Genomic DNA, 142,769 nt, shown 5'->3' with positions numbered 1-142,769 from the left:
TTTAATTTTAAGAAATGAGTTACTTTTTTTAATTGAGTTAATCAACGATTTGGTCCCTCAGTTATTGTCAAACTGTGAATGTTGTCCTTTAATTCCTTAATCATCGATTTAGTCCCCGAAAAAAACTGTTTTTAGTCATTTTAGTCCCTCCGTCCGTTTTCCGGCTACACTCCAGTTAGGCCTCCGATTTACCAGGGTCATTTTTGTCATTTCATTTGTTCATTTGCTTCGTTCAAAAGGGGCTTATTACACTATTCAGAAGGCATCCATTTTCGAAACGAATACGCCTCTTTTGCCACCCCCATTGCCTGACTTCTCACCGACAAAACCACCATCCTATCAGCCTGTAACCTCTCCCTACAGACAAGTTTTCGACCAAGAAACCCCGAAGATGGCAGGCGGCATACATCAAATGTCCTCCTTCTGTTTCGAACATCCTTGCATTTAAACCCTCCATAAACTGGAAGGTGCCTCAAAAGAGAAGTAGCAGCAATTGATTCCACCATCTTCACAGAATGCTCACAAATCCCAAATCTTTGAGCTTTATAGACCTAATTTATGCTAGAAAACACTCCTTTGTTTGAATCCCTTGCTTCAACTAAAATACAACCAGCAAAAACCAACCAACTTGGCTGATTTCTCTATTGCTCAACAGATTATTCAGAATTTAGGCCAATTCTAGGATTAAACCCTCACAGGCACAAACAAGGTATTCCTCAAAGCTCTCCCCACAACAAAGATTCAAACTTTATGCAAAACCCATCAGAAGGCATCCATTATCACACAATCCAAACCCAATTCACAACGCCCAATATTCAACCACAAGCAGAAATTTGAGAAATCAGCAAATAAAGAAAAGAGATTACTGGCGTATAAGCGTGTTACTCCGTATTATTTACAGATAGTTCAACAGGGAGATAAAAACTAAACAGTAAAGAAAATAAACCCAACAAATTTTAGAAAATTTCCAACCAATTGAAGGAATTAGAATCTGATATTTGTGGGCTTATAAATAAGAATCGTATTCTTTGTGCGATGAATCAGTATGCTGAAAAGCTATTGTGATGATGTGTTATTGCATGATGAAGAAGGTGATTCTGATGATGGAGGTGATGAAGAAGGTGATTCTGATGAAGGAGGTGATTCTGATGAAAGAATAAGCCCCTTTTGAACGAAGCAAATGAACAAATGAAATGACAAAAATGACCCTGGTAAATCGGAGGCCTAACCGGAGTGTAGCCGGAAAATGGACGGAGGGACTAAAATGACTAAAAACAGTTTTTTTCGGGGACTAAATCGATGATTAAGGAATTAAAGGACAACATTCACAGTTTGACAATAACTGAGGGACCAAATCATTGATTAACTCTTTTTTAATTATTAGACTCTTGAAACATGCATATTCCAAATACACCTTTAAAATATATGTGTATATTATTAATAATTATGGGAGTTGTTTTAGAACTTTCTTGGGAGTTTAAATGCAAAAATGATATGTCTTAGAGATTTTAATATATACATGTAATTTAAACTTTAAAACACTCATTCTCCCTAGCAAAATTGCATTTCCTTATGGGAAATAAGTTTCTAAATGTTTATAATTATGGAAACAAATTCATAACTTCTTTGAATGTTTCTTGTGAATTTTCGAGAAGCAAATGTGTTTGAAATGTAAAGATGCATTTTCTTATGAGTTTTGTGCTTCAATGCATAAATACCAAAAATAACAATGTGTGGTTTGAACCAACGAGAAAAAATGAAAATTCTTTCGATATAAGATTAAATTAAAGTTAGTGCAAAAAGGAGTTAGAAGAACTTTCTCACAAAAGTTGTTGATCGTAAACACAACTATTCAACACTTTAAATTTTTTATAAAAATACCAAAAAATATAAAACCAATTAAAACGATACTACATATCTAGGAATAAATTAATGTGTGCATGATCTGCAGGCTCTATGTTTCTTATACTACAGACCGATGTCTGATCTGCAGACTGCAACATGTAATAGTAAACGCAATGTTGAATATGCTAAAAAGTTAGGTTTGATTTCTATAAATTAAACTTCCCAACACACAATTGACTTTTTTTTTTTTTTTTTTTTTTTTAATGAGAGGAGGGAAATCCACCATTGTTTGATGAGGGTGTGCACTGTGAATTAAGTAAATTTGTTTTTATGTTATAATTTACAAATTATATATAAAAGATAAATTGCATTACAAAGAGATAAATTCTTCTCTCAAAAGTTGAATTCTCAATTTTAAGGACATCTTATACTTTGACCAGATCATTTGAAAGGATGTAAATTATGGTGACTCAATGGCTCAACAGACAGGTCATATATATGCTGATGCACATAAGGAATCTGTCCACTTTAGACATAATCACCACACTGCTATTATCGATGTTCAAATATTGATCTCTTCTTTCAAATATTGTCTACTCAAAGATGAATTCGATTGAGCAAAAGGATGCGGGCAAAAACTGACTTTTATTACTTCTGCTGACGATTGCATTAGTAGTTGGTTTAATTAAAAGCAGCAGTTAGGCAACATAAATTGATTAATTAATTAATTACAAATCTAAGATTCAACTCCGTGATTAGTGCGCGGTCTTATTAGCAAGTTAAGGTCTGGGTTTGGGTTGGAGAATAAGATTCTGACAATTATTATACAATGGATCATTATCTATATTGCAAGGTAGGAGTATTAATATGGAGATTTATTTTTTGTATACTGAAAATTTAGTTTTAGACTTTTTTTTTTTTTTTTTTGAATGCTAGACTTTTAGTATACTACACATTAATTTTTTTAAAGTTTATTTTTAGTATATTACATAAAATAAACTTATAGTACATTAAAACATGAAAATTCAGTATACTAAAAATGAGAGTTTATCAATGATTTATCTTTTAATGTGAATCATGATTTACAATGTAATTTGCTAGATTTCCGACGGGGTGTTTGAGACCAATCATTATACTATGGACCAGGGTTCACATTGCATTGTGGACCCTAGTTCATGTGTTTATGTTTTATGTTATTTTTTATGTCTTATGTTATAAAATTTTGTACCTTATAAGTATGAATTTTGCACTTGAAATAAATTAGTAATTGTGTCTTATGGTATAAATTTTTATGTCTTGTATTGTGAAATTTTGTGTGCCTATGAACACAAATTATGAACCTAAATCAGATTTGAAAAATAAGTAAATATATAACATGCGTATATGTCTTGTGTTACGAAATTCTGTACCTTACGAGTATGAATTATGTACCTCGTCTTTGCAATCCATCTGAGTCCATAATGCTATGCTATGTGTCTTGTGTTGTGATTTTTTGTGTTTTGTATTATAAAATTTTGTATCTTATGAGTATGAATTATATACCTCGTTGTTTCAATCTATGATTCATAATACTATGTGGATCCTGATCCATAATATAAATTGCCATTTGAGACTTTGAGTTGGCAATAGGGCTTTGGGTCGTGTTTAATTTGGGCCTTATGGATGATATGGTAAAGGATATGGACTTTGAACAATAGTTATTGGACTTTGTTGCTCTAATAAAGCCTAGTTGTGAGCATGAACTTCGTGGATTATCCAAGGATTACAACGTGGAAGTGCAACATCATGTTACTGGATCCACCATTGCTGCTAGATTCCTAGAATTTAAGATTTTGGGCCAAAATCGAGCTATAATGTACACAGATCAAATCAATTATCTTAGTACGGGTCAAAAGGCTAAATTCTCAATTATAAGGACCCTCTATATTTCGGTCCAACAGAACATGTGAGAGAATGTAAATTACGGTAATTCAATAATCCAGCAAACAAAGTCTAATGACGGTAGATTTTAAACGTATGTTGTTGTAAACTCTCTTTTTTTTTTTCTTTTTCTTTTTTTTTTTCTTAAAGGAAAACTCATTTCTTTCAATTTAATCTTTTTAAATGTGAGACTTTCCCAATATCTCTAGACCTTTATATGTCTAAGATTAATCCTTTGGTGAAATTAACATTCTTAACTTAGGTGATGTAATAAGACATTACCCTATCAACAACACTCATTTTTAAACATACAATATATACTGCACATAACCCACCCCCCACCTACCCCATCCCAATTATTTTGATGAAGCGTCAGACACCTCTTTACATTCATTGGCTTGCCATGTAGGCTTTGTTTCACCCCCCCACCCCACCCCCCCCCACCCCCAAAAAAAAAAAAAAAAAAGGTGATGAGCTTGTACAAATTAAAGAAAAAGTGCAGGTGGGGTCCGATTTCTGTTACTAAGGATTTGAATTTGAGTTTTTTTGTGTTACTAAGGATTTGAATTTGAGTTTTTTTCTTTATGCGTAGATATATATAATTTGATATTGAGTTTTAAAATTAGATTCACTCAATTTACCATTTCAGGCTCATGAATACGGGGGAGTCACGGAATAATCTGACACAACTGAAAATTTAAATTAAAAAAAAAAAAGAAAAAGTGCAGTGGGTGTAGAGAGTTGTTGGATTACACATTGGATTCCACTTTAATTTGTTACTGTCGTAGGCAGTGACACTGTTAATTTCACAAACAAAAGTTTCATTTTAACGTTTGCAGTTAGTTTATCATATATTTCCCGACAGAAGACAATATCATAAGGTAGGAGGATAAAAAAGAATTAAAAAGTTAAAGTTAGGATGATAAAATATTTTTTTCTGAAAGTAGGGAGATAATGCAAGTAGCAATTGACTCCTTTTGTCCTGTGAAGTGTGAACCATATGTTTGAATTTAATACTCCTTTTCTCTCTTAATTACCTCTTATATTTCTAATTCCATTAACTAAAATTATATATAACTTAGTTTTTGCATAATATTATATTTTTTTTGAAAGCTACTAGTTCTATTACAGTGGAGTATCTATTCATATACAATAACGTATCCATTGAGGCTCAAACTTATAATCTTCCAAATGAAAGTCCAACTCGGGTACTATTAAACCACAAAGTCCTGATTCATAAAATTATTTTTAGTATTAATATATATAAATTTAAAAATTACATTAAAACTATTATTAAACATATAAAAATTAAGTTTAAAATAATAATAAAATATTAAATAAAATAAACAAACAAGAAAGAATTATTTAACTAATAGATAATACAATAAATAAGACAGATAAAATGTGACAAAGAAAATTATTATTATTATAATTTGTTAGAATAGTTTTTTTCTAGAGATGTATGTGATGTTTGAATTGATATAATTGAATCACACATTTATTATGTTTATATAGTAAGTATAATCAGTAATGGCTGGGTTATTGAGATGTCAAAACGGACTCATCCCGTCAAGTTGGATCTGTTTAAGATATTTTAGGCGTGCTGAGTTGAAGAATTTTCAACTCGTCCCGTATAACTCGTGTGGAGATACGGGTTGACCCGTGTAAAATTAATACATACATTAAAAATATAAAGTAAAATGATAGTGTGGTGCAGTGAAATTTGAGTGAAGAAAATTAAATCTGAAAAGGGCAGGGGACATTATTTTATGGTGGGGGGTGGGGCAGCATTACACAAAAGCCATCAAAGCAAAAGGGAATGAAAGGAATTGTTTAAGGGACAACGCCATTGATGAGGAGAACGTGGTGCATGCTTTTTTCTTCCTCTTTCTTTTTCTCCATTTCACTCATCATCCATTTCTAGACTCTATCATTGTGCTTCTGCACCAAGCCACGCCCCATACTTCACTCAATAATAGAGACAGATCGAGAGACAATTCCAATCGAGTTGATTGATCAGTTAATTTAATAATCACAAGATTTCAAGTTCAATTTTTTATAGTAGTTGTCATTTATTGGTCTTTTCGATTTGAACTGGTCAGCTAGAAACTTAGATTGATTTATCTCTCTCCTTGTGACCTTTTGTTGGTTAAGATCACAAAACAAAAAAAACATATCGGACTTCACCCAAAACATCGCATATTCAGATAACGAATGATGTTTAATTTTCTTCTAAATCAAAGAGAGAGTGGTTATTTACTTTTTGTGCATACATGTTATACCCCTTGAATATATATATATATATATATATATATATATATATAACTAAATATTTGATCATATAATAATATATTGTTAGCATGATCACATGTGATTTTTTTTTTTGGGATTTATAGATGCTTCATTAAACATCAAGCATTCCAATTTTGCATTTGGTTTCTTGTGTTGTACGATACATGTTTAAAAAAATGGATCTAATTTCGATAATTGGCCCATAACATATGATATTATGATGTGTATTTAAATTAGATAGTAAAACAATATAAAACTTAGATCACAGTTTTTGGTGAAATATAACAAAAATAGAATTAGATCCTATAAATTTGACTGAAATCTAATTATGATATGATCTTAGATATATGCTTTCAAGTTCAAACATTAAGAAGGTGTTTTGTTATAGTTAATTATAGGAAAAATGGCATTTTTTCGCCCTGAGTTATATACTTATAGCACTTTTTCCCCCTCAATTATTTAGGTAAGCACATTAGCCCCTTCAATTATTCCAAAAGTGGTGGTTTTTCCCCCTAATATATTAAATTGACATTTATACAATAAACATTTTATTTATTTTACGTCTCCAACAAATTATTGCGTATACGTAGGGATGACCACGATTCGGTTCGAACTGAATCGGACACTATAGCATCGAATTAAAAGTTTCCAGTTATGATTCAGATCTAGAACCCAATATTTGGATTTCAATTTAATAAAATTATGAATAAAAAAAATTGGATCTGAACCGTGAACCGGCGGTTCCAGACCCGATTCGCGATTTTGAACCGTTTTTATTTTAAAATTTTATTTTTATTTTAAAAATAGTCTAAATTCAACAATAAATGTATTTTATTTTTTCAGTTCGGAACACGAACCATCCGTTCCGGGATTTTAATAAACTCTAAATATCGAGTTTCGATTCTAAATTGTAATTGAAATATTTCGGTTTGGTTGCTATAGTGTTTATTTGGTTTGAACCAAATTATTATGGTCATAATTTGTTGGAGAAGAAAAATAAATAAAATATTTATTTTAAGGGTAAATATGTCCATTTAACATTTTAGAGGGGAAAACAGCCACTTGAATAATTGAGGAGGGGGGAGGGGGGGAAATGCTATATGTAAGGAGGGGGGGGGGGGGGGGGGAATGCTATATGTATATAACTCAGGGGAGGGGGGGGGGGGGGGAATGCTATATGTATATAACTCAGGGGAAAAAGTGTCATTTTCCCTTAATTATATAACATAACAGTCAATAATGTGAACATTCAAATGTATTAATTTAGTTTTGAGAATGTGAGACTTCATTAACTAACACAGAACACGATATGCTTAATGAATAATTTGTACTTCATCATTTATAGTCACATCTTCAAAAATCTCATTCCATTTGTTTGTTTGTTTTTTTTTTTTTTTTTTTTTTTTTTGTTTTTTCGTTTTTTTTTTCTCTTTTACATAGTGCATTGATATCCATATATATATATATATATATATATATATATATATACACACACACACACGAGAATGAGACTGATCAAATATAGTCTTAGTTGGGTTTCATACAGACCAATTGCATACACATGAATTTCTTTTCAAATTTTTTTTATATATAATGTAAAAATTTTAAAAACGTTACCTTATGTAACAACATTAAATGAACCAAATGAGGTAAACAATGACTACAGTGTGATGAATCCTAGCTATTAGATTCATAAACCTTAACTATATAACTTAGAAAATATAAAATTGTTCATACAAATTTAGCTCACTATGCAATATTTAAAATAAAAAATTAAGGTTCAAAACAGACGATAATACCATGGATGTAGTCTTTAAAAAGTCAAAGGTTGCTTTGTTCACACACTATCATTAAACTATAGTCATCATCACTAGTACTAATTTAGCCCACCCAACCCAAATTAAAGCAAACAATTATACACACAGGCCACAACCAACTAAATATATATATAGACATATAGAGTCAAGTCCGTATGAACTTAGCTCACTGGTTCAGTAGATAGTATTTAGGAGAAAAGACCAATGTTTGAACATTGACAGTAACAGTACGGTGTGGAGATCGATGCACACTCATATTTGACCTAATCTACTAAGTCATTGAATTATCATGATTTATATTTTTTCAAATGTTTTGTCGGGTCAGACTTGGGATAAGATATACAAAGTCATATATACCTACAAACTACACATGCCCAATCTACTTTAATTATTGGAATTGGTACAACAACACATGCAAGTATTTCCTGCAGGTTAAGGAAAACCTTGAGCAAGTTCCATTGGGCAATGTGTTGTTTGTCCCATCATTTTCCATTTGCTGCACCTTTGTCTCCACGGCAACCTTAATCCGAGGCTGCTTACACCCCACAAAATTAATTACTTTTTATTAATGATGGACTGATGGAGGGTGCGTGGGAGGTGGGAGACTGGGAGATATGATACATTATTATTATTATTATGTATTTAATATCTCATAATATAATTCTCTATTGTTATGATGAATCAAGCTAGTTAGAAAGTCACCGAAGCTCAAATTCATCATCTTCCACATAGAAGAGCAATTTGGTAGCATTGAAGGGATACCTTTGAGTAACAAAAAAGCTAACTAGAAAGCCTCACAATTGTTATTGAGTTAATTCCAGCAATGGTCCTCCGACTATATTGATTTTCCAAAATTAGTCCTTGACTTTTAATTTGGACACTTTAGGTCCCTTGACTTTCAATTTCTTTCCAATTGAGGTCCTTTCGTCAGAATACGGTTAATTGAATTTTAAATGAAGGGGTAAACTCATCATTTCACCTGCCTATGTATTATTCTTAGTGTTTCTCCATTGTATACGCGATACATATGAAGATAATCTTAGTCGAAACCCTAAAATGTTCCTCGTCGTTTTCCATTTGCTGACTACTTGTGTGTGCGTTCCTCTATTATTGAGATGTTTACAAGGTATAACAGCGAAATACGAAGAGAGAAATACGAAGAATAATACATAGGCAGGTGAAAGGACGAGTTTACCCCTTTATTTAAAGTCTAATGAACCGTATTCTAACGAAAGGACCTCAATTGGAAAGAAATTAAAAGTCAAGGGACCTAAAGTGTCCAAATTAAAAGTCGAGTACTAATTTTGGAAAATCACTATAGTCGGAGGACCATTGCTGGAATTAACTCATTGTTATTAATTACTCTATAACGTATTGTCTTTTTATTAAATAATAATAATGTCATTGCTACTCTGTAACTTGGAGTAGAATTTAGCTAATTCATAAGTATTCATCAATGAAAATAAATAGTTTTTCTTTTTTAATGGTACCCGGGTTGGACTTCCATTTGAAAAATTATGAGTTCAAGTCTCAGTGGAAGTGTTATTGGTTCTTTGTGTTCTTTGTGTTTCAGTAGGTTGAGAAAGTATATAAACAGATACTACAATGTAATAGAGCCTGTAACTTTCAAAAAATCAATGAAAATAAATAGTTTTCCTTTTTTAATTAGGGAGAACATTTTTTTTAAAATAATTCATTGATAAATAATGAATAGTATTTCTACCAAAAAAATAATGAAAAGTATAAGTACATATAGAGTAATTCGTTTGGATTAATCAATAGATACAAATTCAGAGTAATTAATTATATAGGAATTTTTACATGCAAACAAAATTTAAGGCTGGCATTGATGATCAGCATTGGATATGTCCAACAATTAATGCAAAAAAAATTCTGGAGTCTATACCAAGTGCAATGGAGACATTGTAGATACAAATCTCAAAACTTTTATAAGTTGTACTTGATCGGAGAGGTTTTGATGCGAATCAATATTGTTGACTTTCAAATTGAAATAACTATGAATTTGTAATGTTGATGAAAATTATATTTACCATTGAACAATGTCTTTTTTTGTTTGTTTGTATAAATGACCTTATTAACAAATTATCAAATAATAAGGTTAGAGTAATCTTATCACTCATACTTTTCGGCAAACGTAACTAACCTAGGTTTTTAAGGTTGCATTTGAGAGGCGGTGAGATTGAATTTGAATCAGTGTGATCTCATTGAATTTTTATCTCTTCATTGAAAATTATGTATAACTGTTCTCACCAAACGCTTATCCCACAACTTAAACATTACGGAGTATATGATTAGAATGATAAACTACTTATATTGCTTTTTAAATAACAAGTAATACTACACATACTCTTATTTTAAATTCCATTGTTTACTCACAGTTTATGTGTCATATTCTGATTCATCTAAAAAAATTAATGAGTCATAATTTTTATTATTTTCTTTCTCTTTTATAAATCAAATCATGACACATGACGAGAGTTTTACTCCGTACATGTATCATTTTCCTTAAATAACACATTGAAGAGTGGCTTAACCACAAACTAAGTTAGTAGACAATCAATACTAATTACACATGTATAGAGCCTAATAATAATGGTTTTGTCCCTTGGTCAAAGTCAATTATTTACTCAGTAATTAGGTATGAAGTGGGGAGAACTTAGGTTTGATAAGGACTGTCTCTTTTTATCCTAATAGATTCGATCTAGAACTGTACCGTCTTAAAAGGGGAAATTAAAGAGAAAAATAAAAGCAACAAAAGAATAAAAAAAGCTATTAAAAAAAAGTGGAACCAACAAAACCAAGATTGAAACTTGGAGGGCAACAACCCCTCCCCAGTGCATGCTTGTCTCTTGTAATCTTCAACATGTTTAGGTAGTTTGTTCTGTCTGTATATGAGATAGAGAGGTTTCAGGAAGAACAGTGAAAGTCTCCCCAACAAAATCATAAGAATCTCACAAAAACATTATCGGAGGAAGAGGAGGAGGCCACACACACAGTGTAAAGTTGCAAGTACAGCCCATAAGCAATCACTCTCACTTTGGGTCATGTGTTTTCTTGATTTATAATATTCCCCCAGTTCCATTTTTTGATTTTTAAACCAAAAAAAATAAAAATTCCCACAGGGTATAAGAAAAACCCCATCATTCCAGTCTGTTAAATCTCTCTTTGGTGGTTCCCTTGATGCTTGACATCAAAGCTCTCTTCAATCATTCTTAGAGGCTCATAAATTTATGAGCTTTGAAGGGTTTTCAGAGAATTATCAGAGATAGCCATTGTTGGTTGTTGGTGAGTGTGTGTGTGTTTGCTAGTTTGCTGTTTCTGCACTTTCTGCAAATTCTTTTTCTTGGGTATTTAAAGTTTCCCCTTTTATGCATATTTAGGACCCCCTCAGGGCTAGATTTGTTAGCCCTAACTGAAACAAGGTCTCTGCAGGTTCAAGAATTGAAATTTGCCCTTTCTGCTTCTCTGTGCTTATTTGTTTTTTTCTTTATTTTCGTTTGTTTGAAGAATATAGTGCAGAAATTAAGGTTTTGTTTTGAATTCTTGGAATGTCTGTTCTCTCCTGAGGTACAATTAAGCCATAGAATGTTTGCATAGGTTGATAAAGCTCCTGAATTCTAGGGTTTGTGTTCATCATACTGAAAAAGATGAGACCTTTGTAGGTTGTGGATTTGAATGTTGTTAGCTTTTTGGGTCCACTTTCTTGTTTCTACAGAAAATGCCATTTCTTGAATTAATTATCCTTTGAAGTTTTCTGTTGTGTGTTGAATATGGCTGAAATTAGACTTACCAAGGTAGAGCAGGGTCAAACCAAGGTTAAGAATGTTCCAATTGCTGTTACCCCAGAGGGGTTCTGGTGTTGTCCCTCACCCGTAGTGTTTCAGAAGTCTGTTAAGTCACATAATCCCGTAAACAAGTCCAAATCGTCGCCCCCAACCACCCAAACCTCGTCGTCTCAGAAGAAACAAACATCTGTAGCTGAGAAAAGACCACCTAGTAATGCTCCACCTAGGTCAAATGTTGTTGCTGATGAGGTAAAAGGTCTCACTTCTGAGGCGCCCAGTGTCAGTACGTCGGTGGCAACAGAGCGAGGGCCTCACCCGAAGATTGAAAACGTGGCCCGGAAGGTGTCTATTGAGTTTGGTGAACCGGGGACTAGTGATCTGAGAGTAATTTTGCTCGGGAAGCAGGGATTTGCGGTGAAGTTGAATGTCCACCGGGGTGTTCTAGTAGAGAATAGCAGTTTCTTTGCCAACAAAATATCGCAACAGCAGCCCGTTTTTCCCTGTATCGAGGTCGATGATTGCGAGGATGTTGAGATATTTGTCGAAACCGTTGGTCTGATGTACTGCAAAGATTTGAGGCAGCGATTGATCAAGCAAAGTGTTCCACGTGTCCTACGGATTCTCAAGGTAATTTCTATCCTCGTTTTCTCTTTACCTTGCAAACAAAAGAATTCTGCAATTTGAACTAGCATTATGTTTTGAGAATATATATGATGTTTTCATTTCGTTTTGAGAATATATATGATGTTCCCATATCTTTAAATGTTGTGTCTTGCTGCTAAAAGTGATATTCTTTGAACTTTGAACTATAGAGTAGAGTATAGTGGGAACCCAGCATTTTTCGGTCTTTCTGGGAGTAGATTGCAGATTTCGAATAGGTAGGATAAAGTCGTTAATTTGATGAAAGGGAAAGGATAATGGGTTGTCTAAAGTTGTTTGTTCAGGTGATATTTGAGGTCGGTTCTTTGATTCAAATACTTTTTTTCAAGGTTGAAAAAATCGCTAGGCGCCCTCTAGGCGCCTGGGGACCGCCTAGGGCGCCTAAAGCAATTAATCGGCGCGCCTAGACCCGATTTTTGCAACACTGTTTTTTTTTTTTTAATCATATACTTAATAGAAGTTTAGTATTGATCATATTTCAAAGCGTAATATGTAAGATGTCTCTAGGTTGCAGAACATCTTGGCTTCAAACTATGCATGCAATCATGCTTAGAATACTTGGAAGCAGTCCCTTGGGTGGGGGAAGAAGAAGAAGAAAAGGTAGTTTCTTCGATTTTACGTCTGCAAGGCGAGGGAATTGGGGTGAACCCGGTGTTGAAACGAGTGTCGTCTGATATTTCGAGGCCTCCCAAAGACACTTTCTCGCAGATCTTGGAATTGGTGCTCAAGAGCAACGAGGAACGAGGCCGTCGGGAAATGAAATCCATAGTACTGAAGCTCCTAAGAGAAAACAACAGTCTCCCGGGCTCCGTGGGCTCGGTTGACATTTGTAATGAAATACTTTACACCTCGTGCAGAAGCTGCCTGGACTCGTTGTTGGATCTGTTCGAACGAGCTGCAGAACCCGAGCTTAGCAACAGCTCGAGTCCGAAGCAGATTGCCTTACAGGCCGATAACCTCACGTGGATGCTCGAGATGTTAAGCGACAGGCAAGCGGCCGACGGGTTTGCAACGTTGTGGGCTAGCCAGCAAGAGCTGGCTTCGCTGCACCCGAGGCTCCCCACTATCGCCCGCCACCACGTCAGCTGCATCACGGCGAGGCTGTTCGTCGGGATAGGCAGAGGCGAGATCCTTCCCTCGAAGGACACCCGCCATCTCCTGTTGCAAACGTGGTTGCAGCCGTTGATAAACGACTACAGCTGGCTACAACACAGCAGCAGATCGTTCGACAGGAAGGTCGTCGAGGAAGGGATCGGGAGGACAATCCTGACGCTCCCTCTCGAGGAGCAGCAGAGCATTCTGCTGTCTTGGCTCGACACGTTTCTCAAGGCGGGCGATAACTGCCCGAATCTCCAGAGAGCCTTTGAAGTGTGGTGGCGCCGCACTTTCATCAGACCCTATACCGAAGCAGAAAGCATCGGCCAAACGGGAAACTCTGCAGGGCCACAGGTGTTACACCCGGTATCTGAAAACCAAGAAAGAAGTGAAGAATTGTAAATCTGGCTACCACCCGACTATCAACTGAGCTACCCGTGCTGGACTATCAACTGAGCTACCCGTGCGGGTTTCATTACATGACGACCAACAATGTTGTTGTATGATTGAGGTTTAATTGCTTATTGAATGTATGTATTTAGATGTATCTTAAAAGGGATGTAATACATGTCTCATTGGTGTGTTTTCTGTCATCCTAAGGTTGTTTAATGTAGTCTGAGTTTTGACTCTAACTTCTGTGGTTATATATTCAAATATCAAATGAAATGGGAACTTATGAACCTCTATAAGTGCACACAATGTACTACACGAATGCACAAAATCTATTCATAGTTCGTAAGTTCACACCTAAAGAGTGGTTCTCATTTGAACACAAGCATATAATATCAGCTAAGTTCTCAAAATGGGATGCTGGAAGTAGCACTTTTAATATAGTTTCTAAATACCGGAGTATATGAATTTTACAAACCAATAGTTTAATATGGAGTACTAAATTACGAATGACCTTGTAATTTAGTGACACAAAGTGATTCTCTCAAGTGAGAGGTCATGGGTTTGATCCCCTATAATTCTCTGTTCAAAAATTATGAACACAAACATAGAGTTGTGAAAATAATTATGAATATAGAGATTCAATAATTGTGAATATGAAGTTCAAAAATTATGAATATATTATATATAGCTTTATAATTATAAACATATAGTTCAGTAATTATAAACATAGAGTTTTGTAATTGTGAATATAGAATTCAATAATTATGAATATGAAGTTCAAAAATTACGAATATATAAATTTATAATTATGAATATAAAACTGTGTCCACCTTGCAAGATGGACACGGTTCCACAGCATAACGATTGCTCCGCAGTAAATATCAACATAGGAGTGGTAAATTGGGCTTAAATAACAACAGCCCAAATAGAGCTATGGGCCATCTTTATTTTCTAATATCCATACTAGATGCCTAATTCAAATTTTCTTGGACATCCAAATCCATCAAATGTTGATTTAGAAAATTCCAATCATTATACTACGGTCCACATTACAATATTAACTACTAACATATTAGTTCATTTTAGTTTACTATATATTCATTTTTAATATATTAAATATTTATTTTTAATATATTATTTAAAAATAAACTTTCAATACACTAAATAAACTTTTATCAACGTTCCACTTTACAATTTAGACTATGATCAACAATATAATTTGTCAAAGAAAAATTCAGGTTATTTTGTTACAATAGGGTCATAGATTTAGGATTTGATTAAAAACAAAATTATTGAACTACTTTTATGTTGTTGCAATTGGGTCCTTCAATATACTGTTAAACTTTTAGATATATCTAACGTGGAAAGGGTTTAGGGTTTATATTTAAAAATTAAAAAATTCAATTATTATCAAATACTTTCTTGATTAAATTCATATTTTCTAGTGAATAAAGGATTACAATTTACAACTGCTTTTGTTTTTTTGTTGGGCAGTGGTAGACAAGATTGGGAATGCAATTTGAATTTTGAATAGGAATGAATAAGAAAAGTAAATACTAAAATAATAATAGAAGTTTTTTTTTTTTTTTTTTTTTTTTAAAGGACATGTACGCTTCTGCACTATAATTTCTTTGTCGAATTAATGGGACCAGGCAAGACAAAAACACCATCTTGAATATACGTACTGTGCAAACAATAATACATACACACACATATTATATAGATATAGAATAGGGGGCAAAGGCTATGAAACGAGGTTGCTGGCTTGCTGTCCATGGCAGAGAGTGACTAACCACCGTAAAATAACAACAATTTTCAGTTACAATCAAACTCAAAAAATTTAGCTACGAAAATCATATTCTATTTATATCGTTATGATTTCAGGATTAATTTGACTTGAATTCATTATAAAGTTAACGAGTATTTAAAGTTAATTTCAACAGAAATCTATTGTCTTTTGTGGTAATTTTAAATTTAGTCTTAGGCAATTGTTTTAGTTATTTAAGTATTTAATACCCTAGACTATCATAGTATCATATTTTGGACACGTTTTTAAAGTTAATTTCAACAGAAATCTATTGTCTTCTGTGGTAATTTTAAATTTAGTCTTAGACGATTGTTTTAGTTATTTAAGTATTTAATACCCTAGACTATCATAGTATCATATTTTGGACACGTTTAGTCCTTCCGGTGACATTATGGATAATTTTACATAGGTGTGTCATAACATCATGTGTTTTATAAAATTGTGTAGGCAAATAAATTGATTTTTCCATAAAAATTAAAAATAGTGGGATTTATAATTTTAGAAAAATAATCCCAAAGATGAAAGAATATAATAATAAAAATTTAAGTCGTGTGTTTGTAACAAACACTTTTCTTAAAACTAATTCGCTAACTCCTAAGGTACTAGAAGTGTTGTAGTGTCAATCACCCAGGATAAAATAAATTAATGTACGATAGTTCGAGCACACAAACTATAAAACTCTTGCCGAATTAGAACAATAGCTTAAACACAAGCTTTCGGGATGAATGGGACTAATTTTTTTTATAGAAGAATTGACCGTGCTTAGGAGTAGAAAAATGATTTTCGAATTACTTAAAAATATGCCCAAAAAACATAGCATTGAATATGGCACATAATCTAATTTAATAATAATATGATAACGTTCGAAACGATCATATTAAACATAACGGTTACGAAATTCGTACAGTACAAAGGGGAAATATGTACTGTTTTGAAAATTGAAGTGTAATATTTACACTACTAATAATTCAGGGGTGATATTGATAATTAACATATTATGGAGGGACATAAATTACAAATTTTCTTTGCAGAACTCAAGACTACAAAACCGAATTATTGCAAAAGGTCGAATGGTGGAAGGACTTACCTTTCGAAGTAAAAGAAGGAATGAATGGTAATGCCAACCATTCATAACCGAGAAGTAGCAAACTGTTAATGTTCGAAATGTTAAGTCGAATAGTGCAAGTTAATTGCTCGAAAAGACTGCTCTAGACATTCTTTGAACAAATAGTTCGAAACCTTAAAATATTAGTGCTTTGTAGTAAAATGTGACCATGGCAAAGAGAGTCATAGGTACACATCCCAAGAGATTTTCCTTAAAAAGACTAGACATTTGTGCAGAACAAAAAGATATATATGTTCAACGCAAATTAAGTAGTCTAACAGCTGGAAAGTCGGACACGAAAAAGCTACTTTATGGAAAACTCACTTATCTCTACCAGCTGGTCAATAGATGTTTGAAATGGGTTTTCCTCCAACAGCTCCTTTTCGAAACGCCTATAAATACCTTCATTCACAGCAAAAGAAGGTGTTGATCTATTGATGTAAAAATTGCAAGCTATTCAAGTGTTCTAAACAAGTTCAAAGCAAGACCAGTGAGAGAGATTTAAAAATCTATAAAGTTTTATCCAGATTTAGAAGATTGGGCTGCTTAAACGTGAAGATCAAGTTAATCATTCAATGTCAAGCTTTCTCGTTAGAGATAGAAGAATTATTTTCTTCAAACCCTTGTAACTCTACTCGGTAAAAGTAGAAAGAGACAGAGTAACCTCGGAGTTGAGTTGAAAAACCTAAGAAGTTCAAGGTTTGAACGTTCTGTTTTATATTAAATGGATTAGTGCAAACCTCTTTAGGAGTTTTAAGGAGAAGAGTGAAGTACGATGGGATTTAGTCGAACCACTATAAAAATCTCTCTCTCTCTCTATTTTTACTTTAATTTAGTGCATTTATTCATACTCATACACGATCAAGATCATTAAACTCTCAAAGAAAAAAATATTATGTGCACAACTAATTAAAAAGGGTCGGGTTAACAATATATTTCCGTTGTGCATACTCTACGAAACGTTGAAGTAACCCTTAGGTTTACCTGTATGAATCGTTAAGATTTTCAAAATCTTACAAGTCTATTCACCCCTCTAGCTAGACTTGTACCCTAACCATTTGGGACCAACATCTTGGACAAAACAAATAGCATATCATGTTCCATCACTTGTTCAGTCCATATGGACGCTTGACGTGATAATTATGACTGTTAACCATGTGCTCAACACGTGTATAACATGCCGAAGATCCGACATGCTCACCCATACTCGCCTATGAAATGAGCATTAATTGCTAGAGGGGAATTTCGACCCTTTTCATCACATACACGCTCCCAAACACATATCCCAACTTCAGAATAAGGAGGGAACATCTATTTTCTTACATGCTCATTTGCACGCAACTACGGAACTACCTTCCGATTGTAACCCCCAATATTTGTATTATCATAAGGGTACCTTTTTCAAGCAATAAAGGTTTACATATTCATTACTTGAATGGACAAAAATCACATTTTATTTTTTTTGTAAAGTTAGTATTTCGTATTATATTTTGTAAGGTTAAAAACAATACAAAAAATGCATTTGTTTTACTCATAAGAGTATGGATAAGATGTCATGAGACTCTTAACCAAAGATCTCACATTCAAATCTCAAAGATACAGTTATTCTAAAATAGATGAAAGAGTGTTTTGTCATCGGATCAATACCTAATATCAGTAGAGTTTTGCCCGCCGAGACAATGTATGGACATGTGTATTTATATAGTGTGTAATATAGTATACTTTAGTAGTGTAGTGTAGAGTGGGGGTTTAAGTAAAGAAGCAAGGTAGTATTATTGTGATTGCATTGGTGGGTAGGCCACATGGAACACATTGATTGCACAATCTTCCAGACTGACCTAACCTGCTCCAATTTACTCTCACATTAATGGGGTTTTCTTTTCCTCTTTTTCACAAAGTCTTGCACCTACCTTTTCTTAGGTATATAGCTTTGATCCCTTCTTTGTTTAGTTTGACCATACTCACCAAATTTACTATTCTTTGACTCACTTCCTTCTTCTCCATGCCTAAATTTGTTAAAAAGACAAAATTAGAAAATAATAACAATAGTGTTATTATTATAAATATGCCTCTTTTACTGCTAGTAATCAATCAACACGTTAATAAGTAGTACAAAATAGAAGAGAAATATGAATTATCAATCAAACTTTAATGTTATTGATAGAGCCAGAAGACTACTGTACTCCAAATTAATTATATGAAATATTTAAGTTATGAGGATTTATAAGATTTAGAGACGTTCCCAGAGGTTACAATTGTTTTTGCCTTTTTGGTGCAATACTAAATCCCAAAAAATATTAGTTCCGGTCCATACCAATTTTAATAAATGATTTAGTGATTTATATATTGATATGATTTCACTAGTCCTAATATGTATCTAGAAATAGCGTCTCTTCGATTAGAAATTGTAGAAAGACTTCATGCTTAAGAGTTTATTACTTTAAAGAATATATTAACCTCGTATCAATCACTTCATCCTTATAAGAGCTTATGACTTTAATTTATTATCATCAAAAGTATGCAAATTTCATCCCATCATATAAAAGCTTGTTGTGTTCAGAATCCTCACCATCATAATGCGGACACACACAATTAGGTGAGAACAATGATTTTGGTAAAAAGTAAAGATTGATGTAAGACGCGTTAAAAGTGAACATGCATTGTAAAATTGCAAAGTGCAACTAATTAAAGAATATACTAATCTCGTATCAAAGACTTTATGCTTAAGAGTTTTATGACTTTATTCTCATTGAAAGTATCTAAATTTCACCCCATCATATAAAAGATTGTTGTATTTCTCATCATCATAATCCTCTCTCTCACACACACAAATTAGGTGAGAACCATGATTTAGGTTTTTTTTTTTTTTAAAAAAAAAAAAAAAGAGAGTGAGGATTACTAAAAGTGCACCAGACAAAATTGTAAAAACATTTAAAGTACAATTTTTACATATCACAAAATGTACTTTTAGAGTTGAGTAAACTTTTTTCATTTTTATATCACTGTGATTTGTTATTCTACCGATAGGGTTAATTACACTTGTATGTGTGTATATATAGTTTATACACGATAGTTGTAAGGATAGTTGAATGATCAGTACATTCAAACCACAAGAAGTATGTAAATAAGTAGACAAGAAATCAAGAAAATTAAATGATGTGAAAAATGTACTAATAAGGCTATACAGTTGCAGGGAGTCTCACATTAGATGCTAGCATAACGCTACCATTGATGATATTTAATTTGACTATGTATATATTAATTAATTGCATGTCTAGATGAAATGAATAATTTAAAACAAAAGACATAAATATGGAAACCATATGATTCTCCGAATATGTGTGTGATTTTTCGTGTGATAATAACAACATAGTAATCCCCGGCATGGCCTAACCGAAAAAATGATTCTGGTCGGGCAAATTTCCGGCGTGGCGCAGCCCCAGAGTGAGCGACACATTGCCGCCGCCGCCGCCGCCGGCGTTCGTCGTCCCAAAGCGTATGAGGGCGGACCCAACATCGGCCTTCCCGGAATCCGCCGTCCCACGGCGGTGACACGTGGAGGCTTGGTTTCTCGAGAAGCATTGGGTATTGATAGCAAGGAGTGAAGGGTCGCTTTCGTTGGCAGCGTTGATTTCGGATCTTTTGCCTGCAGCTGCCACTGTATCGGCAGCAGTGGCAGTCACTGCCGCGGCTGCAGACGGTGGCGGTGGGGCGGTGGTGGTGGTGGTGGGCGAATTACTGACGGCGACAGTGTCGTCTCCACTGGATGGGCTGTCCATATTTTCACTGTCGCCTACTTTAACTTCTTGTTGGTACATCTCTTCCACCATGGGTTTCCACAGCCGGACCCTGGCATTAATGAACCAATTTGAAACCTGAAAAATAAAAATAAAAAAAGCACAAAAATTTTAAAAACAAAACTCAATATAATAATTACTTATATCCCAAGATGATAAGATGCAGTGCAGTGGTGCATATAAGTCATCAGAGCTCAGAGACAAACTGAGTTAGGGGAATTTAATGATGTTACTGTCTTACTCATCAATGTATAGTATGACACATGCACTGTACTATACACCTATAACCTACAAAGAAACAAATTAAATCAATTTATTGGTGTGCTACATTCCAAAAAGTTATTGAAACAATCCACCGTTTTACCTATCATAATTTTAAATAGTAATTTAATAGTTAATGTGAATGATAAATCTCCCTCTAATCAGTTCAATTTCAATACTTTTCTAGATACCACTTAATACGTTTGTTATACCATAACTTTCCCCTATTTCAAGGTACAAACTTCTGTTCGGCGTTAGCAGACTTGGTTAAGTTCAGCTCCTGTTCGATTCGAGATGTGGCGCTGTAGATTATAAGGGAGGGATATGGTTAGTGTCCATCTACTTATCACTAATTGGTTTAAAGTAGAAGACAACCATGCAAAGAAATTTGTGTATATACTATACATATATATACATACAAATTTTCATCATCAACAATTTGTCTGTTGATGTGGTCTTAAATTGTGTCCTTAGCTTGTTCATGGCTTTGGATCGGATTAAAGTTTATGTTGGACGAGGTGGGGACAAGAGGATATATATATATATATATATATATATATATATATATATATATATATATGATGCATGCATCTACCGCTACACAGTAGTTTTCGGGTTTAATTTCCTCTAGACAATGTATACATATACTGTTCCAGAATTTATGTCTCATACATGCAATATACTGTTGATAATGCATCTTTCAGGACAAGAATCCAATGTCTGAGGGAAGAAGAAGAAGAAATCCGATCCATTCAATTTTGCTGATCGAGATGAGTATTCTGGCAGATCAGATCGTATCCAAGAAAGCTGCTCTACCCTAGCTTTTGTTTAATCTCTAGAGACCTAATACCTTGCCCACATTAGGTGAAATATCCTCACCTCCAGGCCCCACTACGCTCCAATTAATCACAGTTACTCAGTGGTCGATTAATTGACGTGGAGAACTAGTGTCGGGTGCTCAAAAAGAGCCTACCACATCAGGTGTCACTCAATTCTGTATCCTTGTCCAGCCACAATTTACATACTACCCAAAAATCAACTAAGCTATCGTCCGTGGCAGTTGAAATCCATTCACTACTTTGGTGACGCTAGAAATAGTCTTTCTGATCAACCATTTAGGGCATCTAAAGATCCACTACCTTAGTTTCTTTTTGCCTAACGTTTCTTCGAGGTGGACTCGATCTCAACACACTGTTGGAAATTATGGAATTTTCGAACACCTGAAAGTGATCTTAAATCAAGTCGAAAGCCTTGTTCCGACCACTTTTGATATCCAGAACAATCTTTATTGTTATTTCCGACCACTTTTTGCTTTTAACTTAATTTAAGATCACTTTCAGGTGTTGCGACAGTGACAAAATGCATTTAGGGTAGGGTGAATTAGAATCTACTATTATATTGAATGTGTATGAAAAGTGAAAACTAATCCAAGCTAAGATTGAAGAATAGATGAAAATGGTGAGGTGTTTCAAAAAAAAAAAAAAAAAAAAAAAAGATGAAAATGGTGAGGGAGAAATGAAAAACCTGGCTCCTGGAGAGACCAGTCTGTCGAGCCAGCATGTGCTTATCTGCATCGCTTGGATACCTGAGAGAATAAACCCACAAAAATGGCATCATCATATCAGACCAATATACATTATTTCAAGCACCCCAGCTACCTATCTCTTTATACATCATATCCCTAGCGGGCATTGACATTTCCCTCTTTTGTTTTAGCTTTTCAGGTGCCGTCACAGTCCTATATATAAAACTAAAAGCTAAAGTGGTATCCTAGTCAAGCTAGTTATTCTGTTAGCTTAGTAAACACAAAGTTTCAAGTTCAACTTTTTTGTAGAGATCGAGCAGTTTATTAGTCTTCTTGTAATCTAGACTTGTTTACTTCCTTGTGATTTTTTATCCGTTAAGATCACAGATAAGGTTAATTTGTGCACATACACTCTTTAGTAGTGGCATCACCCAAGCCAAAATCTTGATTTTGTTCATGTTTTGGTTACGTTAAAGTTTAAATAATGTTGGTTCCAGTTGAGCATAATATATAAAGTAAATGCATGAGCAATTCAACTATTAGCTTAGCCTTTTAGTTTAGATGAGTTTGGTATCAAAATTCATCCCATGTCAAAGGTCATAAGTTTAAATCTACCAGATAAAAAGGGCCCGCACAAAGGAATATGTTGAGCATATAATATATAAAGTAAATGTGCAATTAAGTTTTAGTTGAGATGAAACACATGCTTCTTATTCTTTAATAATATACTAAGTATATGCTAATAATGGGTGGTTGGTCGGTTCAATTAGCTTTTCTTGTTTATGATTAAAGTCCACCGGAAAATGAAGAAAGATAGATATGGGGGGAACGGAACGTACGGGTGGAGAAAATGCTCGAAAAGCCAAGCGCGCAAAGCGTTGACTGATCGTTCCGGCAAGCCGCGCTGCGGTCTCCAGGCCTCCGGCTCCATCATCCCCATTTGGTGAAACGCCCGCTGCTGTCTCAGGCTTTGTTCCAGCATCTTCAGCCGCGGCGTCTCCCCTTTTGTCAGCCCCGACGACGCGCCGCCGTCCTTCTCCCCCAGCACCTCGCAGCTGTGCTTCAGCTGCGCCGCCACCGCGTCCTTCAGGCACCGGAAGTGCCGCGACATCGCCTTCTGCGCCTGCACCGTGTACGGCGCCGCCGCCCCGAACCCCATAACCAGATCGAACGAGTTCACCACCATCTGCATTTGCTCGCAGTATCGGTTGTATCTCCGGTCAACCTATATCATCGCCGGTAAATCCAAACTCGATTGAGTTAGTCCTCATAATATCATTAAACTAACATTTTTTTAGTACTACTGACTCTGTTACAATGTAGTATCTGTTCATAATTATTTGTTCAGAAGCAGAAAGAGTTAATGTCACCCCACGAGAGCTCAAATCTACAGTTAGAAATTATGGAATTTCCGACCACCTGAAAGTGATTTTTAAATCAAGTGAAAAACAACTTTTGATATCTGAAAAAATCTTTTTGTTACTATTTCCGACCACTTTTTGCTTTCGAATCACTTTCAAGTGGTCGAAAATTTTATAATTTCCAACAGTGTCTATGACTTCCTATTTGAAAGAGTCACTCCAATAAATAACATCATCTCATTCTAGTGAGAGCAAAACAATATTATATTACCTAAATTGTTGGAAAAACTAGTCCTATTCCTAGGTAGTAGCTGAAGAATTGAGGTTTCAACTGCCATAATATACTTGAATTATAAGGTTTCAAAAAAGTTTAAAAAGTGAAAAGAAAGACAGAAAAGATAAAGCCCAGAAATCTTTAATGATTCAATTATGAGTACTGACTAAGAAGAGATTAAACATAGCAGAAATCTGAGAAAAATGTCACTTTTTTACTGTGTACGTACATCTAACATGGTTAATTAGTAGTGTATAATTAGGACTTCCGACCAGTACAAACGTACTAGCTACTTCTTCCTAATCTGAAGAAAACAAGAACATCTTCCCAAGTGGCAATTAATTAGTGTTTGATTACTACGTTAATATAATCTAAGCCCCCCGCCAATCCTATCATGCAAATATTAATTATTACTCCATATTTTTTAGATGACAAACAAAATCTGTAACCAATCTCGAAAGTATGTTTCAGCTTAGATTGTTCAGAGTTAATAGTGGTTCGGGTTGAAAGTTAGATTGTAATTTTATGATTACTAAGAAAACATTAATTATAAGTTAATGACGTGTGGGTTTTGGTAAGATTGAGGAAAATTATATTTTCAAGAATTTAATAGGGGGAGAGGTTGCTTGCCTCATCAAGCATAGAGAGAAGTTTGACTTTCCTTCGCTGGTGTTCGACTCGGTCGGCGGTGGACAACGGCGGGGTGGGTTTGGAGGAAGACGATGAGTTGTTGTTTGGGGCGTCGCCGCCGTCAACGGCGTCGCTGCTTGTAGGGTTGGAATTAGGGTTTAGGCTTTTGTTCTTATTGTTGAATTGGTGGTGGGCACTAACGACGACGCTGCAGAATTCATCCAATAATTCTTGCGCGGGCTTGGCGTATTTGGAATGCCGTAATCCGTTGATTACTCCGATGGAGGATCCGAACCCGACATGGATGTGGTGGTGATCCATGACTCCTCCTCCGCCGCCGCCGCCGCCGTTTAAGTTCAGGTTGTTTTTGCATGGATATTCTGAGGAAGCGGACGCCATTCCCTGGCTGAAAAATAGCATTCCGGCGGCGTCACCGGAGATCCGAAATTCCTCCCCAGCCTTAGCAGACGACAGCGATAACGATAGCCCTTGCCCCTCACCGGCCGCCGCCGCCGCCGTTCCTCCGTCCCCCCACGCGAATTGACTAAAGTGGCCTCCGGTTGGGGCGTGTGAATGAAACCCTTGGAGAGTCGACGTGGGCGAGGGATTCGGAACCGACGACACGTGAAACGTCGAGGCGGCCGCCGCCGAATGATTAGAAGACGGAGACGGCGACGGCGACGGATTCATGCCGAAAAGCTGCATGGCCGCCGCCATCTGCGGCTGCGATTGCTGCCCATGATGATGATGATAAATCTGGCTCTCCAGCAACTCCCTCGCCGTTCCGTGCTGGAAATTAAACATCTCCGACAACATCCCCGACGTTTCATTACTTCCGGCAAGCCCCACCGGATGCTCATCTTCTTCTTCAACCTGCTGCGGCGGCGCCGGCGGCACCTTATCCCGCCGGATCTGCTGCAGAATTTCTGCCGGCGATCTCTCGAACCCGTTCGAGAAACTGAACAATCCAGGATGATGATGATAATCTTGGGACATAGATAGATATATACCTTAACCCAACAAATCCAAACAACCTAAGCCTTTCCTAGTAAGCAAGAGTTGTTGAACTCCACTGTACCACATCCATGGCTGCGCTGTAATTATCTCCAAAAACAACAATAAAATAATCAATATTTTCTTTCCGGCTAACATAGATACAAGAGAAAGCATCAAACAAAAGACTGTCAATTTCGAAAAAAAAAAAAAGAAACATAACACACCACACAAGATTACCTCTTAATTGAGAATTTCAGGCTGTAAAAGGGTCTCAGACATCGCTTTCTCCTCTCCTCAAGAATTTTTTTTTTTTTCTTTTTTTCTTTCTCTTTCTGAGCCTGTCCTCTCTCTGTCTGTCTCTCTCCTTTTCTCACTCTTTTGTTGCTACTTGCAGTGAGTGCTAGCTTTCTCTGCAATCGCCTTCTGGGAAAGTGAAATCATCCAAACTAACAACAAAGGAGTGGGTATATGTATACGGAGTGTAACATCTCAAGTGTACAGGTGAAAATCTGTGAACTTATAATCTTTCATCTCTCTTCAGTTCTTTGATGAGCAGCTAGAGAGAGAGAGAGAGAGAGTGGGGATGATAGGGAGAGGGAGAGAAGAGGTCGCTATTGCTCTTGCGCACCTCCTTTTTTATTTTTATTTGAGTGGGGATATTTCTATTTTAAGTATTTGGAAATGAGGAGATAAATTATGAGTTGTATCTAGACCATCTATAAGTTCCTATCAGTTCCATACTTTCTCTGTATAAAAAGATTTTGGTCAGTAAACAGTCGATATGTATTAGGCTATATGTCCCGGGAGGAGAGGAGGTAAATTATTGAGTTATATCTACCTATCTATAAGTTCTTTACCAATTCCACACCTCCTCAATAGAGAAGGAAATAAGGTATATCGATTGTGACTCATGAGATAAAGTGCAAGTGTTTATAGATTTTCAACCAATTTCATACATTTTGAATAGATGAGGGGATGAGGCAAATTGTTGAATCTCAACCGTCTATAGATTTTAGGATGTGTTTCAATTGTCTATAGGTCCTAAGCCAGTCAATTCCATGCATGCATCTTTGATATATGAGGGAATGTGGTAAATTGTTAGATGTATCTCAATTGTTCATAGGTTTTTGGCCAATTTCATACCCTTCCCATGCATTAGGAATTGAACTCTACACCCAATGAAAAAAACCCGCCAATTAACTTAGATTTGTCAAACCATTGAGTTATGTTCCGAGATAAAACATTTAATGATGTTAATTATTTGATATCATAATATTAGGTTTGAGTTTTTTATTGTGAATTTATAGATTAAATCCTAAGTGCAAAATTTTTTTCAAGAGTATAAAAAGTCGGGATACTCTTGATGGCCGGAAAGTACTAACGATCATTTTTGTAGATCAAAATTCTCTTTTTCGTGGAAGTTAAGTTGGTTTTTATACTTTGGGGATTGAGCACCCACGTGCCTGAAATCTAGCTAACAATGGGTTTGTGTCACTCACTAGTCAAGTCGATCGCACCACATGTTGGCGCTAAATGTGAAACTGAACAATTATAATGACTGAGTATACATTTCACGATCTGATTGTCTGTTCGAGTAGAGTCCACTCCCGACCTTCCAAATCGGTTGGCGCTAATGCGCTATACCAGTGTAGAATAAGGTCCGAAATTGCTATATACGCGCGTATATACATATACCCATCAACATTAAATGAGAATTTTCATTCTACTTTTATTTTTTATCCTATAAAATTATTATATGCTGGTTCTGATTTCTTCTCCCATATGACAAATTAAAGAAACTTCAATTCAATTCACAGCAGAATTTTAGTCCAAAGGACGAAGATAACATACCTGAATCATTCAATGATATTTCACAATAATGACGAAAATAACCCTTCCCACACCACATTCATCATTCATGAGTGATGACCATACTTACCAAACATTTTGTCCCATTGATCATTTGTACCTTCGATAAACTGCCCCCGCTCTGTGTCGTGGTGATGATAGATCATGGTCCGGCCGATCATAATTCATTAAAATTCGCATTGTACATGTCGGAGTATTTACATGTAAATCTAGTATCATATCGTCCCATATAACCCCACTATTTTTCATATTCATTAGTAACTCATAAAAAATTTATTAGATAATTAGTGTTAAATCGGAACACTACGACCCTAACATGTAATTGTAGCTTGAATTTGGATGAAATTGTGTGTGTAAATGCAATGGAATAGTGTAACAAGCAATATTGCAGAAGGCACTAGTCGGGCGCGTGCCGCTTAGGCGCCCTAGTAATTCAAGTATATCGTCTCCACTTTTCCTACTCAGGGCTATGAGTTGTTAGACTGTTATAATCTCCAAACTAATTTACTGCATATGTTAAATGATTAGTTGAGTACATGTCTGACTGGATAAATATAGAAGAGGAGTAGCTGAGTATGCAAAAAAAAAAAACACTTGGCCGAGTTGAGCGTCAACTCGGCCGAGTTAGACGCTCAACTCGACCGAATCGGCGCCTATGGTGCCTAGTTGACCGATTAGTCGGTTAGCCGACTAAAAACTGCTTAGGGCTGAAATCGCCTCGACTTAAGAACACCTAGAGCCTAGTCGGTGTAGGCAGCCGCCTAAACTGATTTTTACAACATTGATAACAAGATAACGAGCTTTGAGAGGCCCGTGACCTTTAAAGGTAATAATATTACTGAATTCACATTGTTTTCCTTTTGTTATGTTATAAAAATAGTATTCTTTGTCCCAACAATAATTTTACATATAAATTAATCAAATAAAATCACGCAAGTATTTGTAGATTTATGTGCACTTAGTATTATTTGAGGTATGGTTACGGTGCCTGTAGCGTGCCTCTTATACAAATTTAAAGTCAAAAAAAATGTGAGAATAATGCTGACTTTGTATCCAATGCAAATTCAAATCCTTCAGCATTCACTTTTAGTATTATTTATATGTTACTTAAATGTTAATATAATACTGTATTGGTGTGTATGTATTATGATATAGAATATCTGCGTACAACATATACCCTACATGTTTAAAGGTTTCTTGCAAGTGTTGTCATTCAATTCAAATTGCAAAAATATATTTAAAAAATTTATTTGCACCAAATTTGATATTAAACTAGCGATAGGTGTCATATCTCATATATACTTTTTAACTCTTCAGATCTTTTATAATTGACCAACATCTATTTTCTACAAAAACATATTAATATAAGTACTCCGGTAACATTATAGGTACAGGAGATTTACATTTAAATTTTCATTTTGTATAATATTTTGAAGAAGGATATAAACATATCTCTTCATATATTAATTTAGAATACACTTATGCTTGGGAGACTGATGAAAGAGGTAAATTGCGGGATGTGGTTAAACTGGTCGACAGACTCCAAATGTTTGTACACTAATACTTACAACAAAACTAAATTTATAACGACGTCATTCTTTGGTATTTGATAAGAATGTAGGATTCAAACCTTGTACTATGCAACGGCTAATAAAACAAAACTTATAGACTTATTTTAAATTGGTTGACTGATGACTGATTGAGGTAATGTTCTGACGCTAATTAAATTTAATTTTTTTCATAATTACAATTTGGATTTCAGCCCAAAAGAAGGAGGTTATCATTGGCCACAATTGCAATCTACTATATGAGTATCAATTGAGGGAGATTGATAATACATTATTAATATGAGTATCAATCTACTATAATTTCGTTCTTCACCAAAAAAAAAAAAAAAAAAAAAAAAAAAAAAAAAAAACTACTATAATTTCCCTCAAGATTAGGATAACCTCCCTCAATTGATTGTTTTGGAACAAAATCAATTGAGTGAGATTATCCTAATCTTGAGGGAAATTTAATATATATTACGTACGAGGTGATTTATGTAATTTCAATGTCTACAACTCTCCTAGGTGCTAGCTAGTAATAAGTTAGGTTTATTAAAATATTTAGTAAGAGATATCAACTTACATCATTTTATAAAGCGTTGATATATCCTTATCATACTTTAATAAGGCAAAAAGTTTACAATAATGTAAGGGTCAACTTGACTTTTATTAAGAGATAGCAGGAGATTTAAATTGTATTAAAAAAATCTTGTGCAAATAGCTCAATTAAGATAGACCAGAATCATTATGTTATCTCTAATCGATTATATTTTTTGGAGTTTGTTTATCATTTTTTTCCCATAGTAGTCAAAAAATATAAAACAATTGTGCTATGAAGGCCTCAAGGGACAAATTTAATATCATGTCATACAAATTTAGTCCTTTTATTTTTTTTTTTTTGGTGGGTTATTTTAGTCCTTTTATACCAGTATAAGAAAATAAAATTACATATTTTTTACTAACTATAACTTTTATAATACGTAGTACGTGATAAGAAACATGAATTGAATATATATATATATATATATATATATATATATATATATATATATATATATATATATATATATATATATATCACTACAAAAAATGTGAAAAATAGCGACGGAATAAGAAAAATTTGTCGCTAAAAGTCTTTAGCGACGGATATCATTCGTCACAAAATGCGCATCGCTGGAATCTAGCTATGTATTTAAAGACAGAATATTTCCGTCGCTAAAAGTATATTTAACAAAAAATTAAAATATGTCACTAAGTTGTCGTTATATTAGCAACAGAATGATAGAATGTGTCCGTCGCTAAATTCGTCGCTATTTTCATGTTTTTTGTAGTGATATATATATATATATATATATATATATATATATATATATATATATATATATATATATATATATATATATATATATATATATATATACATATCGTGTATTTTTTTGTTGACTTACCTATTTTAACGAAAGTTTATTATAATTTTACTTGGACATATTTGCTCGATATTATGCGAATTTGGATTGTTTATTAGGCACATGAATTTAGGATGTTGACTTTTAATTATAGTCATTAATCTCTTGATTTATACCGATTAGATATGTTCTCATGTGGGGAAGGGTTCTCATAGGAGCATCATGATATGTGTGTGTGTGTGTGTAAAAATGATCATATGAGAACTAGACGGGGAAGCGCTGAAGAAAGCGGAGTTCACCACTCACCATGATTTGCATCCTCCCATATGCTCTGTCGGGCCGGGGTGTGGGGGACCCTTAAGGTTGGGTTCATTCTTTTGGAGAGAATGATAGTCAGGCTTAAACTTGGGATTCAAAATTTTAAGGAATAAGGTTCAAATTAGCCACTGAACGTAACCTGAAAATGCAATTAGACCATTCAACGAAAAAAGGTGCAATTAGGCCACTGAACACTCCAAATGTATGCAATTTCACCGGATAGCAGGTTACCATCAATTTTAACAGGTTACCTGCTTACGTGGCAACTGAGTTGTCATTTTTAATAAATTAAATTTTAATAATAAATTTTTAAAAAATTGAAAAAAAATAAAATAAAAATAAAAATAAATAAAACGCCGGCCACCCGTCATTTTTTTTTTAAAAAAAGTTATTATTAAAATTTATTAAAAATTATTTAAAATTATTAAAAATGCCAACTCAGCTGCCGCGTAAGCAGGTAACCTGCTAAAATTGATGGTAACTTGCTATCAAGTGAAATTGCATACATTTGGAGTGTTCGATAGCTTAATTGCACTTTTTTTTCGTTCAATGGTCTAATTGCATTTTCAGGTTATGTTCGGTGGCTAATTTGAACCTTATTCCAATTTTTAAAAAAGAAAAACCCATGAAAGCAAGAATAATAGATGATGCATATGACTGTAAATGGAGAGAATTAAATGTTAGGCTTGGTTACGTATATCTCATTAGTATTGAAAGGGACACGGATCGAATTGCATTTTTGTCTTATAACATGCGAAATAACCTCCAAAAACCATTATTATTTTCATTAAATTGCCATACGAAAATGCCATTACAAACTTTGCCCCAACATGCAAGCTGTACTGTCGCAATGCATCTCTGACCGACTCCTCTTTCTTTTTCCCTTTTTTCCAAAAAAAAAATAATAATAAAAAATAAATTTGGGTATGTATAAATTTTTTTTTTAATACTATTGACTCTATTACCAACCACCACCAAGGTTCGATTCTGTGATTTTTTTTAAAGAGAGTCATAGATGTATTATCTGAGCACAAAGTGTTTCACATTAGTACAAACATACCTATGACATAGTACGTACATTTGACACAACATCAAGAATTATAAATTAAATATAGCTTTTACAAAAAAATAAAAATAAAAATAAAATTGAATGATTGAGGAAAATTTACAATCACTATCTAAGGGTGTATATTGAGTAAACCCGTCTTATGACCCTAGTCAGTAAAAGATCACAAAGAGGTAAATCAATCTAATTTAAGTTATTCACAGCGGACCAGCTCAAACGAAGAAGATCTTGTTGTTTAAATTTAATTTCATATATATTGGTTTGTTTTCTTCTGCATGTTCTTTATTCTTTTTTAATAGTCAAATATCATAGATTGGGCAGTTAAATAAATGTCTAATAATGAGAAAATAATAAAGTTATAATGAGGTAAAGATAATAGGAATAATCAATGTATCAAGAATGGAAGACTAATATGTATAATTCGAAAAAACAAAATTTGTAAAAATGCAAGAAAAGAAGAGATAGGTAGGTTCGAGTAGTTACATTGATTACTTTACAAGTAATATATATATATATATATATATATATATATATATATATATATATATATATATATATATATATATATATATATATAATTGTATATTCACAATTAGCTCTAGCTTTGAATGTTCATCAATAACACAAGTAGAAGAATAATTATGGTCGCTTTTTTGTTACAAACCATAATTTTTGACATAATTATAAGTATTTGGTTATATGAGAAAAAGCACAATGAACAAGTTATTAACAATCTAGAGAGAAATAAAAAATGAATGATAAAATTGAAAAAAAAATCAGTAAATATACAAAACGGAATATACATATTATACAAGCTATTAAATGTAACTGATTATACTAACACATCCTATTCTTACTAGAATCTTACCATTGGTTCTTATATATTTTTAATTTTTTTTTTCCATTTGAAACATTGATGCAATTTGTTTGTTCAAGGCATACCATCTTGCCCAAGGCTAGCCAAGATGCATGGGATGTCTTAGTGTTTGACTTAAGCTTCCTTACATTTTTTTGAATGCCTTAAGCTTCCTTACATAGTTACATGTAAAATGTCAATAGTGCAATCATAACTCAATGGTGTATATTAAGTAAATTTTACTCATGTGTAATAGTTTGCAAATCATATTGATCGAGAAGATATTGACAATCAAGAATCAAACTCATGACATTATAATACCAAAATCATACTCCTCTTACTCGATATTCACTCTTTTCAATACTTATTTATATATTTTTTGGTTAAGCCATGAGGTGTTCTGAGCAAGCCCTAATTGTAGGAGACACCTTTAAGTCGGTAACATACTCAGACTAATCCTCATTCGTACCAGGCCGGTCCAATTAAGGGGCAAAGTGCTGACCAGATTGATTTTTTCATATAATAAAGGATTCCAACTCTCGATCTCTCTTAAAAGATGAGAGTGCACCGAGACTTATTTTATATTAGTTAAATGGCATATTGAGAATATGAGGAAATTATGGGAGACAGGCAGACATTTGGAAGTGGTCAACATGGGACAACTTAGGAAATTAAAGCTCAAGCTTGAAAAGGAAAGAAGAGATAGATGGAATTGAAGAGCTATAAAAAGGCAAAGGAAAAATGATTACATTTTTACTTCTCTCAGCAAGTGTTGGGATACAAATAATTAGAAACCCATTCATTATTGACTAGTCATCATGATCCATCATATTTATACCTTTCAAAAAGTCTGTAATTAAACTCACCATAGTAAATTTCCTAATCACAACACTTTAAATACTCAGGAGTAGTTTTTTTTTTTTTTTTTTTTTTTTTTTTTTTTTAGATTTCTACTTTAAAAATTATTGTGTTGTTATCCTTTTACTCTTTTAGAGATGATATTGTAATCCGACTCATAGTATTCATCATAATTCACATCCAACTTTACATTTATTAGTAATCCGCTTACCAACTACTTCAAATTAGATTTTTTGGGGGATAGAGTTTAGCATTCTTCCAAAAAGTTGAACCCCTGTGCCCCCCTCACTTTGATAGGTTGCTCCACATTGCCGCTGGTAAGACTCGATCCCTGGTCATTCGACCAAAGTTTCACCTCTATGACCAGTTGAGCTACCCATGCGAGCGGATAAAGTTTAGCATGGATAAGTGCTCAGGTGGCTAATAGCTAACCAGCTCAAATCAAGAAGGCCAAAGACAGCTTTTATAGGGAGTCAAATTTAAAACATTCTGGTTACTAAGTTAATTGTGAAACCAATTTAATTAGAATTGCCCTTAACAGGAGAAGCCAAAATAATCTCTCTCCTCACCCACTCTTTTCCATTGCAGTCATACTTCTCCTCAAAAACTACACCAAAATTCACAAATGGAGATATCCTTATACACACAAGAGTACCATGCATCAAATAAAGTTACTATAAATATGTCAACTCTTGTAAATATAAAGTAGTTAGTGTTGAAATTAAAGTAAATAAAAGAGGGGCAAGCTAGGGATAAGTGGTGTATACAATAGATCAAATAGGGATAAGTATTAATCTGAGCAGCAGAGATTTGAAAGAGTGAGCTAATAAGGATGAAACTTTCCAACTGCAAATGAAACCAGAATGATGGTTGACAACCCAACCTTTCTAATATTATCTGTCAAAGTGTATTGAGGCCTTGAGGGTGATGTCACGTGATTCTCACTCTCACCCTCTAACACGCTTAGCTTCATCACAGGACCACTTCAATTCATCAATCTATCTCTCCTTATTTCTTATGTCGACCTGCACCTCACGTGCCTCTGTCGGCTCTCCATCGCTACTCCTTGTATTTTTCTTCTATTCCCTTTTTGCCCCGTCACTACGGGAAATTATGGAATTTCCGACTACCTAAAAGTACTCTTAAATTAAGTCGAAAGCTTTGTTCCGACCACTTTTAGTATTCCGAAAAACTTTTGTTGCTATTTCCGACCACTTTTTACTTTCAACTTGATTTAAGATCAGATGGTCGAAAATTCCATAATTTCCAGTAGTGCGCTACTTAGATACAAAGAAAATCAATCTTAAAATCTCTGATAAAGAATCTCATGCATATAATTAGAGTAGCGTGGTTCAGTTGTGCTCAAATGACACCTCGGTGGTTCCCCTTGAAGAAAGGTCACTGGATCGAACTCAGGTGGGGTATACTACTACCTTGTAATACATTCAATATATATATATATATATATATATATATATATATATATATATATATATATATATATATATATATATATATATATATATATATATATATATATATATATATATATATATATGTTCTTGTTTGTATCATCATCTTAATTAAGTTACCCAACTAGAATTTGCTTGTTTTTGTTGGGTAATTACCTTTAATCTATCTTAAGCCAAAACCAACTAATGACCATGTTGTGAATGGCAAAAATAACTGCCCTCCAGCTACATGTTTCATGCATGCATAGTAGCATATGTTGAAAACTCGGAATATAATCTTAGCTTGTAGCTAGTGTGGGCATTCACGTACGAATCATCGTATATGTAAAGAATTTTAAATAAACTTTATGGTCTGGTTTAACATATACAAATAAATAAATATATATATATATATATATATATATATATATATATATATATATATATATATATATATATATATATATATATATGTATGTATGTATCAGGAAGACTGAATTGTAAATTTCATGTCTGATCAGACATGGGATTTTGTAGACTACGTGACCTAACTCTTAAGAGATGGGCACATATAAAACACTGACGAATACGACGATTAATTGAATGTGATATACATATCCGGCCACGCCAATATCATATATATATATATATATATATATATATATATATATATATATATATATATTAGTTTTTTAGGCGCATTGCGCGATTGGGATAATGCCCAATGTTTTTTTTTTTTAAATAAGTACTTTAAAGTATATTAAGGCAAGATTATATTGAAATTGTTCATGCATAGATAATTGAAGGTTGAATTTGCGTATTTAAATAGGTAATTCTTCTCCCAAAGGTTGATCCCCTACCCCAAGGGCCCCCCACACTCTGACCCGACAGAGCATTGTAGGAAGTTGTAAATCACGGATTCACGGTGACTCAATGGTTCAGCAAACAGGACCAAATGTCGGTGCGAACAAGGAATCTGCCCACTTTGGACATAATTCCCGCACTGCCGCCGCCGAGGTTCAAACATTGGTCTCTTCTCCCAAATACTGCCCACTAAACCATTGAGCTAAGCCCGTGCGGGTTAAATAGGTAATTCTAAGTTTACAAATGCAAGATAATATAGTCAAGATTGATTATAATTGTCAATAAAATAATTGTATAGGTATGGTTGAAACCAAATACGGGACATAAGGGAGAACAAATAAAAATTAGGGCATAAAATATTAAATATATACTAATATTGTTTGAGGAGATTTCGACATTAGGATTTGTGGTTAAGTTCTATTAAGACTTTAATATTAGAATTAGATTAATGGTGTAATTATAATTCTATATTAGACGTTAATATTATAATTAGACTAACGGTGAATTAACGGTATTTAACGAAAAAGTTAAATGGATAATCATATAATTAAGGATAAATTAGAAAAATTTTTTAAAAAAATTAAAACCTGAACAATTTGAACCATTCATTTGATTTAATAATTTGGCGGTCATTTTTTCTACCCAATGTTAATAATTAAATAAATTCGTTGGTCAAATCCGCTAATATAATCCGCGCGCTAACTGCTGATTGTCAAACAAGGACATTGCAAGGTAGTTCTCACTTCAATTTGTTGTGTGATTTGAATACTCTTTTTGTCACAAAATCTCTCAAGTAGTTAATATGGTTGGCTTTATTAATTATATATATTTTTTTAATTTTTTCATGGTATTAATAAAATACTTGGTAAATAAATATATAGCATTATTTTGTATTATAACTTTGATATTTAATTAGAAAAATAGTGCAAAAAAAAGATAATAGACAATGTAGTGAATATAATCAATTGATGAATTTGAATGTAAAAATTTTTACATTTGAGAAAAATAAAGACAATATAACTAATGAAAATATTTCTCTTAATTAATTTATTGATAATGAATAAATTTTTTTCACTGAATTAAGACATTGTAAGGACAATGTAGCGAATATAATCAATTAATAAATTTGAATATAAAGAATTTTTTTATATTGTAGAAAAATAAAGACAATATAACTAATACAATTATTTCTCTTATTTAATTTATTGATAATGAATAATTTTTTTTTGAATAAAGGCATTGTGGACACATAATTCTAAATTAAAGAAATGCATATCTATAATTTTTTGTTGTAGCTACTAAATTATTATTTATTTCTACATCTACAATCTACATCTACATCTCTACATCTACATCTACATCTACAATCTACATCTACATCTACAATTCTAATAAGAGTCAATAATGTTAGGCCCTTAACTGGAACAAAAAAAAATGTCGGTCCTATTATTTCTTAAAATGAATGGTTCATATTATACTATTGTTTCTTAAAATGAATGGTTCATATTATTTTTATTTTAGTATTTTTTATTGATTTTCCTTATTTACCCTCTATTATATTATTTTCTTCCCTTAAATATCTACATCTACATCTACAATTCTAATAAGAGTCAATAATGTTAGGCCCTTAACTGGAACAAAAAAAATGTCGGTCCTATTATTTCTTAAAATGAATGGTTCATATTATACTATTGTTTCTTAAAATGAATGGTTCATATTATTTTTATTTTAGTATTTTTTATTGATTTTCTTTATTTACCCTCTATTATATTATTTTCTTCCCTTAAATAACCTAAATTCTGTTAGCATAAACTTTAGTAACGGAATATTTCGTTAAGTATTTATTATTTTAACTTACACATTAATTTCTATAAGAAAAGTCTTAGTTTCGAACCACGTCCCAATTAGAGTTGGCATAATTGTTAAACATATACTACGAATATGTTAAAATATATTTAAAATATATATAATATAAAATTTAACATAAACTTTGTTCAAATAATTAGTCTGACTAAATACATAACATTCAAAGTTAAGCATCAAAGCTTATAAATTAAGAACTTTAAAAATCATTTGATTAGAAAAAAACATAATATTCTTTTGATTATTTAGATCAGAAAAAAACTTAATATTTCAATTATACTTTTGCATTAATATTTTTTGTATGTATTTATTTTTTTTTAAAAATCAATGATTGCATTATTGTTGATGAAAAGTATATACGCCACTTTATTACTCTTATTAAACTAAATAAAGTAGTAGCTACAACAAAAAAATAATACATATGCATTTAATTAATTTAGAATTAGATGTCTATAATGCCTTTATTCAAAAAAAAAAATTATTCATTATAAAAAATTTGTAAAATAGATATAATTTCATTAGTTATATTATCTTTATTTTCTACAATTCAAAGATTCATTACCTTCAAATTTATCAATTTATTCTATTCACTGCATTGTCCATTGTCTTCTTTTTACATTATCTCGTAATTAAATATCAAAGTTATAATACAAAATACATTATATATATATATATATATATATATATATATATATATATATATATATATTTATTTATTTATTTACCAAGTATTTTATACAAATATAATAAATATTAATATTTTGTTCAATACTTTCACATGATAACCTACGACACACATCTCACAATGCATAAAACATGTAGGGAAAAACTATCACTACCAAATATAAATTAGAAAATTCAATAAATATTATCTTGCATTTATATATTTTGAATTACCGATTTAAATAAACAAATTCAATATTTATTTACATATGCATGAACATCGGTATGCATGTCCACCTTGCAAGGTGGACACGGTTCCATAGCATAATTTGCCCACTTTATTGCTCTTAAACTAAATAAAGTAGTAGCTACAACAAAAAATAATACATACGCATTTAATTAATTTAGAATTAGATGTCTATAATGCCTTTATTTAAAAAAAAAAAAAATATTTGTTATAAAAAATTTAAAAATAGATATAATTTCATTAGTTATATTATCTTTATTTTCTACAATTCAAAGATTCATTACCTTCAAATTTATCAATTTATTATATTCACTGCATTGTCCATTGTCTTCTTTTTACATTGTCTTGTAATTAAATATCAAAGTTATAATACAAATTACATTATATATATTTTTTTACCAAGTATTTTATACAAATATAATAAATATTAATATTTTGTTCAATACTTTCACATGATAACCCCCAACGCACATCTTACAATGCATGAAACATGTAGGGGAAAACTACCACTACCAAATATCGATTAGAAAATTCAATAAATATTATCTTGCATTTATATATTTTGAATTACCGATTTAAATAAACAAATTCAATATTTATTTACATATGCATGAACATCTCCGATATAATATTGCGTTGATATACTTTGAAATACTTATTTAAAAATAATTTAATACATTTTAAAATCTTCGTAGTATGTGTTTAACAATTATGCCAACTCTAATTGGGATGAGGTTCGAACCTAAGACCTTTCTTATATAAATTAATAAGTTAAAAATAATAAATAGTTAACGGAATATTCCGTTACTAAAGTTTATACTAACGGAATTTGGGTTATTTAAGGAAAGAAAATAATATAATAGAGGGTAAATAAGGAAAATCATTAAAAAAATACTAAAATCAAATTAATATGAACCATTTATTTTAAGAGCCTAACATTAATGGCTCTTATTAGAATTGTAGATTATTATTTATATAATTTAATAAGAGTAAAATAGATTACTAATTATGCCAACTTTAATTTGATTGGGATGAGGTTCGAACCTAAGACCTTTTTTTTTTTTTTTTTATTTATTGAAATCAATAAGTTAACGATGAACTAACGACAATTCTTAAAATTTTAACGGAATTAGTAACGGTGTGTGGGTATTTTAAGAAATTTTAGTGTAAAATTTAAATCTTATCAATCTTTTAATCAATCTGAGCCATTCATTTGATTAAAATCTGTGACCGCCATTTTTTCTACCCATTATAGGCCTAACTCTCTTGGGCTCTTATTAGTATAGTATATATATATATATATATATATATATATATATATATATATATATGAAAGATATCATATGATAACAAGCCCCAAAAAGAAAAATAAGAATAAATATAGTCTTATATCTGAAAAAGAAATTGTATGATTGTATTGGTATTAAAAATTGCATTTTTCACAATACATGCATTTAGGATTAATTAACTTTTTGGTTTTATTTGATATTTTAGTTCAGGGGTTCACTTTTTACTTGCTTAGGGTTTTTTTTTTTTTTTTTTTTTTTTTTTTTTTTGAATGCTTTCTCAAGCTATGAAACACAAAGAATCAATAACACCTCCATAAAAGCTCGAACTCACAACCTTCCAAAATGGAAGTCCAACCCAGATACCATCAAACCACATACTTTTGGTACTTGCTTGGGGTTTAGTATTACAATTTAAGTTTAAAATTTAATTTTTTTTGTTGATATTTTTAAAAGTTATCTATAAACGCACTATATTATATTGTTTTTTTTTCACTATATTATATTGTTTTTTTTTTTTTTTGAATGCTCTACTAACTCTATTTCAATGTAGTATCTGTTCATATATTTTCTCAACCTACTGAAACACAAAGAGCCAATAACGCCTCCACTGAGGTTCGAACTTACAACCTTCCAAATGAAAGTCCAACTCGGATACCATTAGACCACATAGTCCTGGTCACTATATTATATTGTTAAAAAGTGTATTGTGTAATGTTAAAAGTTGCACCGTAAAATTGATAATAATTATTATAATGTCACCGCATTCTTTGAAAAAATTATTATCTTATATGCATGCATTCGGCTTTTACATAACGTTAAGAAGACATGTCACCCAAAAGAATTAGAAAGTACTGCAAAATTTTCACCATTATTTATCCATGGTGAAGATAGAGTTTAATTTACTCTTTTTTTTTTTTTTTGAATACTACCGATTCTATTGCAATGTAGTATGCTTGAACTTACAACCTCTCATATAGAAGTCCAACCCGAGTGTCATCTGTGCACAAGGTGTTTGACAGTTTAATTTACTATTTAAAACAACAATAAGATGAATAAAAAGCGTGGGACATGCCCAAAAGGGGTAGTTGAGTAAATAGAACATTATTTTTATACTTGTAAGTCACGAGTTTTATTCTTGTCAATACTTTCTCTATCAAATCCATTATATTGTACATGATTTGTCTAATGCGATTTACCATAATAATATAACTTTTAAGTTATTACATAAGTGTATGATCTACCCAATACATAACCTTAGATAATAGTTTTACATGGTTGGTTCACTCGTCAGCAAAAGAAAGAAGGGGACATAATTAACCATATTTAATTGATTTTTTTTTTTTTTCAGAAAATGAGAGAAAGGGACATTCGATCTTGACATGAAATTAATATATATATATATATATATATATATATATATATATATATATATATATGGTCATTGTTTATAATATTATGTATGTATCTAAACTTGTCCACGACTACTTCATTTTAACAATGGACACTTAACTGATAATGTTTGGAGAGTTATTTTGTCAAAAATTTTTATTTCATACACAAAATTTATTAACTGATATAGTTATAACATCAAAATCGTTGGCAAGAATTTTAAGGTGAGAATTATTTGTCAAAAATTTTAATCTTGGCGTGAATTCAATGTCCAATATTTAAAAATATTCCAAAAAGGCATATATCAAAATAATAGAATATATTTGAGGGTAAAATTGACAAGCACACATAATGTAAACACTTTGAAGTATAAGCAATAGATGTAACATTTCATTTTACGAGTTTCTAATTATATCGGTAAATGACGAAATTCTTATAACGCTGATAGTAATATAATTTGCATTGTCGATGGAATATTCTTAAGATGGAGTAAAAGATAAGGTACAAATTTTGCCATGAAATAATAACAAAGAATATATTATGGAGTATAAATTATATACAATTCACTAAGAATGAACCCTTCACCTAATATTGATGTAAAGCCTTGACCAACCAATTTTACAACAATTAGTTGAGGTAATCATGTGGGGTCCCTATCTACGCAGTTTATGCATGATAATTATTTTAAGCAATCTCAATAAACAAAAACTTAATAATTTACTTGGGATTAAAGTCTACATATTGCATTCAAAAAAAAAAAAAAAAAAAAAAAAGTCTACATATTATTTCTCAAAAAAAAAAAAAAAAAAGTCTACATATTAATCATACATTATATTATTACTTAGTTTTATAAGATTATTAACTACAAGGTTAAGAGTTTCAACCATTCATTTGACAAAGCTAGTCTACATGCCAATGATATTTTATTAACAAGTTGATCCCAACATTTTTTTAATGTAACGTTAAATGTTGGACTATCTTTTCGTTTTATGAGAAAATTTTCACTTCCTATTTGAAAATGTGTTATGGGTGAAAAGCGTTTTGTGATCCTAACTAACATCCCGCCTATGTAGGCGCGCCGGTGAAGAGTTCCTTGTGACCAAACCCGTCTATATTATCCATGGCCAACTAGCTCAAATCGAGAAGGCGGATGAAGAGTGTCTCGTGATTAGCCTAAGTTGTCCATAGCTTATCAGCTCAAACCGAGAATGCTAATAGGCATATACCATAAGGAATTGAATTTGGAACCTTATAGTTACCCAGACGATCGCTAGGCTAACTTTTATTATATTACTAGCATTTTCTACGCGCGATGCACGGAAATTCATGGCCAATATTAAAATATTGATAAATACAAATAATTAAAAATTATAATTTGAATTATATATACACAAATACTATATGTATTTTGTACACACACACATATATATTTATCATTCGTAGAAATTTAATTAAAATATAATTAAGCATTAAATAAATATATAATGTTTTTAATAAAATGATAATTAAAAAAAATAGGAAAAAGATATGATAGATATAGGTGTATGGTAATAATGATGTGTTATCAATGTTAGAATTAAAAACTAACAGTGTTATAACGGTGTAAGGGTAGTTTTGTCTAATAACATTGAAATGTACAACATTTAAAGTAAAATATACACATTTATTTGCATACAAAAAGATGGACATAAATCAAGAATATAACCTTAATTGAGGCTTATTATGTTTTTAGATATTTTGGACACGTTTTTAGGTGTGTAACTGATATCAAGGATATTGGCATTATCATCTTGAACAAATACGTACTATGTATAAGTTAGATTGTAGTACTAAAAAAAAAATTAAAAATATTTTTGAATGCTATTGACTTTATCAAAAGTATTAAAACACAAAGAATCAATGCCCCACACTAGAGTTTGAACTTAAAACCTCTTATTTGAGGGGCTACAACTACACCACTCAACCACAAGGCCTTTGACAAATAATTACAAATATTAACTTATAATGAATGCATAAAGCAAAAATATTAATTAAAAGCTTCAAGACCATTATCTGATCTTAATATATGCATTAATTATAATCAAATCTCATATGATTTAATATCAACTTCGCAGGAAATTATGGAGTCATCTACTCGTCCGGTACTACGCTAGTGGAGGGGACAAACATGACTTTGTACATATATACCATTTTTATCTTTTATATGTAGTAAGCATCTTGGTCTTTACAATTGTATAATGATATATAATAATTACAATTGTACCATTTGGTATAAGAAATTATGGGCAATTTTTTGCAATAGATAGTTATCTTATTATGAGAAATTTTATAATATTGTGGCCACATAAAAAAATAGAACTAAAATATATTAAGATTTCAAAAAAAAAAAAAAACGTATTCATTTTTAAATTTAAATTAGTACACAAAATATTTTTATTATAAAATGATATAATATATTTTCTGATATAAATAAAAGTTTACTCAACGTGATATATTGTGATTTAAGAGTCTTTAATTAGACAATCAACTAATCATAATACGCACATATCAAACTAAATGTCAAAATAATACAATGTTAAATATATAGTAAGAATAACAACTACTATAAATAAAGAGTGACAATAGCATATTTAATTTACAAATATTGAAAGTAAAACTAATATTTTATTTACAAATATGTAATTGCTACTATCTATTTACGGTTGAGTACGTTACATATAAACACATTATTTCTATAATATAATCAATTTTTAACTGTCAATTGTCAAACAATGATAAACAAGGGCCATATAAACGTTGTTCAAGCTAGAATCTCTGGAAACATGCCATGCATATTGCCAAGCCAAAGTTTAAGGAGCAAGCAGTCTAAACAATCTCTTAGGCAGAATAAGTATAAGTGTAAAGGATTGTCAAATCTCTTCCACAGCATCACTAAAAGACCTAATAAGGACTTGTAGGTTTTATCTTTCAATATTGTCTTCAGCTCTCTACTTTGATTAATTCCTACTCCTTTGGACTAGTCGTTCATAGAACAACAAATTAGTTGGCTCACTCTTTATTACCTAAAGCAGTTAACCCGTAAGCGGGTCACTGCATCTGGGAGTTAGCCCCTCCGAAGTGTGTAGTTTTACTCATCTTATCTATTAATCTATTATCTATTTTTTGCTTTCAAAAAAATATCTAAAGTGGAGTTCCATTCATAATCCTCTAAAATCGCGACATATTCATATAGTATTATAAAATTTCCTACTTCCTTAGTTCCTTTGTTAATTTATGGTACATTTCTCATCACTCTGATCTCATAAAGAGAGCCTAAGACTTCAGTTAATTTGGAGCATCCCTACAATTTTACCTATTTCAATTTGGCATGGTAATCCATGCCATTTATTTTTTAAAAATAATTCTCAAATAGCGTAGTATGTACTATTTATGTAAAGTTTTTATTAACAATTTTAAACGGTTTGTACATTTTTTTATTTTAATAATGAAATAATTAATCATCATCACTATTATTATTATTATTATTATTATTATTATTATTATTATTATTATTATTATTATTATTATTATTATTAAAATATATTTTAAAAGTGAGTTAAAATTATAGAAATGTAAAAAAATATAAATATATTAATTTAATAATAAAATCCTTTTTTTTTTTATAAAAGTAAGGAAAACAAAAAAAAAACAAAAAAAAAACAAAAAAAAAAACAAAAAACAAAAAAAAAAAACAACGCTGTTGTTCTGAAACATATGGATTAAGTGTGGTGAGAGCCGGCATAGGATGACCCAGCCACATGGGATCGACTTGTGGTCCATCTTGGCATTCTATGCTAAACGTATTCACCTAAAAAGAAGGGTGACACGTTCTGTTCAATCATCCTTTTATTCTCTTCTTTTTTTTTTTTTTTTTTGGTTCCTAATGATAATTTTATATACAAAAAAAAAAAAAAAATTATTTCCCCTCATCATTGTTCCTAAAATAGTTAGTCCGTGCTTTGAAAAGAGAGACTAAGTAGTGAGTGGAGCATGACTCTTGAACTAGAAGATCATAAGTTTAATCATTATTAGTGTCCTCTTAATTGAGTCGGGTCGCATAAGAGCATCTCCAATAATCTTAGTTTTTCGTGGTTTTTGATGTGCCACTTAGGAGAAAAAAGATGGAGAAAAAAATAAGGGAGAAAAATCAAAAGGAAAAAAAAAATCTAACAAAATAGAATAAAATAAAGGACAAAGCAACAGTCATTTCTTCACTGGTGGCCACTCTGAAGCGCCCCAGCGGGCGTGCAGTGCGCTCCAATTGTGCCTTCTGCATTTTTTTCCTCCTACAAAAACCAAAAGCTTTGCAGGAGAAAAATCTAATGAAAATACAAGTTTAGCTTCCCATTTGTCCAAAAACCTCAACATCAGTTCTTATTGTTTCAAAAATTTGGCAAAATACACTATTAGAGATGCTCTAAGGTCTTTACATATGAGCAAAGTTCGTGTCACAAAAAAAATAATAATAATAAATTATCCAACCTTTTTATTCGCAAAATCAAAATATAGAAATAACATATATGAATAAACTTTTACATACAAGGGGTAAACAAATTGAAAAGGAAAAAAAGAGTATTTTATATTGTAAAGAATATTATTTTATATAATTTAATTGGTTTAAGAAATATATTAATATATCATGAATAAATAGTTATATGATTAAAATGTCATAATAATAGTGAGATAAAAAAGTGTCTAAAAACTATATGCAATAAGAATAGCAATAGCAATACTAAGAGCATCTCCAATGTGGACGGCAAAACTGTAAAATTTGACTGTAAAACACCAAATATGCAAATTGGGGTGCTCCAAGGGGAGAATTCATTGTGCCATAACGCCAAAATGTTTGGCGTTAATGAACAGTGCAGCGCCATATTTGGCGCTGCACTGTTCATCCGCAGCAAATCTAAAATGGAGGGAAAAATGATTCTTTTGTCCTTACTTCTTTTTATAATTCCAAATGTATCATTTATTTGTTTTATATGTAATGTTTTATTTTATTAAATACTTATATTTAAAGTTTGTATAATTAAATAAAAATTATACCATTTTAAAGATCTCATTGAGACGATCGAAACAAGACTAATATTGAATATATATTAATTAAAATTTCAAATACATCAAACATAACTAGAACATAATTAAATGTACTAGATGTTGTATGCTATATTATTATTGTGGAATAAATTAAATTTTAAAATATAGTTAAATTCGATATTTTAAAATAATTAATTTTATAAAAAAAATTAATGTTAATAAAAATTATTATTTACATCACAAGTTATATTTTATATTAAACTAAATAAGTTCGAACTAAATTATATTAAACTAATTAAATTCGAAATAATAATTGAAAATAAAATTATTTTAGTGTAAAAGTTTGGTGTTTTGGTGAAAATGGGTTGGAGATGAATAAAATTTGGTGTGAGAATATTCCTTCATGTGACAGTTGGTGAAAAAATTTGATGTTTTGAAGTAGAGTGGGTTGGAGATGCTCTAAGTATTCAAAATGACTTCAAAAGTACAGTTCACAAAGTATTTTTTTTTTTAATTTAACAATGCAAATTAAACGACATGTTGCAAAAGAAATGACATGACGTTTTTATCTTCTTAATGTGATTCAGCATTTTACATACATGCATATATACATACACATGTATGTGTCTGTGTAGAATGAATATAAATTATTATAAATTGTACTTGTCATAACTTAAATTGTTGGATCTGAAGCGCTGCACTATGCTTACTTCTCAGCTTCCATGTTATAAGTTAAACGCGCTTAATTATAAAATTTTTTGACTGTGTAATTATCATATCTTATTTAAAACGATAAGTAGGTAGATATTAACTATTTAACAACATCCCTCCAAAGTAAATCATTGTGCCATGTCTCGAATCAAGTAAGGGAACCTAGGGGCTGAACTCAGCCAATCAACGGACGCCGAACACAAATTAATTCAAATTAGAAGGTGCATGATATAGAAACATCAATAATTGATATTCCCAAATGCGATTTGGAATTTCTTGCAAGTTCTATTATTTAACATATTCATAGGGAGGCATCCTGCCTCGGGGTGCTTCAAGATGGATTAAATGCATGTTTAAGAGGACAACCCTCTTGAAAGTATGTTGCATGCGATAATTATTCTTCTCAAAATGTTGAATCTCCAACTCCAAAGATCTCTCATACCCTGATCCAATAGAGTATCTAGATGATGTAAATCATGATAACTCAGTTGAACTACATAGGCATTATTGTTTGAACATCTTGTTGTTACTTATTATTTTGTTGGGAATCGTCTTGAAGAGTCGAGCCTATTATCTTGTTATCGAAACATGACGCTGACTATTAAGTAAGTATAAGAAAATAAAGATTTGTATTCACTACTAATTATAACTTTGTAAGTAGTGATAAGCGAGTACTTGTCCTCACAATTGGTATCAAAGCGTGCAGTTGAGCTTGGCATGTGGTGCAGAAATATAAAGAAAATAAAATTTAGCTACAGCTTTTGGCATAGTGATAAGTGTTTGATCTTGACATACTCAAATAAAGAATTATGTAAGCAAATTAAAGTTTTGTAAAATATAGCATGCATTTCAATGTTTTAAAACAAATCCGACTAATTGTACAAATGAATTATATTTTCATGAATCAACATTTTGGTCCCTCAATTGTTTTTCAAGTGTCATCAATGTAGTCCCTAATTTTCAATTTCAATCAATAATTTAATCCTCGGATTGTTTAAAATTTTGTCAATCTCTTCCAGGGACTAAATTGATGACATTTTAAAAATGTGAAAATCACCATTTTGATCCCTGAAATGTTTTCTTTTTTTTTTTTAATGCTACTGACTCTATTACAATGTAGTATATGTTCATAGCTACTTTCTCAACTTACTGAAGCACAAAGAGTCAATAACGCCTCCACTGAGACTTAAACACACAACCTCCTATATAGGAGTCCAACCCGGATGCCATCTGAACACAAGGCGTTTGGCTCCCTGAAATGATTTAATTGACGTAATTTTAAACAATCTGATGACCAAATTGGTTGAAATTAAACTATGAAATATATGGACAATTAAAAAGCAATTAAGGAACCAAAATGTTAATTTCTCCGTTTCATCAATATGTACAAATGAATGAATAGAGAAAGGTGGTAGGAACGATATATAATGAGTAAAAAAATGGTAAGTCATCCTATTCCATGGGTGTTGAGTTTTGACAGATCGAGAAGGTGACTATGGAGGAAAAGCATTCATTTTATTTGACTCAAAAACCTATAAAGTATTTTTTTTTTCTCTCTTTTTTTATAATGAGTTGCTTGTAGGTCCAAATCACAACTACCTAGCTTAATGGTGGTTCCATGCAATTTTTCCTTCTTTTTTTTTTCTTTCATTTTAATTTGTTTTCAAATTTTCATTTTTCCACTAATAACTATAAATACATATAATTCAAATAGCGTCTTAAAAGGAGTAACTCTTATAAGCTTAAAATCTTGGTAATTAAGTAGATTGGTCCAAAGGCGACATGAATGAAATGGATAAAATAAGACCATCATGTAGATGGACACAATCTTAGGAGTTAGGACATTCAACTTGAGTTAATGCTTTTAAAGTTAGCATCTTTCCTTCTGATTCAGATTTGTCAACTAATTCGCACATTTATTTCATTCTTTAAGAGTAACGAATAAGATCGTCGGACTCAATTATGATTCGTAAACTCCCAACAAATACGTTAGGAGATGCGAGAGAGTACTCCTTCCTAGCTTCACTAACTTGGATTTAATTATGAAATAGTCATAAACATATAGGGGTGTTTGGTAAATAACTGTTAGCTGACTGTATTAGTGGATTTGACTAGTTGATAGCATTAGCTAATTGTAGAAAGATGTTTGGTAAATTAGTTGTTAGCTTATTACATATAAAATAACTTTTTCAAAAAGCTGATCGAATTTTTGATTTTAGCATTTTGGAGCGATAAACTGTTAGAAAAAGCTAATTAATCAAATATTCATATTGATTGTTTAACCAAGTCAAACACCTAATAGTGATTAAATAAGCTAAAATTGACTGATAGGCTAACTATTTTACCAAACAGGGCCATAATATAATTATATAATCTTAATGACAAGGCTAATAATACTCACCCCTCCAAAAAATTTCTCTCCTAACATTACATTATTTGATTGGATACTTCAGCTTCTTATTACAAGTTTAAGAAGGAAAACTTTTAAACGAGTGAACAGAATTTTCCTAATTATTGCTGGAGAGTTGAGAACACTTGACCTTGATAATAAAAGAAAATGAATCATATAAAAACGCCTATTGGCGTAAAGCCCAAATATCTAGGGCAAGCCTGTTAGCTTAAAAATGTAAGCCCAATGTAAGCCCATTTTTATATTGTGTGTGTACTTAATTAAAACCCAATTGTTATGCCTTGAAACCGCATGTTATAATTACTGAATTCTATGTTCATAATTATAAAATTTTATGTTCATAATTTTTGAATTTCATATTCATAATTATTGAACTCTATATTCACAATTACAAAATTCTATGTTCATAATTTTTGAACTTTTTATATTCACAATTATTAAACTATATATTCACAATTACAGAACTCTATGTTCATAATTATAAAATTCTATATTCATAATTTTTTAACTCTATATTCATAATTATAACAGTTTTAGAACTGTATTCACATTGTAAGATGGACACGGTTCCACAACATAATTTGCTATTAACACCATTTTGGTCTTGTTCCTTTCATTCTCATTTTTCACCACCAACTTCAATATTCGAAATTATATTACTAATTTTTTTTCAATGACTAAAGAAACTCACAATTATTATCCGAAAATATGTACAAGGCTATAATACAATGTTAGGAGGAAAAAATTTTGGAGGGATGAATAGTATTAGTCTTGTAATTATAATTATATAATTATATAATTATATAATTATATCATGGCTGGTAAAATAGTTAGCCTATCAGTCAATTTTGACTTGTTTAACCATTATTAGCTGTTTGACTTGGTTATGAGTGTTTGATTAATTAACTTTTTTGTAACAGCTTATCGCTCCAAAATACTAAAATTTAAAAAGTAGCTCAAAGCAGTTTTTTGAGAAAATTGTTTTGCATGTAATCAGCTATCAGCTAAACCAAATACTTTTCTGCAATCATCTAATGTTATCAACTAGTTAAACTCACTAACTCAATCAACTAACAACTATTTATCAACACTCCCATTATCAATTGAATCTTTTTTTGAAATACTCATCATTCTTTACAAGGTAGTATCTGTTCTATACTTTTTCAAATATTTTCAGCCCAAAGAATCTAAGCCCCCACTACTCAAGTTCGAACATATAAACATGGCCGGGATACCATCACAGTACATTGTAGTAGGCGGCAAATTATGCCTGGACCCGTGTCCACAATTTTGAATTGTGGACACGGGCCCAAAACGACGTCGTTTTTCAAAAAAAAAAAAAAAACGCGTCTTTTAATTTAAAAAAAATCGCGCGTGTTTTGCCGTTAACGGCGTTATTTTTTTTTTTTTGGATTATTAATGTACAGTTATGTAATTATGAAATTATGAACACAGAGCTCTAACATTATGAACTTACAATTATGAGCATATAGTGATAAAATTATGACCATGGAACTTTAAAATTGTGAATATAGAGCTTCGAAGATTATGAATGTACAGTTATGGAGTTATGAATGTACAGTTATGGAGTTATGAATCTATAGTTATGGAATTATGAATGTACAATTATTGATCGAATTATGAACAAAGAGCTCTGACATTATGAACTTACAATTATGAACATATAGTGATAAAATTATGAACATAGAGCTTCGAAAATTATGAATGTACAGTTATTGAGTTATGAATGTACAGTTATGGAGTTATGAATGTACAGTTATAGAGTTATGAACGTACAATTATAGAGTTATGAATTTACAGTTATTAACATATAGTAATAAAATTATGAACATATACTCCTATAACGAAGCAGTCTGAAATTAAAAAAAAAAAAAAAAAAAAAAAAAAAAAAAAAAAAAGAAAAGTGCCTAACGGCACTGTTACTCGTGTCCAGCATGAATGCTGGACACGAGTGCATAGCATAACGATTGGTAGTAGGCCATTATCAATTGAATCTATTACAAATGATTGTAAAATAATCTACTTCTCTTTTTTAAAATATTACTTACTGAATCATTAAATTAAGCTCGTGCACGTTTAATATAATTTACTAGCATACAATATAGTCCCTACCATTTCTCTCATCATCTAAACAAAAAAAATAGCAAATTTCAATATGGAAAACTTTTTTTTTTTTTTCCAATATAAGAAAGAATCTAAAAATCTTTCTAGATATGGAGATGCTGGATGGTCTCCCTGAGTGGATACGCCTGACACCTGTCAGAAGTGAAGTCAGAAGCTGTAGATGAGGCAGCCATTCCTAGTTTCGAGCACAGAAAACGAGTTGGCAAAAGGCATAGCTGGAAAATGATGAGGTTCAAGAAAATTCAAACAAGATTTTATGAGTAGGAAAAATGCCAAATTAAAATATATAAAACAATGCAGGTAGAGAAGGCGTAAGCCGAGAAAAGTCAGAAAACCATCTTTCACTTTCGCTGACGCCTGATCGCTGGTGACGCAGTGCCAATGGGGAAAAGGGCCCACCCAAGAAAAGAACAATGTTTTCAGGTAGAAACTTCCATTTGGGGTTTTCTTCTTGGTGCCCATCGTTTTTTCTTCCATCTTTAAGCAAGCTAAGGTACCCTATTTCTGTTGTACTAATTGGGACTACTGTATCGTCTTCTGGTCTTCATTGAGTAAAAAAGTTTCAATCTTTTCATAGGTACACTGTTCCTCTGACTCTGTCAAACAAATTTTTATTACCTTAATTTAATTACCTGATCGATCAATTTTGTATTTGGAATGGTATGTGGGGATGTGGGGTATCTTTCTTATCATCTCCATTTTTCTATTCTTTGCATCAGTATGGCTAATTCCAGGCTGAATTTGCTATGAGTTTATCAGATTCCTTGAAATTCTGTTGATCATACAGCTCTAGAAAAAAAGTGAACATCTCAGGCTGCAATTTTATTCCTCTTACTGGTTTTGTATGCACCATGGTTTGATTGATGATCATTAGGTCACTTTGATGGGGTTGTCTTTGGTTCCAAGTGGCCATCGATTTCTTTTGGGTCCCGAGGGAGAGTGTGCCCTCGGTAAACCCCACTCTGTGACCCTTACCGGCAAAGGACTACAATAAGGTAAACCAGCCTAGTCAGCTCAAACCAAGAAGGCCAATAGGCAGATGCCATTGGGAGTCGAACTTGTAACATTTTGGTTAGTAAGTAAACAGTCTAACCAACTTGATTGGGTTGCACCCGGCCATCGATTTCTTATTTCCATGGATGATTGGGAGTTTGTATAGTTCTTATTGTTCTGCATTGGTTGATTATCTTCTTTACCATTTCCACAGTTAGCTCTGACATATTTTGTTTGAACAAGTGAATCTTATCTTTGGCCTTATGATATTGTTAATGATTTGGCTAAGATTAGTTACTGTTCCATTGCTATAGTTATACGTTTCACTTTCATGAAAGCCTATTGTCTGTGTTCGTCTATCGTCTTCTATGTGTTAGGACAGTTATAGATGGCTACTGGATTATTGTTGATAAATTACTCCACAATTCCTTACAGTTTCTTCTACTAACCTATATGGAATTTGTGTGAAGGCCGGGCTAGTTTCCACCCCACGATCGTGCTTTGGTTTGTGGTATGGATTGGCTGTCCAAGATTTTCGAAGGTCCAAGCTATGAGGGCAATCATGGGTTCTGGGACGGGCAATTTCATGGGAAATATGAAGATGACACTCATGCTTGGCAAGGGACTACAGCTTCAGTGGTAATGATGCCCACTAATCTGCTATAAAGAGTACTAACTTTCGAGTATTGTTTCATTGCCTGTTTTTGTTAATAAATATACTTGCCAGATTTCTTTCCAGTTTCGTTTCTAATAAGTTCGTTCTACTCTTTTGACTTGATCTTAATGTTGGGTATAGGATACACAGCCGGATTTTGATAGTGAAGAAATAGATCGTGCCATTGCACTTTCTATCGCAGAAGAAGATCATAAAGGGAAAAAAGTAGTTGGTAAGCTAACATTTGAAATTGATATACTTTTGAGCAGAATTTTATCGTATATTTCGGAGTTCTTTGCTTTTTGTTAAGTCATTCATTTGAGACAAATAATTGGATACTGTTTTCCCATTCGGGTATGAAGGGCGATCCTTGCTAATTCTTTTTCTTCTGCTGCTGATAACCGAGTAGATACCAATCCCAGTGTGGAGGAAGATGAACAGCTCGCCAAGGCTCTTCAGGAAAGTTTAAATGTGGGATCTCCACCAGAGTATAATGATTATGGAAATTTGTTTTCCCCATATCCATACTTCGATCTACCTGGGTACAGGATCTGTGCTGGTTGCAATGCTGAAATTGGTCGTGAACGGTTTTTGACCTGCATTGGAGTTTTGTGGCATCCTGAATGCTTCCGATGCCATGTTTGCAATCTTCCAATTTCTGACCACGAGGTTCGATATCATGAATTGAATAAACATATTGGCACTGTTTGGTAAAATAGTTAGCTTATCAGCCAATTTTGGCTTATTTGACCACTATTAGCTGTTTGACTTGGTTAAAAAATCAATATAAGTGTTTGGTTAATCAGCTTTTTGTAGCTCCAAAATGCTAAAATCCAAAAGCTGCTCAAAGCAACTTTTTCAATTAGCTTTTTGAGAAAAGAAATTATACCAAACAGCTAATCTATCAAACACCTTTCTACAATCAGCTAATGTTTCAACTAGTCATACCCTCTAACTCAATCAACTAATAGCCATTTACCAAACAGGGCCATTAACTCTGTGAGCAGAGAGCAGTATCATCTCAAATTTCATAAAAATGATATATATATATAGTCGTTTGATCTCTATATTCCTGGCTGCAGTTTTCAGTGTCTGAGAATCGGCCATACCACAAATCTTGCTACGAGAAAAACTGTCGCCCGAAATGTGATGTTTGCTACAACTTTGTAAGTCTATATTCATTATATTGAACTGATCTACCTTCCAATGTATATACCATACTACTTATCCGAGTATACTTTGCTCGTTTTCATTATTTTCTACCTGTGTCTAGATTCCTACAAATGCGGCTGGTCTCATTGAATATCGAGCACATCCTTTCTGGCTTCAAAAGTACTGCCCATCACACAGGCATGATGGGACTCCCCGCTGCTGCAGCTGTGAGAGAATGGAGGTCCGAAGGGAAACAAATACTCCGAATAGTCTACATTTTTTTACCTTTATAGTTCTTGAACCTCGTGAAAAGAACAAATTCGATTGTGTGTCGTGTGATGTTAGAACGTAATGTGAACCTCGGTTTTGCAGCCAGTAGACACCAGATATATGACGCTTGATGATGGGAGGAAGCTGTGTCTCGAGTGTCTGGATTCTGCGATATTGGATACTTTTGAGTGCCAGCCACTTTATATTGAAATTCAAGAATTCTACGAGGGACTAAACATGAAAGTAAAGCAGCAAATCCCATTGCTCTTAGTTGAGAGGCAAGCGCTAAATGAAGCCATGGAAGGAGAAAAGAATGTGAGTTTCAGTTTAGTCTTAACTCGAAAAGTTTCTTTCTTGTTATCATTGATGGAGTGCTTTTTTTGCATTGTTTCTGTTATAGGGAAATCATAACATGCCCGAGACTAGAGGAGTTTGCTTGTCAGAGGAACGAACAGTTAGAACTGTATGAATCATCTCTTCTCGAACATGTTAACAGCGGCTTCAGGCCTTGTTGAATTTGATTTCGTTCATATCAGTTTAAGCTAAATTTCAGATTTCAAAGCGGCCAACAATGGGAGGTTTTCGAATCATAGATATGTTCACGGAGCCATATAGGCTAATTCGCCAATGTGAAGTGACAGCAATTCTCATCTTATACGGTCTTCCAAGGTAATTCTCGGGTCTCTAGTTGTTTCATATGATATCTTGAGTTCATTAACACTAAAATGAGTGTAACTTGCCTGTTCAGGTTATTGACTGGTTCTATCCTGGTACATGAGATGATGCATGCATGGTTGCGGCTTCAAGGTGCCTTTCGCTATCATAACCCTATTCTTTTTTCACTTATAGCACCCGGAATCCCCACCACTAATTCATATTCGCCCTGAGTCACGCCCTTGGAGTTTGACTCTTACTTGGGGTATACCCTACACAAGAGTCAATCCTTTGACCTTACAGTTACATCAGTAGTCCGCTTACCAACCTTGACTCTTACTCAGGGTATACCCTACACAAGAGTCAATCCTCTGACCTTACAGTTACATCAGTAGTCCGCTTACCAACCTTTGGAGTTTGACTCTTACTCGGGGTATACCCTACACAAGAGTCAATCCTCTGACCTTACAGTTACATCAGTAGCCCGCTTACCAACTACCTCAGACTGTTGAGTTTACCATAACCCTAAACTAATGTTACCACTTGGGGTGCCTTGTAGGTTATCCCAATCTTAGCCCAGAAGTCGAAGAAGGTATCTGCCAAGTCCTAGCTCACATGTGGTTGGATTCTGAAATTTTAGCCGGTTCTGGTAGTAGTTCTGATTCAACTTCATCTTCGTCATCGCCATCTTCAAAGAAGGGAAAGCGGTCTCAGTTTGAGAAAAAACTCGGTGAATTTTTCAAGCACCAGATAGAAACAGATGGCTCTGTGGCTTATGGTGATGGGTTCAGAGAAGGTAACAAGGCTGTGCTGAAATATGGCCTAAGGAGTACACTTGAGCACATCCGGTTAACCGGAACCTTCCCCTGCTAAGGCTCCTCTCTTCCACCATTAATACATTAAAGCATTTATACTACATTCATACATCCATTGCATCCAAATACAAAAATAAACTTGCTATTAAGCGCATAATATCTGCAGTACTGTAATCATTTGCAGTCTTTCTGGTTTCAAGTTTTCAACTTGCTTATAGTTGGGTTTTGTATATCTTCATATGAGAACACTAGTGTATACAGTTTTTAGACCCCTATTTCCAATAAAATTTTGATTAGCTGTGGCCCAAGCAGTGATTCCATGTTGAACTTGACAGATTACTTCATACTATGGTATACTCTCTGAACTCCTATATTTGATCTAAATTTTCATGTTAACCCGACTACTCGGGGGTACTCAGTAAGTGGGCTATTAATGCAACTGCAAAAACCGGAAGATTGGCTCTTGTATGCGTGTTCAATGATAAATGTTTCTGTGTTAGGCCTTCCCGAGAAAGAGTCAAACTCTACTAGCATGACCTAGACCAGATTTGTATTAGGTGCGTTTGGAAACCCGGAAAATGATTTCTGGAAATCATTTTCCGGGTTTCCGGTGGGAAAATGGAAATCAATGGAAAATAGGGGTGTGCCAAGCACCTTGTGCTCAGATGGCACTCGGGTTGGACTCTCATATGGGAGGTTGTGAGTTCGAGCCTCAGTGGAGACGTTATTGACAGATACTACATTGTAATAGAGTCAGTAGCATTCAAAAAAATGGAAAATAGAGGGAATTTACCGGAAAATGACTCCCATTTTGTTGGGGAAGTCATTTTCCGTTTGCAGCAGTGGAGCAGCTAATCACCCACCGCCACCACCACAAGGACAAACGCGTGCCGCCCTGGCTTGGGTTCTGCTGTCAGCCAAATCTCTGATGCATCTTTAAGAAATCAGGAGAAAGGGATTTGGAATAGAATATATGAAAGCAATTTGATAGTTTGCCAGTTCCTTTCAGTTTTCTGTGCAAGTTGGAATATTTTACATGGCATTGTTGCATATTTGACTGTGACATCTGCATAAAATAACAAACCAGACAGAGAAAACAAAAGGGAACCATACAAACAATGCTGCAGATGATTCCTTTAAAGTTTTGGCCTTTTCATAGACCTGTTGGATTGCCTTAATATAATCATTCTTTGTTAACCTTTCTGTCAACCTTTTTTGCAGAAAGCTCCAATAGACGTGGCAGCATCGCACGACGCTACCAGACTAGAGCATAAAAACTCAATTTTTTTACATTTCACCTTACAACAATGGCTATCTCTATTGTCTACTTGCTGAACATTGCTTTCCTCGTTTTCGCAGCCTCTAAGGTCACTGCTCAAATAGCACCTTCTCCAGACACCGACTACTCGTGCTCTGCTGACACTCCTGCATCGTGTGATACCTATGTCACGTATCGTGCCAGGCCGCCTTATATGGACCTGGGAAGTATATCTGACGTTATGGGAGTTAGCCGGTTAAGTATAGTGAAAGCGAGCGGGGTAGCCTCAGAGGGGGCTCGTTTGTTCCCCGACCAGATCTTGCTGGTGCCCATCAAATGTTTCTGCAATGGATCACGCTATTTCTCGAATGTCACCTATCAGATCAAGAAAGGCGACAACTTGTACACGGTTTCTACTGGTGCCTTCGAGAACCTCACGGACTATCATCTCGTGGAGGATTTGAACCCGATGCTGAACATAAACAACTTGACAATTGGCCTGGAAGTGATCTTCCCTTTGGTCTGTAAGTGTGTTGATCACTTGGTTTCAGACAAGGGAATTAGGTATCTTGTTACTTATGTATGGCAGCCATTCGATGATGCCTCGAGTGTCAGCCATATGTTTGGAGCATCTGCAACTGAGGTTGTTAGAGAAAACAATAACCGAAATTTCACAGCTGCCATCTGTCTTCCAGTGCTGATTCCAGTGAAATTCCCCATGATTCTGCAGCCTCCTCCCCCTTCCAAAAGCTCCAGACACAAGTGGATTATTCTTGTTGCCGGTTTGAGTTTTGCAGGCTCTCTCACCATTGTTTTATCACTCTCGATGATGGCTTACGTGAAAAAGAGAGCGTTTTTGCGCCAGTCTTCTTGCCCCGAAGCCTCTGATCTTATTCAGACAAAGAAAGGCTCCATAATAGATGAGACCTTTGAACCCAAGGCCATTAGTCAAGATAAGCTCCTTCCTGGAGTTTCAGGCTATCTTGGGAAGCCAATAGTGTATGATCTAAACGTCATCATGGAGGCTACGATGAATCTCAGTGAGCGATTCAGGATTGGGAAATCAGTCTACCGGGCGATTATCAAGGACCAGGCTGTTGCTGTCAAGAAAACCAATGATGCTGCAGAGGAACTGAGAATTCTGCAGAAGGTAATGTTAAATATAAATGAACTAGCATAAACTTTAATGAAACTTAAATGACAATGAGCCCAACCCTGTGATAGTCATTTTGTCTACGTCTTCTCTCCTGAATACTAGATGGTGTAGTGTATCTGTCTACAGAACTTGTGAGAGAACCGTTTTGCTTAGAAGCTTACGTGTCATGAGGCAGATAATCAGTTAAACCAGAGGCCCTGTTTGGTAAAATAGTTAGTTATCAGACAATTTTGGCTTATTTGACCACTATTAGCTGTTTGACTTGTTAAAAAATCAATATAAGTGTTTGATTAGTTAGTTTTTTGTAACAACTTATTGCTCCAAAATGCTAAAATTCAAAAAGCTTCCCAAAGTAGCTTTTTCGATCAGTTTTTTGAGAAAGTCATTTTGCATGTAATCAGCTATTAGCTAACAGTTAATTTACCAAACACTTTTCTAAATTCAGCTAATGTTATCAACTAGTCGAACCTACTAATCCGATCAGCTAACAGCTATTTACCAAACACCCCCATAATATATTATACTATATATGGAAAATTCTTACAGGTAAACCATGCAAACCTGGTAAAGCTGATGGGTGTCTCATCAGACAAGGAGAAGAACTTCTATCTGGTTTATGAATACGTTGAAAACGGATCACTAGACAAATGGCTCTTCACCAAACCTTCATCTTCAACCTCTGCAGCAGCAACCCTGACATGGAACCAGAGATTACAGATAGCCCTGGATGTCGCCAACGCCCTGCAATACCTGCACGAGCACACCCAACCGAGCATCGCCCACGGGGACATCAGAGCCAGCAACATCCTCCTGGACTCAAGATTCAGAGCCAAAATTGCCAATTTCTCCACAGCCAAGCACGCAGCCAGTGAATTAGCGGTGAAATCAGACGTTTTCGCCTTCGGGGTCGTGCTCCTGGAGCTGCTGTCAGGGAAGAAGGGCATGCAAGATGGCGGAGAGGTCTTGGAGGATGAAGAGAAGAGAGGAGAGAGGCTAAGGAGGTGGATGGACCCTGGCATTATGAAAGGGTTTTACTCCATTGATGATGCTTTGAGCTTGGCCGCCTTGGCAAAAGCATGCACTTCGGACAAGGCGTCTGAAAGACCAAGAATGACAGACATCGTCTTCAACCTCAGCTTCCTCACTCAATCTACGTTTGGAATGTTCCAAAGTTGTTTCACTTCTGGTGACGCCGAGGAGCCTGTTCAGATCTTAAGCCCTGTAACAGCTCGGTAATCTCATCAACCCAATGTAGGCAAATTATACTCGAAGAAAACGTTCATTTTTAGTATACTGAACATTCAAGTTTAGTATACTGAACATTCAAGTTTAGTATACTGAATGTTCATTTGAAAATGAATCCTCAGTATATTAAAAATGAACTTTTAATATACTTAAAATTGAACTAATATATTAGTGATCTATGGATGTGAATCATGGTCCATGAATAATGATTATTACAATGTATTAGGAAGTGTAAAGTAGCCATGTCTGTATATGAGTTGTTATACCATGGATCAGTATCCACTTTGCAAGGTGTACCATGGTCATAATTGATGTATAAATTATGTATTTTTAGTATTAGAATTGTGAACTTTTAGAATATAAATTGTGTTTTTAAGTCAAAACACGGGGAATTTGTGAATACAAAACATGGTCATCAAATTCTAATATGTTAATATTGTGTGACTGCAGTATTTGAAATGAACTTGTAAATAATAAGGTAATCAATTATATATATATTAACATTGTGTATTTGTAGTATATAAATTGTAAATTTTTAAAAAGTAAGGGTGTGTTTGGTTGACGGGTTTTGCTCACAGAAATGGGTATGAAAGTGATTGCTATTGTTTGGTTGATAGATTTGTAGAACACTACTATGGATTTCGAATACCACATTATTGAAAAACTCATACCAAAATAAAATAAGGGTTTCATTTCCTTCTCAAGCACTACTATTAGTAACTATTCTCATTCCACCCTACTACCAAACATGCTACATACTTTCACCAAAACTCATTACTATTACCAAGAATTTGATACTCATTCCAATTCTAATTCTTAGGTACAAACCAAACACATCTTAAATTGTGAACATTTAGACTTAGGTCCACGGAATAATTTGCCGCAAATTATGTTGTGCAACCGAATGCACCTTGCAAGGTGCATACGGTTGCAAAACGGCGCCATTTTGGTTAAAAAAACGCGCGTCCCACTTAAAGAAGAAATCAGGTTCGATTCCCGGCAATAGCATTTTTATATATCCAGAAATTCATAACTATATAACCACAATTTCATAACTATATATCCACAATTTTATAACTATATATCCACAGTGAATGAATGAAGTAAAAATCCACAATGAATGAATGAATGAAGTAAAAATCCACAATGAATGAATGAATGAAGTAAAAATCCACAATGAATGAACTAAATATCCACAATATATGATTGAACTAAATATACACAATGAATGAACTAAATATCCATAAATTCATAACTATATAACCACAATTTCATAACTATATATCCACAATTTCATAATTATATATCTACAATAATGCTATTACTGAGAGTCAAACCTGATTTTTTCTTTTTAAGTGGGACACGCATTTTTAATCAAAACGACGTCGTTTTGAACCGTATGCACCATGCGCATGGTACATTCGGTTGCACAGCATACCTATTGATAATTTGCGGTATATAATCTTTGAATGATTTCAAGTTTTCAACGTTTATATGGGCCGACAAAGATTTCATTGTTTAATATGGGCCGACAAAGATTCCACTGTTTAATATGGGCCTGCAAAGATCCCACTGTTTAATATGTATGCTCCGACAAAGATTTCACTGTTTAATGGCCGAATTATGCTGTGGATGGTGGTCCACAATGCATTGTGATTCAGGCATTAAATATACACTGTAATTTTCAACATAATTATAATATCATTTTGATATAATTACAATTTTGTTGGATAATATATACTCAAATATCTAAAATTGTTATTCAGTTTCATTTTGTATACACTGCAGTTTCATTTCAATACAACTACAGTTTCATTTCAATTCAAGAGCAGTTTCATTTGATAATATAATAAAAATAATACGTAAGACAGTATTATTTTAGATACATTATAGTATCCCAAAGATCTCACTGTTTAATATGGGCCGACAACTTTGGGCTACCAAAATGGGCTTTTCCGGATCTCAAAAAAGTTGACAAAGATCTCACGGTTTAATCCATCACTGAAGATTGAAGAATATGTCGGCGATGGGAACTTGCCCGTTGCCGCGCCCATCGCCGGCGGTTCATCTCCGGCGAAGTCAAAATCCAAATTTCTTCTCTTACAACACGGCGCCATGTTTCCCCTACGTGAGATGCACTCTGAACCCCACCTGCGCCACTATGGAAACCCAGTTCCAAGGCCGAATGTTCATTTTGGGAATGGGTTTCGTCGGAGAGTTCTTCGCTGCGGATTTGAAGAGTAAAGGATGGTAAGCGCCGTTTTCACCGGTCACCATTTTCAAGCGTTGACAGAGCTTACTTGTTGATTTTAATTTTTCTGTGTCTGTAATTACCTCAGGACTGTATCTGGAACGTGTACTAGCGCTGCCAAGAAGAAGAAACTGGACGAAATGGGATACGATGCATTTGTGTTTGATGCCAAAGATCCATTGTGAGGTTCATTAATCATTGTTATCCTAATTTTAGTTTTGATTTCACAATTGCAATTACTTTTTGTAGCTTTAGCTTTTTCTGCATATGAATGGATTGAAATCATGGGTAAAGTAGAGAGAGAGTGCTTTGGTAAATCTTTTAACTAAAATCAGTCTGGACTCTGGAGCTAAAGAAAATTAGCTTGAGCATCAATATAATTCATATCATCTAATCTGAATTTCTTGTGATTTAGCTACTTTTAGACCAAAACACTTGCAAGTCTTCAGTCAATTAGGTGTAATAATAGCAGATCCTATCTATCTTCTTTTTTTTTTTTTTTTTTTGGGGGGGGGGGGAAGGAGGAAAAACCGCAGCCACTACCGAGGTGTGCACGGGGTAAACCCGGCTTTATACCCATATGAGTAAACCAACCTCGGTTGTCCATAGCTAACTGGCTGAAAGCAAGAAGGCCAATAGGCCGCTCTCACTAGGAGTCGAACTTGGAATCTTGTGGTTACCAAGCCAACAACCAGACTAACTTGGCTGGAGTTGCCCCGATCCTATCTATCTTTAATGAGTAAAGAAGGTGAATTTGGACGGATTATCTTGTATACATTTTTGTTCTGGAAAAATTATTGTAATCAGCACATATGTGATCTTTAAGTTCACCCAAGTTTATGAGTTCATCTGTAAGAGTCATTGGTACAATGATGTCAACATCATGACTCCCACTCCTCTTTCCATTCTTTTCGCCAAGTTATCTTTTCCTTTCAATCTCTTTACGTTTTTTTCCCTGTTATCTTTTTCCTGATCATTCCTGTGTTGTGCTCCACTTTCAGACCAGAGGTCCTAGATGTCATGAAATGTCACTCACATCTTCTTATCTCCATTCCACCTGTTCCCGGCACTGGTGATCCCGTAAATAATACAAACATCTCTTCTTTGAGTTCTCGTACAGATGTTTAGTTTGAGTCTCACAGCATTAATTTTTGTTTTCTTAATATTCTGCTAATAATCATGTTTGCTACAGATGCTTCAACACAGAAAACTACTTAATAATAGATTGAAAGGTGGCGACCTCCAGTGGCTGGGCTACTTGTCATCAACTAGTATGACTTTCTCGTAAATTTCCTCTCAATTTTCTGTTTGCCCAAAAATATGTCAAGGGAAAGCTCCTATCTTTCTTGACTTGTAGGTGTATATGGAGATTGTAGCGGTGCATGGGTAGATGAAGAGTAAGTGTAAACCGGAACTGTCTTTTCATCAGTATATATGTCCAAAGCTGAAATCCTCATAGTTACCTCATCGAGTTGTGCATCATCATGTGCCAGATTTCCAGCAAGGGCTACAACTGAATCGGCCCGAGCTAGATTGGCCGCTGAAGAAGGATGGTTGCAGTTAGGTCTTGACCTTGAGATCGCTTCACAAGTATTTCGACTTGGTGGTATCTATGGCCCTGGCAGAAGGTTGCATTCAAACGTTTGATCTATTGGATACATTACCACCCTTTTTGTTTTGTCTCGAGAGAACTTATAAAATGATATCTGATGAAGTATGTCGTTTTTTCTTACAATGTTCCATGCAGTGCTGTTGATACCATTCTTAAGCAGGGGGCTCTTTCAAAGAGTCAGCTCGTGAGATCATCTAAGCGTTTCACTTCTCGAATTCACGTTGCTGACATCTGCCAAGCGCTCAATGCCAGTATTCAAAAGCCATCTCCCGGGTAAACTTGGCAATATTACTCTTCCTAGTTTTCCCAATTTATAACAACTATATATATATATATATATATATATATATATATATATATATATATATATATATATATATATATATATATAGGGTTGCATTCAAATACAAACCTCCTTAAAATACAAACTTGAGCTCGTGCACACATTAACATACTTATATGCACACAGGTCGCACTGCACATAGTGCACATAGTGCACACATTAGTTTGTGGATTAGTTTGTGCACACATTAACATACTTTAGTTTGTGGTTTAGTTTGTGCATACATTAGTTTGAGAGTGACACATTAGTTTGTGCACACATTAGTTTGTGGATTAGTTTGTGCACACATTAACATACTTTCATGCATATAGTGCAAAGGAGAAAAAATCACAACCATCCATCAAAGCTCGTGCACACATTAACATACTTACATGCACACAGTTTGTATTTTATGGGGGGTTTGTATTTGAAAATAATCCTATATACATACATATATATATATATATATATATATATATATATATATATATTGCATGGTTTTGAATGAGTGAAAGAAGTGGCGCATCCCCTTTTCAACTATGATTTATGATTCTCCCACCCCCGTCATTGCTTTTAGTAGCTGCAGGTTATTATATTTCCTTGTGAATTCATGGGAGAATGCATCAATGGGTTATTATATTTCGAGTGTCGTAAAAGTTGCTACTACATGAAGAAGCGTTTTCTCTTATGTGCTATTTACATTAAGAAGCATTTTCTCTTACGTTCTATTACATGAAGAAGCGTTTTGTCTTACGTGCTATTACACGAAAAACTCGTTTTCTCTTACGTGCTTGATTGCTTTTGCGTGGTTGCAACATATTTGGCAATTGTGATCCTAAAATGATCACTTACCATGTTTAAACGATATATTTTCTTGATTTGCCATTTCAGTAGGATATACAACATAGTAGATGATGACCCTGCTCCTAGAAAGGAAGTATTTCAATTTGCAGAGAGCTTGGTTGAGAAGAAATGGCCAGACAGCATCAAACAATGTAATCTTACTGAAGATGCATCTTCACTTGGTCCCAAAGGAGCTTATAATGGAGGTGAGAAGAGAGTTTCCAATGGCCGCATGAAAGAAGAACTGGGAGTGAGGCTGCTATACCCTACATACAAATCTGGGCTGGCAAGCATTGTTGAGCGCGTGGCCCGCCCTCCCCTGCAAAATTCATTGGCCGATTAAGGGCAACCACAATAGTAGTTTTTAGGTAGGTTTTTGAGGTGGAAATGCTTATGTGGAGGCGAGAGAAGAATTGAGAGTGTTACGGACTTACGAAATATAAATTATAAGGTGGACTACTGACATATAAGTTCATTTTCAGTATACTGAAGATTCATTTTTAATGTGTTTTACAAGTTCATTTTTTTTAAAGTTCATTCTTAGTGTAATGTAAATATATCAATTTTTATATTGTGGGTTAAAAGTTCACCTGCAGTTAACATTGTTATTGTGGATTAGAATTCACCTGTAGTTAACATTGTTATATTGTGAAACATATTATGTACTTTTAGTTAAGAAATTATATATTTATTATATATATTTACAGTTAATAAATTATGTACCTATGAGCAAATAACGTCTTTACTGAGGTTCGTACTCACAATCTCTCATATATGAGTCCAACATGAATGTCCTTTGAACACAAAGTGCTTGACACATAATATGTTAATTGTATTTACTTTTAATTAATAAATTATGAAGTAATTACAATTATCATGTTATCTACTTGTCTACTTGCCGTTAATAAATTGTATATATATTATAATTAATGCATTAATTATGGCAAATTATGCCCTGGACCCGTGTCCACAATTCATTGTGGACACGGGCCCAAAACGACATCGTTTTTCAAAAAAAACGTGTCATTTAGTTAAAAAAAAAAAAAAAAAAAAAAAATCGCGCGCGTTTTGCCGTTGACGGCGTTATTTTTTTTTTTGGATTATGAATGTACAGTTGTGCAATTATGAAATTATGAACACAGAACTCAAACATTATGAACTTACAATTATGAACATATATAGTGATAAAATTATGACCATGGAGCTTTAAAATTGTGAATATAGAGCTTCGAAGATTATGAATGTACAGTTATGGAGTTATGAATCTACAGTTATAGAGTTATGAATCTACAGTTATGAGATTATGAATCTACAGTTATGGAATTATGAATGTACAGTTATTGATCGAATTATGAACAAAGAGCTCTAACATTATAAACTTACAATTATGAACATATAGTGATAAAATTATGAACATAGAGCTCTAAAATTGTGAACATAGAGCTTCGAAAATTATGAATGTACAATTATAGAGTTATGAATGTACAGTTATGGAGTTATGAATGTACAGTTATGGAGTTATGAATGTACAGTTATTGAGTTATGAATGTACAGTTATAGAGTTATGAACGTACAGTTATGGAGTTATGAATGTACAGTTATTAATAATATAGTAATAAAATTATGAACATATACTCCTATGAAGCGGTCTGAAATTAAAAAAAAAAAAAAAAAAAAAAAAAAAAAAAAAAAAAAAAAAAAAAGATAACAGTGCCTAACGGCACTGTTACCCGTGTCCACCAAGCATGCTGGACACGGGTCCAACGCATAACGATTAATTAATTATAGATACATAATTTGAATGTTGTTTTGGATTAGTAATTCACTAATTTACCCCTATAAGGAGGGGAGAATGTGGCGTTTGATATACTTGGATTGGGTTATCGGTTGGACTGATAAAATTGAACACGGATGAGTTTTAGTGTTTGGACTATTAGATAGAATCTTGTTTATGATAACTCTGACACTGCTAAAATATGAAATATTATAGCTAAAAATATTAGTCACTTCAAAGCAAAATTATTTACTTTGAATTATTATAGCTAAAAATATTAGTCACTTCAAAGCAAATTTATTTACTTTGAAATATGTTCAATAATCAAATACAATCATGATAGCAACAATATAATGAGAAAAGGAACAAGAGTGGAAGAATTTGGATAGAGATGAGATGGTAGTAGATAGCTTTGATACGTGTTGTGGGGTTGGGTTGCTTTCTGCTACAGTTTCAGGCTTTTTCATTCAGCGGCATGGTCGCCGCGTCTGTAATGAATATCCTTTGTCACTTTCGTGGTACGTGTACGAAGGATACTCCTACGTTTATTTCCACCGCGATAGGCTCAAATTAAAAGCCTCCATCCTCGTCACCATGTATGTACCATATGAAGCAATGCTACAAATTTTTCATGTATTTTTTCTCCTAAAGTGGCAATGATTGGTAGCTACATTTATTTTTTAATTAGTGATGGAGTCGGTTAATTCATTAATACTCAATGAATGAAAGTCACCTCATGAAGAGAAAGTTTGAAGGAAAAAATCAAGAGGAAGAAAGCATTTTTCTATTATATGTTATTGAAAAATGATAGATATTAAGAAAAATGGTCAAATAGATGGATTCTGACTACCTGCGACATAAAGAAGGTGACTTGGTTGCCTTCTTTAGCGAAAAAAGCGACCAAATGGTTGCCTTCAATTCTCCTATATATAAAGAAGGTGACTCCGTCGGAGAAGGCAACCATTTGGTCGCCTTCCAGTGGAGAAGGCGACCAGCAAGTCGCTTTTCTCTGCTGATTTGAAGAAGGCAACTAGCGATCGTTGACGGTGCTGGAACATTGTAGTCGATAGTCAGAATCGCACCGAAACCTTAGTGACCACCTCATTTACCAATTTCTAAGCTTTAATGTTCAAAAATCACATTTTCCCTATATATTAGTATAATTTTGCTACAGAAGTTTACACTTGAATTAGGTATCTTATATGTTACTGAAAAATATTATTAGTGTTATGATTTTGCTCTAGATTTCACTCAAATTGGATTTGTTGGGTGGTTGGGAGTGCGAGGGTGCTAGCCCTACGAATAAAAAGAGTTAATTCTACTGGAGGTCCCTTGTTTTTTGTGGTAATTTTAAATTTAGTCTCAGACTATCGTTTTTTGGACACTTTTAGTCCTTCTCATGATTTTTTCTATTTTTAATAAGGACATTTTTGTCTCTTCATATTTTTCTTTTGTTATTTTTCTGGTTTCAACTGGTTTAATTGGTTTAGGACTTTACTAAAAATTGGTTGAAAAATATGGTTACTAAAAATCAGAGGTTACCTAAAGTTCTAAACCAATTAAACTGGTTGAAATTGAAAAAATAACAAAAGAAAAATATGAAGAGACAAAAATGTCCTTATTAAAATAGAAAAATAATGAGAACGACTAAAAGTGTCTAAAAAATAATAGTCTACGATGTAAAATAACAAAAACAATAGTCTAAGATTAAATTTAAAATTGCGACAAGATCCTTTGATGGAATTAACTCGAATAAAAAGAACATGGTAGGCACTCAAATTGGGTACATTGAGTGGTTGGGTGTGCGGTGGCAGTACTAGCCGTGTCACCCGTATGGATAAAAAGAATGTTGTTGTCGCTCTGCACCGGGATTCGCACTCAAATTGGGTTCACTGGGGAGTGCGAGGTAGTGCCCTACATGGGTAAAAGGAATTATTTTGTTTTGGTAGACGTAAGCACACTCTCGAACTACTTAAATCTTGCATTTTTCTTTTGTTCTTGTTTTTGTTCTATTTCTTGGTCTGATTTTTTCTCAACAAATACATTCTTGCAAATTGACTCGTGAGTCGTGACTGACAATGAGTCAATGATGAATTTGGTTCGATTTATGAGCCATTCATGTACTCTCACAGTACAACCACCAACAGATTTTGGATTATAAAACGTGAATGGAGTTATGGAGACAACCTGCAAACTCTTTCTGTTTTGTGGCCAACTAAACCATATTTTGTCCTACTTCAACAAAGAGTGTTTTTTTGTACGCGATTATCAGCTACAATCAAACATAATATGTTTGATTGCATGTATATATTAATGCTAACGGGACCTAGTATGACTCAAATTGTACATATAATTGTACTCGTTACAAATTAAAATGACATATTAAGAGGTCCAATTTGAGGTTTAATTGAGGCTGTTGTCAATTGACTGGACAGGAATTGGAGGATATCGATCTGTGTAATTTACCGTGAAAAAAATAGAGTGGCGGACGCTATTGCTACCTTGGGTACTCAATAGCAACACAGCTTGGTAGATTTAAAAACATGCCCTCCTTGTAGTGAAGAGTTTGTCCTTACTTATATAGTACGGGTGACGAGCGCCCGTAAAGCGAGGGAGAGTGCCTAAGTTTGAGTCTCACCTTCCTGTTTTGATTAAAAAAATGACATGAGTCCCGATCAACGATAAATTTAAGACAAATATATTTTTAAAATTTTGATTTGAGTGGCGTGAATAAAATAACTAAGTAATTTTTGTACTCCAAATTAATATGAAGTTATATGAGTCTATGAGAAACTTATTTAAAGAAGAAAGCTTAGAGCATTACTGGAAGTAAGCAAGCAAGTAAACTGTGTTAGTTGAGGAATCCTTCATTTCCGTTCCGATAGCGCCGCGCCGCGCCGACTCAAGTCTTCAACATTGCACCGCCTGCTCCGCCTAATCTTCATTTCTGGGAGATCCATGGAGGCGTCCATGTCGTTAGCTCAGAATTCAGGTCCCTATTGCGTGGCGGAGAAGAAGCCATGCGTGGTTTGGGTGGAGAAGTATTTCAAGGACTGTCTCTGCAACATCAGCGACGACTTCTCCTTCGTTCTCGGCCTCTTCAGCCTCATCTGCTGGGGCGTCGCTGAAATCCCTCAAATCGTCACTAACTTCCGCACTAAGTCCAGCCATGGCGTCTCCCTTCTCTTTCTCCTCACTTGGATTGCCGGGTTCGTTTTTCACTTCGAATTTCTCGTCTTTTTGCTAAGATTGTGTATATATCACCACCTGTTTGATTTTATGTCTCTTGATTTTTTGATACAGAGACATATTCAATCTAGTTGGCTGCCTTCTTGAGCCTGCAACTGTAAGTTTTCTGGTTAATTATTTTCCATGTAATCTTTACCAGTTTGCTAGCTGCTAAAGATGTGTAATTTTCTCTCCTTTTTTGGTTGCTCGCAGTTGCCAACCCAGCTCTACACTGCTCTGGTAATTCTTTCTGCTCAGTGTTGTGTTTTTCTTTCTACATAAGCCGCCATTGTAATATGTGAGAGTCTGAGAGATAACATATTCTACCATTATTACTTTGTTTTGATATGAATTGTTGGGCAGCTCTACACAGCAACTACAGTGGTACTAGTGTTGCAAAGTATGTACTATGATTTCTTGTATAGATGGTGGAAAGACAAGGAGGATGCTGGTGATTCTAATCAGCTGGTATAACTAATTATATGTTTGGAAAAATTGCATTTTTGTATTTTTCAATCATACTTGTGGTACAGACTGAGTCCTTGATTTCATGTGTATCTTTAAACTCTAAGTTATAGCAATTTTAGTCTCTTAGGAACAATTTCTTTCATCAATATGTCAGTTAATAAAGTGGTTGTTTGGTCCTTGAGAGACTAAAATTGTCATTTTGGACATAACTTCAGGATTAAAGATAGTCAGATATATAAGTTTGTACCACGAATATAATTGTACCTGAAAAAGAATGTTTAGTTATACATAGTTGTTGAATGATGATGAATAGGTGGAGGAAGCAAAGAAGCCTCTACGGCGGAACAAATCTGGTGGCTCAGGCATTCCAATACCTGATGGGGCATCCAGACCAGCACGGCAGCACCAGGCTGAATACTATTACACGTGAGTTAGTTTATACCGAATTTCTCTCTAATTTTTGAATGTGAGATTCTCAACACTCTCACTCGAGGCCTCAAGTGGAGAACGAGGCCATTTTGAATCTAAAATGGTTGAATGTGCAGGTCAGCGAGATCTATGGCGGGTAGTGCAACTCCACCATTTAGGTCTAATTTGGTCAAGAGTGGCCCTTCAGCTTTGGGAATGGACAATGACTGCTCTTCTGATGATGAAACAGTGGAGGCACCATCAATGAATTCCATTAGCCAGCCAAAGCCTATCCCACGATCTGTAAGCACTAAGCACTATATCTTCTTTTGAATGATTGGTTAATATAATATGCGAGTCTTTGTCAGAAGTGGAAGATGACAATCCATTGACATGGCAACTTGCTTGTCTGTGTGAAGTTTGGCATTTACTTTTTATCTGTAGAGATGAGCTTATCTTTGCTTTGCAGCTGCTCAGACCTGGAGAACTTGTATCCTTAAAAACAACCCAGTTTTCTAATCATTATGCAAGTATATATATAAAACCACAAGAATCAACTCAGATTATCATTCTTAGAACCTTTGGATTATTACAACATTTTTTTTTTTTTTGAGCTACAAGGGAAACTCGTAGCCACTACTATCCGAGAATGTGTATTGGGTAAATCTAGCCTTGACCGGCTCAAACCAAGAAGACCAATAAGCCTCTCTCGTCCCGGTCAACCCAAGAAGACCAATAAGCCTCTTCCGTCGGGAGTTGAACTTGTAACCTTGTGGTTACCAAGTCAACAGTCAGACCAAGTTGGCTGGGTTGCCCCCGATTATTACAACATTATGATCAATTATTTTGACAATCAATAACTGTTATGTGGAAAATTCGAATTGCAGGCAGGTTATGGTGCATTCTTGACTACTTCACTCAGCATACCTCATCAAACAAAGGCTTTGATGCCTGTGTATGCTGCACTTGGTGGAAGGAAACTGCTACAGGTTTGAATCAATTGGACTGATAGCTTATAGCTATCTACCTGCTCATAGCAAAAATCAAGATGGAATCTGAGATTTTGTCATGGAGTTTTGCAGGGAAGTGGAACAGAACACAGCAGTTTTGGGCAATGGTTAGGGTGGATGATGGCTGCCATATATATGGGTGGCCGAATACCTCAGATCTGGTTAAATGTGAGTGTAATGAAGTACTAATGAACAACTTCCCAGTGTTTGCCCCTTGTTTTTGAATCCCATTTTTCTCTTAGTTGGCTTCTCATTTTCACTCTTTTCTTCTTCCATCAGATCAAAAGAGGGAGTGTGGAGGTAATTCTTGAACTTCTCTCTTACATCTTAACTCTTAAGTCTAATTCAGAATACTTGAGACCTAGTTTGACAGCATAGAAAAAGTTTGAGAAAGTGTTTCTGACCTTGTAGGGATTGAATCCACTCATGTTTATTTTTGCACTTTTGGCCAATGCCACTTACGTGGGAAGGTAAGCTCCCTCTCACCCTACCAATGCTAACCCGTTGAGCAAGAGCTCTTACTGCAGTATTCCCCACTTTCTCTTTTGCAGCATTCTTGTGAGAACAACAGCATGGGACAAGATCAAACCAAACCTGCCTTGGTTGTTGGATGCTGCTGTCTGTGTCGGGCTGGACTTATTCGTATCCTTGACTTCTCAAATTCATCTCTTCTGTATTGTGGCTCCAAACATAGCACAGACAAGTCGATTCCTTCATTTATATATTAATTAAACCAGTTGAAATAAGCAAGACAAGATGAAGAAAAATTGAAAAGATTTCTGTTTTTCATGCTCTCTTTCATTCTTCTCTTAAGCTGTTCTGCCTTAAAAGAACTGATAGATCATACTACAATACATATACTACAGATACTGCAGAAAGAACAGCGGTGGAAGCAGAGAAGACTCCGCAGACTACAGCTAAATGAGCAAACAATGAAGACACAACACACAAATGCATTGACAAGAAATAGTAACTTCTCATCCTCTAGTCACAATCTAATGATCACAGATCTATTGTTGTGTAACTTGAGTCTGATATTTATCATAAGACAACATTTTCTGCTTCAAGTCTGTTTCCCCTTGTCGACTTTGCCCCGAGTGATAAACATCAGACAATGTGAAAACAAGAGACTTGTTTTAGCAGTTTTTTCTCAGTAACTAATCAGCTCTAGAATCTAAATTCAATCGAAAGAGTTCCACAATTAACGATTCTTTATCTTTCAACTAAGCAGTACCAAAATAGAAAGAATATATACAACATAGGAAAACAAAATCTATGATCAAGCCATTCAAACTTGCTGAAACCATAAAATGAATGCATTATTGAAGGAGCCTAAAACAAGAAATCTTCAAGCCTAAGTAGCCTGTGAAACTAGTTTCAGCGAGCAGCAGAATACAACTTCTGTATATTCAGCGACAGTCTATGCATCTTTGATAAACTACATTAAATGGTCCTCATGACATGACATTTAAAGCCTCCTAATTTGTTGATTCAGTATGATGCAATACTTAGAACCACTACAAAATTCAGTGAAGTGGCAATCTTCTGCTGAAAGATGGATTTCTATTCATTTAGCATAGTAATGGCTATAAATCCTATAATAATCAGATTGCCAATGATGAAGATCATAAACATGTCATTTCTTGGCAGGGGTAGATACAAAACCAATAGGTGCAATGAGTGCAAGTAATCTGTTACAACATACATACATATAGGCGGTCAATCAAAGAGCGAGCATACCGTGATTCCTACCAAGGGTAAGGAATTAGCCTTGTTGTGGACACCAGTATATAAGCACTTTGAGAAACTGTAGACCGTTAGGCTCAGGAGCTCTCGGGATTGGAGTGCAATCCTAAATAGAGAACATGCCATTGCCCGAGCTGCTAGGGCTGGGTTCATTAATCTTTTTCAAGATTACTGCATGTGCCATCCTGATATCTCGACTACACTTATCAGCTTGGTCAGTCAAAACCTGAATGGTTTCCATGAAAGAAATGACATTCTTCTTGATGTCCTCCATTGCACTACTCACTGCATCATTTTGCTGCATAGCAAAATCAGCATTGTACAACAATCCCTGGATCTGTTCCTGCAATCTATCCACCAAACGCTGGATGCTCTCCAAATCTTGAATCACAATATAATTCCCAGCTCCAATTGTAGTCAGGATCTCCCTTTCCCTCTTAAGATCATTCTCATACTTCTTCCACATATTGTTTATCCATTTCCCCACAGTCCCCAGGGGCACCGAGGCCGCTGCCGCCAGAGCCGTCACCACTGGCGGCGCCGTGACGACAGCCGCCACCACTGAGCAAATCAGTACAGAGACAAACACGGTTGCGAAGATTACATTGGATATTCTCCTCCATGACTTCACCTTCCGCAGCTTCTTATCGAGTCTACTCTTCTTCTCCTTCATCTTATTCAACATCAATTCTTGCTGTTTGTAGACGGAATGGAACAAGGAGAAGAACTTCTCGGTGAATGGGTCCCCGGCATCCTTGAATTTCTTCAACTCCGCTAGCGTCTTGGAGTAGAGCTGAACTGAATCGTGCCCCGGTTCAGTAATCTTAGCGGATTCCTCCTCGAATTTCTGTAATGCGAATCTGAGTATAGACTGGCTGTGATGGGCCCTCTGCAAGGCATCCTCGAGGGCGGTGCAGAAATTCATGGTGTGTCGGCTGTTCTCCAGGTACTCCTTGACGAGATCGAAGAGGTCCGGGTCTTTCCAAATATCCTTTTTGCTTTCGAGAATTAGGTTTACCACCTCCTGGTTCATCTCGAGGAAGCACAAGGTGACCTCGCGGAGAGAATCGAGGGAGAGGGCGCGGTAGTCGAGTGTGACGGCGACAGAGTTGATGGCTTTAGTGGTTCGAGCTTGGAGAGCTGAATCGAAGGCGCGTAGGTCTGGATCCTCTTCGCATGCCGACTCGTAGGAAGTCAAATCGGGTGAGTCATCTGAGCTGGAGGTGGTCGCCGGCGGCGACGGTGCAGAATCCGGTGGTGGTTGCCGGTGATTTGAGCTCTGGTCTCTTGTTTTGCTGGATCGATTGCCCATTTTCCAGAAAATGTTAAGAGAATTTGGAGGTTACGTGTAGTCAAAGTTTGGAGATTTTGAATGTGATGAATTTGAAGCTGGTAAGTACGAGTATGGAATTTTGATGGAAGGAGAAGAGACGAAGACGACAGACACAAAGGGTAAAATAGGAAAAAGATCCGGTTGGTTCACTTTGATTTATGACTCTGTCATTTTTCTAATGCTGAAAAATGAATATCTTTCTAGATACCTCAAATAAAGAATTAAAAATTTATGTTATTGGACTATAATGCCTTCGGCCCCACTCAAGTATTTGGAACTCTTTTTGCCATATTCGTCTTTACTTATAATCCATTCTATTAATGTGATCACTTTATACATAGATTATACATTTATTCATTGCTTTTTCATGCATTTTTTTTTCAAAAGTAACAATTCTCATGTAGTGTATAAACATGGCATTATTATATGCTTTATGAATTATTTATTGACCAATCAAATTATTTTTTTTAATAGTTAATATATATTTTTATGTGTTAGACTAACTTCATTCCAGAAATTGAGTGTCTTGCTAAATAATTTGGCAAGAAAGAGAAATTGTCCTCCTTTTTTTTTTCAGCCTACATGAATAGCAAAGGGAAAGAGAATTGACTAACTCATAGCAAGTGGAGCTAGAGAATTTGTTAATTTAGTAAGTGGAGAGAGAATTGACAATGGTAGTTTTTTATGGCAAATTATGTTGTGGAATTGTGTTCACCTTGCAAGGTGGACACAGTTTCAAAACTATTCATAATTATAAATATATAGTTCAAAAATTATGAATATATAGTTCTATAATTATGAACATAGAGTTGTGAACATAATTATGAATATATAATTCTATAGTTATGAATATAAAGATTCAATAATTGTGAATATGAAGTTTAAAAATTATGAACAGAGTTAATTCCACCAAATGTCTCTTGTCTTTGGTGGCCAATTCCAATTTTAGTCTCAAACTATCGTTTTTGTCATTTTACATCCCAGAGTATTATTTTTTGGACACTTTTAGTCCTTTCGAATATTTTTTCACTAAGATCTTATTTTTAGTAAAGGCATTTTTATCTTTTCATTTTTTTTTTACTTTACCTGTTTTCACCGGTTTAATTGGGTTATCGTAATAGGGCCAGTTCTTTTAATTATTAGGATTCAATCGACAAATCCCTAACTCAACTTCATCTCCTTCAGTTCAATCAACAAAATCCTTAATTGTCGCCCTAAATCTGTAGTCCCAAATCCCTAAATTCCCCTAAGGATTTTGTGCACTTGGAATTGGTCATTGAAGTATTTAGACTTGGTAATTAGTTCTTTTGTATTTTGAACCTTAGCTTGTGCAAAATTGTGTAACTACACTTGGCGATGGTGATTGAATAATTTTTTTTATATGATTATGTTTAAAATCTAAATAAGTTAAAAACAACGGTTTAAAACCGTTGTCTTTCATATATTTCAATTTTTGACAAAACACAAAACACGGTTAAAAACTGTTGTCTATGGGCGTGACTTTTAACAACAGCAATGTCAACAACACTCAATAGACAACGGTTAAAAAATGTTGTCTATGTGCGTGACTTTTAACAACACCGGTTTCAACAACACGTCAACACTCAATTGACAACGGTTAAAAAACCGTTGTGTTTTCTAGAAAAGACAACAATTAAAAATCGTTGTCTATGTGCATGACTTTTAACAACACCGGTTTCAACAACACTTATTAGCTAGACAACGGTTCAAAAACCATTATTGTTTCTATAAAAGACAACGGTTAAAAACTGTTGTCTATGCGCGGGACTTACAACAACACTGACTTCAACAACATAAATTTTACCCCTATGACAACGGTGAAAAACTGTTGTCTATGTGCATTTTTTTTTGTAATAGGACGAAAGTGCATGGCTACTTAGGCAAACCAATTAACCAATTAAGCTGGTTGGTTTATTATCTTCTAGCATTTGTAACATACCATCTGCCCATTTTCTCCTTGGTTGAGCAAAGATTTCAATTTTCAACAGTAACGTAACGTGCGGTGAAATCAATCTTCAACACTGAGACAGAGAGCAAGATGAATGGAATGAAGCATCGAAGACGATTCCACTCGATCGAATTCTTTCCAGGTTTGATTACATAACTGTCATTCAATTCCATGCCTGAATTTCATATACAATTTCCGATCCAATGTTATTAGGTTATTTGTATATGATCTGATCGTCGATTTCAACTGCATTGTTCCGCCATGGTCGAACAACACATAATCATAATCACCATGTACGGATCGGAGTAGTTTGTTAGTTTGCTGAGAGAGTTGGTGTGCTCTGCATTTCAAATTTTATTCCAAAGCCCTGAAGTGATATATATGTTCCTGCACAATTAGGCTGGACCCTTTACCTTTTATCATGAGATGGGTCTGCAATGTCCCTTGCCTGTTCAGTGGGTTCCATGCTTCATACTACTTTGGAATCATCCAACTGTGCCAAGGACAGACAGCTTCTACACTTCGGCTTGTTTTTTCAACATTCATGGATTCAAATTCAAATTTAAGAAGCCCAATCAAATCGCCATCTCACCGACTTTGTCCAAGTGGGTACATTGTAATTTGGTTGTAAAGGAATTAAAATTCAGTGAACAAAGTGAATTACATTGTTTGGTTAGAGGGAATTGCAATTTCCTATTTTGTTGAATTGCAATTCATGAGAAATTCAATGGATGTGAGAAAGGAAAAATAGGTCTGCAAGGGTTTAGCTCAATGGTTCAGTGGACAGTATTTGGGAGAAGAGACCAAGGTTCGAACCTCGGCGGCGGTCGTGTGAGAATTATATCCAAAGTGGGCAGATTCCTTGTGTGCACCGACATTTGGCCCTGTCCACTGAACCATTGAGTCACCGTTACATCCTCCCAAATGCTCCGTTGAACCATTGAGTTACCGTGGCCGGGATGTAGGGGGGCCTCAACGAAAAAACGTAATTTGAATTCTTACTTTATTCTCACATTATTCTTTTTCCACCAAATTACAATTCTTTTCTCTCATAATTTATTTTTTCCAACTAAATTAGAGTTTTGAGTTCCGAATCATCTCCGGGTTTAAATAACATTTTCTTTTGTGAGACAGTTGTATATGTAAATAACATTTTCTTTAATTTTGTAGGGCAGTTAGTTGTACCGTATGTAGGGGCTTTTATATATTTATTATTATTATTATTTTGAATGCTACTGACTCTATTACATTGTAGTATTTATTCAAACATATTTTCTCAACCTATTAAAACACAAAGAGTCAACAACGTCTTCACTGAGATTCGATCTCATGAACTCACATATGGGAGAGGTTACTACATGCTATATTTATTATTGGAATAAGGGTCAAATAGGCCATCGAACTGCACACAATAAAACAATTAGACCACTGAACTTAAAAAACCAACAATTGGGTCCCTAAACTAATCAATTTCAAACAATTCTTCCAATTTGAAGGTTTCCAACAGATCAACAGGTCATCCTTCCAAATTAATTATTTTTTAAAATTTAAATTTTAAAAATTAATTATTTAAAAAAATAAAAAAAAAATAAATAAAAAACCTGGTTCCAGCCGGAGACGGTTGTCTCCGGCTGGATTCCAGTTTTTTTTTTTTTAATATTTATATTTAATTTATAAATAATTAATTTTTAAAATTTATTTTTTAAAAAAAATAATTAATTTGGGAGATGACCTGTTGACCTGTTGGAAACTTTCAAATTGGAAGAATTGTTTGAAATTGATTAGTTTAGGGACCTAATTGTTGGTTTTTTAAGTTCAATGACCTAATTATTTTATCGTGTGCAGTTCGATGACCTATTTGACCCTTATTCCTTTATTATTTAATGTGTTTACTATTTTTGATTTTGTCCATGTAGTCCGAAATAATTTATGGCTGTGAGTTTAGATAACTTGTTCTTTTTAAAGGACGGTTGTACTTGTTCACCAAGTTCTTGTATGTTTATTATTTTACTATTTTAATTTATAGGTAATTCAATACTAAGGTACGCTGCAAATGTGTTTGGTTCATATGTTTATTTATTTGTCATGATGAAGAGTGACAATTAAATACTTTCAGAACAATAAGAATGATGAAATAATGAAAAAGGGTCAAATAAGCTCCTACAATTTATCTGAAAAGTCAATTAGATTCTTAAATTTTTAAAAAGTACAATTACACCATTTAACATGTCAAATTAAGGCAATACAGCCCAAGAATCGATAAATGACATGTTATTACAGGTCATTTCAGTTCGGGCATCATATCCGGCGACGGTTTCGGCCATTGCCGGTCGCCATCTACCATAAAAGGCAACCAGTTGGTCGCTTCTCCCTACAAAAGGCGACCAGCTGGGCCGCCTTCCGCCGAGGAAGGCGACCTTTTTCTGGTCGCCTTCTTTGGATAATGCGATCATTTGGTCGATGGTGATGTTTTCCGGTAAGATTTCTTCAGTTAACGGTGTAAAATCCCGTATTTCTTTTTGGTAACCGATAAATTTGACTTATTTAACCAAAAATAACATGTTTGAGGGTTTAATTGTATTGCACTTTTTAAAAGTTTAAGTGCCTATTTAACTTTTGGCGTAAAGTTTATGAACTTATTTGACATTTTTTTCCAGTAATAATTTGATTCCAATCTTGAATTTCATATATGAACCGAAAGTCCATTTGTACATTGAAAAAGTTACAATTTTTATTTTTGATTGATTATAATACATTTACAGGGCGTTTGGTTGGAGGGATTTTAAATTCCCTTCCCACTTAATTCCCACTTAATTCCAAAGGCCATTAAATTCCGTAGTTTGGTTGGAGGGAATTACAATTCCCCCATTTTCATAGAATTAAAATCTCATGTCCCCCTGGTATTTTAATTCCTGGGAAAAAAAAATAGTGATGAGTCAAAATTACCCATTTATTTTTTAACCTAAAATTAATGTCTAACAACAATAATAGACATTTTTGACTTTATACTACTTATTCCCTTTCAATTCCCATGTATACCAAACATTGGAATTGAAATTCCCAGTAATTCTATTCCTGTCAACCAAACACTGAAATTTAAATTTCCACTTTATTCCAGTAATTCAACTCCCATAGAATTACAATTCCTTTCCCACATAATTCCCCCCTTCCAACCAAACGCCCTGTTAGGGTGTGTTTGATTCGTACATGGGAACCGAAATCGGAATGAGAATCAAATACTTGGTAATGGTAATGAGTTTTGGTGAAAGTAATTTGCATGTTTGGTAGTATGGTGAAATTTAAATGATTACCAATATTGTTGTTTGGTTATATATGATCAGGGAATAACAGTTTTTAAAATACAAAAGTAAAAAATCAAGACATTTTATTCTAATATAAAGACATCCAAAGCATCAATATGAACAAAAAAAAAATATATCTTAAAACACTAATCCAAACTTACAAATCAAATTACCAATTAGGAGGGAAAATAATGGAATGAAATCCTTATTTTATTAGGGAATGAGTTTTATAATGAAGGTGGTAATCACATAGTAGTGTTTAAAAAACATGTCAACCAAACAATAACAATGACTTTGATTCTCATTCATGATAGCTAAATTCATGAACTAAACACACTCTTAATGATACGAAGTAGAATATTAAATAGAGAACAAGGGAATTAATTCTCTTTAATGTCACATTAATAAATAAATATTATAATTTCAAAACACATCATTCTTAAATAAAATAATTTTTGTCAAGCACCTCGTACTCAGATGACATGTAATAATTTTGTTAACAATGGCAAGTTGAAAAATCTTCAAATGTTTACTCACTCACTAGTACTCACATAAGGTTAAATTTATACTTCATTTTGTATTCTCAATACTAATTATTAGAAAAGTAAAATGTATAAATTTATTTTTGGTTAGTTTAACGTGTTTGGGGTTGTAATTCGAGTATGGATCATGCATCACAACTTAATATATTTTATGTATACAAATAATGAATATTGATTCACAAATAATGAACATCATACAACATAAATAAGGATAAAATATACATGTGTAAATAATTAATTTTCAATCAATTTGTACATACTCAAATAATAAATATTATGTACACAAATAATGAATTATATATATATATATATATATATATATATATATATATATATAATGGTTCCAATGAGAACACTTGTTTATGTGAGAACGTGAGAATAAATTGTGTGCATCTACTTAATATTTTTTAATAGTGTAGATTAGATTAAGTACGTGCGAACGCGAATTAAATGTGTGCAAAACTAATATAGTCTATGCATCATTAATTTAGTTGTGTGGACTATGCTCTAAAGTGTTAGTGGTGACCATGAAAAGTGAAAATGGAGAATAGACATTTTACTAACATTATCATTTCCGTATTTCAACTGATTACTACTACGAAAGAAGGAACATTTTGGCTGCGGTCCCAAGTCCAACTCCATCACTGCTCGAAAACCCTCCTCCACCTGAAACCACCAACGCCACCGCGATTTGATTCTTCGGCCCACCTAAACCCTAGTTCTCTCCGCCGATATCTCTCTCCTCTATTCCCCACTTCTTCTCTCTATCTCCCGTCTCCCCTTCCTTCGTATGGCCTTATAGCGCCCGCGATTGCATCATCGCCGCATTCCAACGCGACATCCATCCAATGGACTCTCGCCGAGTTTCGCGGGCCGTGAGCGACCCGAAGGTCCGTCAAGTTGGGTTCTTCGCTCCCGGAGCCCCGCCGGACCGTTCCCAATCGGGTCCGCCCGATCCAACGTCATCCTCTCCGCCCGTATCCGATATATCCCCGTCCGGTAACTCGCTGTCTCCCGTGATGATTCCGCCGCCGCGCCACTTGTCGTCTGACCTCTCTCGCGCGGCGGCTCACTTCCCTCCGGTTCCGCTCTCCCCGTCCCCGCTCCACCGCGACTCCATCCCGGTCGGCAGCTACAATCCCTCGGAATTCACTTCCCCTACTGCGTCTGACTTCACCGAGGATGCTCTTTCGCTGAGCCGAGCTGGCAAGGGAGATTCTGGAAAGTTCGCGACCTCGCTTCCTACTGGTGGATTCGACATGACGGGCGCTAAGCAGAACAACAGCTTTCGCTCTGCTGGTTTAACCACAGTTTCCATTGTGAACGAACCTCCAGAGGTAGCAGGTATTGTTTCTCTCTCCCTGGTTTGACCCGATTCTATTCAAGGGAATGCCGTTTTAATGTCGGGGCATTGTAAATTCTGCTACTTGTGTAGAGAAAGATGGACGAGCATCTGCTGCAGCACATAAAGAGCGAGCAGCAAGTTCAAAACCATTGAAGGAGAAAACCACCAAGGCTGAAAGGCGCGCCATTCAGGAGGCTCAACGGGCTGCAAAAGCTGCAGCTAAAGGTACTCCATAATTTATTTCACTCCACTTTCTACAACTTATTCTGCATTATAAGTTATAATAACAATTTTCTTGAAAGCATCAAAATGTTGTTTTGGGGGTTTGGGGATGAGAGGAAAAGTAATTCAAGGTGTTTTTTAAAGCACTCTTAGTACTGGAGGTCCAGGATAACTGAGCTGGAAAACCAAGTTCCACGGTATTGCTATTGCTATCAAACAAATGAAACTGGGGAGGCTGTATCCACAGGGCTTTTCAATGTCAAAGGCCTTATAACCAGTGACTCTTGTGTTTAGTGATTCGATGTGAGGCCTCCTAGACCTAAGATTAGGAGTTCAATCCCCACCCCATCTGATGTGCAGACTATCAAACAAAGAATAAAAAAATGATGATCACTGCACTTCTTTGCTTGAAAGTCTTGACTTGCATGAAATTTGAATGCAACATCATAATACCTGCTATCATTCTTTGTGATGCAATGTTTATCCAGCTGATGGAAGTAAGATTGCTCCTGCTGCTTCTGGAGAAGTTACTTCTGCAAGTGCAAACTCTGGAAAGGCTTCTAAGGCTCCTATTCAAAGGAAAGACAGCTCTCCAGTTCCAACTTCTGAAAAAAGAGGTAGTGATCGTCCAGCTGATAAAGATAGGAAAAAAGACGTGCCTCATCCACGCATGCAGTTTGATGACAAGAGCCGCGTGGAAAAGGCAAAGAAGCGTTCAGTAGTAACACAAACTGAAGCAAGGAATAGGGTTGAACTATTTAGACACCTGCCTCAATATGAACATGGAACACGGCTTCCTGAGCTTGAGTCAAAGTTCTTCCAACTTGATCCAGTTCATCCTGCTGTATTTAAGGTACTTCCTGAGGTGCACTGTTAACCAAAATGACCCATGGCTCTTTAAAGTTAAATGCAAAAATTATGTTGTCAATGTTTTCCATTCCTACCCTACTATCTACCTTTTATATATTTCTTCATTTATATTTTTTGCTTGATATGATGAGAAATATGATGCAATTACGATGAATAACTCAACTAATGAATGCTCAAGATTTAAAATCTCCAAAGTACCAATGACAATTTAACAATAACCAATTCAAATACCCCTAAATGAATGGGGACTAAATTCCATCTATATAAGGAGGGACTAATTTGTTAATTTTTGATCAAGCAATCTTGGCATACAATCAAAGATATACTCTGTGATAGAGCATTGAATACCCTAAAATATCATTAAGGGATGTAAATTTCAAGTCATATGTTGTACATACACAAGAGATGTGAGTATGAGTCTATCTCCAGCTTCTACTCACATTTCCATGCTCCATAATAGTTTCTTATGAAAACTTCCTTTTCAGGTTGGGCTAAGGTACTTGGCTGGAGATATATCTGGTGGTAATGCCCGCTGTATTGCTATGCTTCAAGCTTTCCAAGAATCAATCAAAGACTACTCGACCCCACCAGAAAAGGCTCTAATCAGGGACTTGACTACAAAAATTAATTGTTACGTGTCATTTCTAATTGGATGCAGGCCACTCTCAATCACTATGGGAAATGCAATTAGGTTTCTTAAAACTAAGATTGCCAAATTACCTTTGACTTTGTCAGAATCAGAAGCAAAAGTAACTCTTATAACAGATATTGACCATTTTATAAATGAGAAGATAATAATTGCAGATAAGGTAATAGTCAAACATGCAGTAACCAAGATCAGAGATGGTGATGTTCTTCTCACATATGGATCATCTTCTGCTGTTGAAATGATATTTTCACATGCTCATGAGCTTGGTAGGGACTTCCGTGTTATAGTAGTGGATTCACGTCCAAAACTTGAAGGGAGATTACTGCTTCGTAGGTTGGTTGCAAAGGGTATTAACTGTACATATACTCATATAAATGCGGTTTCCTACATTATGCATGAAGCTACTCGAGTATTTCTGGGTGCCGCATCAATTTTGTCCAATGGAACTGTTTACTCAAGGGTTGGCACTGCATGTGTTGCTATGGTTGCTCATCAATTCCGTGTTCCTGTCCTGATATGTTGTGAAGCATATAAATTTCATGAAAGGGTTCAACTTGACTCAATTTGTTCTAATGAACTTGGTATGTGTTTTTTTCTTCTTGTTCATCCTCTAGTTCTAGCAATTTATATCCTTCTCTATTTAAAGAATGCTTTGTATCTACCACTTTAGCTATTATTCTTGCAATAACATAGGTGATCCAGAAGCAATTGCAAATGTTCCTGGTGGTAAGGCAGTCAAACATTTGGATAATTGGTCTAGTAGTGAAAATCTACAACTTCTGAATCTGATGTAAGTATCTTTTCCTTATTGGCATGTGATATTTTCCTTGTATTCACCAAAGCTTACCCTTATTTACATTGGGACAGTTATGATGCAACACCAGCGGATTATGTGTCAATGATAATCACAGATTATGGAATGGTAAGCAGTCTGGAGCTTATATTTCTATTCTATCAGAAATTAAGCCATACCCCAATTCAGAAAGCGCAAAGATTGGCTTTTCTGCTTGTTTATATATATATTCTTTTACCCACATTGCCTCCATGCTTTTTTACAGATTCCTCCAACAAGTGTTCCTGTCATTGTTCGAGAATACCGCAGAGAACACTTGTGGACTTAGAGGGCACCAGGAAATGTCAGAGCTTCAAGGGTTAATACAGGAGCGATTTTGATCTCAGCCCGGTGTCAATTGCTGTTGGAGTCCCCTATCTTGCTGAGGAAGCAATTTGAGGCATCTGCTGTGAACACTAAAATTTCTTTTGCATCCGTAGTTTAATTCTTGGTTCTCGTGGAATAATAATTTGTCTTGTGATGTACTCGAGATTTTGGATTTCCCATTTTTACATGACCCCGTGAAGAGAGCGATTGGTCCGCCTCTCAGGGTAGAGTTTTTGAAACACTTCAATTTTCTTAAGAGGCTGTTATTGGAAAACATCAATTTTGTTCTCATTCTTTTCTCCCTTGCTACTGTTTGCAAAGTTGAGAAGTAAAAGCTTTTACAAGTTTTGCTTTCTTCTATTAATTAAGAATCATGTCCAGGTGGTTTCCTGCTTTTGTTTCTTTGCATCAAGTAGTAACAAGCACAGTTCAAGTCATTTAAGAGTTTTGTTGCTGCAATCAGAGCTGTCTTTTGAGTCATTTATATGTCATGGTTTGGAATGTTGAAATTTTGAATCAGGGGTTGGTAAGCCAGCACCAATCCTACTTGTGAAGTATAATAGCTTTTTTGACTCTTGGGAATCCCATTTGATCCTCTATTAGATGTCCCATAGTTTTAGTTTTGTTTTGGTGTTAGTTCCTTTTCCCTTGTGTGAAAAGTATCTGTTTTGGTAGGACACACTCCCATTGCACTGAACAACTTCAATAAATGTATGAAAAAAATTTTATTGCATGCCACAAATGTATGCTACATCTATATCTTTTGATTTACGGGAAAGCCATTTCATCTATATACTTTTTCAATGCACGTCTTGCATAAGTAAAACGCAAACACCAACACCAACTTGCACCTAGTCTCTCACAATGTCACCTTTTCCACTTACGGGAGAGACAACAGCAAGAATGACCAAACCGCACAAGACAACAATCAACACACCCATAGAATTCACCAACAACCCCTCGGTGGAATAGCGCGATATAACATGGTTGGTTTGAAGAAATGTCAACTTCTCTAATATCCCCGTTGTGCAAGTAGCAACTGCTAGGGCATAGATATAAACCCCGAAAAAGACATGCCATGGTAGGAGACTAGCTCTGCTGTTCCTTGAACCGCCTGGATACCAGAAGGTTGAAAAACCTGCAGCCCACTGTGGGGAGGGAATTGTTGAAGACAGATTAACATAAGCTACCAGAATTGGTATAGAAACAAGAATGGTGCAAGGTGACAGAATATGACAACGTAAAAGAGGATGCATTAAATATTAAGAAGGGCACCTGAATGCCAAACAACAAGAGACAAGCTAGACCCAACCACGAGTGGAGGCTGTAAAAGTTGTCAATGCCCTTGTCGTTGTGAAACTTCAAAGCAGCCCATACACCGATCAGACCCAAAAAGAAAGCCAGGAATTGCAGAGCGAGATGGACTAATTTTTTGTAGTTCTTTGTTCCCGAGACTGTCTTGTAAGCCAGCATTGCTGTAACAATCCATAACAGTTACTGGGATTAGGGCACTGAACACCTAAATGAGCTACATACACTAGTTCGTGTTAGCTGAGGAAATCCTACAAGAAGGGTAGAAATTGCAAAATCCTATTGGAATGCATGAAATGGCAATGCAAATAGGGGATGGAATGACTTTAAGCATTTCAGACATGACAGTTCTTACTAAAATTTTGAGTTTATCGGTGCAATTATGTAACACTTTGAAGAGTTCTGTGAAAGTCAAGGAAGCAAAACCACAAGGTGAAGCATATTATAGGATTGTGTTCCAGATAGGTAAAGCCAGTTTCAACCAATAAACTCACAGAATAAGCATGACCCCATTAAGGAAATCCTGTTCAGCTTGAGTCAAGATAGTTAACTGAACTACCAAAATAGCATAACCAAGGATACACTAATATTCATCTCATGACACAATGACCTTGGCTTAAGGCCTCCTGCACCTAAGATCAAGGTGTTCAAGTTCCCTGATCCCTAAGGTACAAAAAGGAAAACGAGAGTCCCTCATGGAGTAAAACTCTACCCACACAATTCTTAAAAAGTGAGAGTATATGTAGTATTACTCGAACAAAAACATCCTCTCATGAGATTGAGACTTAGCTACCACAAACAAACAAAACAATTGGCATACTTCCAAAATTCTCTCATTCAAACATGTTCCTCCTTGTATAACAGTAGTAGTAAAGAGAGATGATTCTAGAATGGTTGGAATTACCTTCACCATTTAGAAGTACAAAGCTAATCACCATTAAAACAGGATGCACCTGCAGATGAAACATACAAGCACACATAAGAATCAAACCAATCAGCCTCTTGTTCTGATTATAAATGCTTATACTTGTGTTTCAATGGTCCATGAAGAATCGCAGACAAAAGTATTGGCTATACTTTCTAAGACACATTATCAAACACGTAATCTCCATTAATGTAGAAGAAGCTAATTAAAACGGAAGCATGATTCAAGGGGCGAGAGAGACATTACATTAAAGATGAGATCTTTGTTGTCGGAGATGAGAGCCAAGCCTCCTCTGTAGTGCACGGTCCACGCCAGGACCAGCGCCATTACCGCGAAGCCGATGATCCTGACGAACAAGAAGATCGGGAACCTCACTACCGGCACTGCCATGGGAACAGCTGCCTCCTCTTCCTCTTCCTCCTCCTCCTCTTCAGTGATCTTCCCTTGCTCTTCCAGGATTGATATTGAGAATTGGGATTTTATTATTTTAAAATCGAAGTCAGCAATAACAGATCTGGTGAAGGGATGGAATCTATCTGAAACTTGAGTTGAGAGAGTACTTCCTTTTCTCTCTCTGATTTGTTTATATTTTTTGAGTTTTGACTTCCCAGTTGGCCAGTTGGGTAATGCTGTTTGGATTTTATTTTTTGAACAAGGATGGTACCATGTTCCCAACTAACTCATCTCGGTTCAACATGTGGTAATTAAAATTAAAATGATATTTGATATTGTTATAATGAAATTAGTATGTGGGGAAAATGAAATTGAAAAATAGAGCAATATTGTTAAATAAAACTGGAGTGTAATTAAAATGATACTTACTTCCTGGACCATACTACTACATGCACCATGGTCTACAATAAAATTTGCCGGTAATGTGTACATTGTCATATAGTGATAAGGTTACGAATTTTTTAGAATGACGAGAGAGATCATCAACAACCTTTATCTTAAGGTGTTACGTTGTATTGAATAAACCTCGTTTTCGTGTAATAGCTCACAAGTCATACCACGTGAGAGGTAAACAACACTATGAAAATTCTCCGTGACTCGATCAAGAAAGTGTTGACAATAATCAAACTCATGAAAGTATGAGAGTGATATACGAATTTTGACTACACACGTCCTAGCCAGAGGACTACACTATATACGAATTTAACTATTTTTTTTTTAAAAAGAAATATGAATTTAACTATATATGTCCTCACCAGGACTATGTGGTCCAATGGTATCCGGGTTGGACTTCCATTTGGAAGGTTGTGAGTTCAAGCTTCTTTATATTCTACTAATAGAGCTAGTAGCATTCAAAAAAAAAAACTATATATGTCCTCACCTAGAGGCATGCACTATCAGAACTTGAACTCAAGACTTTTAGTTAACTATAAGAAATTATCACTATTTTATATACTCCGTACTTAAAATATATATATATATATATATATATATATATATATATATATATATATGAGTCAAGAGTTATACTGTAATATATAGTGTTGAGTTTAGATGATTATTACACAAAGGAAAATGACAAATTTTCACAATGAAGTCTAAATCCTAAATTATAGATGTAGTTTATTTTTCTTCTTAATTATAGAAACATCAATATTTGTTCCATCAATTATTTTCAAAGTAATTTTGTCGTGTGACGATAGAAATCTGTCTGTCACTATTTGATGGTATGCATTAGGTAAACCCAACTCTTATGTATAATTCACAAACCGCACTAGAAAATTCTCGTACAACAAACTCGACTAAAAATATGTTGTTAAAATCAAACTCATAAATTTTAGAGTTAATGTCATTTTTGGTCCTAGAATTATTGGGGCATTGACACTTTTCATCCTCCATAATAAAAATTGTCAATTTGTAGTCACGCTTATTGGTCGTTGGACACTTTTAGTCTTCCGTCAATGAATTCGTTTGTTGACCGCGAATTAGAAGGGTTTTTCTGTCTTTTATGTCTTATTCTTCTAATCCTTTTTAGATCAGCGCTACGGTGAGTCGAGATGGCGAGACTTGGCGACGAAGCAGTAACCATCGGCCATGGCAGTGAGCAGCAGCGAAGTTCTTCTTCGGCGAGCTATGGCTACGACAGCGAGCAGACGAGGCAGTAACTCCATCCGGCGACGGACCAGTATGGCAGATCTGGCGGTGCAGCAACAGATCCGATGAGGTTGGGGCCTTCACCAGTGGTTTTTGGTTCCGGCGAAGCAGAGAGGGCAGCAAGTCGGTGAACCCTCCTTCGGTAAATAGCAGTTATAGATGTAGATGGCGTGATGTAGAATTTACACTTGTAATTCCTCCCTTCCAGATTGACCGCAAATATCCTTCCCATCTCTCTCTCTCTCACTCTGACTACAACTACTTGGTGCACAACCTCAAAAACCCTACTCAAGTTAAACAGAGTAAAATTGAATTGAATAAAAGCCTTGAGGAGCAGCGACCAATGCCTGGAGTGCTCACAACACCGAACGAGCTCTTTGCCATGTAACTGCGTTTGCCGTTTCTAGACCGGAGAGAATTTTCTCGATGATTTTCACAACACCGAACGAGCTCTTTCTTCATCGGCATGGAGGTAGAAATGGCTATCAGACTTGAAACTCCGGCCTCGATTGCAAATCGATCGGTTTCTTCATTGATTAAATGGCAAAGCTCATAGAATAAGCCTTGCTTTTCTGCGATCTTAAGTTGTGAGTCGTCGTTCAACGTGATAGACTCTACAACTCTGGCGAATTGAATCTTCGAGCTCAAGCTCCCTTTCTAAAGAAGCGGAACGAATCGCGATAGATAATCAGTATCACTCTTCAAAATCAACCTATTCAAGTGCTCTTTAACACAATTCTCCGATAAAATCAGGTCCAAAATTGCAATAATCGATTCACAAAATTCGATTTCGTCGAAATTCTTTAGAGCTGCGACAATACCGAAAACTGCCTAATTGGAATTAGCAAAAAATCTCCGATTCTTCGCCTCTCTGGTCTAAAATGGATTAAAAGAATAAGACATAAAAAGACAAAAAAAGTCCTTCTAATAGAGAAATATAAGGATTAGAAGAATATGACATAAAAAGACAGAAAAACCATTCTAATTCACGGTCAACAAAGGGCTTCATTGATGGAGGATTAAAAGTGTCCAACAACCAATAAACATGACTACAAATAGGCAATTTTTATTATGAATGATGAAAAATGTCAATGCCTCAATAAATATAGGATAAAAAATAACATTAACTCTAAATTTTAGGTATAAATGTACAATAATCATGATATACCTACTTAATCAAACTTTTAGCGCGCAACGTGATTAATTGTATGCTTTATGTACACGACGACAACATATTAATTGTCATAAGTTTAGTTATTGTGAAACTAATATTAAAATTCAACTTAGTAGTGCGCGTTAATTTCGGTACAATATGGTTTGCGTTTTACATACGGACAACATGGTCTACGATCTACTTCTCTCGGTAAATGTATCGCCTCGTTACCATAAGGTTAATCAATACTTTGATTAATTGCATTTCTGTTACTAAAACAGATAAAAATGATTAAACTAATTAATTCTTTAATTATAACTTATAAGAGTGAGTTAATGTTATTTTTTTTTTATAGAAAAACACACCGTTGCTATTCAAAAATATGCATCTTAATGTTCTCTACCAAAAAAAAAAACAAATTATTAGTTAATACAGACAAGTTCAATTTTTATTAACATTTTATTGATTTATACGGACTTGAGAATACAATTTTACACTTTCGAGTTAAGACTGCTTCTCGACTACTAAATATTTCATCAACTATATTCGTGTAAAATAATAAAATAATAATAATGACATCTTAATATAATAAAGAAAACAATTTCATTATAATATATAAACTATATTAATTTGAAATAATTATAATTGAGTTACTCTATAAATCAACTTAAAGAAAAAAACAATTAACTTTTTTTTAAACCAACAAAAAATAATAATTAACTTAGTAACTACGGAGTATAAATTTAAATTTAGTTAGGAGTGCATGGGACTTTACTGCTACTCGCTTCATTTGCAAGACACTCCCGTACACAAAAATAGAATATTAGGAACCACTATGACAAGTTACCTTATCTTATATTCTTATTGAATAATTTTTATAATACTATGCTGCTTATGCAGTACATTCTTATCTTTGACTACAATTTTATTTATTTATTTATTTATTTTTATTAGACTACTAGTTTAATGTCAGCATGGGCCACTTGTTCGAAATACTAAAGGAGAGATCAGACATGCTATATTAAATATAAGTTGTTATACTATAGAAGGTGGACCATGGTCCTAAATGGTGTATTTTTAAGTATTGAAATTGTAAATATTTAAAATATAAATTGTATTTCTAAGTTTGGTAAATTTATAAATATAATACAGAGTCATCATAAATTGTGAATTTTTTAAATGTAAATTGTGAATATTTAGTATGTAAATTGTGTATTTTTAGACTCAGATCTACCTTGCAATGTGATCTCATGTATACAGAATAATTTGCCATTAAATGTTGGGAACAACGGTATTTTATCACTGAATTGTTTTAAGTTTGAAAGTTTGGTCTATATAAATTAATTTAAACAAATTTAACATCTTAATTATTTATAATGTTGCCCTTTTAGTCCATAGTATTATATAATTATCAAATTGCATTAATATGTGAGATTACTATTATTATTTAGAATTAACATTCACCGTTAAAAATAACATTCACACAGAGAAAGTGTTACTTTAGAATTTGATAATTATATAATACAAATAAATGAAAAATGCATCATAATAAACAATTAAGGAATTAAATCTGTTTAAATCAATTAACGTATATACCAAAATCTCAAAAGTGATACAATTCAGGAGGTATAAGTGTTATTTTCCTTTAAATATTTTTTAATCACATTTTCCTTTAAATATATTTACACAAAAATTAATATGTGTAGATTAGATGCTAATACAATATGACTACTTACATCCTGAACATCACGAAAATAATGAACAACGACAAAACAAGTAGACGCACGGAGTATATATGTGTGTGTTCAATACGATCTTTTATTTTCATTATTATATTTCAAAAGCTATTTATAGTTATATAAAGTATATAATAAAAAAAATCATTCACTATATGTATCGTTTGACAATTAACCCCAAACTTTACAAGTATAATAACATTTATAGACAAGTACGAGCTACGCGATAGACCATATATTTTAAAAGGAGACGATGTGTTATGTGTATGAATCTCTCAATATGAACTTGGGTTGACCTCATCTAGTGAACTTGACCTCACTTGAGTGGAGCCTTAATCATTTCGAGTTGTCTACTGTTACTTGTCACTTGTTATGATCGGTGTTGGTTTTAAGATTATCGGAGATGTCAGTCGGCGGGCCAACATGACTGACTAGATGAGAAGTGAAATATGAAAGAGTAGAAAAATAAATAATTGAAAGGAAAAATAGAGAAGACACAATATTTTTAACGTAGAAAACGAATGGTAAAAATCAAAAACATTTTTGGACGGTGCCAAGCCAATTCACTATATTTTGTAAGTAGTTAGTACATGTACAATTTGTGTTCTCTAGGGAGGTGTAGTCGTGTAGATGTACAGGGATGAAGTCGATTGATTGATTGAGCTCTCCCTTTCTTGTATCCGACTAGAGCCTTTTTTAGTATATATAAGAAATACAAGACATATGGTAATATGGTATGTTTATGGTAATCCGGTATTTATGGTAGAGTTATTATTTTATAGGATGTAGATGAATTTAGAAAATATAAAGGGGTTTAGGCAATATAAAGATATTTATGTAGTGGAGGTGATTTGGGAAATAAAATAATATTTAGGAAAGTAGTTTGTGTAAATTTGACTTGTCATATTCTTGCAATTGTCATATAATTCATTTTTCCACCGCTACAACTGATTGGTCACATCTCGAGTCCGAGCACCAATCTGATTACTGTGCTCGACTGCCTTCCAGTGGTGCTGACTGAGTACCCATGCTGAATATCCTTAATTGGCATTTCTTAAGAAGTGTAATAATGCGTATAATACATCATGTAAGATGAAATTGGTCACATTAAATATATAATGTTTTAAACGTTAATTTTGTTTTTATTGAATCTTAATTTTAAAACTGCGATGACATTTTTTGTTTTGAATAATGAAAAAATTCATTATTATTACTTGTGACAAAAAAGATGGAATCGGGCATTCCTAGTTTGTGAATGGATAAATCATAGTGAATCAATTGATCAACAAATATTGTGCAAAAGTAATTCTCTATTTTGAGAGGCTGCTTCTACACTACTACTAGTGAGACTTGATTCTTAATTTCTTATGATAAATTTTGACCTTGTGATCAGTTGAGCACTATTCGGATATAGTTATTACTAGCCGTATTGATTGAGGTCATGAGTGTAACTTACCTTAACGATGCAGTTGCGTCACTTGCCCGTGTCCCAAACAAGATCAAGTACAGCCTATCGACACCGTGTCATTTGGATGAAGCATATTCTCCACTATCCACTTCAATTACATAAAAGCCCCCAGATCCTTTCAAATTTACACCCGCCTCCTCAAACGGCATCAACTTCCCCAGGCTAACGACCATCCGGGGGCACTTTCGTCACTCCGCTAAAGGCTAAAGCACATTTCTAAACCGCTCACGTTTTGCCGAAAGGCGGCCAAACCGAATCCCCAAACTGCCCCGACCCAACGGACAAAATCTCGACGAAAGCAAGGGCATCGGAGTAACTTCAGGAAAACCGAATTCTTGTCCGACTGTTGAAGTTAGAAAAAAACAATATTTAATTAATGTAAAAATGAGAAGAAAGGAAAAGCAGAGTGAGAAATCCGCGCACACCAAAGGTTGCTACTGAAAAAAGCGAGGAGAGAGAAAGGGGTAGAGAGAGAAAGTTATCGGATTTCAGAGCTCTATTCGCCGGAATTTGGGAACTCTGTTCACGTCCGGTGAAGATTTCCCAAATTCCTAGCCCATAGAATTAGGGTTTGGGGGATGAAGTCACGAGTGCTTGCAGTTGAAGCTAGTGGTTTGCGAAGTTGAGGCTGCGATCTGTGGTTTTCGAATTCTTACGCGGTCAATTTGCGGGGAATTGGTCTGATGTCTACGCCCACGAGGAAGTTGTGGTCGGGGTGGTCGCTCACCCCGAGGAAGAGCGAGGAGAAGGGGAAAGGCCTGGACTTCGTGGAAAATTCCAGGAAATGTTTGGATGGTGAAGAAAGTGGATCTGTTAACTTACAGGAGAAGGTGGCGAAGCTCGAAACGGAGGTTAGTGTACTGCTTCACCGGCGTGTTTAGTAGCTTTATGCAGACTGAATTACAAGTTTTATTGTCCTTTGCTGGTTTTTTTATTATTTTATATTTATTTGTCTTCATTTTACTTTTTAGTAGTTTTATGCAGACTGAATTACAAGTTCGTTTGTCTTTTGGTTGTTTTATATATATTTATATTTGCCTTCATTTTACTTTTTTTTTTTTTTTTTTTTTTTTTTTTTTTTTGGCGTTACTGCGTTATGCAGTTGTTCTTAAGAAAGTGAAGTGTTAACTGCTGATAAAATTTTCTAGGAATTAAGTTCGTTTACTAGAGCGTCCATCTTTCAGAAATTTAACCGAGTGGCATAGTGCAGTAAGTTTTTTGGAGGAGTGAAGTGGCAGGAGTTTGTATGATTAATAATTTCAACTAATTATTTCAAGTTTTCAACAATGGAAAAAGTAGATGGAACTTGGGGAACCCTTGTTACTGGTGTTGGTTTCCATTGTCAATGTAAGCATTGTAATTTTTATTTGGATGAAGTACCTCACCATACCATCTTTACTACTGGAAAGGCTTTTTTATGACTAATAAAAGTGAGTTTGAAAAGTTATTCTGATAACAATCTACTCTGGGAGTTATATGTGTTTTTTTTTTTTTTTTTTTTTCATCTGCTCTTTGCATGGAAAAGCTGATATATTATATAGAATGGTTAAAAAGCAGTGCCTATTTTGTTAGTACTGAAAGCATAGTTACTGCTAGTGAGGGTACATTTCACATGAATGCCAATTTCTTGCATACTGTTAGAGACACTCTTTGTTCCCTCCTGCTTTGCCACAATATATTGATATAGTGGTTTTATAACTTTTTCTGACTGCCGTTTAAATTTTGTAGCTCTTTGAGTACCAATATAATATGGGTCTGCTATTAATCGAGAAGAAGGAATGGACTACCAAGCACGAAGAAGTCAAGCATGCTTTAGAAGAAGCAAATGATCTCTACAAAAGAGAACGAGAAGCCAATTCTATTGCAATATCTGAAGCTGAGAAGCGAGAAGACAGTTTAAGGAAGGCGTTGGGTGTTGAGAAACAATGTGTGCTTGACGTATGGCTTCTATTTATTGGATTCATATCATTATTTTATTTGTTATTTCTTTTGGAGGAATTTTTAAGATTGTTTCTTTCTGCAGCTAGAGAAGGCTTTGCGTGAGATGCGCTCAGAATATGCAGAAATTAAGTTCACAGCTGATTCGAAATTGGCTGAGGCAAATGCTCTAGTGACGAGTGTTGAAGAGAAATCTTTAGAGGTAGAAGCCAAACTGCATGCAGCTGATGCCAAGCTTGCTGAAGCTAGTAGAAAGAGTTCAGAAGTTGAGAGGAAACTACACGAGCTAAAGACTCAAGAAAATGCACTTCGAAGAGAAAGATCCTCTTTCAACGTCGAGTAAGCTTTAGACTATAAACCTTCTACCGAATAGTGTGCATGCAATATGTGTGTGTTTACCATCTTGAAAAGCAGGCTTAAGAGGTTGCTCATTTCAATATCTTCGTAATGTGTCAGGCGTGAATCCCATGAGAGCACTTTGTCTAAGCAACGGGAAGACTTGCGAGAATGGGAAAGAAAACTACAAGAGGGTGAAGAGAGGCTTGCTGATGGCAGGAGGTTGCTTAACCAAAGAGAGCAGAGAGCAAATGAGGCGGATAAGATTATGACACAGAAGCAGACTGAACTTGAAGCTTCTCAAAGGAAAATTGACACAGCTAACTCAGTTTTGAATGAGAAAGAAGAGGACATTAGCCGCCGGCTGGCAGGCCTTAGTCTCAAGGAGAAGGTAAGCTGTATTTTCATTGATATCTAATCGAAAATGCTCTAATTTCTGCTTAAGTGATTTTTTTCCTTGTCTTCATGCAGGAAATTGATGAAATGAGAAAGAGCTTAGATCTAAAAGAGAAAAAGTTACATGAACTAGAGGAAAAACTTAATGCTAGAGAAAGAGTGAGTACCTTCCCTTCATCATTCATGTATTAGTAAATAGAACTTACCAAGGTGAACAAGCATGCTGATCGATAGTAATTCATATTATTCTTCCACAATAATTATTGTATAGGTGTATTCATTTAAATATTAAATCTTGTCAATTAGTTACAAGTTCTTATTGCTTATATATTTTGACTTCCTATGGGGTGGACCAGTCTCATTTTATAAGTAGCAGTGTTATTAACAAAACATCCAATTATATTCAATTAGATGTCTTGCTTTACAAATTGGTCATCATTCTTCACCCTCACACTCCTCTCGTTCTCCTCTTTTTGTGTGTGTACGAGGAAAAAGAAAATTGAAAGATGAAAAATGTGTCAAAATGCGACAGAGAAGTTCAATCCATGAATTGATAATAATGTACTACTTTTTAAAATTTGACACTTCTCTACACAGGAGGAGATTCAGAAGCTTGTAGATGAACACAGGGCGACCCTTGATGCCAAAGAAGAAGAATTCAAACTGGAAATGAAGCAGAGGAGGGAATCCCAGGATGAAGAATTGAAAAGCAAGGTGATTGAACTTGAAAAGAAGGAAGCTGAAATTTATCACATGGAGGAAAAAGTCAAGAAACGGGAACAGGCACTTGAAAAGAAATCAGAGAAAGTAAAAGAGAAAGAAAAGGATCTTGAATCAAAATTAAAAGCTATGAAGGAAAGGGAAAAGTCTGTAAAACTTGAGGAGAAAAACTTGGCGAACGAGAGGAAGCAAATCCTTTCTGACAAGGATGAATTAATTGCCCTTCAGGCTGAACTTGAGAATGTAAGGGCCGACATTGAAAAAAGCCAATTAAAGCTAAATGAAGATCGAGAACAGCTTAAAGTAACAGAAGCTGAGAGATTGGAACTCACTCGCCTGCAATCAGAGTTGAAGCAGGAAACAGACAAGTGCAGACTCCAGCAAGACTTGCTTTTGAAGGAAACTGAGGATTTGAAAAAGGAAAGAGAGAAATTTGAGAAAGAATGGGATGGGTTAGATGAGAAAAGAGCTGAGATTAAGAAAGAATTAGAGGAACTTAATGAACAAAGAAGGAGCTTTGAAAAGCTAAAGCGCTCTGAAGAGGAAAGGATGAACAAGGAGAAAATTGAAACAGAATATTATGTTAACAGGGAGTTGGAAGCACTTAAAGTGGCAAGAGAATCATTCTCGGCTAGTATGGATCATGAGAAATCAGTTTTAGATGAAAAACTTCAAAATGAGAGAAGCCAATTGCTTCATGATTTTGAGCTACGTAAAAGCAAACTTGAGGTTGATATGCAGAAGAAGCAGGAAGAGATGGAGTCTGGGTTGCTTGAGAGAGAGAAACTATTTGAGGACCATAGGGAGAGAGAACTAAATAATATTAACTACTTGAGGGAAGTGGCCCGAAGAGATATGGAAGAGCTGAAAGTGGAAAGATCTCGACTTCAGAAAGAGAAACAGGAAATCTCCGCAAATAAGGAACATCTTGAAGAACAGCAGCTAGAGATGCGAAGAGACATCGATGCACTAGTTGCCTTGAGTAGTAAATTAAAGGCTCAGAGGGTAACATTTCTCAAGGAAAGGGAACAGTTCGTGGAATTTATCAAAAAGCAAGAAAATTGCACCTCCTGTGGAAAGAGTATTGGTGAATTTGAGCTTTCTGGTCTTCAGTCTTTGACTGAGGTGGATAATTTTGAGGCCCCTCCGCTGCCTACTGTTGCCCAAGATTTTTTGAGAGAGAATATCCAAGGGACTTCTGAAAGGCCTGGCAACGAGTTGTCCCCTGGCATTGTCAATTCTGGAGTTTCAGTCTCTGGTGGTGGGACCATGTCATGGCTTCGGAAATGTACATCAAAGATTCTCAAGTTTTCACCAGGCAAGAAAATCGAACCTACCGATCTTCAAGATATGATAGATGGATCAGCCCTGCCAGAGAATTCTGTTAAGGAAACACCAAATGCATCATTACTGCACAGAGAAATACAACAAGATATGTCTCTGTTCAAGGGTGATGCTTCTGAAGATCCGATACTTGAACTTGACAACAGCACAAGAGAGGTGGAAACTGGCAAAGATATTGTGGAAGACTCTGAGAATTCTAATGTGAAAATTGGCCAGCGTAGACCTGTGAAAAGAGGGGGTGTCCCTAGAGGTAGGAAAACCAGTTCTGGTAAGGCCAATGGGAGTGTTGAGATCTCCATTAATACCAACGAGGAAAGTGAGAAGGAATCTGGTCTTCTAGGTACAGGGATTAATAGAAACTCCAGAAAACGAAGTCGTGCGCACACATCACAAGGAACAGCAAGTGAGCAAGGAGATGATTATAGTGAAGGAAATTCAGACAGTGTGACGGGTGGTAGTCGTAGGAAGAGAAGACAAAAGGCTGCCCCGCTTATTCAGAATCCTGGTCAAAGTAGATACAATCTTCGTCGACCAAAAAGGTAAACTCTTTCTATCGCTTCCTGTAGGTTGTATTAAGTAGGCAAACTTAGTACTCCGTATCAATTAGAAGTGATGCAGCAGCCAGCCAGAAAGGACAGTAATATTGGGAGTAGAAGCAACATTAGGTTTGAGAAATCTCTGAACTCTACGAAATACTAGGACAAACATAATGTTCTTGTTCTGAATTAGACTTTTGGACTGTGGCTCTAAAACTCCACACCCCCTAAGAACCTAGCACCTGTATCTCTTAATAGACCCTAATAAAGAGAAAAGACACTAAGGGGCACCCAAATCAATTCGAAAATAATGATTATAAGAACAATTAAGTCCTAAGATAAGCTAATAAACTTATTAAGTAGGACCATTGCAAATATCACCCTTCCATGGGAAATTGAAGTGTTACAGTTTTGCGTATAGGCACAAGATTGTATGTCTGGATGACCAAAATTTATATTTGTTGAGGATAAAATATATAAAATAGTAAACATGTGGACAGTATCATCTAGAACTTTCTAATGAAAATAAAATGTTTAGGAACAAGTGTTAAATAGATCACTGAACTTATTGTTTTTGTGCAATTAGATCACTGAACTTGAAAAGTGTGCAATCAAACAAGCAAAATATGTGCAATTGGAACATTTTTATGATTTCCTTTAATGCGATTTAAGTTGAAAACATTTCAATCTTTCATTCTAACTAGTATGACAAAGGAAAGAGCAATTCTTAGTACATACCATGTAATTATGATAAGATTTTACCAAGAAAAATTGGAAAAATGTTACAATTGCACATATTTTACTTGTTTAATGGTTTAATTGCACACTTTTTTAAGTTCAGTGACCCAATTGTACAAAAGTCAGTTTTAGTGGCCTATTTGACACTTTTTCCAAATGTTCAATTTGACTAAAAATTGATGAAAAGACAAATCTAGTTTTTAGTACTTAATTAGTTAATTTAGTGAAAATTGTTATTGTTTTTAGATTGGTGGGTTCTTCCTTATTATTTTTTGTCTTCCCCTTCCCCCTCCCAACAACAAACAAAGCAATAAACAGTGTTTACAACTTTATTTTCAGTGCTGCTGTAGCCACAACCAATGGATCTTTATCTCATAATGCCTCAAGAATACAAGAAACACGGCATTCCAAGGTTGCACAGACAAGTCCTGTAGAGATTATTGATGGGGAGGTACAAAGTGTTGAGGTTGTTCATCAGACTGTAGTAGAGACACCGATTGAGGTACCCCAAACACCTCACCCGCCATTCTTACATTATTTTTTGTTTACATGTACAAAGTACATCCGCTCGCTGTCTTTCACATGGTGCTTTCTAATGCTCTACTTACATTTACTTCTTCTAGATCTTGTTATTAACATGATAAACATCATATTCTGACAGATCAAGGATGCAGCAGCAGATAAACAGGACAGCAATGCTGAGATGGCAAATAATTTGGTAGATACTGGTTTCAGTGAAGAGGTGAACGAAACACCTGAAGTTCCCAAGGAAGACTATGATGTTGATCAGGGGTACAGAACTGATGAAGACCATGGAATAGGCGACAACGACGAGGATGATGAAGATGAAGAGGCTGAGCATCCTGGTGAAGTCTCAATAGGGAAGAAGATCTGGACTTTTATCACCACATAAGAAATCTGAAATACGACACTCGGCTTTTACTACATCTAGATAATGTCAGATTTTTTTATGTGGAAGGAGAGCAGGAGTTGCTATTCCTTTTGCTGAGGATTTTAGAGTTATCTGTCTGGTGTGTGGTAGTGCTTGTATTTTGTTGTAGTTAATCAGAAGCTGATTAAGGTGGCTTAATGTAATTGTGTCTTTTAGTGTTTGTTTTGTTATTTATTAGGAGTTATTATTGTTAGGCTTTCTTCATATTGTTTCCACATTAGCATTGTTGATAATTCTCGACCAGTGCAGCATTGCCAAACTGGATCTTTGACTTTTCTATTACTTCAAATAGTTGTCACTCTTGAACTGTGTATGATAGCTAGTAGTTCTTGGTCCTCTTGGATGTGTACTGGGTAAATGTCTCCCAATTACTTTTGACATTTGTTTTTGTTTTTCACTAGTCTGCACTTATTATGTTACTGAAAATATAATATTTAGTAAAAAAATGGAAAGAAAGAAAAAGGAGAGTAAAAATCTGTCACACCATAAAAAGTTGCTACTGAAAAAAGGAGAGAGAAAAGGAGAATTACAAAAGCCAAGGAATGGAGAAAATTTCAGGGGTTAAATTTGGCTTCCCAAAGAAGAGCGAGGATTAATGAAGTGAAAAAGCTGTTCACACCACAAAAGGTGCTACTAAAAAAAGTGAGGCGACAAAGGACATGGGCGCTACACTTTTAAGTAAAAATATGGTATAGAGTAAGTATGAAAGCTACTATTTCATCAAGTTTATTGGCAAATATTTACTCAACATTATGTCGAGTGTTTTCTTGACAGCTAATATCACTTGTTCACAACAATCTACAAATAGCCATATTCTCTCCGACTAAATTATGTCAAAATTGGACCTCTAAAATTTCCTAGAACCCGATAGGCATAAAGATAAAGCGTTGCACTACCCAGAACTGTTGCTGAAACCTAACTCTTCTCCCTAAACTATCAGGCCAATGGTGTTTCTGTTATATACCAGCCTTTCTAGCAAACTTCAACAAAAACTTTTGCCAGTCAGCTCCAACACAACTACTACCTGCGGAGACTGAATTTCACTGTACTGTACATCGTTGATGATGCCCGACTATACACTTGGACGATCAACTATGAAGAACCTCGCTCTTCAACCGTTTGTCTTTGATGAACATTGGACTGCAATGCATTCTCTTCTGCGTGCCTCTTAAGATCCCTGCATCATAAAGGGGTCACACTTCAACTAGGAAGCTAGTAGAGTAGAGCATAATAAAGAGTGGGGAGGAACAAAACATACCTGCAGCGCGGCACTGAACAGCTTGAATCTTGACAATTCCTGTAGTGCATACGTAGGAGCAACCAAATTTTGTTACAAATATCACAACCGCCAGATACGCGAATGGTGCATCCATGTGCATGACGAAATAGCTGTCTGATTTTATGGCATTCAGGAAGTGGACAAGGGTTGCTCTTGCCAGCACGGCACCGAGATGCATGCACTAATAATTCCATTAACTTGACCTGCATCGCCAATTTTATTACATAAACAAGGTGAAATAATGTAATTGTTGCTCTTTTGGGGGATATCAAAAAGCTATGCCCTACAACTGTAATAAGAAACATGAATAGAAAATTGCATGCCCGGAATCATTAGGCTATGGACAAGCAATAAAAGGAATAACTGGGTACCAACAAGCAATCTTATTTTGGAATTGAATAGAATAAGGATATGGCATCCCCACCTGCAATCCTCTCTCAGCTTGTTGAAGTTGGGAATCACGACCACCTCCAGATAAGCAATGAATACTTTTGTAGAGATGGTACAGTATCATCATTGAGGAATGCTTAGCACGGCGTAGAGATTCAAACTGATAATGGTTTTCTTGACAGAAGCACAAGAAAGAATGTCTGTGCTCAAAGAAATCGTTATCTATAATGGCATCATTATCTTCAGTGTCGGCAGGAATGGGATCGGCAGAGGTCTTTGAAAAAAAAATATTAAAAAAAAAAGAATTAAAACTTGGTAATATAGTCAAAAAACACATGAGTAAGTCCTGTCTAGAGAAGAATAAAATATTTCTAGGGGATTCACCTGAGTAAGAAAATGTTTCTCCCCAGTAGAGGAAGTGTGTTCCTTCTGCTCATTGACACCTTGCTTCATATCAACACATCTAAAATATTAAAGACAAGTTAATAGTTAACAATATCTTCTATGGAAAAAAGAAGATAACTCATTGAAACCAATAAAAATTGCATTGAGAATTCTTTTATAAACAGGAGAGAGAGATCACCTTGCACATAGCTGAAAATTTTTGCATTCATTACAGCACCATCGAGTTCCTGATAATATTACTTCTTCGCACTTTGTACACTTGAATTGCAGGTTCACAATGATAAAGTCTTCCTTTACAGGAAGAATGGTTTGCCCCAGCTGTCACCAAAGAATGGGAAATCAGAAAATGATTCAACCTGGTTACTATATATACATATAAGACGTACATACAAACATACAGACATGAACTTTTTCCTTATTACATAGGTAAATAAAAGGAAACTTCAGGCATCCAGTCTTTCCCTTCCTACTATTATCTCAGCCATTTCATCAACTCTTTTAGCATATAATGCTGTATCTCTCAACTGATTCAAGTCTATTTATCATCATTGTTATGGTGCACACAGACACACACATACACGTGTCTGTATGCATACATCAACAAAAAGGTGAAATCCAAGTATAACGCCCAAACCCAACAACTGATGCCAAAAAAAGTACCTTTTGCATCACAATTACATCTTTAGCTGCTTCAGCAGAAAGGTCACTGTATCCCATTGCTTTGAGAGACCTCTTTGTCACTACTTTCTTAACTTTACCCGGAGATCCTCCTTTACCATCTTTATCCATGTTCCTCATCATATCCTCTGCAGCACCTGACCAATAGTCTCCATCAAAGTATGGTAAACGAGCTGCTGTTATCTTAGTGTTAGACTCCGCACTTGGAACAAAGAAGTGATCATAGAAATTAGTGAAACTGATCACAATATCTTCTTTTGATGCCTTCTTCAGCATTGACCTATACCTACAGAAGAAAATTTGAGTCAATTCATGGAACATTCCACATAGCTTGCAGAGAAAAAGTCTTCATTGTTTGTTCCCTAATAAGTTTGTTCTAGGAATTCAGGCTAACCTTAAAAAGAAAATAACCCAGAATACAGAGCATATTGATGGATGTTACAAGAAAAAGGATGATAGATGGAGAAACAAAGGAATAAACAAATACCATTGGCGAAGCTTGTCTGACTTCGGCGTTTTCTGAGATTCTGGGTGACAATACAATATGTAATCTTCACCTTTTACAGGTGGGCAAGCCCATATATAACAGGTAGAGAAACCCCGTTTCTTGCAGTATTCAAGGTACCCAATCTGATGACACAACAGGGACAAAGATATGTGTCAGTTTCTAAGTCTAACAAATTTCAACATATAATCCAAAACCTTCAGGTCAAGTTTATAGGCAGTAGCATGTAAGTGGAGGTTTAAAAAAGGACTTGCCAGTATTTCATGATATACAAAAGTGCGAAGAGCTTCCCCAGCTACAGTTCGTATGTCAGGTCTGAAGTACTTCACCGAGTCAAGATATGAAACATAGACACAGCGTTTGTTTGGCTCACCACATTCTGATCCAAACTCTTGGACATACATTCCAAAGAGGCATACATCTACTCCTTCAATGTTCTGAAACAATAGGATCACCTGTTTGGAGATGCTGTCAGATTTATTCCAAGGAAAAAGTTCAAACACCAAGATGAATAAAAACCAAACAGTTAAGTTTCTCACCTTTGATCTGTATTGGAACTCTACAGGGTAATCTTGACCATGGAAGATATCCAAAAATTGCTGCTTGACTCTCAGTTGCTTGTTGACAGACAATACTACCCTGACAACAAGACCTGTCGCTCCGGGTACCTGGTAGTAGGTGATATATCAATAGTAGAAATTAGGTGGAAGATTTAAGTAAACTGAGAAAATATACTTGGATGTGAATACTGTGCAACATCAGGAATGAGTTAAAACATTTTCTTTAGTAATTTTTTTAAAAAAAATAAGTACAGTATTCCACAATTTTTGTTTTCCTACTGCACTTTCTTAAAAGGCATCATAATCACTACTCCGAAGCTTACCTCATCCAGATTCTTTCCTAATAACTTCGCCCTCTGTTCTTTCTCTTGCTCAAGGAGTCTGAAGAGTCTGTCCTCAATATGATCACTCAAGTTGGTCCTTGGTAGATCTCTTGCACCAATAGCAGGGAAAGGCACATGCTCTCCATATTCTATCTCTTTTAAACGGCAGTACGGACATATATACTTTGCTTTCCCTTCCAAATCCTTTTTAGCATTGTAGAGAGCACATATCTGATGCTGCCAGCATTCACACTTGTCGCATTGCACCCACTGCCAATTTAATTACTGCTTGATAAATTGAATAAAAATATTTTTTAGGAAAAAAAGAAAATCACAAAGCTAAACAATACTGACCGATTCTTCATTTTCCTCATTGTTCTTTCCTTTCTGAAGCTTTGCTTTGGGAATAGATAGGCCCAGGAATGAGATGTTACCACCACGAGATGCCCTGAAGCATTGAGTACAAAAACAATATCGTCTGCTCGTTTCCTCCACTCCCCAATAATAAAATACCAAATTGCGCTTGATACGAACACCGCAAGATGAGCAATACATAGGCATTGGGATAAACACAAGCTTATCGGTGCCACATAACTGGCATGTATTCTCAATGCTAGAAGGAGTAATTGCATTCCCTATTAATCCCTAAATGGAAGGAAAAAAAAAAAAAGCTATGTTCATTAGATCCTTAGATCAAAGCAGTCATGTTGACTAAAAACAAATGAGCAAGTACATCACAAACATAGAGAACAATAAATTATATAAAATAATTATGCAAGTATTATCTCATTATCAAAAGAAAGCGGAAAGAACATCACCAACCAAATGACCAGTTCAATGGAATGAATTGACCTACGCTATTCACTAAAATTCTAAAAATTAGTAATCCTTCACTATTATGGCAGAAAGATATGATGTTATATTAAAAGGCTATATATCATACCTGTCCAAAATGAAGTCTGAGACTACAAATGTGTGTTTTAATCTGCTTGGCAGCGAAAAAGTCAACAAAAGACACTCCCAGCCTCTTTGAGTTGTTTGACTTTATTCTGAACAAATATCTAACTGCAGATTCAGCTAAATCACATTTGATTTCCGATCTGTTCCTTTTAGAATCCTCTTCTTGACCATTGGCAGATTCATTATGAAAAGGCTTCCTGTCTGAACTCACCCCTAGAGAATTTTCAGTATTGTCATTCGAAGCTCCACTAGCACTATCATTATCCACCTTCTGCAGTTCACAACCACTGACCCCATTAGATACCAAAGAAGTGTGGCCAAAGCTTGATTTCTGAGGACCATCAGTAACATGGTTCCCAGTTGCACTGGTTCTGCCAGGAACTCCTATGACATTCCTAAGTTCCTTATTCATCTCTGTTGAATCTTCCTTAGAGTGAAGCTCCCCAGACACCAAAGAATCACTGCTGAACTGTGATTTCTGGCCATCATCTGCAGCAAGAACACTAACTGCACCCAAGTTGCAGGGATTTCCTATGGAATTTGTAAACTTCTGATTCATTTTCGTTGAATCTTTCACAGTGCGAAGAGGAGCTCCAAAACATTTATTTACTGACTGAGCAACTAAATCCATATTTTCAGGCAAAAAGGAACTTTCCACCTTCGTTCGTTTGTAAGAAGGTGTATCTTCACACCAAGAGGTAATGCCATTAAAATCTCTATCATGAAAAGTCCGCACAAGACCAGTCTTTGGTTCCCCAGATTCTGTGCTGATTGGGCCAACAGAATGCAGAACTTTATCGTCTCGAACAGGCTTGCAAACACTACAATTACTGTTGCAACAACTTTCAAAATGTGATATAAGCAAACGATACCGGTCACAACTGCATACTGTACCATTGCATACTATTGAATGCAAATTGTTCAGAAAAGGAACTTGCTCTCTCCCAAAATTCACTGTAAGTGCATTATACTTGACATATAAAACTAGAATATCATGTGAAGATAGATGACCTAAACCCAAATGCTGTGAAGTTCTACTAGGAAAAGAATTAGGAGCAGGTTCATCTGAAGTATGCTGAACACCAGAAAACTCCGGTTGCTCTGAGCTGATTACGTTCAAGGACTTTTGACTTGGTACATGACTGTGACATGCTTTTTCTGTTGCCATGAACCCATGTGAACTCAAATCAGATGGCTCATTGCAGAGCATAAAATGAGAATGCTGATCAGAAGGTTCAGAGTCACCTATCTGAAGTTGAGGATTAAACAAATACCCATTATTCAATCTGGGCTTATCAACAGTCATACCAGGCATAACAATGCAGTCTTGAGGAATACGTTTCATATCCTGTTCTGGGATCTTGACATTTGAATTAGATAATCCCAAATTCTGCCTATGTGATGGTGGAACATCCACACTATAGGTGTTTGGTGCAGTATGCTGGGGCTTGATGCAACTGTCTGGTGCTGATTCAATAACATGTGGTAGACTGTTCTCAGTAAAAGTATGTCCACTGTCAAAGAGTTCCCTGTCAAGGTTCCAATCTCCATCAGAGCAAACTGTAACAGATGAGATTTGCTCAGGAGAAGGAATGATCTCGCTGGGCATGTGCTTTACTGAAACATGTGAAAACATAGTATTCCCATCTTGACCAACAGAAACAAAGCCACTACTCTGGTCCTTAAATGAAGACCCTGCACCAAAAGCAAGCAACACCATACATAAATGAACATTGACCATCAACCAATTCACCTATATGTGATAAATAGAAAGTTATTGTCGAAATTTTTTTTTTTTTTTAAATACCTTCAATGTCATAAACTTTGCTGATCATGTTTGTTTGGCACAAGTCAGAGTTAGCATCAGCTGCCATCAAGTAATCACAATTACCATATTCTAAATTCGAGTAGTATGCAGCTGCAGACATGCCCATGGGTGTTGTTTTACAGTTGGGTGAAAGGGTGACAGGATGAAAATTAAAAGCTTCACGATTTTGGCGTAGATAACAAGCTTCTTCCTGGATTTGATTCTGCATTTACATGATAGCATACCATGGTTAATGCACTCCTATCAGCATTGAAAATGAATGAGCTAAATCTTATTAAGGCATGTTAAAGCTCATACCATGGACAACTTGCTGCAATGACTTCGACTATCATAGAATTCCAGCCCTGAACCAGCATTCCCAATAGACTGGTTTGGAGTACAACCGGAAAGTCGTCCAGGTTTGTGTCTGTTTACATCCATCTTACCATCTATGCATTCATCCTGCAAAAATTTAAAACTCAATTGGGGTTGAGAACCATACTTGTAGCTTTATTTACCAGTTTACCTAAATACAGGATGAAAGGATACAACTTCCTGACTACATTAAACCCCAAAATTGCAGCAATTTTTATAGGGCTTAAGTTCCAAATTCTGAATCACTCAATTTCGATACAAAACCAAGAATGATACGTCCCCACGAAATAAAAAATTAAACACCAAGAATCAGTCTATAATCTGCATTCCTTTACGAATGGCCACAAATTAACCCTTAAAAACAAGTAATTCATGAGCAGAATTAATGATCACAATGCAAGACAAGAGCACATTCAAACAATCAATTTAATAAACAAATTAAAAGCCGGCACGAAATCCAATCCCCACCCCGATCATACTCGCGGAATTCAATCCCGACGACCCAATGCAATCTAATTACAAAATCATCCCCACCCCTACCCAGTCAAAATCGGATTACAGAATTCACTAATTTTCCTTTGATTTTATTCGTTGCGATTAAAATCATCACCGACGACCCGAGTAAAATGCCATTGGAATCCGAGCGAGCGTTTAGGAAATTAAGGTTTCATCGGCGGAGCTAAGGAAGGAGATACAGAGAAAAAGGAAAACGTACCAAAATTAAGGTTAAGAAGCGCGAAGAGTCCGATAGTCAAACCCTAAAAAAAGCGAAAGATTTTCAGACAGGGAAAATAAAGTAGAAGACAAAACAATACGTAATCTACTCGTAGGAAGATTTATTTAACCGCCTATAAGGCTATAACCCAATTAGGTAAGGATATTGCTAAGGCCTAAGTGGATCAAAAAAAGGAAATAATTATCCTTTTATTTAATGAATTTATCTGAAATAAAAAAAATAAAAAATTATTTTTTAAAGGAAAAAATTAAATAAGCCCTCAAACTTTATACGAAATTTATCAGGTAAATATGATTCAAATGAACGATTTTATTAAGTTTAAGTGTCTAATTACAACTTTTTAATGTTTACAAATTTAATTAATTTTCGTAAAAAATTTAAAGGTGTGATTATTTTTCTTTTTTCTTACTTATATTGTACTACTAGGCTAATATGTCTTACAATCAATTTTATAATATTCATATAAATGAAAACTAACCATCAAACTAGTTCTATTACATTGTAGTATCTCTATTCATATGCTTTCTCAACCTACTGAAACACAAAAAACCAATAACACCTCCATTGAGGCTCGAACTCATAATCTCCCAAATAAAAATCCAATCCGGATACTATTAGACCACATATTCAAGATGTTATCTTACTAAGTTGGCATCTATGGCATCCTTATCATTGACGCTCACCGCCCTTATTTGACATCTAAATTGTCCTCATTCATAAATCATGATAGTTATTACTCGCATATATCTTGTGACTCTTGTCTGTTACACTATATTTTTTTTCTTAATAATTACAAATGCCAAAAAAAAAAAAAAACACTTACATGTCTTTTTAAAAAAAAAAAAAATTAAAAGGTAATGATTTGAGTTGACATCTATGTCATCCCTATTTTCGTGCGAAGAGAGTTTCCCGTAAAGTCATTCAGCCACTCACCATTAGGTACGCATCAATACACCGCAAAGCGTTCAAAAATGCACCATTAGGTGTGGTGCATTTCATTCTAGTGCATTTCTGAACACTGTATTGTGCATTTATGCATAGCTAATGGTGCAATTTGCACTGGCCGCACGGGAAGCCTTGTCGGCATTTGAACTATATATATATATATATATATATATATATATATATATATATATATATATATATATATATAGGCGGGTTCAGGTGCGGCAGTGTCTTACGGTGCGGTTATTTCTTACGGTGCGGCAACACCAATAGTTCACCAAATATGCATCATCAACGTTAGGAAATACACCACACAAAACAGAGTAAACAGAGCCCTGCATCACCAAACACACACCATTAGGTGTGAGTAAAAACACCATACACTGTTCGGAAATACACCATTGGGGGTGGTGAGTTATATGGTGCGTTTTTTGAGTCTGTGGTGTATTTTGTGATGTTTTATTACATTTCATTGGGGTGTGTTTTTATTACACTGTTGGTGCATACTGTTAACACTGTTGGTGTATTCTGGAATTTGACCGCACCGTAAGACCCCGCCGCATATGAGCGCTCTTATATATATATATATATATATATATATATATATATATATATATATATATATATATATATATATATATATATATATATATATATATATATATATGTATATATATATATATATATATATATATACTAGTAAGTGTCTCGTGCGATGCACGGACTATTATTAATTTAACAAATGAGCAAATTACAATTTTCGTCCTATAACTATAGGGGGCGTGTTAATTTCATTCCATGACTTTTAAAACTAACAATTTAGTCCTTTAACTATGTTTTTTAGCATCTTTGGTCCTTCCGGCCAAATCACTGGTGGAAATTGACCGAAAAAAACTTAAATTTTTTATTCATGATGGCAAAATAGTCTTTTTACGTAGGCTGTTTCTTCTTCTTCGCGTTCATGAGCTACGGCTAACAGTTGTCTCTGCTTCCAAGAAAGAACAGCTCCAAGAATCGAAGCCCCAGGTTTAGAAGCAAGGTATGATTTTTATCCTCAACTTTTTCTTCATGTCTACTGCGCATTTCTTGATTCATCTTCCTCAGATCACACGGTATAAAGCTCTAAAATAGATCTAAACTCCTAAAAATATTCTTCTCCCTATTCTAGTCACACCATCCTTCCAATTCCAGTCACGACCAAAACATAATTGTAGTATTGGTTGTGGTCTTGCGAATGATGATTTATTTATAGTGTTGAAGTAGGTGTAGATATTCATGTAAATATTGATTCTGAATTTTAAATTTATCTTCAATCAATCAATGTTAGAAACATAACATAATTATTGCAACGTTAATTCTCAATTATGAATCAACAGTTATTACTCAAATTAATTTTGTGAATTACTCTCCTATCCACTAAAATTTGTTTGCTTATTATTCACTTTAATTTTCTTTTCGTCTTTATTTAATTATTTATGATGATTATGATTAGGAAAAAATTTTCCCTAATCATTTTGCTTTAATTTATATAGAGATAGAGATATAGAGATATAATATATAATATATAATATATAATATATAATATATTGTATAAATTTATGATATAGACATGTTATGTTGACTAATTTAATAATTATGTTGATGTTGATTTGATTTGTAATTAAAATTACATGAATTTATAAAATAGTGTGAATACAATAAATTCACACTTTGGAGGGAAATTTTTTTTTTCCCTAATCATTTTGCTTTAATATATCGCTTTAATATATATAGAGATAGAGATAGAGATAGAGAAGAGATAGAGATAATATATATATATATATATATATATATATATATATATATATATATATATATATATATATATATATATATATATATATATTGAATGTTACTGGCTCTATTACATTGTAGTATCTGTTCATATACTTTCTCAACCTACTGAAACACAAAGAACCAATAACGCCTCCCTAATCATTTTGCTTTAATATATATAGAGAAGAGATAGAGGTAGAGATGCAAAGCTATTTTTAGGTTTAAAAAATTGTGCATAACCAATAACCTTTTGATCTAAGCCAATCTTTCATCTCAATCATTGATTGAGAGGAGATAGGTTGTAGCAGTCATGCAACTAAGTTCAACTTAACTACCAAGTTTTCCTCTTCTGAGGGGCAATAATTTTTTATTTTTTTTAAAAGTTAGAAACTCAATCAAAACACCACTAACGTCTCCCTTCTCGACTTTCTATTTTCTCTCCACTACACTGTTCCCGCCCGTCTACACTCCACAAACAACTTCTCTTACAAGGTTTTTGAAGATTTTGAAAATCTCAACTTCTCTCAAGCGAGGAAGAAAAGACGACTTCAGGTGTGAAAGAATTGTGTGCCAACTACATAGCAACCTCAGGAAAAAAAAAATGGTTTTCGAGAAACGTCGCGCATAAGCGTCGAAATGTGTCTTCTAGTGCACATTTTTGTACTTACAAGTGCACATTTTTGTGCCTACAAGTGCATAGTATCTTGCTAATGAAACAAATCAATATATTTATTATGTTGTTTTGGACATAAAATGTAGTATAAGATATCATAGAAGCTACTAGTGTGTATTTTATAATGAAGAATATCAGTTTAAAAGAGAAAAGTCTTCAAAAAAATAATAAAATGCAATCAATGCCTTTTATTTTTTGCCTTTGAGTGCACAATTTTGGCCTTCGAAAGCATATTTTTGTGTCTTTGAATGCATATTTTCTTGCTTACAACTTACAAGTCTATGAATTCAAAAGAGAGTTTAAAAATAAAAAAAATAAAAAAAAAAAATCAGTCAATGCCTTTTTTTTTTTTTTTTTTTTTTTTTTTTTTTTTTTTTTTAACCTTCAAATACATATTTTTCTACCTGCAAGTGCATATTATCTTGATAATGATACAAAACTACATAGGACAACTTGATTATATTGTTTTGAACATGAAATGTATTACTCCGTACAAGATGTACAAGATATTATATAGCCTATAGAATGTGTATTTCATAATGAACTCTATCAATTCAAAAGAGAAAGCCTTGAAAAAAAAAAAAACAAAAAAAAACAGTCAATGCATTTTATTTTTAGTCTTCGAGCGCACAATTTCTTGTCTACAAGTGCATATTATCTTGATAATGAATCAAAACTACATAAACAAATTGGTTATATTGGTTTGGACATGAAATGTGTTACAAGATGTTATATAACCTATTAAATGTATATTTCATAATGAACTCTATCAATTCAAAAGAGAAAGTCTTCAATAAATAAATAAATAAATAAATAAATAAATATAAATATATATATATATATATATATATATATATATATATATATATATATATATATAGCATTTTATTTTTAGCCTATGAGTACACATTTTTTAGCTTGCAAGTGCACATTTTTGTGCCTATAAGTGCATATTTTCCCCCTTCAAGGCTACAAGCCTACAAGTGCATATTTGTACGAAAAGTAAGAGAGCTTTGAAAAGAAAATGGTGAAGACCCTGTTGAGTGGAAAAAAAAAAAACCATAAAACCCTTATTGTCGCTCCATCTGTAACTGTGTGCCATTGGATCAAGATAGATCTATGACTGTTCACCGGATGAATACTTTGCGCTGGATCCTAAGCCCATACACACACACATATATTGGTTTTTTTTTTTGCTAGTGCATGAGATGCAAATTATGTTGTGCAACCGAATGCACCTTGCAAGGTGCATACGGTTGCAAAACGACGCCGTTTTGGTTAAAAAAACGCGCATCCCACTTAAAGAAGAAATCAGGTTCGATTCCCGGCAATAGCATTTTTATATATTCAGAAATTCATAACTATATATTCAGAAATTCATAACTATATATCCACAGTACAGTGAATGAATGAAGTAAAAATCCACAATGAATTAATGAATGAAGTAAAAATCCACAATGAATTAATGAATGAAGTAAAAATCCACAATGAATGAATGAATGAAGTAAAAATCCACAATGAATGAACTAAATATCCACAATGAATGAACTAAATATCCACAATAATTGAACTAAATATCCACAATGAATGAACTAAATATCCATAAATTCATAACTATATATCCAGAAATTCATAACTATATATCCACAGTGAATGAATGAAGTAGATATCTACAATGAATGAACTAAATATCCACAATGAATGAACTAAATATCCATAAATTCATAACTATATATTCACAAATTTATAACTATATATCCAGAAATTCATAACTATATATCCACAATAATGCTATTGCCGAGAATCGAACCTAAATTTTTTTTTTTTTAAAGTGGGACGCGCGTTTTTAGTCAAAACGACGTCGTCGTTTTGCATCGTATGCACCATGCGCATGGTACATTCGATTGCACAGCATAACTATTGTGCATGAGATGCCTTTAATCACAGATTTGCCTTGTTCAGTAGATTCTGTGGGAACATGGTAAGATTACAAAGAGTTGAAATGTAACTTTATGGTATATAGCCCACCCTTAATCAATAATCACATATTTCCACAACGTCTATGACTATACATTATAAAATGGAAAATCATTATTCAATGCTGATGAGCATATGCCAAAGCAGGAAAGTAGCATTACTGTTCTGCATTGATGGTGTCAAAATTCAGAAAGATGAAATGTATAGAGTCATATGAGAAACAAACTTTAATTATTACAAAATCTTCATTAAATGAAAGTCACATATCCATCTAATTTCCTCTCATGTCTAATTTATGTACAGCCATGAGGAACTAACATCTTGAAAACAAAAAATTATAGAGACATCCATTATCTTCTCATTTCATTCACCACCATTGGAGGTGGTGTGAGGAAATTAGTGAATAATAGTCATCTTGGGTATGAACTGTGGTTTGAAGAACTGTCATGGACAAGTGGGCTTCTTCTGCCCCTGTCCGACGAGGATCTTCCATAACTATGGGATTTTGATGCTGAAGAACCATCCCTGGGACTTGGAGAACTAAAATTGGAGTCGTGGCCTCTGAATCTGTGAGATAGAGAGGGGCTCATACCAGGGTCATGTCCACAGCCAGGAGGGCCTTCGTCCTCAAAATCGCCAGGCGATTTTTCGTGATAATGCCCTCTGTTGATAGTTTCTGTTCTACGATCATGCCCTTCGTCTTGGAAATCCCTGGACATTTGTCGTTCAAGATAATGCTCTCTGTCTGATGTATGGTTATGCCTACTGTATGAGGAAGTTCTTGAAATTTTCCAACTTGATGACCCTGCTGCCCAACGCCATTTATCTGCATCCTCTGGTATCGGGACATTTATCCCTGGAAATTCAACACTCATTTTCTTAGGTGGTGGCTCTGGATCACTCTTCTCGAGAATTTCTCCTTCCTCTGTTTCCTCTTCAATCTCCTCGTCAGCAAATATTGTGATCCCTGAGGGCATATCCTCATTATCTGGATCTGAGAAATATCAAGGCATAACAAATGAAAATACAGTTGATGATATACAAGCCAAAAACAATTAGGAAAAAAAAAAAGGAAGACAGATTGGGGTTATCATATCCATGACAGTTCAATATATAATAGCACTTGAAAGACAAAAGTCCAAACATCACTGCCAGACATTTTTGGAATTTAAACTCTTAAAGTCATAATGACAGCAAAATGGTTTGACAGATCAAGTGGGGGAGAGAGAGAGAAGGATATGGGATATGACAATGATCAGAGAAATTATCATTTACCTAGATAGCCTGGTGGATATCCTATTTCCCGCATTCTGTTAAGCCATGGAGGTGGATCAAGCTCCTGTATCCAAAAAATTATAAAAAATGGTAAGTACTGAAGGAGAAGGCAACAGCACCTGGTTTTTCAAGACTGGGCTTAGTACAGTGACCAAGTCCTCACCCATTGACCCCTAGGTTATGGATTCAAGCTAGACCTGGCAATTCGTGTATACGGGTTTGTTAACGGGTCGACACGAACACGATAAGGCTAAACACGGACACGACACGTTAAGGTTAACCGGTTCAAATTTTTAACACAAACACGCACACGATTTGTTAACTTGTTAAACGGGTTGACACTATAGACACGTTTTGTTAACAAGTTTCGGGTAGTGTAGACACGAAACCCGTTTAAATCCGCTAAACTTATTAATATATTTTAAAAAAATGAAATTTAAAGTTAAGTTATATAAAAAAAGAAATAAAACCTACAGTACGATCCATCAAACAAACTAAAAAATATTCTATTTATAACATTCATAAAATGATAAAATAACATCCAAAAATAATAATTAAAGAAGTTCATGCTAGTTTTTAGAATAAAATTGAACACAATAAAAATTCAAATTTCAGATTGTTGAACATCAATAATTGGTGTAAGATCTTGGCCTAATGTAGTAAATTCATCCTTAGTCATGTTCATGATATCTTTTGTAATCTCATTCATGACAATGGTTATTACCTAAATGACAATGGTTCTTAGCGGGTTATTAACAGGTTTGTGTAAACTAGTTAACATGATAATATTAACGGGTTAAGCGGTTTCTTAATAGGTTTAACGGGTTGACCCGTTAAGACACGGAACATAACGGGACCTTAACAGGTCAACCCGTTAACGACCCTGGACACGTTAAGGCTAAACACTAACCCGTTATTTTCGTGTCCGGTTTCGTGTTAACAGGTCGTGTCCATAATTGCCAAGTCTAATTCAAGCCTTGTAAATGACCTCGTTGAAACTACAAGAGGTTGAGTACATCTTTCTTCCTGCAAGATGCAGGAGCCCTTTCTATTGGATCCTGGATCCAGTTTGTTAAACTACTAAATCACCAAAAAGTCGTTAATGGAAATGATTTTGGGAATTATAATCTCACCCCAAGGCCCAAAATTCGTCGTGTTTCAAGATCAAGAACTCCTGGTCGTAAACCATCATACTTTCCTTTTGGTGAATTTTGATAATATCGAGTAGAATTACGAGAACTAGCATTCTGAATCCGTCTCGACATGTGTTGTTTCCGAGCAATATTGACAGCAGCAGTGTCACGAGGCTTACGACAATCCTTCATTGCGTGGCTATAGGAACCACAGTTGAAACAACGAGAAGCATCAACAACTTCCAAACCTCTGCAAACAGAAAATAGCATTTGGAATCAAGAAGATTCTAGTCACCAAATTGAAATTTGAAACACAAGCCAAAAGCACCATGATGAAAGAGGAATCAAATCCATCAAATCATTTCATAAAGTTCCATGTTTTGAACTTTTAGGAGATCCAAATATGCCTGAAGGCATAGAAAATGCAACCAAGTGATAACTGCCTAAATCAGACTCAAGATATCCAAAGGCAAACAAACATGTGCATGTAAGACAAAGAGTGACTCAAGGAGATTCAGAAAGACAGATTAATAAAAATAGCAATGTGACAAGACAGGAATCAACAATCATAATGGTACAAGTACCAAGACCGTCATTGCATTAAAGAACCAAAAGCCATCAATTTTCTAACAAGAGACAAAATCTTCAATTTCTTGTTCTATTCTTAATATCAATTGAACAATCATCAGTTTAGGTATGTGAGTATGTCCCATCAAAACACAATGTAAAATTATTTACCCTTCCAAATTGTTTGAGCCATCCGGTGAAGTCAGAGCAGTTGTGTATCCACGGTCATAAATAGGTACAGAGTTGTCATCCAATGGGGTATACTCCTTAGTCTTTTTGTTCCTTGGTAGGTCGTCCATCCAAAAAGACTAACAAAATGAACAGTATAACAAATTAGTTAGATATATCTTAAAGAGCATCTTTTAGTTAGCTAATTACATAATTACAATAGACACTTGAACTAAGCAACTATGTGACAAGCGTTATTATTTTGGTTGCAATGAAGCCAATACACATCAATAGTAATACAAGCAATAATGCAGCAAAAACTAACAAAGCTACGATATCATATTACTAGGCAGTTAATTTCTTAACAATGGAATTTGGGGGGTTTGAACTACGTGCAGAAATAGGAATATACCACTGCACAGGGCTTCTCCAAACCAACATGAAGAGCAGGGAAGTAAGTCTCCTCGCCAGACTCAAGGCCTTTTGTGGAATCCTGAGTAAGAACAAATATAAAGAAGGAATGAACAACTAAACACAAAATAAGCAAGGAATAGGCAAATAGGTTATTCTAGTTCTCCCAGTATCCAAGGTTTTGGAAGATTGTTTTCATGGGGGACAACATTGAAATACAAATATTCAAATATCTTTTAACTGTCAAATATAAATTAAACTCACATTTAATGAAGAGCAATGCTTAGCATGCCATTGTGACCACTGTCGTAACAGTTCCTCAAGCTTCTGTTTACTCTCTCTGAAAAAACATTATTAACTCATTAGAGTTTGAGCAATGTATAGTTCAAACACTATTAACTTACCATCCTAACTTATCAAATAAAGTTAAGCACAGAAAAAGAAAATTATGGTTATTATAACTAAAGAAGAAAAAGAAAAAAGTAAGTGCTTTTATTCAAACCTTGTTAGAGCGTTATAAATAACATGTACTGAAGGTTGCTCCTCGTCAAGAGTTGATCGAGGTCTCTTGGCACCAGATAAGGCTGACAGGCATGTGGACAAGAGAATGTTAGGAACAAAAATGTAACCCAGAAAAGCAAGGAAACTGGGCAATATTTTAAAAAATTATTAGCATAACCCGAAAGAATAATACTGTAAAGATATTCATTTGTTGAAGCTGCCACTTGTTCTCTTAAAAGTTAAAACTATACCATTGACCACTGACATTGAAATAGTAGTACATAATCTTTTTAAAAAAAATTGCACATACCACTTGGACCAATCTCTGATCTCCTGACAAGATGAGGATCTTCTCTGTGGCTAGCAATATTGCTGTCGTCTTTAACAGTTACAAAACCATTGTCAGTGCACATCTTAGAGTTGACAGAATTCATCTTCTCTGTAACCTCAAGTGTTTGATTGATTTCAATGCTAACTTGAAATGCAGAGTGATTTTTTCCAAAATCTATGTCATTATCCATTCCATGCAGTAATTGGGTTCCTTCACTTCCAACATTGCCATTGTTTTGTGGAGTCTCATTGTTTGCTCTCTCTTCAATAGCCTCAGATTCTCCAGGCAGAGAAAGAATTTTACTTTGTCCGCAAACAGGGTCAATATCTTCAGTTTCAGATTCAGCACCACTACAAGCAGGCAGACTGATGAAATTCTCAGCCTCCATTGAGTACTTTTCAGAGGGCACAAATTAGGCAAGGAAATGATCTGCATGGTTCATTTACTTCTTAGTAGCAAAACTTTACAATATGATAGTAACTTACAATCAGGTCATAACTTTAAGCATGCAAAATGTATGGTACTGTGGAAGGTAAAAAAAAAATATTTTAAAAATAATAATAAGTAAACAAATCTGTGTAATTGGAAATCGAGCATTTCACAGCCAATAAATTTGACACTGCATACATTGCAAAGACTTCAACTTCAATTACAAGACCAAACTTTAAAACGCAGTGACAGTAGAGGTGAAAGTTAGAAAGATAGCAGAACTTTCAGGAAGCAGAAGCTGTCTATTATAATCCCATTCTTCAGCTTTAGCTTCAGTACCATGACTCCAAATAAATCAACGCGAACAGAGACCCCAAAACAAAACAAAACAAATCAAACAAATCAAAATAAATAAATAAAAAATCAAAACCGAGTTGTAAAAAAGAGAAAGGCGCAGTCTGCTTTCAAAAACTTGAATCTGAACGGGACGCCTCTAGCAACTCTACTGGAGTGAAAAATACTGAAGAAATTACTTACACGAAGCTTAAAGTCTCTGCCGGAGTTAGTATCGTTATTGAATTTACACGGATAATTGCTCACAAAGACGTAACAAAATGCGTGCTCTTCCAATATTTGGAAGGTAGTGAGTAGTGACTGCCTAAATGGGAATGAGAAGAGGGAAAACTAAACTAGGGTTTCGAATTTACCTGCAATAATAGTGTATTTTAGAAAGGAGGCGGGAGAAGCCGGCAGAATAGTTGAAGAGGAGCTAGATTCGCCGTGAAAAGATGCGAGAGATGGCGACAGAGAAGAGAGATCTTCTCCGGAGATCCCAAAAAAAGACCAAATTTGGGGCGCTGCAGTGCGGCGCTTCGCTACTCGGTACCGCTGGCTGCTGCGACTTTGCGTCCACGTCGATTTCTTCGATCTGGGGAGTGCCATCCTTGTCCTAATCGGATAATAATAAATTCGAATAAAATTGGAAATCGTAGTAAATTCGCCCAATTTAAACAGATATTTGTTTTATTTTAAAAAATAAAAATAAAAAGAAAAATATTAGCTTCATTTCAGCATATCAAATCAAAATCAATATTAAAATTATTCATCGTCATCCAAAAATCAATATTAAAATTATTAGTTTACTTTTGATTTAAGATTTTTTGTTTCACAATGGAAATTCGCAGTCACAATTAGTTTACGTTGTTTATAGCTGGTTGGATATATATAAATGTATATATGCGTTGTACAACAGTAATTACATTACCATTTTATCCATCAAAACCCTACTATCTCTCCTCTCGTTTGTTTTGTGTTTGTGCCGTGAAAATAAACTAAACGAATTAAGCATATCTAAATATATTGGGTACAGAGAATAGGGACACTGACCTTGAGCTCGAGACATTTCATGGCGATTGGAATGCAAATGAAGACGATGACTTCCATGCACGGTGACAATGTTACGTTTCAAGTAATTGGCCACCAGTCATGGTTCAAACCTTATCGTAGAAGTTGTCGCCATGGGCTCCTCCTCTGACAATGGTTTACACTCTTAGTTAAGAACGACTTAACTCGATTGTACTTACTCTTTGTTAAGTTTTGAATCATAGCATACGGCTAAATAACTTAAACATGGGTGGATAAATACCCCCCCCCCCCACAACCCCTGTAATTTTTAAAATTGAAGGTTTTTTGTTTGGTTGGTAGTAGTAATGTCAAAGCGGACTGACCCGTCTCACATCGAACTTAATTTCTGGCGGGCTTTTGCGAGTCGACTGGCCAGAGATGCAAGTCGTATACACCATATGGGTCAAACACAAGTGGAAAATGTGTTTCTCGTATTGTACGAGAAACGCAGTTTCTACTTGCATCTCTCACCCCCGACGACCTAATACCGCCGGTCAGAGTGCGCGGGTTGCTTTGTTGATTTTTTCAGTGAACGGCCAAGGTTTGACGTGATACCATAGCTATAGCTTAGGTCTATTTTGTTTTTCAGGCGTTTTTTGTTTTTTCCGGATGTGGGTCGCCGACAGTAAGGCGGTACTTGTAGTTCCCGACAGTTGTGGTCTTCGGCTACACCTATCTTCACCAGCGATTTTTGTTATTTGCCTTCACTAGAGTTCTGTGTTCTTGCCCCTCATCGGAGAGAATCACTTCTGGTAAGACGGAAGGACACGCAAGGGGTCATGGGGCAAAGTCAACTCAACAGTGCACGGAGCTCAAAGAACATGACCTCTCATAAGCTTTTTGGTGTTTGTGCAGACAATCTCCTTAGTGATTGTCACGCCATTTAATGCGTTTGACTTGCTTTGTTTTTCTTTGTGGAAGGTTATCCATGTGCTGAGACGTTTGTTTGGCACATCAAATTTTAAGAGGGTATGATGCTTTTGGCCAGGTGAGACGCAGGTGGTGAGAACCACAAGTGGGACTTGCGTCTCATATATAATACATCATACACAATTCGCCTTGCGTCTGTGGTTAATTTTGGAGAAAAACAATAATGTCAAACGCATGTGGGACATGCATTTCTAACAAGAAACGCATGTCCCAAACTCTCTTTTCCTAATCTTGTTCATCTTTCAAAAACTTGTCATTTTTGTCAACAAATTGTATTTCTTTCACATTTCAGCCGTTTACCCGATAATAACAAGTCGTGCTTACATGTTGGGATTCAATTGGAAGACGTAGTTTGTTAGTCAAGCCTAGCTTTCAACTATTGAGTACACACATGCCAATTAATTAGTCTTTTAGGGAGTATTGTCAGGAGACATAAGAGCATCCCTACTAGGGAATAATTATTGGTTTATGTCAGGTGAAAAAAACTTGAGTGGGTTCTTTGTAGATGTGGAGTGGGGGTTTATTTGCTTAGTTATTGCTCCTCAAAACACGAGATCATGTTAGAATTTAATTTTAATTTTTTTTTTAAAAAAAAGACAGATGTGCGCATCTTGCGCCCATAGCGGGCGCGTGTTCCACACAACTGGCGGGCACTCTGACTTCTGAACTACATTTTTTTTTTATTTTTTTTTAATATAAATGTCAAAATTTATTTTATTTTTTATTTTTATTTTTCACCCACATTTTTATTTCTTTCCTAATCACACTTACAAAAACCCCTCAAAATCACAACGGAGATAAACTACTAACTACTAAGGATGCTCTAACAAGCCTACCACCAAGCTACTATGTGTTGATGTCAGCTAAGCACGTATATCCAGTTAATGCAAACCGATCAATTAGGAAAACTGATTGGACCATATTCATGGGTCATGGTTCCGTCTCCTTGGTCTTATTATTTGGGCTATTGAACCAATTGAACGTATCAAAAGTCCAAATTTGTTATTTTGTTTTTATTTAATTGTTATATCAAATAAAAAATGAATTATATTAATTCAAACAAAAAACCAAATGCACAATTGCACACTAGTAAACCCAAAAAAAGAAAAAAAAAAGATTGCCATCTTTCATTTCAAAATTTTATTTTCTATCTTAAACTAACAAGTGTTCAAATTTACCTATTTTTTAAATATGTAAAATACACAATTGTTTAAAATTTAACTACTTGATGACTGCTTTTGCTGCAGGGACAATCCCTGCATCCTCAATGCCATCAAATGAAGCACTCAAACCTCCATTGGAGCTCGAGCCCGAGCTCGAAGGACTAGCCTCGTACTCTTCTTCGCCAATCTCCTCGTCCTCGTCCTCCTCATCATCTTCGTCGCTGCAACTCCATGCTTCACCAAGATCAGACTCAGTACTGTCTGCAGTGTGAAACACAGTGATGCTCTCCTTGTTTGCATCTCGAAAAGAGAAGCTCCGCGTTGTCCTGTCAGACAAAGGCAGCAGGGATCCTTGCAGCCCGGTTTCGTCTCTGCCCAAACTATACGTTGTCGAGAGCTTCCTCTCCACGCCTCCCCTCTCCCTCACCAGATCTCCCAGCTGCTCTATCACCTCAGCTCCTGCAACTTCATTTGCAGCTTTTTGCTCCAGTTCTGATATTGTCCTGTCAAATGCCTTCTTCTGGAGCTGAAGAGAATGCTAAATGACAACAAGAACACAATTTATAACATACTCAAAACCGAATCTCGATTGAGCTTGAGAATTGCAGAGGGATTTTATTACTCTCTTTTCCAGGAATTTTCCAAGTTCTTGGCCTTGGAGCTTCTTCTTGTTCCAGAAAACACAGCAGAATCTCACCAGTGCTGCTAGAACTACTAGTAAAGTTGTTTCGAATGACAGAAACAACACGACTGCCCTCTCGTTACCTGGAGGGAGCAAGAGGATTTTAACGCGGGACTTGAAGACAAAACTGTCAAGAAACGAAACAAAACCGGGTTACCAGTATAGATATTGATGCTTTTTGGTGTGATCTGTGAGCAGCTAACTGCAAACTTCTGACCTGAATCAAGAACATAACACGATTAACCCGGGACTTGGAAATCGTGGGATTCGAATCAAATGGCTGTAATAGGAATAGGATCATTACGCGTGCTGATGCATTGGAAGGGGTTATTAATCCCTGCAGGAAATCGGAATTTCATTAGCCACAACGATGAAACGCAGAGAGAATATTAATCTGAGCTGTATTACTCACTCGAAGCTGCAAAAAAGGCCAGAATGATCTGTTCATCGCAAACGAAACGCCTTAGATCACTCTCAACCAGCCTCGACGAGAATGGACCTATGATCATCATCAAGAACACGAATACAGAATATGCAAGACAGGCAGGGTATGAAGTTGGGAAGCAGGAATGGCGTTTACCGGGGTATTTCTCAGAGAATAACAAAGATCCCGAGGCTGGAACAAGCATTGTGAAGGCAACAGTTCTTGGATTCATAGCTGTGATGAAAGTATAATCCCCAATTATCTGGCTAACCTTTCCATCCATTTCTGTCTGAGAAACATAGAGTGCATAACCCGAGCAGTCCAGAATAGGACTAACTTGAATCACAGAGGCTCGGTCAGCCACTCGAGGGAACTTCTTGACAACCCCATGTGGTGAAAAGGAATACACGAAGCCATTCAATGATCCCACCGAGATCCAACCTGGGATATCAGTAAACTATACAATGAAAACACCCGAATTTGATATCCATATTACCACAACACAAAATGCAGAACAGTGTTGTTTAATGTTTACCATTAGAATCAACAACGGGGGCGTAATCTGCAGTGCTCAACGGTCCAACGCTTCCCTGCCACGAAATATTCCCCCTCGAAACATCTAGGGCTAGAATAAGAGCTCTATCCGGGACAGTGATATACACCAGACCATTATTTCCAGGCGTAATTGCAGATATGTTCCCGAATGAGCTCAAGTCCTGGATCCATAGGAAATGAGGAGTGGTGGTAGACAAAGCATACAGCTCTCCCCAATTATTCAAAATCTGCAAGTAGAGAGAACTCAGAGAAGTCATGAAAATTGAAGCATGTGCTCCATCTCAACTAAAAACCTAAGCTGATAGTTGGATTGCACATTAATGGTTATATGCTCAACAATGAATTTAGGCCTGCAAGTCTGCAACATTAAGTAGAACAGACAAAATCGAGTTTTCTTCAGGTAACTGACATAAATACTGGCTTCACAATGATCAATCACAGGAGCAGACAAGAAGTAACAATCTGCAAGGCTTTTCCTGCAGCCTAGACGAAATCCATGTTGGTAAAGCACGGGGCCAGCACTCCACACCAGTTTCCCGTGCAGCCTATAAGCGAAGAGCCCTCGTTTCTTGACAGTGATGAGAACCCGAGAACTGGATATGCTCACAGCGATGCCAACAATCTCTCCTGGCGTTTCTGCACCCGGTTGTTTCGGGCCAAAAAACACTTGCACAGCAGATTCAGAACCCCCAATGTTTAGGGGGTTGATTTTCAGCACTCTATCCTCTGCAACCACATATATCTGCAAACAAATGCGCCTGAAAAAACATGGGATCACTAAATATACACTCGAAAACTTAAACTAGAGCCTTGCCTTTCTTGAACCTCCATTAACAGGAGCAATCTTGGCACTGCATTTATAGTTAAGCGATACGCTCCACGCAATTGAACCATTGCTTTCAAAGGCAAAGAAATTCCTCCCCGAGCACGCGTAGACCCTTCCATCATCCCCCACCAGGGGCCGGTTCAGCTTATGTGCGGCATTCCTGAATGATTCTTGACCTGGAAACAAAATTGTGTGTAATTTCACAGCATCTTTTCTTAGTTTTACAGGCAAAGAAAGTTCATATTGTGCTGTTCTATACCTGAAATGAATGGTGGATTTGAATATAGCGGCTGTGTAGATGACACAAAAAAGGCAAAACAAGGCAGCATGAATGAGATTAACGTTGGAAGGATTCTAAACTGTAAAGACATGAGTATGAGAGACACAGAGGTGGGAGGAAGATGATAAACTCCCTGTTTAACTCCTGAAAAACCACCCTGATGGTTACTTCCTTTTTTTTTTTTTCAAAAAAAAAAAAAATTAAAAAATAATAATAATAATAAGAGACATTCAAAAATAATAATAATAATAATAATAATAATATAATAATAATAATAATAATAATAATAAGAGAAAAAGGGTAAAATAGGTCCCTAAACTTTAGCCAAAATGACAATTAAGCCCCTAAATTTTAAAAGAAGCAATTAAATTTTTAAACTTGTCAAAATGAGTCAATAAAGCCCATGAACCGATAAATGACTTATTATAATAGGTCATTTTAATTCCGGCGACAGGCGACGAACAAATCATCGGCGATCGTCGGTCGCCATCTACAGCGGAAGGCGACCAAAGAAGGCGGCTAGATTTGGTCGCCTCTAATGGAGAAGGCGACCGGACTGGTCGCTTGGGGGTCGTCTTCCGGTAGAAAAGCCACCGGAAGTTGGTTTTAATGGTGGTCAAAGGTGGACAACGTGATATTATTACCGGTAACATGTTGGTTACCGGTAAACCGGACTTATTTGACTCATTTTTGACTAGTTTAAGTGTTTAATTGCTCTTTTTAAAAGTTCAATGGTTTAATTGCTCTTTTGGCTAATGTTTAGGAACTTATTTGACCATTTTCTCTAATAATAATAATAATAATAATAACTTATTTGACATCAAAAGGATGGTTACTCTTTCGAAAATTTATAACTTTCTCAATTAAATTAGTTTTACTCATGGAAAATTAAATATCAATACGCAAATACCTGCTAGGCGAGTACCCTTTACAATATGTAATGCTATCACATTTAGAGAGGGGGGTCAAGATCAGTCAGTCTATAGTTTAGTGGATCACTATGTGAGGTTGAAGGGGGAGGAGTATGGTAAAAATGAGATAACAAGAATATATATTCGAATTTATTATTTAGGATGTCACTCCAATGAGCCGCTTCATTTGTCTGAAGACCTGATAGATAGCCTGATGGGGTGAGCACGAACAGTGGGGCTGCGGTGGAACACTAAGAAGCGAGGAAGTTCGATCATCGTAAAAGTCAGTATCCTAAGCATATTACTGCTTCGGATACTGACTTCATTTGTTTAAGTGGAAAGCTAGGGATCAAAAATGTTTTCGCTTTTGGCAGAAGTTACTTTTCCAGAGGTTAATTTTTGGACTTTAAAAGAACAGTATGGTACTTAGTTCCAGAGAGTACCAGAGATGGTTGTTTTTGTACAAGATTCGTGAAACTAAGCACGGAAAATCCAGATCCTTGATAAGCGGATGCTCTTGTCGGGAAATTGAAAACGATCGCGCCACAACGGCTTCAACAAGAACTATATGAATAGCTAAGTAGCGCTAGTCTAAACTAGAAGTCGTTGCTTGTTTTGTTTTGTTTTTTTTTTTTTTTTTTTTTTTGAATCTAAAAGGTCTTGTCTTTCCGCAATATATGGCAGAGAGACTAGTAGGTTCCTTTCTTCATTCGGATAAAGATGGCACTTCGTCGTTGAATGCGGAAGTTCGGGGCCACAACACATCCTTCTCCGGAATCCCCCGAATCAGATGTGGGATCAATGGGAGGACCTTATCAACCATAGGAATGCCCAATCGACTCTCAATTGCTTGTGAAAGATAGCTATTCCTCCGCTTTGATGCTTTCTTCTGCTGATTCAATAACAGCTCCCATTTCAGAAGACCGAAAGTCCAAAATCAATACTGTAATTAAGCAATCGTTTCTTCCGAATATATGTTTCCAATTGCCAATCAACAACAGGTAAATCAATAGGACATACATGAACACAAACTTCACAAGCAATGCATTTATCAAATTCAAAATGGATTCGGCCTCGAAAGCGTTCTGGTGTGATCAATTTTTCATAGGGATATTGAATAGTTACGGGTAAACGATTTGCATGGGACAGGGTAATCACGAAACCTTGGCCGATATACCTGGCAACTCGTATTGTTTGTTGACCATAATTCTTGAGTTCAGTTACCATAGGGAACATATTATGAATATCTAAAAAAAAAAAAAAATTATGCTTGTTTCTTTATCTTGTTTGAGGCAAGCCGTTAATCTTGAATATTGTAGTCTTTTACCGTGAAAGAAATTGAGACACAAAATGCTAAATAGGACAAATACATTATGATCAAAACTCAATTGAATTAGTTTCGTTCGGTCTGACTGGCTGACTACTATGTTCGACTAATTTATTGGGCACCAATGCTGGCTATCCATCACTAGTCTCTCACTTTAGTCTCTCACTTTCATGTGTCTAACGAAATCTAAATATCAGTACAATATGCAAAATAAGACAAAAAAATCTGGCCAAAACTTGATTAAATTAATGTCATTCAACGAACCCTAATTATCATTATATAGTATGCAAAATCAGACAAATAGAACCTGATCAAAATATGATTAAATTAATCTCATTTAGCGAAACCTAAATACCGGTATAATATACAAAATAGGATGAATAACTAAAGTTTTGCCTAACTAGTGCCATGACTTCCATTTCAAATGCTATCTTGTGTTGCAAGAGCTTTTTCTCATATACAATCCAATCGATGCTCCCTCACTGTCGATGGTGAAACTTGATCTTAGATCATTATTTATAAACTTTACTCCTGTGACCAACTAAGTTGTCCATACTCACAATGACCTTACTTGACTAACATGTGGTTAACAAATTATGATTTTTTATTATTGCACAATGTTAATATCTATATATAGCTCTTTTGTCTTGACAGCTATGATTGTCTAAAACTCATTACTCTTGCACAATAAGATTTTTTATTAGGTTGTTCCATCTTCCAGATTATGAAGCAGATCTAAGGTCCATTAAGGTCTATTGCGTTGTAAGCAAAAACATAAGTTAAACTCAACATCTAATAAATGTGTACACTATTATGAAATAGAAGCATTAATGTTGTAGAATTATTCTTCATCTTTTAACTCCATTCGTATAGAATTACATAGAGGGTGTATATCATTAAATGACGCTTGCTTTCAATTTTCAGGTTATTGCTATTGCAACTTGTTTCATTTCTCCAGCCTCCTTCCACTGCTCCACGGGTAAGCCATCGCCATCCGTTTATTTCCAGTTTTTATATTTTTATATTTTTTATTTTTATCAATTTTTGTTATGTTTTTGAGTTTGGAATTAGTTTTTATTGTGGAATTACCGTAAATGTATGTATCACTCTTTTGTATGCAGCTATATGTTTCTGAGTTTGGAATTACAGTTTTTATTTTGAGTTTGGATATAATGCTTCTACTTCTTGAATATATTTGATATTTTGAGTTTGGATTCTTCTATCATCACTACTAGACTTTACTTATTATGTTTCAAAACCCCAGTCCACAAATTGCCCTTCTCATTAATAAGCCTCCAATCCATTTTTGCTAGGAAAGCCACGTTCATGTCTCTAGTTTTCCTAAGATCAAGTTCACCTTCATTTTTAGAAGTAGGAATTGTCTCCCTGTTGATCAAATAAATCATTCCCTCCTCACCATCCTTATTGCCTCAAATAAAGGATCTAATCTTTTTATTGATCTAGCTCTGATACCATGTTAAATAATAGAACACTCTATTTCTCTTACAACAATGAAATACAACATATATATATATATATATATATATATATATATATATATATATATATATATATATAGGGATGACTTCATGTTTTCCTACGATACCATCATTCCTATTCATTTTTTCCTCATGATCTCTAACAAAGGAAAATTTACATGATTACATGTACAAATTAACATTCAATCACCTTATTGTGTGTGTATTTTATTAAATATTAAAAAAGATATTAACAATGTTATTGTGTTGAAGTCAAGAGAAACTGTAAAATTGTATTAATGTCAACAAAAGATTCAAACTTCTTAATAACACTTATCTGTTTCTTTATACTAATACTAAAACGTGTATTATATATACATATATACATACAACTATATTATATGTGGCTGCCTCCCTTTGGCTCCGTCCATGTTTCTAATTGAAGTACAACACTTTAAAATCTTGGTGAGTTATAACATTTCTTTTTCATATAACAACAGATATTTGCATTCATGGTTGCTTGGGCAACTCAATTGTTTATTGTAACCATTTAAAACAAAGGATAAAAGAGGACGTTCATAATAATATATTAGAACATAAGAAAAAACAAGGAAGAAAACTTTCTTAAAGGGAAGCAATACGTACCACTTTGAGATGTAAAATATAACCCCATCTTCTGGGAATTCATGTGCAAAATCCATATGCTTTTTTTTTTTTTTTTTTTTGGAATTTTGTTCTAACATTTATTATATATATAGTGGGTGATAGATCAAACAATCATCTTCAATGGCTGACGCTCGAGTACCACCGCAAACAGGTTCCACTAGCACTGCAACTTGGATATACGAGATTGATTGTGGCCTTGATCATCGCCATTGACATAGTTAGTATGATGCTCTACACTGAGTAGCCCCACTCCTATGACGACACCTCATTCCGGTTTGTCTATATTGCATTTACTCTCTTTTATTTACTATTCTAGCACTACAACCCTTGTTGTCTTGGCCATGCTGTTGGTTTGGTCACTGTTTCTGGCTACTGTGATTTCTTGCTACTGTGATTTCTTGCTTTTGCGACAACCCAATAGTTAGAACTTTTATTAAGCCCTAGACCATTGTGGTAGTCTGTACACTGGATATCGTGTAAGTGCTTTATTACAATTCAAATTAAATAACTAATCAATGTTTTATTTTTATTTTTTGAAAAAATTAATCAATAATTTTTTACGGATATTTGCATCAATATTGTTTACACTAGTGTTCCAATCACCACATGCAAATCTTTCATGGCTACATCTATTTTGGGTTCTATTGTACCGGCGGCTCAAGGATGCCATCTCGAATCACTTTCACACTTGTTGTAATCATGTTCGTCCAATCCTTTTATGATCTAGTGAAGTTTAACTTGAGCGTTGGTAGGATGGTTGCTGATACAGGTTACCTGTAGTTTTACTAAGCATATGCTGATATGCTGCAATGTTACTTATGACCTGGTGATGCTGAACTTGTTGGTTGGTAGGATGATTTTTTACTGATGTCGTATGTGGGGTTTTTGAAAAAACTTTATCATTGCAAATGCTTATTAAGGAATTTTCATGTTGTATTCGGGGTTTTTGAGAAAAGATTATCCCTGCAAATGCTTAGTAAGGAAATAGAAAGTTCTATTATTTATCATGGTATCAGAGCTAGATTGAGTGAGTGGGTAGTGGGCTTTGGTCGAAGTAGAGAGGTGGCGTCGGAAGAGGAAGCGGAGCAGCCATCGGAGTTCTCACGGGCCTCCACGTGGTATCAGAGCCAAGGGGGCAATGATTGGCGCAAGGAGGCGCGTGGCAGCTCCGTTGGCTGCTCTGCATCCTCTGTCGGCGTCGCCTCCTTGCGCCGATCAATGCCCACTTGGCTCTGATACCACGTGGAGGCCTGTGAGAACTCCGGTGGCTGCTCCGCTTCCTCTTCCGACGCCGCCTCCCTACTTCGACCAAAGCCCACTACCCACTCACTCAATCTAGCTCTGATACCATGATAAATAATAGAACTTTCTATTTCCTTACTAAGCATTTGTAGGGATAAACTTTTCTCAAAAACCCCGAATACAACATGAAAATTCCTTAATAAGCATGTGCAATGATTTAAGTTTTTTCAAAAACCCCACATACGACATCAGTAAAAAATCATTCTACCAACCAACAAGTTTAGCATCACCAGGTCATAAGTGACATTGCAGTATATCAGCATATGCTTAGTAAAACTACAAGTAACCTGTATCAGCAACTATCCTACCAACGCTCAAGTTAAACCTCACTAGATCATAAAAGGATTGGACAAACATGATTACAACAAGTTTGAAAGTGATTCGAGATGGCATCCTTGAGCCGCCGGTACAATAGAACCCAAAATAGATGTAGCCATGAAAGATTTGCATGTGGTGATTGGAACACTAGTGTAAACAATATTGATGCAAATATCTGTAAAAAAAATTATTGATTAATTTTTTCAAAAAATAAAAATAAAACATTGATTAGTTATTTAATTTGAATTGTAAAAAAGCACTTACACGATATCCAGTGTACAGACCACCACAATGATCTAGGGCTTAATAAAACTTCTAACTATTAGGATGATTTTTTACTGATGTATGTGGGTTTTTGAAAAAACTTTATCATTGCAAATGCTTATTAAGGAATTTTTATGTTGTATTCTGGGTTTTTGAGAAAAGTTTATCCCTGCAAATGCTTAGTAAGGAAATAGAAAGTTCTATTATTTATCATGGTATCAGAGCTAGATTGAGTGAGTAGGTAGTGGGTTTTGGTCGAAGTAGGGAGGCGGCGTCGGAAGAGGAAGCGGAGCAGCCACCGGAGTTCTCACGGGCCTCCACGTGGTATCAGAGCCAAAGGGGCAATGATTGGCGCAAGGAGGCGCGTGGCAGCTCCGTTGGCTGCTTTGCATCCTCTGACGGCGTCGTCTCCTTGAGCCGATCAATGCCCACTTGGCTCTGATACCACGTAGAGGCCTGTGAGAACTCCGGTGGCTGCTCCGCTTCCTCCTCCGACGTCGCCTCCCTACTTATAAATTTATAAATTATCAAAAGAATGGTTACTCTTTCAAAAATTTATAAATTTATAAATATCAATACAAAATGCTAAATAGGACAAATACATTCTGATCAAAACTCAATTGAATTAGTTTCATTCGGTCTGACTGGTTGACTAGCATGTCCGACTAATTGATTGGGCATCAATGCTGGGTATCCATCACTAGTCTCTCACTTTCATGTGCCTAGTATAACCTAAATATCAGTACAATATGCAAAATAAGACAACAAAAATCCGACCAAAACTTTATTAAATTAATTTCATTCAACGAACCCTAATTATCAGGATAGTATGCTAATTAAGACAAATAGAACCTGATCAAAACATGATTAGATTAATATCATTTAGCGAAACCTAAATACCGGTACAATATACAAAATAGGACAAATAACTAAAGTTTTGCTTAACTAGTGCCATGACTTCCATTTCAAATGCTATCTTGTGTTGCAAGAGCTTTTTCTCATATACAATCCAATCGAAACTCTGAGTTCTTTATTACATATTGCATGTGTGTATGGGTTGCAGTACAAAATGACATACAAATACTCAGAGTATTTTAGGGTTATCGATTTACATGGAAGTGAGGTATTAAACACAAGTTACTAATTCAATCACGAGAAGTTATTCCAAATGTCACGATATATGATTCAATATAATCAAGTAGCAGTAAAATAAAGACAAGGCAAGCAATATTGGAAATACAAGAAAATGAAAAACGGAATTTTTGGGAGTCATGTGTTTAATCATCTAATGCCAATGTAAAGTGAAATAATTAATTTGGTATTTAAAAAGTGTAAAAGACTGCATACAAATGAGAGAAATTACTCATATAATTCCTAACTCAAAATAATGTGAGTGAATATATTCATTCCTATGATATAATCACTCAAACAATAGTTCAATAAAATAACAAGCACTCAATATAAATTCGATCCTTAGCCTAATATGCACTCTCCCAAGGTGCAAGAGTTAAATGTAATTGTGGGTGCTATAATTTATGTCCTCTAACTCCTATCAAGATACAAATATAGCAATGAAACATGTAATTTGAAAACCCGTGAAATACATATATGTAAACACATTTTACTCAAAAATCCCAAAGAGCCCCCTCATTTCGAAAGATTGTTCTCAAACTGTCGATGCCCCCGGCCCCTTACTGCCGATAGTGAAACTTGATCTCAGATCATTATTTATAAACTTTACTCATGTGACAACTAAGTTGTCCATACTGACCATGACCTTACTTGACTAAATGACTAACATGTGGTTAACAAATTATGATTTATTATTATTGCACAATGTTAATATGGAGCGTTATGCTGTGCAACCGTGTGCACCATGCATGGTGCACACGGTTGCAAAATCGACGTCGTTCTGACGTCCAACTTTAAAAAAAAAAAAAATCAGTTTCGATTGTCGTTAACGGCGTTATGTTGTGCATAATTTGAATTATACATCCATAACTTCATAACTATAAATTTAGAATTGCATAATTACACATCCATAACTTCATAACTATACATTCAGAATTGCATAACTACACATCCATTAACTTCAAACTATATATTCAGAATTGCATAACTACACATCCATAACTTCATAACTATACATTCAGAATTGCATAACTACACATCCATAACTTCATAAATATACATTCAGAATTGCATGCATAACTACATATCCATAACTTCATAACTATACATTCAGAATGTGAAATTATAACTTCATCAAAATAGACAACTCTATTATAAAGTTAATTTTTTACTAATCTAACTGATCAACTCAGTTGGAATTACCCATGTAATGTCAACTTTTACAATTTCATAATTGCAAACATTGTGCCAATGATCTTGTGGTCTAGTAGGATGGATTGACTCTCTTAAATGAAAGGTTATGTGTTTGAGCCCTTGTAATGACATGATTGATTCTTTGTGCTTCAGCCTTCAGTATGTTGGTACTAAAACAAGAAAAAATAATTGCAAAATTTGTAATTTGCCTATTTAAAGGATGGAATTGGAACACAATATCATAAATGTTGATGGAACAATTAACCAAATTAAATTATCAATTATCAATAATCCATGCACTTAGACATTTTAGATAATGAAACATTATGGTTAGATGTAGAAACATTCTCGCACTTAATTCTTAGATTAATTAGAATGGCTACAAATTGCGCTGAATTAAATTGAAGTTTTCCGATCCACTTAATTGGTCAAATCTTTAAACATTAATATTATTATTATTATTACTAATTAATCCTATCACTAGCCTCTATGCTTCTTATTTTAATGAGATTTTTATTTGCACCATGTTTTATTAGTCTTCGTATTTATTTTATGAAAAACATGGTATCAGAGAGGTAGATTGAGTGAGTGGGTAGAGAGGCGACGCCGCCGGAAGAAGCGGAGTAGCCACCGAAGTTTTCACGCGCCTCCACGTGGTATCAGAGCCTAGTGGGCATTGATCGGCACAAGGAGGCGATGCTGCCGAAGGAAGCAGAGTAGCTAATGTGCCGCCGCAGTCCATGGCTGCCGGCGCGTGAGCACTATTCCGACAACTGCTCCGGTTGTATTTGTTCCGGTAGACTCGTCGGTATTTGAAAACCCAGTAGATCTGGAGTAGTGGTGTAGTTGCTTTGGCTGGGCTGTTTTTCTTTTGATTCGTATAAAAGAAGGTCAGCGACGGTGCGTAACAGCTCCGTTGGCTGCTCTGCTTCCTTTGACGGTGTTGCCTCCTTGCGCCGATCAATGCTCACTTGGCTCTGATACCACGTGGAGGCCGTGAGAACTCCGGTGGCTGCTTCGCTTCCTCCGACGACGTCGCCTCCCTACTTTGACCAAAGCCCACTACCCACTCACTCAATCTAGCTCTGATACCATGTTAAGTAATAGAACTCTCTATTTCTCTTACAACAATGAAATACAACACACACACACACACACACACACACACACACACACACACACACACACACACACACACACACACACACATATATATATATATATATATATATATATATATATATATATATCTGATGCGCGATGCGCAAAAATTAGGTGCCCAATATTAGTATTTTATATTAAGATTTTTAATATTTAAATAATTATAAATAATAATAATAATAATAATAATAATAATAATAATAATAATAATAATAATAATAATAATAATAGTGTAAACATTTTTATACATTTGATATTTATATTGTAGGAAATAACTCCAAATTATAATGTATAATTATTATTATTATTATTGAATAAGATAAGAAAATATATGGTGGATGCATGTGCATAGTAATAATAATGGAAAAGATAACGGAAGTTATAATGGTGGGGTATGTTTGTCCAAAATATTATAAAGTACAACTTTTATAGCATAATATATAAAAGAAAAAAACTTAACAAAAAAAACGGACATAAATAAAGCGTATAACTTTCATTCACATTTATTATGTTTTTAGATATACAAATAGAAATGACTTTTGACATCCCTAGTTTCCTACGGGTACCATCGTTCCAATTCAGTTTTTCTCATGATCTCTAACAAAAGAAAATTTACATGATTACATGTACGAGTTAACAATCAATCATCTTATTCCTTTGTGGCTATATCTTCTTTTTTTTTTCTTTTCTTATTATTATTATTATTATTATTATTATTATTATTATTATTTTTTTTTTTTGTAATGAGAAAATCTCGTAACTACCATGATTTCTATCTAATAGTGTATACAAGGTAAATCGACACACCTATGTAATAGCCAAACAACACAAAAAAGGTATATCGCACAAAAAAAAAAAAAAAAAAAAAAAAAACCTATAAAAATGTAAGACGGGCTCAACCAGGAGAGTGTATTCTGTTCATTGTTTAAAAATAAAATTTAAAAAAAAAAAAAAAATAACCACCATGGTCCGGTGGTTTTTCAGAAGTTAAACAGGGAGTTTATCATCGTCCTCCCACCTGTGTCTCTCAGACTCATGTCTTTACTCTTTACAGTTTGGAATCATTCCAACGTTAATCTCACTCCTGCTGCCTTGTTTTGCCTTTTTTGTGTCATCTACACAACCGCAGCCGCTATATTCAAATCCACCATTCATTTCCGGTATAGAGCAACACAATATCAACTGTCTTTGCCTGTAAAACTAAGAAAATATGCTGTGAGATACACACAATTTTGTTTCCAGGTCAAGAATCATTCAGGAATACTGCACATAAGCTGAACCGGCCCCTGGTGGGGGATGATGGAAGGGTTTACGCATGCGATTTCAGGTATAGAACAACACAATATCAACTGTTTTTGCCTGTAAAACTAAGAAAATATCTGTGAGATACACACAATTTTGTTTCCAGGTCAAGAATCATTCAAGAATGCCGTACATAAGCTGAACCAGCCCCTGGTGGGGGATGATGAAAGGGTCTACGCGTGCTCGGGGAGGAATTTCTTTGCCTTTGAAAGCAATGGTTCAATTGCGTGGAGCGTAGCGCTTAACTATACATGCAGTGCCAAGATTGCTGCTGGTTCAAGAAAGGCAAGGCTCTAGTTTATTCGAGTGTATATTTAGTGATCCAATGTTTTTTCAGGGGCATTTGTTTGCAGATATATGTGGTTGCAGAGGATAGAGTAAGAGCTTTATCTCATATACAATCCAATCAAAACTCAAGTTCAAAATGAACTATGGTATAAAAGATCTAGCATGATAAAATGATGAACTATTTAAAAAGCTATGGATGAGTTTCATAAACAATGTATACTGAGAAAGCCAACTATTATAAAAGATCAAGTTGACAAGAAGTCATGCAACACAAATCATGTAAAGGATCTATGAGATTATCTCATTCTATCGGCATGGAAAGAAAGCGTGGAAGATGATCTTGCAATCTACTTCAGAGTTCAGTTGGGAAAGGGCACTCCATGGTTGTACTGAGCCAGCTCCATTGCTTTCGAAGACAAAAATGGCTGAGGTCTTAAAAGGGGCTGATCCATCGAGCCAACTGCAACAAAATCTCGGGAACAAGCCGTCTTCTTGGAGGCGCTTTAGCGTCCTTGGCAAGAGATTCTTTGTCATCTGCGTGTATCAAGGCTACTACGTAGTCGAAGAGATCATCTTGGCCACCTCTAAGAGGATCCTGCACATAGAGATGACAAATGGTGTTTTACTGTTTTGCAAGGTTGAAAAAATCGCTAGGGGCCTGGCGTCTAGAGCTCCAAGGCGCCTGGTGTCTAGGGCTCCAAGGCGCCCGGTTTATTAAAAAAATTATTTAAACTCCCGCCTAGTCCACGGCGACCTACTCGGCGCTCGAGGTGCCCTGCCTAGAGGGCCTAGGCGGCCGACCTCCTAGAACGGCGATTTCGCCGAATTGCTGTTCTGCTACTAGTACTTCAAAGTAGGGCGACTATACTGGTAAATGTTCACTCGTGGGATCCAGGCGGTCCAGGAGGGACTACCACGGCTCCTCTTTGATGGTATGAATATAAACTAGGCAATCTGGTGGCTTAAATGGGCTGTTTTACAATACTGTACTTTATATTACAGTGAGAATTCAGAGACGGGAGGGTCTTAGTTCTGTATGTTCATTTAAAATACCTGCAAAAAGTAGACCGGAAAATGGAAGTAAAATATACGTACTTGAAGAAATAAATCCGTGTGGGTTTTCCCGTCATACAATATCACTTCAGCTCGAGCCCCCACTTGCAGAAGAGCATCTGCAAATGTTTTACTGCACAGAGGAAACAAGACAATATTTCAATTCACAAGTAATAACATGCATAAAACGGGACTAAGGTCTAAGAAATCAAGTGTCAAATGCGTGGGCGACATTCGTTCATAACAAAGAGGGACTATTTTGTAATTTGTAAACAAAATTAATGGTGCCAGCACTGCTCTTTAGATGCATACAGACCTTGCATCACACGGTATGGACCGATCATCAGTACCATGGAATAGGATAAAGTTAGGAAGCAATGAGAGTGCAGCTTTAGAACTCTGATCCTGGACCAACATTTCAGGGGAGAAGTTCTTCAAGGATTTTTCGCCTTCCATTATACTACAATAACATTTCAAAAACGTCAGTGGTACTGTGGAGCAAAAACACGAGATTTCACAGTATAAACTAATTCAATGTATTGCTGAGGGAGAGTATTTACAAACCTCATAAAAATAGAGCGATATAACCCTCTGCCATTAAAGTGGTCAACTAGGCTGGGTAAATGATACCTATCCACAAAAAATTACAGCATGCCATTAGGTTAACCAGTGTGATGCCAGGTGACAAAAAAAAAAAAAAAGGGCGGAGCAAGAGGGAGGTAATGACACAATAACATGCAAGACACCAGAGGAAATATAAAAAATGGAATGTATACAGACAGAGCCTCAATAATAATATTCATGCCCCTAAATGGAGAAGGGGGTGGGGGTGGGGGGGGGGGGGGGTAGAGAGAAGGCATATACTAGAACTATAATGGGATAGAAAACTTACCCCCCTGATGAACCAAAATACGCCTTTATGGTTGAAGCACTCCAAGAGACCGTTTCCCCTCTTGATTCTTTAATTGCCTGCTTCACAAGAGCACAGGAAGAAATATGTGCACCAGCAGATTGACCCATGAGATAAATCCTGCACAAATAAGGAATTATAATCAAGGGATACCTCATGGGAGCCTTTTACACCATTTAAACCTTTAAAATATCAGTATATCACCAAATATTTAATCCTTAGAGTCTCTCGTCAATGGAGGTTTATGCCATTTTCTACATGTTCTTTTTTTTTTTTGGGTGTAGCCTAGGGTTTCCACCGTCGGACACAGTAACTAATGCCCTCGCTGAATTCTAGGCACCTCTATTGGGTGGGACAACTGGCATGAAGATTGAAAGTTGCTCCATACCCAAAGCCATTTTCTACATGTTACAGCATGAGGAGTTACCTGTCTGGGTCACCACCGTATTCTGCAATATTGTTACAAATGAATGAGATCCCCTGAGAAACATCGTCCACCATATCACTGATTGTCCCTTGTGGAAAGTTTCTGAAACCAATACATGCATCAACAGCGTGAAAATGATGCAATTTACTGCTTACCTTAAATCCCTTAGTACACATGCACATACAGAGAAGGATCATACAATAATGTGTTATAGTCATGCCACTATCTACTTTGGAGAGAGAAACATGAAGTATCCTTTAATCACTTCTTCCCTAATCATGTGCCAAATTATAATGTAGATAAATACAGAGTATTCAGTAAAACTTATAAATTGAAACCTAACACACATATATGCAACAAGCTAAAATTGAATTGCAAGCAAAATGAACAAAGCCAAATATTAAGCTAGTAAATGCAAGGAGATGACAAGAAACAAGCCGAGGACATACATCTAAGTGACTAAGTAAGGATACATAACCATGGATTAAAATTTCCTACATCGAGTGTAATCTTACCTGTAATCAAGACATGCTACTATGATGTCCCGTTCAGCTAATTGTTTCCCCAAGAGAGAACCCCATGCTTTGTACCTACATAAACATAGAGTAGATAAATTATCCCTGATAAGCAAAGGACTACAGAATTGTATAGATGCTTATTTAAGATTAACTTTATCCAATATTTGACTTCACATCTATATGTCATAGATGTTTACAGCAGGAAGTGGTAATAGCACTCTAGAATATCCGCACCACCAAGGGAAGGGCAAGATGAGTACATATATGGTGGGTAGGGAATGGGGGTATAGGAAATCTTGCCAGACAGTGATGGCCTAATGAATCAAATTCAAACTTTCTTCAAAGGAAAGAAACGCTTCGTCATGATATGTATATGATATAGCACATGAAAAGGAAGAACCTTATTATCTACTAGATGCACTTAATAGGATCCAAAAGGAAGACAAGGATTCGGACTTTCTTACTCACCCAATAATCCATGCCCCACCAGTGACAAATACTACAACAGGCTTTGAACCATCTCTATTTGTTGGTAAATATAAATCCAATCTGCACCAAGATTCAGTTATGATCAAATATAAATATAAACTCGATAGGTGATCGGTTCGGATAATTTTAGTTATACTATATCCAGATATACATTTGGTTCAACCGTTTAAGGTTAAAATAATAAAATCTTACATATATTTAGATTTAATAAAAGTAAATTATATTTATTCCGTTTAAACCAAACATATCCAAAAAGATTTTAAATATAGGGTCTAAAAAATCACTTGAAATTAGACTTAAGTAAATTTTATAGCATTATAATCTAAAAATAAATAAATTTGGAAAATTGAGTATTAGTAAACAATTTTTCTAAACAATAAAACAAAGAATGAAAACTGAAGAACTAGAAAACAAAAAAAAACTGAAATAAACAGACCCCTACGAGTTTCACAATCCCATACCTATTTCTTGGTTGACTCCCATAAACAACACTTCTTCGGACTTGGGGTGAAAAGAAGTAATAAAATCCAACTGCCAAAAATGATGTAAAATTGATTATTGGTGGTAAAAGTATGGGAATTTAAAACGGAGATCACTTTATACATACCTTGAACAAAACCAGGCATAAGCAGCATAGCATATAAACCAAGAGCAAGAAGTCTTGTAATCCATCGATAGCCTACCCTGAAAAATGGTAGTGATTAAAAGCTGTCTTGAAAGAAAAGTAGCTAACAATGTAACATAGCTAAGCATTGAAACGATGCAACATGACAGATTGTGCACTGTGCACCACAGAGCAATTATACACTACCCTACTCATTAAATTCCTTGGCTAAAATTAGTAATTTAGCTAACACATTTTTTACAATTCTCATTAACATTCATTCAACACAGATCTGCTTTAGCTCAAAATTTCAAAAACTGATGCCAGTATAGTATAATCCACACCTGAAGGACTTTTTGTTTTAAATAATCATAAGTAATTCGGAACAATCTAATTATAGATCACTACAAATTCAAGAACATATATCTAATTGGTCTACAGGCTATAGTAACAAGCCGCAGCAATGATTTTTTGAAGGCCAATTTCCCAATAGCAATGCAGAATTTGAGAATTCCATAAAGCATTCAAGCAAGAAACACAAATGCCGTTGAGGATCAGTATTTTGAAATGCATATTGCCATCCAAATTCCAAAAGGAAAAAAAAAAAAAACAAAAAAAAACAAAAAAAAACAAAAAAAAAAACAAAAAAAAAACAAAAACAATGCACAAACAAAAAACACGCGACAGATCATTCTCAAATCCAGAAAGAAAAGTACCCGAGATAGCTAAGAAGCTTGAAACTAAGGCGAGTGATCAAATACGTCTCGGCGGCGGCATGGCCAAGGTCACGGCTGAAGGACGATTGGCGTTCGGGGCGGCACGGCGCAGACTTGGTCTTGGTGATAGTTTTGCGCCTCCTCTGATTGTTAGCCGAGGCGGGAAGGCTGGAAACCCTAGACAACAAAGGTTCATCATCGTCCATGTCTTCATCTCTCTGCTTCTTCAGCTCATTGACAAAAGAGCCCAAACTCGCCGGTCCCTGGCGCGCAGCCGTTGCCATTTCCGGCAAATTGAACGCTAAAACTCGCGAATTTAGCGCGATCCCAGATTCCGATTACAACAGATAAGGAGTGGGCGGGCGAGGCGGTTGAGGATTGAGATTAAATCGTCGTTCAAATTTCTAAATGATTGCAGTGTCGGAACCGAAAAACGGCTCTGTTTTTAAAGATTCTGCTTTTACCATACAGCCATGATGCCTGTTTCGATTTTCAGAGTATTTCTTTCCCAATTTAAATACAACTGAAATACATAATAACCAAATTTAGAAATACATTCATTTTCTCTAACAAATATACTCCATCAATTATTTACAATGGGAATTTGTAGCCTCCTTTTGTACATTTTGCATCAACTTACATTTTTGTTTATATATATTTTATATTTTTTAGAGTGAGAAGAAATTCGTAGTTACCATTCCAGTATATATATCGATAAATTTCGCTCCTCTTTATATGTTCACAAATCACATGATATATAAATTGTATTAAATGCTCACAAACCACATGATATATAAATTGTATTAAAAAGACTTGGTGCAACCGATCCAACGGAGAGATTAAGAGGGTGTTAATAAAAATTTAATTTGTGATATTCTAATACAATAATCATACTCCTAAAGAGTGTATAAATTTATATTTTTATTCATATTTTAATGTTGTTTAAATTTGCATAAACTTATGATGTTTATAAAATGAAATAATTAATACTTGGACAATTTTAATTAATTAATTTTTTTTTTTACTTTTAGTAATATGAGTATTGTATAGAGTATATCTCTTCATTTAATCATTAATTATAAAAGTTTTCACGTTTGGAACATGACTATCAAATTATTCATGTGATTCTTTTCATAAATTCCTCCATCAACTTTAGCTGAAATTATTTACATCACACTCATGTGAGTTATTTAAATCTAATTAGCATATAGATGGCACAATAGTGCATAGTAACATTGGGGTTAATTTTGATTAGAGCTGTCAAAGCGGGTTAGTAGTGCTCATTTACAGTGATGAAATGCAGAAGTATTTAAGAAATGTAAATGAATAATATCATACATGTAGTATATCTATACAAATACTTCATATTAAATTAATGTAGGGAAATCATTGTGATCCATTCATATTTTGTCCCAAAAAAGAATATGCGGCGGAGACTTGGACAGATAAGGGAGTAAGTACTAGGACAGTCCAGATGGTAGCAGAAGCAAGTTGGTATTTGTAGTGGGAGAGCCAGCAATGGAAAATGACAATACTAATGTGACGTGTAACGATTTCTTAACAGACTTGACAAGGCGTGATTGTACTTTTGTCCAAGGTTTTTTGTGTCAAATCATGTCTTAAAATGATAATATGATTTGCATACAAATAAGGTAGAAAAAGAAAATATTATATGTACTCT

The 142,769-nt window shown here is 34.9% G+C and overlaps 14 protein-coding genes across 23 annotated transcripts; 7 read left to right on the top strand and 7 right to left on the bottom strand.

Moving 5' to 3' along the window:
• Nucleotides 1–10,665: 10,665 nt before the first annotated feature.
• Nucleotides 10,666–14,117, top strand: LOC109189139 (BTB/POZ domain-containing protein At3g50780). Its single transcript, XM_019339897.1, has 3 exons — nt 10,666–11,180; nt 11,403–12,307; nt 12,848–14,117. Exons 2-3 carry the CDS (start codon nt 11,666–11,668, stop codon nt 13,835–13,837), a joined length of 1,632 nt encoding a protein of 543 aa, XP_019195442.1. The 5' UTR covers nt 10,666–11,180; nt 11,403–11,665; the 3' UTR covers nt 13,838–14,117.
• A 5,777-nt stretch (nt 14,118–19,894) lies between these two features.
• On the bottom strand, nt 19,895–25,591 carry LOC109189138 (BEL1-like homeodomain protein 2). 2 transcript variants are annotated; one of them, XM_019339896.1, is made up of 5 exons: nt 24,589–25,591; nt 23,163–23,548; nt 22,323–22,383; nt 20,269–20,615; nt 19,895–20,211 (listed from the first exon to the last, which is right to left on the bottom strand). In XM_019339896.1, exons 1-5 carry the CDS (start codon nt 25,582–25,584, stop codon nt 20,130–20,132), a joined length of 1,872 nt encoding a protein of 623 aa, XP_019195441.1. In that variant the 5' UTR covers nt 25,585–25,591; the 3' UTR covers nt 19,895–20,129. The 2 variants fall into 2 exon arrangements, with proteins under 2 accessions (XP_019195441.1, XP_019195440.1); XM_019339895.1 differs by having other exon boundaries at nt 19,895–20,615.
• Nucleotides 25,592–51,921: 26,330 nt separating this feature from the next.
• Nucleotides 51,922–56,478, top strand: LOC109188897 (protein DA1-related 1-like). 3 transcript variants are annotated; one of them, XM_019339547.1, is made up of 11 exons: nt 51,922–52,035; nt 53,076–53,244; nt 53,402–53,492; nt 53,670–53,929; nt 54,343–54,426; nt 54,534–54,653; nt 54,785–54,997; nt 55,083–55,145; nt 55,236–55,351; nt 55,431–55,489; nt 55,896–56,478. In XM_019339547.1, exons 2-11 carry the CDS (start codon nt 53,119–53,121, stop codon nt 56,207–56,209), a joined length of 1,446 nt encoding a protein of 481 aa, XP_019195092.1. In that variant the 5' UTR covers nt 51,922–52,035; nt 53,076–53,118; the 3' UTR covers nt 56,210–56,478. The 3 variants fall into 3 exon arrangements, with proteins under 3 accessions (XP_019195092.1, XP_019195091.1, XP_019195093.1); XM_019339546.1 differs by lacking the exon at nt 51,922–52,035 and adding an exon at nt 52,060–52,189; XM_019339548.1 differs by lacking the exon at nt 51,922–52,035 and adding an exon at nt 52,656–52,761.
• Nucleotides 56,479–57,129: 651 nt separating this feature from the next.
• Nucleotides 57,130–60,178, top strand: LOC109188896 (serine/threonine receptor-like kinase NFP). Of its 2 annotated transcripts, XM_019339545.1 has the most exons (3): nt 57,130–57,292; nt 57,373–58,559; nt 59,112–60,178. In XM_019339545.1, exons 2-3 carry the CDS (start codon nt 57,459–57,461, stop codon nt 59,799–59,801), a joined length of 1,791 nt encoding a protein of 596 aa, XP_019195090.1. In that variant the 5' UTR covers nt 57,130–57,292; nt 57,373–57,458; the 3' UTR covers nt 59,802–60,178. The 2 variants fall into 2 exon arrangements, with proteins under 2 accessions (XP_019195090.1, XP_019195089.1); XM_019339544.1 differs by having other exon boundaries at nt 57,130–58,559.
• Nucleotides 60,179–61,793: 1,615 nt separating this feature from the next.
• LOC109188901 (protein YeeZ) lies at nt 61,794–65,476 on the top strand. Its single transcript, XM_019339552.1, has 8 exons — nt 61,794–62,060; nt 62,150–62,242; nt 63,063–63,141; nt 63,254–63,332; nt 63,419–63,458; nt 63,555–63,689; nt 63,809–63,946; nt 64,887–65,476. The coding sequence occupies exons 1-8, from the start codon at nt 61,828–61,830 to the stop codon at nt 65,179–65,181; spliced, it is 1,092 nt and encodes a 363-aa protein (XP_019195097.1). The 5' UTR covers nt 61,794–61,827; the 3' UTR covers nt 65,182–65,476.
• A 3,933-nt stretch (nt 65,477–69,409) lies between these two features.
• On the top strand, nt 69,410–72,793 carry LOC109188900 (probable vacuolar amino acid transporter YPQ1). Its single transcript, XM_019339551.1, has 12 exons — nt 69,410–69,821; nt 69,916–69,958; nt 70,054–70,080; nt 70,204–70,308; nt 70,622–70,734; nt 70,854–71,019; nt 71,604–71,705; nt 71,799–71,894; nt 72,006–72,026; nt 72,138–72,196; nt 72,278–72,368; nt 72,567–72,793. Exons 1-12 carry the CDS (start codon nt 69,571–69,573, stop codon nt 72,645–72,647), a joined length of 1,155 nt encoding a protein of 384 aa, XP_019195096.1. The 5' UTR covers nt 69,410–69,570; the 3' UTR covers nt 72,648–72,793.
• Nucleotides 72,354–74,958, bottom strand: LOC109188899 (UPF0496 protein 1-like). 2 transcript variants are annotated; one of them, XR_002055512.1, is made up of 2 exons: nt 73,467–74,957; nt 72,354–72,437 (listed from the first exon to the last, which is right to left on the bottom strand). XR_002055512.1 is itself a non-coding variant. In XM_019339549.1 (2 exons), exon 1 carries the CDS (start codon nt 74,782–74,784, stop codon nt 73,579–73,581), a length of 1,206 nt encoding a protein of 401 aa, XP_019195094.1. In that variant the 5' UTR covers nt 74,785–74,958; the 3' UTR covers nt 73,270–73,519; nt 73,555–73,578. The 2 variants fall into 2 exon arrangements, 1 of the variants encoding a protein (XP_019195094.1); XM_019339549.1 differs by lacking the exon at nt 72,354–72,437 and having other exon boundaries at nt 73,270–73,519; nt 73,555–74,958.
• Nucleotides 74,959–81,154: 6,196 nt separating this feature from the next.
• LOC109188895 (translation initiation factor eIF-2B subunit delta) lies at nt 81,155–85,219 on the top strand. 2 transcript variants are annotated; one of them, XM_019339542.1, is made up of 7 exons: nt 81,160–81,962; nt 82,054–82,188; nt 82,674–83,038; nt 83,541–84,285; nt 84,398–84,494; nt 84,572–84,626; nt 84,763–85,219. In XM_019339542.1, the coding sequence occupies exons 1-7, from the start codon at nt 81,467–81,469 to the stop codon at nt 84,823–84,825; spliced, it is 1,956 nt and encodes a 651-aa protein (XP_019195087.1). In that variant the 5' UTR covers nt 81,160–81,466; the 3' UTR covers nt 84,826–85,219. The 2 variants fall into 2 exon arrangements, with proteins under 2 accessions (XP_019195088.1, XP_019195087.1); XM_019339543.1 differs by lacking the exon at nt 84,398–84,494 and having other exon boundaries at nt 81,155–81,962.
• A 345-nt stretch (nt 85,220–85,564) lies between these two features.
• Nucleotides 85,565–87,730, bottom strand: LOC109188902 (probable transmembrane ascorbate ferrireductase 2). Its single transcript, XM_019339553.1, has 4 exons — nt 87,346–87,730; nt 87,079–87,127; nt 86,139–86,338; nt 85,565–86,011 (listed from the first exon to the last, which is right to left on the bottom strand). The coding sequence occupies exons 1-4, from the start codon at nt 87,487–87,489 to the stop codon at nt 85,715–85,717; spliced, it is 690 nt and encodes a 229-aa protein (XP_019195098.1). The 5' UTR covers nt 87,490–87,730; the 3' UTR covers nt 85,565–85,714.
• A 6,225-nt stretch (nt 87,731–93,955) lies between these two features.
• On the top strand, nt 93,956–100,857 carry LOC109188894 (protein CROWDED NUCLEI 1). The gene is made up of 8 exons (XM_019339541.1): nt 93,956–94,413; nt 95,291–95,500; nt 95,586–95,839; nt 95,957–96,227; nt 96,308–96,391; nt 96,830–98,835; nt 99,910–100,072; nt 100,232–100,857. Exons 1-8 carry the CDS (start codon nt 94,246–94,248, stop codon nt 100,481–100,483), a joined length of 3,408 nt encoding a protein of 1,135 aa, XP_019195086.1. The 5' UTR covers nt 93,956–94,245; the 3' UTR covers nt 100,484–100,857.
• A 354-nt stretch (nt 100,858–101,211) lies between these two features.
• Nucleotides 101,212–108,618, bottom strand: LOC109189165 (probable histone acetyltransferase HAC-like 1). Of its 3 annotated transcripts, none has more exons than XM_019339935.1 (15): nt 108,520–108,618; nt 107,748–107,891; nt 107,430–107,652; nt 105,606–107,317; nt 105,017–105,307; nt 104,663–104,932; nt 104,319–104,447; nt 104,034–104,234; nt 103,762–103,904; nt 103,257–103,560; nt 102,775–102,914; nt 102,576–102,654; nt 102,226–102,465; nt 101,781–102,004; nt 101,212–101,699 (listed from the first exon to the last, which is right to left on the bottom strand). In XM_019339935.1, the coding sequence occupies exons 2-15, from the start codon at nt 107,868–107,870 to the stop codon at nt 101,615–101,617; spliced, it is 4,164 nt and encodes a 1,387-aa protein (XP_019195480.1). In that variant the 5' UTR covers nt 107,871–107,891; nt 108,520–108,618; the 3' UTR covers nt 101,212–101,614. The 3 variants fall into 3 exon arrangements, with proteins under 3 accessions (XP_019195480.1, XP_019195482.1, XP_019195481.1); XM_019339937.1 differs by having other exon boundaries at nt 107,514–107,652; XM_019339936.1 differs by lacking the exon at nt 108,520–108,618 and having other exon boundaries at nt 107,748–108,338.
• Nucleotides 108,619–114,090: 5,472 nt separating this feature from the next.
• Nucleotides 114,091–119,716, bottom strand: LOC109189237 (zinc finger CCHC domain-containing protein 8-like). The gene is made up of 9 exons (XM_019340048.1): nt 119,473–119,716; nt 118,316–118,765; nt 118,007–118,088; nt 117,769–117,844; nt 117,506–117,586; nt 117,097–117,233; nt 116,359–116,608; nt 115,226–115,289; nt 114,091–114,944 (listed from the first exon to the last, which is right to left on the bottom strand). The coding sequence occupies exons 2-9, from the start codon at nt 118,722–118,724 to the stop codon at nt 114,361–114,363; spliced, it is 1,683 nt and encodes a 560-aa protein (XP_019195593.1). The 5' UTR covers nt 118,725–118,765; nt 119,473–119,716; the 3' UTR covers nt 114,091–114,360.
• A 2,494-nt stretch (nt 119,717–122,210) lies between these two features.
• LOC109188883 (protein GAMETE EXPRESSED 3) lies at nt 122,211–125,149 on the bottom strand. Its single transcript, XM_019339528.1, has 10 exons — nt 125,009–125,149; nt 124,738–124,925; nt 124,333–124,665; nt 123,904–124,150; nt 123,525–123,809; nt 123,357–123,443; nt 123,249–123,281; nt 123,102–123,161; nt 122,885–123,027; nt 122,211–122,800 (listed from the first exon to the last, which is right to left on the bottom strand). Exons 1-10 carry the CDS (start codon nt 125,118–125,120, stop codon nt 122,321–122,323), a joined length of 1,968 nt encoding a protein of 655 aa, XP_019195073.1. The 5' UTR covers nt 125,121–125,149; the 3' UTR covers nt 122,211–122,320.
• An 11,327-nt stretch (nt 125,150–136,476) lies between these two features.
• Nucleotides 136,477–141,607, bottom strand: LOC109189261 (probable isoprenylcysteine alpha-carbonyl methylesterase ICMEL2). 2 transcript variants are annotated; one of them, XM_019340073.1, is made up of 11 exons: nt 141,089–141,604; nt 140,376–140,452; nt 140,230–140,299; nt 139,748–139,828; nt 139,277–139,351; nt 138,762–138,863; nt 138,317–138,454; nt 137,989–138,054; nt 137,741–137,884; nt 137,467–137,557; nt 136,477–136,966 (listed from the first exon to the last, which is right to left on the bottom strand). In XM_019340073.1, the coding sequence occupies exons 1-11, from the start codon at nt 141,370–141,372 to the stop codon at nt 136,805–136,807; spliced, it is 1,290 nt and encodes a 429-aa protein (XP_019195618.1). In that variant the 5' UTR covers nt 141,373–141,604; the 3' UTR covers nt 136,477–136,804. The 2 variants fall into 2 exon arrangements, with proteins under 2 accessions (XP_019195618.1, XP_019195619.1); XM_019340074.1 differs by lacking the exon at nt 136,477–136,966 and adding an exon at nt 137,106–137,336 and having other exon boundaries at nt 137,401–137,557; nt 141,089–141,607.
• Between the last annotated feature and the right edge of the window lie 1,162 nt (nt 141,608–142,769).

Source organism: Ipomoea nil, unplaced genomic scaffold (genome assembly GCF_001879475.1).
Source record: "Ipomoea nil cultivar Tokyo-kokei standard unplaced genomic scaffold, Asagao_1.1 scaffold1509, whole genome shotgun sequence".
Taxonomy (NCBI): domain Eukaryota; kingdom Viridiplantae; phylum Streptophyta; class Magnoliopsida; order Solanales; family Convolvulaceae; genus Ipomoea; species Ipomoea nil.
This window is presented reverse-complemented; position numbering and strand designations above follow the sequence as displayed.

Coding starts and splice junctions, on each gene's coding strand:
- LOC109189139 (XM_019339897.1), top strand. CDS start 11,666: ATGGCTGAAATTAGACTTACCAAGGTAGAGCAGGGTCAAACCAAGGTT. Junction 12,308..12,847: donor GTGTCCTACGGATTCTCAAG/GTAATTTCTATC, acceptor AGATGTCTCTAG/GTTGCAGAACATCTTGGCTT.
- LOC109189138 (XM_019339895.1), bottom strand. CDS start 25,584: ATGTCCCAAGATTATCATCATCATCCTGGATTGTTCAGTTTCTCGAAC. Junction 23,549..24,588: donor TTCTCTCTATGCTTGATGAG/GCAAGCAACCTC, acceptor GCGATGATATAG/GTTGACCGGAGATACAACCG. Junction 22,384..23,162: donor TTCGAGCATTTTCTCCACCC/GTACGTTCCGTT, acceptor TTATTCTCTCAG/GTATCCAAGCGATGCAGATA.
- LOC109188897 (XM_019339547.1), top strand. CDS start 53,119: ATGGATTGGCTGTCCAAGATTTTCGAAGGTCCAAGCTATGAGGGCAAT. Junction 53,493..53,669: donor TAAAGGGAAAAAAGTAGTTG/GTAAGCTAACAT, acceptor ATAACCGAGTAG/ATACCAATCCCAGTGTGGAG. Junction 54,998..55,082: donor CCATGGAAGGAGAAAAGAAT/GTGAGTTTCAGT, acceptor TTTCTGTTATAG/GGAAATCATAACATGCCCGA.
- LOC109188896 (XM_019339545.1), top strand. CDS start 57,459: ATGGCTATCTCTATTGTCTACTTGCTGAACATTGCTTTCCTCGTTTTC. Junction 58,560..59,111: donor AACTGAGAATTCTGCAGAAG/GTAATGTTAAAT, acceptor AAATTCTTACAG/GTAAACCATGCAAACCTGGT.
- LOC109188901 (XM_019339552.1), top strand. CDS start 61,828: ATGTCGGCGATGGGAACTTGCCCGTTGCCGCGCCCATCGCCGGCGGTT. Junction 62,061..62,149: donor GATTTGAAGAGTAAAGGATG/GTAAGCGCCGTT, acceptor TAATTACCTCAG/GACTGTATCTGGAACGTGTA. Junction 63,947..64,886: donor ATTCAAAAGCCATCTCCCGG/GTAAACTTGGCA, acceptor TTGCCATTTCAG/TAGGATATACAACATAGTAG.
- LOC109188900 (XM_019339551.1), top strand. CDS start 69,571: ATGGAGGCGTCCATGTCGTTAGCTCAGAATTCAGGTCCCTATTGCGTG. Junction 69,822..69,915: donor CTCCTCACTTGGATTGCCGG/GTTCGTTTTTCA, acceptor TTTTTGATACAG/AGACATATTCAATCTAGTTG. Junction 71,020..71,603: donor CAAAGCCTATCCCACGATCT/GTAAGCACTAAG, acceptor TTCGAATTGCAG/GCAGGTTATGGTGCATTCTT.
- LOC109188899 (XM_019339549.1), bottom strand. CDS start 74,784: ATGGGCAATCGATCCAGCAAAACAAGAGACCAGAGCTCAAATCACCGG.
- LOC109188895 (XM_019339542.1), top strand. CDS start 81,467: ATGGACTCTCGCCGAGTTTCGCGGGCCGTGAGCGACCCGAAGGTCCGT. Junction 83,039..83,540: donor TTCATCCTGCTGTATTTAAG/GTACTTCCTGAG, acceptor CTTCCTTTTCAG/GTTGGGCTAAGGTACTTGGC. Junction 84,495..84,571: donor CTACAACTTCTGAATCTGAT/GTAAGTATCTTT, acceptor ACATTGGGACAG/TTATGATGCAACACCAGCGG.
- LOC109188902 (XM_019339553.1), bottom strand. CDS start 87,489: ATGGCAGTGCCGGTAGTGAGGTTCCCGATCTTCTTGTTCGTCAGGATC. Junction 87,128..87,345: donor ACAAAGATCTCATCTTTAAT/GTAATGTCTCTC, acceptor TTTCATCTGCAG/GTGCATCCTGTTTTAATGGT. Junction 86,339..87,078: donor TGTACTTCTAAATGGTGAAG/GTAATTCCAACC, acceptor GGATTGTTACAG/CAATGCTGGCTTACAAGACA.
- LOC109188894 (XM_019339541.1), top strand. CDS start 94,246: ATGTCTACGCCCACGAGGAAGTTGTGGTCGGGGTGGTCGCTCACCCCG. Junction 94,414..95,290: donor TGGCGAAGCTCGAAACGGAG/GTTAGTGTACTG, acceptor TAAATTTTGTAG/CTCTTTGAGTACCAATATAA. Junction 100,073..100,231: donor TAGTAGAGACACCGATTGAG/GTACCCCAAACA, acceptor ATATTCTGACAG/ATCAAGGATGCAGCAGCAGA.
- LOC109189165 (XM_019339935.1), bottom strand. CDS start 107,870: ATGGATGTAAACAGACACAAACCTGGACGACTTTCCGGTTGTACTCCA. Junction 102,655..102,774: donor AATTTTCAGCTATGTGCAAG/GTGATCTCTCTC, acceptor TTAATATTTTAG/ATGTGTTGATATGAAGCAAG. Junction 102,466..102,575: donor AGAAACATTTTCTTACTCAG/GTGAATCCCCTA, acceptor TTTTTTTCAAAG/ACCTCTGCCGATCCCATTCC.
- LOC109189237 (XM_019340048.1), bottom strand. CDS start 118,724: ATGGAGGCTGAGAATTTCATCAGTCTGCCTGCTTGTAGTGGTGCTGAA. Junction 117,845..118,006: donor ATTTATAACGCTCTAACAAG/GTTTGAATAAAA, acceptor ATGTTTTTTCAG/AGAGAGTAAACAGAAGCTTG. Junction 117,234..117,505: donor TGGAGAAGCCCTGTGCAGTG/GTATATTCCTAT, acceptor TCATTTTGTTAG/TCTTTTTGGATGGACGACCT.
- LOC109188883 (XM_019339528.1), bottom strand. CDS start 125,120: ATGTCTTTACAGTTTAGAATCCTTCCAACGTTAATCTCATTCATGCTG. Junction 124,926..125,008: donor AAATCCACCATTCATTTCAG/GTATAGAACAGC, acceptor TTTTGTTTCCAG/GTCAAGAATCATTCAGGAAT. Junction 123,028..123,101: donor AAGCATCAATATCTATACTG/GTAACCCGGTTT, acceptor TGCTCCCTCCAG/GTAACGAGAGGGCAGTCGTG.
- LOC109189261 (XM_019340073.1), bottom strand. CDS start 141,372: ATGGCAACGGCTGCGCGCCAGGGACCGGCGAGTTTGGGCTCTTTTGTC. Junction 140,453..141,088: donor AAGCTTCTTAGCTATCTCGG/GTACTTTTCTTT, acceptor ACCATTTTTCAG/GGTAGGCTATCGATGGATTA. Junction 139,829..140,229: donor GGGAGTCAACCAAGAAATAG/GTATGGGATTGT, acceptor ATCTTGGTGCAG/ATTGGATTTATATTTACCAA.